At 45.2% G+C, this 130,000-nt stretch overlaps 3 protein-coding genes across 6 annotated transcripts; 1 reads left to right on the top strand and 2 right to left on the bottom strand.

The window, feature by feature from the left end:
* Positions 1-22,402: 22,402 nt before the first annotated feature.
* Positions 22,403-93,594, bottom strand: LOC144727612 (uncharacterized). Of its 3 annotated transcripts, none has more exons than XM_078606557.1 (4): positions 93,249-93,594; positions 59,968-61,437; positions 55,847-56,350; positions 22,403-23,487 (listed from the first exon to the last, which is right to left on the bottom strand). In XM_078606557.1, the coding sequence occupies exons 2-4, from the start codon at positions 60,571-60,573 to the stop codon at positions 23,236-23,238; spliced, it is 1,362 nt and encodes a 453-aa protein (XP_078462683.1). In that variant the 5' UTR covers positions 60,574-61,437; positions 93,249-93,594; the 3' UTR covers positions 22,403-23,235. The 3 variants fall into 3 exon arrangements, with proteins under 3 accessions (XP_078462683.1, XP_078462684.1, XP_078462685.1); XM_078606558.1 differs by lacking the exon at positions 93,249-93,594 and adding an exon at positions 91,051-92,367; XM_078606559.1 differs by lacking the exon at positions 93,249-93,594 and adding an exon at positions 90,504-91,034.
* A 2,486-nt stretch (positions 93,595-96,080) lies between these two features.
* PFDN4 (prefoldin subunit 4) lies at positions 96,081-117,081 on the bottom strand. The gene is made up of 5 exons (XM_078606556.1): positions 116,879-117,081; positions 102,221-102,346; positions 98,864-98,968; positions 97,492-97,632; positions 96,081-97,043 (listed from the first exon to the last, which is right to left on the bottom strand). The coding sequence occupies exons 2-5, from the start codon at positions 102,242-102,244 to the stop codon at positions 96,912-96,914; spliced, it is 402 nt and encodes a 133-aa protein (XP_078462682.1). The 5' UTR covers positions 102,245-102,346; positions 116,879-117,081; the 3' UTR covers positions 96,081-96,911.
* On the top strand, positions 103,784-121,283 carry LOC144727609 (protein disulfide-isomerase TMX3-like). 2 transcript variants are annotated; one of them, XM_078606555.1, is made up of 16 exons: positions 103,784-103,875; positions 103,996-104,038; positions 104,579-104,618; positions 105,861-105,984; positions 106,943-106,988; positions 109,314-109,394; positions 110,744-110,843; positions 111,363-111,440; positions 111,810-111,876; positions 114,902-115,000; positions 115,407-115,461; positions 116,344-116,397; positions 116,635-116,691; positions 116,917-117,046; positions 119,019-119,087; positions 120,203-121,283. In XM_078606555.1, the coding sequence occupies exons 1-16, from the start codon at positions 103,812-103,814 to the stop codon at positions 120,785-120,787; spliced, it is 1,692 nt and encodes a 563-aa protein (XP_078462681.1). In that variant the 5' UTR covers positions 103,784-103,811; the 3' UTR covers positions 120,788-121,283. The 2 variants fall into 2 exon arrangements, with proteins under 2 accessions (XP_078462681.1, XP_078462680.1); XM_078606554.1 differs by having other exon boundaries at positions 116,917-117,094.
* Positions 121,284-130,000: the final 8,717 nt, after the last annotated feature.

The raw sequence follows: 130,000 nt of genomic DNA, 5'->3' as shown, positions 1-130,000 counted from the left end.
ACCCTCTGAACTATACAAAGACAAAGATGCCCCCGTCCAGTATAGCCTTTAACAGACTGTTGGGGCAAGTGCTGTTAGCCAGCACCGGTACGACACGTGATGGGCCATGTGTCCAGCACCACGCCCGGCCACCTTTGTCTCCCTGAGTGGTGGATTATACACTACCTCTGACCTATACACACACACGCGTACGTGCTTGTGAAGTATAATCACTGTTATTTACACTCAACACTGTTGGAGGACAAGTACCTGCTCGCACTCCATTGTTGCATTGTTAATACTTCCTGTTAATTGTAATGGGGCGTCGTGTTTATTTGGCGATTCAGATATCTTGCATTTTTTTCACACAGCCAAATCAAAAGTAGGTACTGTATAGTGCGCGCGTGTGCATGTGTGTCTATTTACACCGGCCCTGGGCCTCCCCTAGGTAGACTCAGCCAAAACAGGTGCCTGGTGCGGTGTGTAAACATCAGCACTGGGAAGACAAAGACAGCCAGGCGTGGTGAGGCCACTCACCCCCCCGTGTGCCGTGGCGGCCTTCATAGGAGGTACTCGCTAACAGCACTTGCCCCAATAGCCTGTATAAGGCTATACGGGGGATCTTTGCTTATGCCCCTTTAAAATGCTTATCAGAACTTAACAACACACACCAAAGTTGTTTCTTCCTTCAACCTCAAATCCACTGCATACCAGTTTGAAGCAATAATAATAATCACAAACATAGCAATTTAATGCAGTACAATGTTATTTGTGATGACTGCAGCTGTGTTGTCATGGCAAGCTCAGTAGCTGAAACCATGGGGACCTCTCTGAAATTTCTCGCCGCCGTCCACCCAGAAGTATAAATGGGCACGCCCACAGTTAGTCGTTCCCCAGGTCGTACGTGGTGGGGTTATAGTGTCGGTACTCCCACTTCGTTCAAGTAGTCTGGCCAAGCGTGAAGAGTAGGCCAACTTATCCTAGATTTGAAGTTTTCGTGACTGCAATGATCCATACTCTTTGGTTCTTTCGGTAAAGTCACGAAGGTGAAAATAAAAATAATAATAATAGAAATAAAATAATAATGAAAATAATTAAAATCTTGCTGTGGCTGTCCTACCTGATGACGGAAGCTTGTGTTGCTTCCGAAACGTCGTGATTTAATTTAGTTATTTTCAATTTTATTTCATGTTTATTTTGTTTTTATTATTTTTATTATAATTTTTATTTTCACCTACGTGACTTTACGGAAAGAACCAAAGAGTATAGGCCAACATATCCTCTGGAGCGGCTGTCTAAAACTCCCTCGGGCGGAGGCCCCTTCATACCAGCAGAGTGATGAGCAAGCAATTGCAGGGCTGTATCGTTGCCAATTACATTGATTAATTAATTTAGATATTAGATTTTTTTTTTGTGTTCTATCAAATTAAAATATAAAAAAATCGCTGACAATGCATTCGAGAGTAATCCAATTGATATTACTGGCCCCCAAGCAACACTGAAATTTCTCGCGAAAAAAAACTTGCACTGACCTACAGGGATTTGACCAAACTGCGGAGGCACTGAAGCACCCCTGAGTAGCATCCTCTTCAACACTCTGCGGTCAATTTAATTGCGATTTCATTGCTTAGCGGCCTTAATGGGACCGTAATACATACGCAGACGATGTGTCTCCTTCACATATCTGCCTCTTCCACATGAAAACATTAATTTATTTTACATATCCCATCGGCCGCACGGCCTTCTGAGCATGCATCATTCGCGCAGCGTTGAATCGATACAAGCAAACTTTGGTACCGAGTGTCTCATCATGGCGGTGTCGCATAAGCAAGTCAGGCTTGCATGAATCAATCCTGGTGAACTGCCAGATATTACGGGCAAAAGACCATCCTCTTTAAGATAAGGGTCCGAGTTCTACGCCAAATTATATCGTAACACATCTGTAGTGGGTCCCACGGATACAGACACTTGTAACTTGGAGGCAACACGTTAATTCTAAACTCCAACAGGGTAACTACATAAACTACATAAACACTCGGGATAACGATGTGGTAACTACCACGGAGCTAAACCTCAACAAGGTCACTGTATAAACGGGTCAGGTCAGTAAAGTACTGCCTGATGTCGAGTGTAATAACCGAAGCGAAGCACGGCGGGTTGATTCCAGAAGACAGCCCAGAACGCTCCTGGAACCTCCCTTTTATCCTCCTGAGCGTGGCCTCGCTCCGCCCTCGGCCACGCCCCCTTCAGGATCTTCCCAGAAGGTTCTGTAACCTTACATAACATATCCCCTCTGTCCTCTTCTGGCCCCCGTGCTTATCCTCTGCTGGTCACGTGCCCTCTTGGGTTCACTTAGACTGTCCCGTACGCCATCCGTACTCTGGTGACAGAGAGAGGCTCTAAGATGCACAGTTGGACTCTTCTCTCAGTGGCTGGCGCGAACGCCATAGTGACTCAGTATACGTCACTACACATCACTCAACATATCCACTAGCATCGTTGTGGTAGTAGAACATAATGAACAAAATAAATCATCACGGATCGTCGCTCGATTCGGTAGGTACTCTGCGCGTTTCAGCACTTGCAGCTCACAACTCACGAGCACCGCGTTCGATTCTCGGTGGTGGCAGGTTTTTAACTCGGCAAACACGGAACGTCGGGGCAACGTTGGCATGCCCATTTGGGGATGCACTTCTCCGACAAAGCTCCACATGCAGTTGTGCGTCTCTGGAGGCGTGGTAGTAAAAAAACGCTTTGAAACATCATGCATACGCGATGATTATGTAATGTCGTTAACGCACAGTTGTCATCAAATGCGTTTAATTAGCAATGACGTTACGTGATGTCATTTCGCACACCGAAATGACATAACGCGTGGGCGCGTCATGGTGAGCGGAGGCGTGCATTGAACCTTATGACGGGGTCCCGAATAAACGGAAGTCAAAATCGTCATTAATTAATTTATTTTTGGCGACTCCGTTCCATCGTGCATATGAACGCCGCGACCCACCTGGTAGCGAATCGTTCTGTTGTCATGTCGTGTCCCAGCACAGCAGCGACGACGAATGCGCAGAAGAGCCGAACAAGCGAATGCTGCACTCCATGCTCGGGTATGGGCAGGATCATAAGTCTTATCCAAAGCTGCTCAAACTGCCTACACCACTTAAGTCCTTTATTTGTCATAACGGTATGCATAATACAGTGAAACTGCTCTCTTATCTCTTGACTTAAAGCTTTCGTGACTACAGGAATTCATATTTTTTGGGTCTTTCGGTAAAGTCACGTAGATAAGTTCAAAGAATATAACAAAAAAAATTACAAAAAACTACGACGATTCGATCGCAACACAAGCGATCGTCATCAGGAAGAAAAAAAATGGGGAAAGCTGCTGAGGCAGACTGTTTAAAAGGTTTAAAATGGGTGTAGCCTAAGGGTCATAAACAGAGTGGGCGGGGCTAGTCATGTTAATGTGATAAATTAGCATGTTAATGTAAGATTGGAGAGGGAAATTTAACCTCTTAATGAAAAATCAGAGAGCCGAAAAGAACAACTAACATCAGAAGGTGGTAGGATGGGAACATCACAGCCAGTTATGACTTAAACTGATTGATAACGTCCTTCCAATGATTGCTCAGTTTATACCCATCTTCTCGATTGAAGTTGTGTCTGTGTCTGTATATGTGGATGGCTTCATGAATGAATCTTTGTTGATAGCTAGTGGGTTTGCAAAGTACCTTCGTCTTAGAGAAATCTATTTCGTGTGAGCCCACCGCATTAAAACAATGATCAGCCACGGCCGAGGTATTGGTCCTACCGTGTGTCAGATCTGCCTGGTGTTCACGAATACGGTCCGAGACATGTCGCTTAGTTTCCCCAATGTAACTACTGCCACAGACACAGCTTAGTTTGTAGACTCCGGGGTAATGCATGTCAGGAATCACATTTTTCACAGATGGGATCAGATCACGAATTTTATGTACCGTGTTAAATCGAACCTGGATCTTGTGTTTGCTCATGATTTTGGAGATCTTTTTGGTGACCCCTGCTATGTATGGCATGGTCATGGTTTTGATTGGGTCCTCATATAGTTCTTTCCCAACGGTTGGGGTGATAGCTTTACGGATTGTGGAGTCTGAATATCCATTCATCTTGAGAGCTTGGTGTACGTGTTTCAGTTCATTGGAAGATGGGTATAATATCCTCTCTTATCTTCATTATTATTTGTGACCTACCAATGTCTGCAGCCAGGATCAATTGATGACAATCCTATTACCTGCAGATATTTAACAGATGAGATGCGTTGCACCGTTAATTCCTCCTGTTTGATAATACTTCTCTTGTCCGTATGCCTCTGTGCAGATAGGTTTTTTTGCGGTTAAGCCATAGTCCCCACATACCGCTCGTATCAATGCGGATAAGAGGAGCGGCGACCCACTACTCTGTAGAGTAACATTGGTATAAACGCTTGTTACAATATGAACAACGAATTGAAAACGCATTCTATTTAATGTACTGTTTAGAAAGTGTGTTCACAAATCCGCACTGCGAAACACGATGATTGACAGAGGGGTGTAAATCATTTTTTCGATAGTGTAGTTAAATAGAGGTACTGCAGGTAAGTAGTTTTCAGTTTTAACGGCATAGTTTAACAAGACAACACTTGCCACCATCCTTCAAACCCATTGGTGAAAAAGAGCAATTTTTGATTACGTTATAATATGTTTACGCGAGAGCCAGGGGCTTATGGGACCCTGGGGTCCTGCCATACGGTTCATATCATGTGGGATTATAACACGTGGGCTTCACGACCAATATCATTCATACTACTCCGCACAAGAAGGGCTCGCAAATGACGTCATCACATCTACGCCTCTATTTAAGGAACGAAACAGGAGAATTTCACCACAAATCTGGCTGTCGCCTGATGATGCCAGTTGTAATTACTGGCGAAACGTCGTACTCAGATTGTAAATGTTGAGGATTTGCTCTCCAACACACCGGTGTGCTGTACTAGTAACGAATTGGCATGTTCTGTTTACAGGACAACCCTTACTAATTGTCTGTGTCGGGTGGTGGCGGGTTTAACGACAAATTTATATATTTACGCGATCTAACCCCCCCAATAAAGCTGTATGATGGATGATGTGGGATGTTATCAAGTATAGGTACATTCTTTAGTCACGATGGCTTCAATCAATACTGGTTAATTTCCAGATGTTCTAGAGTCCGAGTTCAACGCCGAATTATAAAGCACATAACGCGCGCCAATCATCGTCGTTGTGTAGAATATGATAAACAAAATAAATGAACGTCTATTACCTCGATTAGGACCGACTTTTAGGCAACTCTACGATACATTTGGGGCGGTTTTTTGTTCTTCCGGGGTATGTTCTTCACGGCAACGTGACTTTCAACCGAAGCATAATTAACATTGACGCACGTCCACGAAAGTTATCGTGGCCCTCCCCCTCCCGCCTCCTCGATACAGACAGATGGACGGACAGAGATAATGCATAAACGCTTCAACCTTTGTAGCGACAAAAACACAATTAAAGCGCTAACGATAGCCGTTCATGCAGTCTCCGTCTGTAGCTCAACGTAATTGCTATGCTCGCCATTGAAAACGAACAGCTGTTGTGGACGAGCGCACTGTAAAATAAAAAAAACACACGCACGCACACACACGCACACACGCACGCGCACACAGACACACACACACGCACACACAGACACACACGCACGCACACACACACGCACGCACACACACACACGCACATACCCCCGTTTGCTTGCATTACTTAACTGCCCTGAAGTGTTGTTAAGCTGGAATAACATGCCCTTTGCTGACTCTGCCCTTTCACACCACGATACTTAAATGTATCTATATATTATTTATTGCAGCGCTTATTTTCACAGCCTTCTGTAATGTTATTATATCCGACAGAGTTGCAACATCTATGCGAGGAGTGGAGGAAATGCCGTGCCCTCACAAACACATCGATGCCACTTGACCTGTCTTCATAAGATTTCAGATATTCTGAACTTGATTGACTCATTACTGTACAGTACTTACAAAACAAGATAAACATACCAATCGAAACTCTTTCGAGATGAAAACTTAACGTTTTTAAATCAAGATATTCGTCGTGAATATTGGAATTAATTTTAAACATTGCGTGTGAAGAAATCTTGAAGTTATACCTTTCTACTCACTTGATTCTTTTTAGTTTATTCATAGATCCACTGAGAAACGTTGCATATCATTTGCATGGATATTCAACAGAGGAAAATAAGATTAGGCATATTTGCCGCAAAAAATGAAGATGGCATATTTTAAGGAGCGTGCTCCAATATGAAAACGTGTATATAATTTGATATCTTGAGATAATTTCTGCACACTTTACAGCCAAAGATTTGAACTTAATCTTCTATGACCCTCCTACCTCACCAGGGGGTGGAATTCCAACTGTGCAAATTGGCATAGGGGTGGGCATTCTGATCACAAACTACACAGCTGCCTGACTTACACCCTCTTTAGTATTAGTTATTTGCGGAAACGAATCCACGTCGCAATCTCAAATTTCCACAGCTGTTTTGACTCATGTTAGCGATAGCCACAATACTGTAATTCCAGCTGCTACATAACCACGTTTTACTCCGAGTGGCAGTCTGCGTATTGAGGGCGTTAGTGAAGTCTATTTTTTGTTTGATTCATTTTTCTTTGCGAAGCATCTTAGCTGATCAACGTTCAATTCTAGGAAGAGCTTTTATCTTGGCGATGTTGGTAACTGTGAAGGACAGCTTTATATTTTATGGGTGTGCATACGACATGAGGACATTGTGGCCTCGTAGCCTGAAGTAAGTTCAACGATCTTTGATGTCTGTGGCTTTTCATGTGGGTTGTTTCCCTTTAAAGAGGCGCGCTGGTTTAATCTGTCATATTTCAGCATTGGATCGTCTCTGAAGCAATGATAGAATATGTCATTTCACTTTGTTCTGTAGAGTAAGGTTTTTTTGTTTCTCAGAGAACCATTTTGGGTTGTGATCACAATGCATGCAAACTGTAACTGAAGGAGGCAAAGTTATGAATGCCTGTGTCCCTGCCAATTTGGCTCAGACGAAAAAAAACATGCCAGCACTTCCAGCGTGAATCTTAAAGTCAACATTTTCCACGTGTGTCAACTGACACTGCTGTGTGTGCACACCAGTTGACTGTGACTTATACTGCAAGGACAAAGACACCCTGTGTGTGTCCTTATAGCGTGTTGGTTTAACGCTGCTAGCAGGCCCCTATTAAGACCAACATGCAGAGAAGAAAACACAAAAGTCAGTGTTAAAAGGCTCGAAGCTCGGAGCAGCAACTGCAGGATTGTGTTTGGGTTCTCATCAGCGAGGTGCAGCTGTGCATTGCCCAAACATAAGGTTTGGTTACATTTGTACAAAGTGTGTCCTCTTACATGGTACGGAGGAGTGCTGAAACATATCGCTTTACTACTCGCGAAAAAGGAATGCTGTCGTGGTGTAATATTTAGCAGCTTGCAATCTCGAGGTCGCCGGTTCGATTTCCTTGCGTGTCAGTTGAAACAATGGGGTCAAATTTCTTAGCTATCCCTGCCTCTGTCCACCCAGCAGTAGGCATGTATGCAGGGCAGTTAGTTAGTTAGTTCGTTAGTCGATCGGCAGATCGCGTGCGGTTAGGTAAAGCATGGGCACTCAAACCTCTTTCAAGATATCTGGCGAGGTGTTCTCCTTAGTGGCCTCTCGTGCACCTTTATCGTCTTGCTCGTTAATAACTCCACCGAATGTCCGGACAGTTTTATACCCACAAAGCACGTACACACGCGCACGCGCGCACGCACGCACGCAGATAGAGAAAGGCATACAATGAAACATTCATGCACAGTGATGGTGCAGTGGACAAACATAGAGACGATAAACATTGGCAGGGGACAATCAACGCTGTCACATGCACAATAAAACATGCATGTGACCAAATGCGCACACAATTCAAAACCTCGCATGACCTAAAATCCTCGCTCGTGTGGCTAGAGAAATAAAACAAATTACTGACAAATCCCCGCGTGTATAAGGCTTCTGTCTGTGTCGATGCATGTCCACAGTTCTGTAGTATGTATACACATTGTATATATATACATCTTAAAATATCCATTAGCACACCAAATTCGTACGATAATACTTGGCCGTACATACGTTAAAGCGAGTGACCTAAATTCCATGAAGGTGAAAGAAGTCACTTTAATATGTTGACCAAACCCCGATTGGGATTGTGTAAACATTCAGGCGCTCGCAAGATAGCGCATTTCTCTCGCAGATGAACGAATGAATGCTCGACCACTTGTTCAAGCCTCCGTCTTTTCTCCCAGATCTCAAAAGTTCCCGGCAGAGATTCCCACCTCGAGACAGCCGCTGCTGGGCCCCCTGGAGGACAGCCATGGTGCCAAAAGGACCTTTCGTTGCAAATGAAGATCACTCGCCGTGCTGCACGTAGGTGCGTGGCTCAGCGAAACAGCATCGAATGCCAAAATGAAACATCAATAGTCAATTCGACAAACGGCAACGTTGTCAGCCACCAGTTAATGCTTTGTACGAGATGGCTGTGAATCTGAGAGTCCACTCAGAGGCAAGGGGTTGTTTTTGATGTTGCGGTCTTTTTGGGAACGGAAACGAGCTGCCCGTAACTTTTCTCCGAAGCGAGGTCATTAAAGCCTGAAATACGGGCTCGCTGTTCGCAGGGCGTAGACTCCAAAGGCTGTACGGCCATTATTATTATTAGGGGAAACCGTAAATGGAACACCGTTCCAGTAAAAAAAAAAACTTTTTGGGCTTGAGTTAGCATTCCGTTTTAGGATTATAATCCCAAATCCTAACCCTTCACCCCCAAATTTAATCCGAACCATACGCTTAGCCCAATTATGTGCACCTCGCCTAAGGAATCTGGCCATTCATTTAAAATCTGCAAGGATGAGCCTGCGGTCTGGTCATTACCGTGATTGCATATGCGGATACATGAGTGCGTATAATTACCTTCATACTGCATATGCATGTGTGTATTTAGGATTAAGTGAAGCAAGCATGCATGTTTCATGTTTCCTGTATATTATTGTGTACAGTACATGTTCCTAACCAAGTAATTTTCAAAATGTCACGTTAAAATAATTGTTGTATGCATCCATACTTACACGGATATTTCAGTACAGTACTGTGATCCAAACGATACGTGTATTTATTCACTATGAGCAAGTGCTTGAGATTAAACGTGGGATTGCAACAACAGAAATGCAAACATTAATGGGCCGATGCAAAAGTTCAGCCTTGACAGCAGTAAAATCCGTAACGCATTAGTCAGCTATTAGGTCACATTACATCACAACATTTTCCTTTCGGGCAGAAGCTTGCAGCGACAGAAATGGTCCGTGGCTCACGAGGAAGCAGAGACGCTGGGAGGGAGAGTTAGGAGTGCGGTGCGGTGGGGGAGATCCCGCGTAATTGTGGGGCTTGGCTCCAGCGCCGCTAATGGAGACCAGACGGAGACACATGAAAGGCAAAGGGAGGCGTTGTTAATTCTAGATTTGAAGCTTTCGTGACTGCAAGGATTCATACTCTTAGTTCTTTCGGTAAAAGTCACGTAGGTAAAAAATGAAATTAAAATTAATACAAATAATAAAATCACGACGTTTCGGAGGCAACACAAGTCTCCGTCATCAAGTGGGACCGTCACAGCCAGATTTGCTGAATCCCTGCCTTACTTGATGCAGCAAATCTGGCTGTGACGGTCCCACCTGATGACGGAGACTTGTGTTTCCTCCGAAACGTCGTGATTTTATTATTTTATTTTTTATTAATTTTAATTTCATTTTTTACCTACGTGACTTCACCGAAAGAACTAAGAGTAGGAGGCGTTGTTGTATACCCCACGCGGGACGGGCTCCAACTTGTTTGGGACGTTCCTTGCACGGCATGCTCTCAACATCGGGATGCGGCTGAGAGCAAAGCGGAATCAGGGAACCGGGTGAAATGAGCAGCGGTAGAGGCAGTGCCGGATTAAGCGAGTGCGGGGCCTGTAGCATATGTTATAAAGGGGCCCTAAATTTAAATAAAAAAAACACGTAAATATTAAAACACATACATTTTTAACTTGCACAGTAAAGTAATTGTATTTTTTCATTTGCTATACAGCCAGATAATACGAAACATCGCTCACCTTAAACACCCGGTCATTCATAAAAGTCGAAGGCAGTATAGTACTATAGTAATAGAGCGAGTGCAGAATCACTGAACCGGAATTGATAGCTTGAAAGCATTTAGCGGGGGGCCCTTGAAAGTGCGGGGCCCGTAGCTGCTACATATGTAGGTAGCTACTTTTACTCCTAGGATAATCCGGCACTGGGTAGAGGGTTAAGTGCAGTGTGCGTAGAAGGCGCTTGCATTTTGGAGAAGGTTTCGATAGGTCATCGTCACGATGATCATCAGCCGTGATTGATCCACTGCTGGACGAAGGGCTCCTTCCCAGGTCGTCGTCATCTCCCTCGCGATGCTGCAAAGCAGCACAGAAGCTCACGTGATCGCTCAAATTTCCGAGGAGGGGTGGCCTCTATGCTTTACAAAAAAATATATAAAGTTGCTGGAGTTAGGAAATGATGATGAATCAGGTACGTTATAAGCTTTTATTTGGGAAAAGTCCGAATAAGGGATTGGCTGCCCGATAGCATGACTTTGTGGCATACATGAGCGGATATGAGAATGTGCTCTGCAAGACTCTTGCTTGTCCACTACAAAATCAGCCACTGCAAATATTTACAAAGCAAGTGAATACCGCATTCCCCAGATCGTAAGATGTTCCGGAAAGAAATACAAACCACAAACTCGAACCACGTTTCACTAAAGTTATACAAAATCTGGTCAGACACACACCGTATTATAGGGTGGCCAGCACCACGCCCGGCCGCCTTTGTCTCCCACAGTGGCGATGTTTACTACGCACCCTACCAGGTACTCATTTGAGGCCGAGTCGACCACGGGGAGGCCCAGGACCGGTTCAGACAACCGTCACTGGTGTTTGTCGTGAGCTGGAATCGAACTCGGGTGGCCGGGTTCGCCACTAAGTGACGGTGACGTCACCACGGCGCCTGTGCCAGGCTAGGTGCACTTTGAGGCTCTCACGTGAAGTGTCGAAGACTCACGCATGCACACGCGCGTGCACGTGGCACAGCGTTCACGCGTGCAATTCAAACCGACACACACTCCTTGCACGTACGAATGCGAACTTACATTATCATTCAATGCAAGAGACTTTCCGTGTATCTGTTTATCCTCCGAGTGACGGGGATTGCAGCGATGTGCGCTAACCATGATGCCACCACTTCGTCACGCATGCAACCACACAACAAACATGCAATACATCGCACGTAATGAACACGAACATGAAATATTTTGTATTATTATGATGCAATATATATATTCAAGATGCACGAAACGATACATGGACCCCACATGGTGTTGCGGACCGGAATTCTGCCGCATGTTACTATTTCGGAAAAACATAAAGAAACCGCAGTTGTTACTTTCACGCTCATTCGGGGAAAAAAAAACTTCCCAAGGGCTTTTCAAAAATACCACATTAATACCCCCCTCTTCAAACCTCCGTAAATAATTCATCGTTAAAGGGAATTGCAATTGCATTAATAATTCACGGAGAATTTTATTTCCGAAGAGCTGTCACCCCGCTTCCTACAGCTCCGCAGGAGCCCTTGGAGTTCTCACCCAAAGGGAAGACTCTGCCCACAGCGTCCCCCGATTCTCGTCCCAACGCCCGCAGTTCATCTGGAAAGGAAGGCGAAGCCATTTCAAAGGGCGCGTTCAGCCGACGGTCACTCCATGCGGTGCGAATGATTCCCCGACACTCATCTCTGCTTGGCAAAATGATCGCGCGACTGGTACCAGACCCAGACTGGCCGACACCCGTGACAAATCAATAACATTCCTGAAGATTAAAACAAAGGGGCAAAAAACAAAACAACGTACAGTATCCTGATAATAACGTTAAACAAAGCTTGCTCTTCATAAACTTTAAAAGTGTATGACTACAGGTCATAGTAATTATCATCACCAGCCATGGTCAATCATCTGCTGGATGAAGGCCTCCATACGCGATCTCGTGATATAACAACCACTCGTAGTGGCTGCTGCACCACCTGATTGCTTCGTTCGCTCCATCTCCCAGGATGGATGTTCCTGTCGGGCGCATTCCACTGCTGCGCTGCCACCCCGGTCACTCTTCTTCATCATCGGCCATCATCTCTCCTGTCCAAGCCACTTTTAGAATTCCTTCACAGTTTGAATGCTGCCATTATCCGGCGTCTTTTCACCCATCCTTGCGCTCCTTTTCTGTCTCTCAATGCTATTTCGAGGCGTGCTTCTATTCACGCTTATTTGCGCACTTTTCACTTTTTGTTCATCTTGTTGTTGTTGTTGTTAATAACCACGTTTCTGAACCATGTCATAGCATGACGAGTAGTACACATTGATGCGAAAAATATACATTCTTTCTCACTAAAACAATAACTCTGCCAGACACGCACAGAACGCTAAATCTGCTTGACAAATACATTTGAATGCATCAGTGCGAGGATAATGCGAGGACACATAAATACATACCCTTTCACACCAGTGAAAAAAAAATCCCACCCAATCTGGTATTCTGATGGGACTCATGCACCCCATGAAATATTAATATTTAGAGTAGGCATTTGTGTTCATGCTGACAGCAACATAGAGCAGCACGTTTGGCAGTCATGCCTCGTGTCTGCGCCTCTGGGAATGGCCTGGGAATGGTTTTGAGTGGCTACAGTCAATCAGTGCCTTGCTTTGTGGTACCCACGTCATCACCATCATCAACATAATTCGATATCCTCTATCCACTGCTGGATGACGGCCACCTCAAGCCATTGGCCATCTCTCCTGGTCTTGCGATCCAGCTATCCGTATTGCTCCTGAACAGCAGATGCTTTCATCACTTAATCGCTCGATCGTGTTCCCTCTTTCACTGCCATTATTAATCTCGACCACCAGCCACCAGCCATCAGCCCTCCTTGCGGTGTCTTACCCAAGCTCAATCACTGTTCTTAACAGTATATCATTACGCCATCTATAACTTGCATAATGTTGTCTTGATCCACGTGTTCTGCCTCGCAGTAGAATTTCATGCGCGCTTCTTCGCATTTTTCAGCTTTTGTGCCACTGCGTTCACGTTTCTGATCGATACGTCACAATAAACATCGACTAAAGTTTTCTCCTCCATGTGCATGGGAATATTGCTTTTCATTATGAAGTTCAGTGTTCCAAAATCACTCCTGTTTGCCTCTCCATTTGGGCACTTTGATTTCGGCCCACTTTCAATAACTGCACTCGGTATACATGCGGATGCAATACAAATTTAATTTAGTCAAAGAGAGAGCAGCGTTAGTTTCAGGCGTCAGCAAGATATTTGACGTAACAATTTCCAGGGGAGGAGAAGAGGTGGCTCATTTTTTTGACTCGCTCTAAGCTACAAATTCAAATGCCCAAATCGAGCAAAATTATTAAATGGACGTCACTAATACGGCACCGAAACGTGTACTGAAATAGTACGAAAAAACTTGGACAGTGGCACTGTTTAGAATTTGAACACATCAATGAATGAGAAAAACGATACATTTTATTATTATATATATTGTTGGTATAAATCTTTAATCGGCCCAGACAGAAAATATGTTGCCATAATCATCATCAGGGTGACCATGCATTTAAATCTACTGCCAAATGAAATAATCCAAATGATGACCCCCACTTATCCTTGACCCTATGTACCTCCAATCGAGCTCATTCTTGAGCCGTTTCTAATCCACCCAACTCTTCTTTAGACCTCCCCCTCCCCGTGCCTCGCACACATACTTATTTATTTGTTACAAGATATAAATTGAGTTTGTGGATTTCATCTCGAACGGTTCACAGAGATTAGACCGAAAATCCGCACATTTACATACACCCTTAAGTCCACGTGTGTTCTAAAAAACAGATGATAAAAATGAGATCTAATCCGATTTCTACTTTATTTTAAACTTAGCTTTGCAAAAAACACCGGCATTTAATTAAAGTGTGGTTCAGAAATGTAGTTCACCAATCAGGAACTTAGCAAGAGATTTGATAATAATAATACTGTCATCAAGTGTCAATAAGTCAGTGATTTAATGCTCAAATACGCATTTAGGAAGTCCTCATCTTCTGTTCACTGCCCCGAGTCAGTGGTGGACATGTTGCATTCCTACGGTGGGGGGATGGGCGCATCCGACGTTCCAACAAAGTGGTACCTATTTTAGTAACCCCGGAGGGATGATGGCCTGACAACCTCCAACCAGTATTTCAACTCGCACCATCCTGATCGCGAGCCCACTCTACAACTGTGAGCCACCACACCAGCTCATAACACTAGTACTCGAATAAAAATAGCATTCCTAAGGAAATACACGTGTCAGTTTAATTCCTAGCATTCCAGCATTTCGCAACGTAAAGCCTGCGACAGCTGCACATTTCCCACGACGCTATCGGCTTCAAATTGCAAAATGACAAACATTCTTCTTCTTCAATCGAGCAACTCCCGGGTGCGGCAAACGTGAAAAAAAAAACCCGAACTCGGCAGATGATTTTGTTTTGGTTAAACGGCGAGAGCGATACAGGCGGGTCCGCTGTTGAAGGGGGAGGTGGAGGGGACGGCGCCTATGGGATCTTATCTCGGACGCACGGCTCCCCGCCTCCACGTCTCATCGTGCCGAGACGGGGAGGCGCGGGCAGAGACGTGAACAGGGGCGACCGCACCCGAGGGGGCAAAAATGGAGGCAGAGAATTGCGTTGAGATGTCACCGCTACTCAAGTGGGTAACATTGCAGCGGCCGCTTCATCACTACTGTGACCCACTACATCACTACTGTGACCCACTACATCACTACTGTGGCCACTACTATCGCCACTACTAGCAGTGTCAATTCAATGCAATTCACATTTAATGAGAATAGAAACATAATTATTTTTAAAATACATTTCACGCTTAAAATACTCATTTAGAGAGTGCGTATCTTCCTTTTACAAGTGGTGGAAATGTTGCATTCCTTTGGTGTGGGGGGGGGGGTTATCCGACGCCCCCATAAAGTGGTACATATTTTAATGGCCTAGAAATGATGATGGGTTGACAACCGCCAAGCAGGATTTCAACAAGTAACATTATTTTATAAATGTATTCATCAGGGAAATACCTATATACCTAGTCTCAAGACATTTTTCAAGATTCTGCTATATGCGATGTTTGTACAATTTCATTACAAAGTGTTTGAGTGGGGGGGGGGGTTCGTATGGAAGGAAACTAGAGCACCTGCAGAAAAAAAACCTGGGTTTTGTCTGGGATAACAATGAAAGGCCCACACAGATGGATGCACAACCCGTTTTCTGGACTCTCATACACTACCTGCTATAATGCATGGTTCGAAAATAATTCATGAAACATAGATTTAAAAAAAAACTGAAAAGTGCACACAGAAGCATGGACAGGTGCATGCTTGAACATGTATTTGTACGCGCAGATGAAATGAGGACAACCTTTATCACTGTCTGAAGGGAAGAGTCCTACATTCTTTTGGAATTGGTTGGATTATTTACATGGCTGTCTCGCCCTCGACTCCAGAGACGGGGAATAAAGGATGAGTGGCATCCTGAATCAATGCTATTGGCGTCCGGGCCTTGCGGACGAGGGGCATGTGCAGGATGGATGCTCATAATTCTCTGAGAGTGGACGGGTAGGTAGGTAATTATAGATTTGAAGCTTTCGTGACTGCAAGGATTCATACTCTTCGTTTTTTCGGTAAAGTCACGTAGGTAAAAAAAATGAAATTAAAATTAATAAAAAATAAAATAATAAAAATCACGACGTTTCGGAGGCAACACAAGTCTCCCTCATCAGGTGGGACCGTCACAGCCAGATTTGCTGTATCAAGTGAATACAGCAAATCAAGTGAATACAGCAAATCTGGCTGTGACGGTCCCACCTGATGACGGAGACTTGTGTTGCCTCCGAAACGTCGTGATTTTTATTATTTTATTTGTATTAATTTAAAAAAAATTTTACCTACGTGACTTTACCGACAAAACTAAGAGTATGGGTAGGTAGGTGGTCAACTAATTTCTCTGCAGGACAGAACACGACAATGACGTTCGTCGAGTGGGTCTTTGTTTAACGTGATTATCATTTAAGCTCGATTGTGGTCCCGCTCACCGAATCGAAGCGCTCGAGGAAAATTGTAGTGCACGTTGTATTCATGTTTGTTTATTGAGAAACAAAAAAACGACGACTCGACCTCGGTACAAAATGAGAAGAAGAAAATCCTTTATGTTTAAAAGCACCCGATACAAATGCTTCAACAGATTGAATAACTGAAATATGCAGTTAAAACATGTATTTGGCTGCATTTATTTTAAATAATAATAGTAACCAGCCCCTTATTAATGAGAAATGAAAATAAACAAGAGTTAAACACTTTAATACTGTGCAGCAAATTGACGCTGCAAACATTTAACACGCGCTATACAAATTATAATTACAGCACAGTAATGAGATATTAACAAATATATTATCACGGTGTAAAAGGCTTTATAAAAATGCAAACAAATGTAAAAAATATAATTGCAATACTATGGCAAAGGTAAAAAAAAAGTCTTTGTTGTTTTGTTTTCAAAATCTGAATATGTATTTATACTGTTTTAGAGAAGTTGCTCTATGGATATGAACCCGAGGCAAGCATTGGCGATCACGCAGGGAGATAAAACTAGAAACTATTTCAATTTTACCAGGTAAGGCCCATTGAGCTATGTAGCTCTTTTTTAAAAGCGACCTGGCCACAAATGATAGTTCAACGAAGCGGCTTATCGTGTGGAAATGTATAGCAGTAGCCAAATAACTCTAAACGCAAATTGTTTCTAAAACCCACGCAACCACGGGGAGAACACGCAAACTCCAAATATACAGCAGGCCTCAGGGTCGGGATCTAACCCACGACCTCCTGTATACCAGGCGAGGTAGCTAACATCTCGCCACCGTGGCGAAAGGGGGGGATGGGAGTTAGAAACCATCGGTTCGAACATCCTTGATATAGGTCAAGGATGTCCACACGTCCGTTGGATATGGAGCCCTCTCCATTGCGTGTACACGACCGCACAAGCCCATCTGTCAATCCACCTCTGGATGAGGGCAAGATTTCCCAGGTCGATTTTCTCGACCATACTTCACCACGCTGGTCAGTGTGGGATGGTAAAAGCAGGAAGCATACACTCGAGAGCATAAAAGTACGAGGACAACATTGGATTTTGAAGCACCCACAAATCTCCGCCCAGCGTATGTGGATTGTGGTCACCCATCAAAGGCCCTATCGAAGGTCAACCCGACTTAACTCGGACGCATTCTTGTTGATTTGGTTACAGGTAACACCATGCACATGACCTCTACATTGGTATTCCAGCATATAAAGGTATCGCAATCTTATTACACGGGACATCTCGTGTCTACCAGTCAATCGCACTGCAGTGTGTCCCGTAACGTACATGCGAAAATATAACAATGTCCTGCACGATAAAACTCTAGAGGAAAAAAAAACCCACACCACACCCCGTTGCCTCTGCGGGTGGGTTTATTGCACAGGCCTGCACCTGCACCAATGCTCAATCCGGCTGAGATAAGATTGGCAGACCTGTAAAGACGTACACACACACACACTCTGTTGTGGAGGATACGAAGAGCCTGTGTTTGCTCGACAATCGCTGCATCCAACAAACCTTGCACCTGACTCTCAGTTCCAGGCACTTCGATTCTTTGGGAGGGAGGGAGGGAGGGGGAGGAACTCCGAGTCCATTTCCTCCAGAAAGGATCATTTGTTAACAGTGAATTAAACAAAGCAGAATCCGATCAGCCAAATGAGCAGGCCTTTGTTTTCCCGTGACACAGGGCAGATGTGGCCAGGGTTGATTACAGCTGATCGGTGGCTTTCCGTTCCATCCCTGACAGGGATGGGGGAGTCTAAAGATTACTGATGGCGGTGGTGCAGGGGTCGACAAAAAAAAAATAACAAGCAGAGCCATTTGTTTTCGAATTCGGGAGAGAACAAAAAAAAACCCCCTCGATATTTCAAAGCCGCAATGCAATGTGGATACGAGACGGTCATCCTTAATAAATAACGGTCACGAAACAGCGGTCCTTAAATGGATGCACGCGGCTCCCCTGCTGTGGGTAAAACGTGAGCCACGTTACCCAGATAAGTTGACGGAATTTTGGTAGACTCTTGCATAATTCATAATCAACGTTTTTGGGTTAGATCGCGTTATTTATAAATGTGTCGTAACCCTCCACCATCCGACACGGCCAATCAGCAAAAAAGTGTCACGTTGACAAAAGACAAATAGTTCACTGCTTTAGCAGAGCCTCACCATTCTGGCGAATTGCCCGATGATGCTGGATGCAATTACCAGCGAAACGTCGTACTACTCAAAAATGTTAAATGTTGTGGTTTCACGCTTCAACACACCGGTGGGCTAAAGCAGTGAACTATGTCTTTGTCAACGTGACACTTTTTTGCTGATTGGCCGTGTCGGGTGGTGGAGGGTTACGACACATTTATAAATAACGCGATCTAACCCAAAAACGTTGATTATGAATAATATTGGTCGCGAAAGCCTGCTACGTGTTAAATCTTGCATAATTATAATCTCATTATCAGCTATGACGAAGGGCTTCCCCGCCAAGTCCTTGCCATCTCCCAAGATCCTGAGATTGAATCATCTACCTCTAGTACCACTAGTGCCTGCACAAGAGGTGATTTCATCGTTCCATCTCCACAGCAGGCATTGCTCTCGTCTTCTCCTACGCAATAAGTAACGTTTTGGTGGATCAGCAATAATCTTTATAACATAAAGAAGCTATATACAATAACCACAAACTATTGTCATGGTATATTTAATGCTACATTTCAGTAAAAACATATCTCATCGTAAGAATAATAAGGCTTTTTTTACATAGCAATGTAATGATGTAACAGCTCATGAACGGACCTGGGTGTGTGGTTTACAAACTCTGGAACACACTGGCCTGGAGTGATATGCCTCATTTCAGAAACCATTGGTGACCCAGACTACTGGACCAGGAACGGCCTAGGAAAAGCCCCAGGGCACCACATTGAGGGACGGCACCGAATGTGGCAACTGAATACGACGTTCTGTTTGAAACGAGGTCAAACGTCAATCTAGGAAGCGACATCACATCTAAACACTACATTTGGTTTTGAGAAAGTCGCCAACTTACCACTCAGCTGAAACAATAACTCGCGCGTTGCGCACACGTCATAACTGAACATTTTTCTTGCTGTGTCAGGTGGTGGAGGGTCTTAACGATACACATTTAGCCGGATCAATATATGAACTTTATGGCGAGACCCTGGGGTTCCATAAGCCCCCGGCTCTCGCATGAACTGCGTTGCGACGTCATTTTATGTCTGTTGAAGGCGAACGAAATGGCGATCTATTCCGCTCGACGAGCTTTACACGATGCAATAAAAGTTTCACAATTTTGTTATTTTGCGCATTCGTCCTCGCTGCTGTGCTTGGACGACATGACAACAGAATGATCCGCGCCAGGTGGGTCGCGGCGGTTATGTGCGCGGTGGGACGGAGTCGCCAAAAATAAATTAATTGCGATTTTGACTTTCGTTTATTCGGGACCCCGGGGTCCCGCCATAAGGTTCATATACATCACTTGCGAATTGGAAGCTGTACTGTCAATGTGAGCTGTTTTGTGAGGACGTATGCTCTTCTCTGGCCCAGTCTGGAACTACGAATGAGCCAGTGCGGTTCCTGTGTGGTCAATTCCACCCACTGGGTGGTGGTCCAGGCTATTCCCTTTGTTTCGCCACTTTACAACGACAGCTAGAACAATAGGCAATACGGTGTCGCACTGGGAGCTGGATTGACGCCCAGACTATTATGATTAATGCGTTGTTAATTTAGGCAAATTCGACATTTAGAGGGTGTCCCGTGTGTGGATGTCATTTAAAGGGGAGGGCCTTCCCCCGGAGATGGGGGCCAGGGCCCACGATCACGTGACTTTCCAGAGGCGTCTTCACCCTGCCGCTTGTACCAACCCAGGAACAGACCTAGGTGTTAACGGATGCGTGGGTATAATTATGCAAATAAACGATGCTTTAACATTTTCTAATAACAAAAATCAGATTCGACCAACTGCTGACTTAATGACCAAAATGAACACGTGTAAATACATTAATGATCCTACAGAAAAGCACACTGCAATTTGTTGTGTTTTTTTAATTCACTGTAAGGTGTTTAAAAAAAGGTATAAAAGGATAACATGGACAAGTGTGCTGCTTTTGGATACCCGAAAATTGTACATTAAGAAAGCGTACGCCGGCGAGCATGTGTGCTATTAAACAAGCGTTGCGTGCGCATGTGATGATGAGTGAATAATATTGCTATGTGGCCTGTCATCCCTAGATACTCCACTCATGCCACCCCCCATAGTTAAACGCTACTACTTTCAAAGATAGCCCCCGCGTTATTGATCAACACACATACTCTTTAGCCCTGTGGGAGGCAATGCGGTTCAATTACTGTAATTTACAGCACTTCCAGAGTCCGTTAATCAACCGCCACTGCTAAGCTGGATTACGACGATACGTTGCCTCCATTTCACTTTTCAAGCATAAATTACCGTGCGCGCATAGCATACATTCAAACTCCATTACAGCTCCGTCGTGGCTTTCCTATGGCACGTGTGCATGGGAGCACACGTGTGAGTGTATCAATGGAGAACACAAACAGCTCTTCGATAAATGGTATTAAATATTAAGCAATATTGTATACATATACATACTCTATGGGCCTTTCAGTAAAGTCACGTAGATAGAAAATAATAAAAACAAATCACGACGTTTCGATCGCTTCACAAGCAATCGTCTTCACCTATCTATCTGCGTGACCCAAAGAGTATGAATTCCTGCAGTCACGAAAGCTTTTAAGTCAATATTTATACATATACAGTTACAAAAAAACCATTGCGAAAAGTCCAAATGAATTACAACAATGTCTCTGCTAATTAAAATAACTTAATGTGCGAACATTACGTTACAATGCAATGCAATTTGCATTCATATAGCATAGAAATGGGTGCGACACATTCGGGCCGGTTGTGTGTGGTAGGGAAATGCGTGGATAGTCCCAACCTCTTCGAAGACCTCTCTTTCTGGCCAGCTTGGAAGAGTAGGCCAAATACTGTCTCGGGTGGGCTCTCTGGAGCCCCCCTCGAATGGAGGCCCTTCCACTAGCGGTGGCAGGAGCCGAGTAATTGCAGGGCTGATTGTTTTACTTTCTTTGTTAAAATCGCCGAAGTGCAAACTGCACACCAGGTTTCACTGCAAGGCTTGAGAGTTGAAGTTATTCTCTGGACGTTCGCAAGAGACACCCCCCGTTTGGACGAAAATAAGCCCTCTCCTCATCCTTTTTCGCAAGAGCCATAGAAGAAACGTCCGTGACATCAGAGGGTGCGCGGTGGTGTAACACGAGGGGGGGGGGGGTATACGTCGTGGCTTAAGCATTCCCAATCATTTCCCAAAGCACACCGCTACGCCTAGGCAATAATGGCATCACTATCTCCTCTGCGTAAGACACACATCACGTACATGACACGCAGCTTTGTAAATCCCACACCATTATAAAAAAATAAACCCATGTCCAGCAATTAGTGCATATTCTGTTTGTGGTAATTTCAAAAGAGTGATGTGTGTAAAAGCTGCGGGTAGCACCTGGAGACCGTTTTTTTATTACATTTAGCATTTGTCTATGAAACGTGTTATTTGCAAGAGATTTAAAGGGACATTGAGAGAACAACAAAAACCGTTCGGTTTTTATTTTTCAAACATTTGAACGCACCCTCATTACCCATCAAAGAAAATTACAGATCTTGGTTGTTTGCAAGTGGTGTACTTGCCTACCTTACCTGCTTTTAACAGGAATGTTTACTTTTGAATGCAGCTCGTGTTAAAATGGGGAGTGGACGATTATTTTCTTTGAAAGGCAGAAAGTCCTGAGTTTTAAACTCACCCAGATCTTCCATATAAGAAATACATAATTTAGCATCGTCTACATTTTTGACAGATTACCATAGAAAAATACCGTTATAACGCTTTAAACAAAACGAGCTCAATTAAATTGGCAGCAGGGAAACGCAGCGGTAACACTTGTGCCTTGGAGCAAGAAAGGGCCTGATATCGATTCCCGACTCTGGGCGTCTTTCTGTGCGGAGTTTGTATGCTCTCCCCCCCCCCCCCCCCCCCCCTGTTCTGCGTGGGTTATCCCCGTTTCATCCAACAGCAAATATCCCAGCGCTGAAGAATTGCATGCACGTTTACTCATTTGGGATTACACTCAGAGCAGCATTGCCCCAACTTACAAAAACTTGACAGGGACCCTCTTAACAAAAGTCTTGGGACTCTGCGACTTTCCTGGATAAACGACGAGTTACGAAAAAAAAAAGATGTAATTAGATCGAGAACTCCAAATTCGTTTACCCCCTCGATGCAAGGTCAAACAGTCTTAAAATAAGTAAGCTGCAAAGCTAAACATATTATTCCACAAGAGTTACATATGCTGCTGCCTGCAGAAAGTGTCCTATTTTAGATATAACACGCATGAATAGAGGCGCTAGTGGGCCTTATCCCAGGTCCATATCCACTTGCCCGCTTCCTCTTTTCGATTAATAAGGCCCGACCGCTGCGCAGGTATTCGTGGTTGTTTTGTGCTCGCTAACAGCACTTGCCCCAACAGTCTGTTGAGGCTATACGGGGGATCTTTGTCTTTGTTGAGCAGCTCTCCGACGTGTTTGGGTTGCGCGACGCGTCGTACGACGTTTCCCTCCATGTCCTGGGAGCCGAGGAAGCCGACGTTCCCGACGTTCCCGCCAGCACGTCGGAGCACAACCCAAAAGCGCATCTACGTGGCTGACTGCGGTTCAGCAGGCTTCATCAGTAGAGGAGGGGGGGGGAGACATCACAGTGGGATGGGAGAGGCTTCGGTGCCACCTTCCTCTACACAGCGGGCCCAGGGTGAGGGGTCACCGCATCGGGGCGTCGCGTCACCACCGGCCGGGGCCCACTGCCCCTCTCAAGCGATGCGAATGGTGAGGCTCTCCAGCTCCTCTTCCTCGCTGCTCTCCTCCGAGCCGCTCACCAGGTATTTTTTCTTTCCTCCGTAGCCACCTTTGTTGTCGTCGTGATCGTGGTTATCAACGTCATAATCGTCGTCGTTGACGTCATCTCCGTAGCCGTTTTCGTCGTCATTTTCGTTATAATCGTCGTCGTCATCGTCGTCGTCGTCATCGTCGATGCTCTGATTCTCGGGAGGCGTTGGAAACACCTGCGACAAAAAGAAAAAAAACGACAAGTTCGAGATGAGTTGATATAAATGCTACTCAGTGTCTGAACGACCGTTCAGAGTGTGACCACTTTGTAATGGAATGGTCGTCGGATTGGCCAGGCCATGTGTCACAGCAGCGTATCGCCTGTCGTAGGGGAGGATAAATGGGCAATAAGTTAAGTCGGTACCACCGACACAATTGTTAGAGATGTGAAAAATCTTCTAACACTGGTTCCTACTGTGAACCAATAAACGTCTTTTCTTGGCCAATGTGTCATCAACTTCATGCACCACTCCAAGACGTAAACGCATTGCACCAGTAATTTATGACATTATTAACAACAGCATTACCACTTCTGTAAATAACAACAGCAAAGTAACGGGTAACGATTGAATAAAAAATTACAGATGTATTTACCGAGCTACACGATGCGACACAGAAAACCGAACACAACGCTCCCATTTGGCATTACATAAGCTGCCCTATTTTGCTTGCCGAGCCACGGATGTCATTTTGCTCAGAAACCTTCCCTCTCTCGCCGGCATCCCGAGCGAGCTCAGGCTCCCCCCGGACCCACACCGATACCGTCCTTTGTGCGTCGAACATTGGGTCAAGGGCCACCTGCGCCGACTCTCAGCTGCGTTCGAGCGCTCGCTCTACGGACAAAGGGGATCGCGGTCACACCGCCGAGAGTCGCCCGTTGCGGTCAGGCCCCATGCTGAACGCCACTCTCACCTCCATTAATTTGACATTGCAGGGGGTGTTCTCACATTGAGAACACTTTGAAAGCATGTAATTTAACAATAATGCTCATGCCGTGTGTTTATCCGGCGCTCGGTCTCACTGCGAATGCCGCTCTCTCGCCTTTCGAAAGCTTCGAGAATGTAGGAGGCGGCGTAGTTATCGAGTGCACAGGCGGTGCAACTGCACCGGGGCCGAGGAGCCGGAAGGGTGCAGGTACAGGGCAAGAGGACAGGGCCCCCACATTTCATTCCTGGTTGCAAGGCTCATAACAACCACGCCACTTAATGCAGGAGTCTTATTTCAGCACAAAGCACATTCCATAAACAGTGATTGAATAATAATTATATCGTGTATTTATCCAGGGAAAATCTCAACGAGTTTCGAGACCTTTTCAGGAGGAGGGTCCTGCATTGGAATGTTTGGCCAATGCCCTTCTGATGAGTGTATTGTACAGTCCAGATGGATCTGAAATCTGTCACAAATCTATGTGCTGGATTACAGGCTTGCACCACCATGCCCAGCTGTTATGTTTGTAGAACATTCCAGAATATCGCACACACACACACACAGCGTGAAGTTGTGAAAACGTGTTTTGATGTATGATGCATTACCGATGCATACATGTTTGTGAAAACCAGAACATTTTAGAAGAGATTTTTTTGAATAAAATCAAGAAATGTACATTTTAGCCCCCTTGTAATTTTAAGTAACAACATCGGTCATTTGTAATCACTCTCGTAACATTTTCTGGATGGAAATGAGCTAAACATTTTTATGACCGAACGTTTCTTCCCTTAATATCACGGTTTACATTAAGAAAACCATGGTAATAACCGCGTAATTAATTGGCATTATAGTTTGTAACGACAATAGATGTTTTATTCGTTGTTAACGAATTGTGCTGTAAACGCAGCGGACCTGAGTTCTAATCCTGGCCAAGGCTGACATCAGTAGCGAGTGATGCCTGATACACAATCCTGGAGTCCGAATTTTTTACCATCTCACACGGACCGACGGTGGTGAAGTATGGTCAAATAACCCCCCCGAGTGACTGATGGCAGTTTGAGAAGGCAGTCACGGCTCATTAATTGACAAAGTGCCGTAATATTCTTGGTTCTTTCGGTAAAGTCACGTAGAAGGGAAACAATAAAATAATAAAAAATATAAAACAATAAAATTCTCACGACGTTTCGACTGCAACACAAGCAATCATCACCAGCTGTGAATTTCACACCTGATGACGATTGCTTGTGTTGCAGTGAAATCCACAGCTGATGATGATTGCGTGTTGCAGTCGAAACGTCGTGAGAATTATATTGTTTTATATTTTTATTATTTCATTGTTTCCCTTCTACGTGACTTCACCGAAATAACCAAGAATATGAATCTCTGCGGTCACGAAAGCTTAAAATCAAAAGTGCCGTCATTTAAGATTGTTATTGTATTATTCCGGTGCATGTAATGTAACCGAAAGCAACACACGGCATAACACCCACACACTTCTTCTCGCATTAATAATCATTTCACTCCAGTACAGTGTAATCAATCCATACACAGAAAACGGAAAGTCAATCTTACGTGGAACATGGCAGACTAGCGGCTATTAGCGCACTAAAAATATTTAACGCAGTCATGGGTTGGGGGGAGGTGGGACACTATGCATTCAATAAGAACGCCTGTGACTGCAGACCACAGAGAGACCTTCATCCTACGGCATTGTGCAATGCACACCGATGAATAACAATGGCGATGCAATCGGAGCGTCTGTTATTTATTGACATGTGCTTGTGACCGACTCCCCCGCCGTCGTCTGCACTCGCGCACACGGCTCGCAAATTTCCCGCACGCCAACGGGCGAACTCTCTGCTCCCAACAACCATAAAGGGCACAACAACAACAACAAAAATAAACCAACATAACCCGAGCAAAATAAAGACAGATTGGGTTTTGGCGTCGTCGTCGTCGAGAGAGTCAAACAAGAATCGTGGGAATGAATCTCCACTCCATCCTCATTTTTCGTTTCACATTTCAGTCACGACACCCCCCCCCCCCCACGGCTCTCCCTTCCCCCCCTCTCTCATTTTCCCCAAAAAATACACGGACACGCACTCGGACAACGCGACAAAGACAAAGATCCACCCCATCCCGCAAAGGCACACGACGGAATCGGCGGTCCAGCACCACGCCCGGCCGCCTTTGTCTCCCACCGGTGGCGATGTTTGCTACACACCACACCGGGTGCTCATTTGAGGCCGAGTCGACCTAGGGGAGGCCTAGGACAGATTCAGACAATCGTCACCGGTGGTGGCCGTGGGCGGGAATCGAACTCGGGTTTCCAAGCTTCAAAGCGCGGTGCACTAGCCACTGCAACTCACACTCCCCGCAGATACACACACACACAAACATATGCAGACAAACGAGTCCTCTTAGGAATTCATGTACAAATGTGCACAGACAACAGCACATGCACATCGGATTATCACGGTTGGCTACGTACGGTGCGAAAGAAGTTCAGCATGCGCACATTCAACACGTAAACATCCACGGGGATTAACCGGTGGACAGGAGCAGGCACATGAACAGATGCACACTGACACAACATTACAGCGCGATGCAATTTGCCTTTTACGCGGCATCAAAATACAAATGCATTTGCAGACGTTGTACATGCCCGTGACAGATCAGCGAGGGTAATTTATCGCCGGCAATGGGAAGACACTTGGGTATAAGGCAGCGCAATAGTAACACTCGTGCCGCAAAGCGAGATTGCCCTGGGTTCCAGTGCTGAATCGGGTGCCTTTTTGTGCGGAATTTGTCCATTCTCCCCCAGTTCTGCATGAGATCCCTCTGGGCTCTCTGGCTTCCTGCCATAGCTAATCCTGGCATTGGTCAAACATTCGAACGCTTGAAGAGTACCTGGAAAATATGACTCAATTGGGAGTACATATAGCAACGTCGCCCTCCACTGTGAAACCTGGGCAGGACCCTTCTGATTAATTCCCCAGTCATTCAATCCATTCATGGTCATTAATTGTCATTAATTTCGCTTTCACCGAATTCACCCATCACAGATTCGCCCCCCATTGCTTCCTCTTCTCTATTTTAATCGCCTCATCTCCACCATTACATTCAGATGTTGTACTGTTCTTAAATATCTGTAAATCTCCTTGGTTAAGGTGCTTTATATATTAAGCTAAGATAAGGGAGGTAAACAATAAACACATTCCTACGGAGGGAGCTGGTAGGAACGTTGGGTTGCTCGGTCAATGGCCAGGGTCAACGGCGGCGTGGTGTATTCCGCAAATATGGCTGATTGTGAGAGCGGGCACAAGCCGGCGTGAGTAGGTTAAACGTTGAGTTTTATAAGGGCACCACGGGGTGACCAGCCCCTCCCAGCCCCACCCAGCCCCTCCCCACCCTCCCCTCCCCACCCAGACCCTCCCCACCCTCCCCACCCAGCCCCACCCCTCCCATTTTTGGATGCACGACGGACGGACACAATAATCCCCTGTGGGCTGGTGTAACCAGGAGGTTCCTACCAGTATAATATACATACAGTATGGTACAAAGACAAAGATCAACCATATAGCCTTAGCATACTGTAGGGGCAAGTGCTGTTAGCGAGCACCTATGAAGGCCGGATAGGCACACGAGGGGGTGGGTGGCCAGCACCACGCCCCACCGCCTTTGTCTCCCCAGTGGCGATATTTACACACCGCACCAGGTACTCATTTGAGGCTGAGTCCACCTAGGGGAGGCCCGGGACCGGTTCAGACAATCGTCACTGGTGTTGGCCGTGAGCAGGAATCGAACCCAGGTAGCCAGGTTTATAGCGCAGCGCGCTAACCGCTACACTACCGCTCCTCATACCAGGACACACACATGGTACATGAATGTAACATTACTAGTAATTTACAAGTAGGAAGCTTATGGCTTGAGCAAGAGTACAGAAGATGTAGAACGCGATGGAGCGGCCTCCAAGGAATGGAACGCATCCAAGAGGACAACCACAAAGGAGATGGAGCAATGAAATCAACTCCTCTACAGGTGCTAGGTTTACCATCATTTCGCAGGATTGCGAGAGGGATTATTGGGGAGGCCTTCATCCAGCAGTGGACTGACCATGACTAATGATGATTAGAACTGTTATATATAAAACAAAATAAATCAATTAGGGTTGACTAGAACGTCCACCCTGAAAATCCAGCCATGAATTTCGATTTTAAAGCTTTCGTGATTGCAGGGATTCATCTTCTTGGTTCTTTCGGTAAAGGCACGTAGAAGGAAAATAATAAAATAATAAAAATAAAACAATAAAATAATTCTCACGACGTTTCGGCCACAACTCAAGCAACCGTCTTCAGGTGGAGAACAGGTCTGTGACTTTACCGAAAGAACCAAGAAGATGAATCCAGCCATGCTTTCCCATAGACCATAACCTCGTGAGTCATGTGCCAGCATCTTGGCCACAGCACGGGATGAAGAGACAATTTGCTAAACACTTTTAGAGCCTCCGCAAGGGCAACAGATCAATGTGGATGCACAGCAATTTGGAATTATAAATACATAAAGCACATTTCCCGAGCCTATTCCCCTCGGCTAGAGTTGGAAACAAAGTCGGAATGCATTATGTATTATGAGCACTCTGCTTCCCAGGCTTGCGGTCAGCATAAGCAGATTAGTGTAATGCCGACCCAGAACAATTTAACCCATTTTGCACGAGTGTAGCATCACTCAACATATTTTGCATCCTAAAATATTAGATATCATGTTAAGAGATTTTGTTATGGGGAACCCCCCCCCCCCCCAGCTCTAGATGTTTTAATTTAAGTCTATAAGCTGTGCAAGATTTTCGTTAAAAAGATTACCAAAACATATTTTGAGCTTAATAATGATTTTTTTGTTAAATGCCCGAAATATTGGTATCTGAATGGTACATCCCTCATCCACCAGTGGATGGAGAATGGTTGGCGGCGATGATGACAACAAAAATCCAATGAATTGTCACTTCCAGCTCGAACTTGCTAAATCCTGAACACGGCAACATTTGCACATAATCCATTTGAAGGCTCACGATAGATCGACCTTTTTTCATTTTAACTAAATGCAATAAATAATATTGCATATATATAATATTGCGGCTGCAAGCTTCATAACAATCTCCACCCACGGGGGTCCACATGTTGAATTAAAATTCGTCTTTGCTCGCTCTTATCGGCCTACAATGCTATTCTGCCCCGCGTTTCATTGCATATGCCAGCGTGCGTTCGGTATTCAAAGCGACCCAATCACAAACAAGAATCGCCTATCCGCTTTGCACAACAATGTTTAATAACAAACGCTCTATTAAATTTCGGCCTTCCGTTCCGTCGCCGCGAAAAAACGCCCCCAAACGGCTCCTCTCTCTGCAATGCAAACACCACGAGGCTCTGGGGCAGAAGCAGCGGCCGAGGTGGGGAGGGCGGGAGGGCAGTTAATATTTGGTGTTGGGCCCCTCGGGGAGACGGGAAATGAAAAGGGCAAAGCTTGTCTCGTTTAACTAAGAGCCAATGGCGCTCCGCGTTCACATCACAGTTTATGCAATTTTTTTTGACTTCCCCTGACATGAAAGGGAAAATGTTCGCCTGCGCCGAGGATATTAAAGAAATTCTACCGGAGCCGACGACATGACAGCACGTGTCAGGGCAGCAACCCTAAACACTTCATAAATGTTTAGCCTCTTAAATTCCTCCAACATCTAAGTGGCTTACGAAGCAGAAGCTGTTTTTTTTTCTCTCTTAACGGGCAACATCTGTTTGCGTGTCTTCGCTGTCACGAGTTTCAGACATAGAGGTATTGGTAATTTTATGTTGTGTGTTTTGTCTGCTCATAAAAGAAAAAGAGTTTTAAACATGAAAAGGCTCTTTGGCTCATCATGTCCAGAACACCTTGACACTGAGTCAATGGGTGACCCATTTCAATAATCCCTGCTCGTAATCCCAAAGAGATTTGGAGAAAATCTCGCAATTATTTCTCACTTTGTTTGCATGACATTAAATCAAACGGAAATAATAAACAAAGCAATTTCACCACGTTGCCACGACTTTCGTTGTTGTTTTCAATGCCCACTGTGAATAAAACCCTACTCAATAAACATGTATATCCGTAGGTATACAGTTTCAGTTTCATTTATTTGGTATAGCCCTGTGAGCCATTCGGCTCCTGACTCGGGTGCAACCGTAACAAACAAAAACATGAACAAGGAACATCTTAAAGTGACAATGCGCAAACAGAAAAATCCAGGAAAAAACAGCAAAGTCTTCCAGAAAAAGCACCGTATATCAACGTTGTGTGCAAAAATCCCAGTGGGATGCAAGTCAAACAATAACAACCAGGCAAATATAATAAGCAAATTAAAAGGATATTTAAATGTAGGGGGTCGAGCAACGTTATGAACCGAGAATCTCGAGTTTAATTTAACATCAGTTGCAAGTGATATCCAAACCCGTCTCTCCCTCCCTCTGGCCTCCCCGGTCACAAACTTGCATGACTGACATGGTGTGGGGGAGGCCTTCATCCATTGGTGAATTGAGAATGGCTGGAATTAATTAATTTAAATTGACAATTAGCAACCAAAGCGCCACATCTAGTTTTAAAGTCAGATGCATAGTAGCTTTAGAGATAATTGGTTTCAGATGACGAGGGCAGCAGAGGAAAGGAGGCAACTGTTCACAGAGCATAGGTTAAATCAAAGTTGATCCGGTGAAATTTTAAGCAGTAAAACCCAGAGAGAGAGCGGAGTTGCAACAGATAAGGGCAGAGCTCCAACGGGAATCTTAAAAGCATCGAGGGAATTTCATTTTGGATCACGCTTTTTTGCTTTCATTTGAACGAAATTACAGGCAGTTGTTTAGCTCACAATATAACACCAACACCCATGGTGCTCATCCTGTGAATGATGTCACAGGTTGCTTATTGTCGACTGCAGACAGGTCATTTTAGTAATGTCACGTGATATAATGCTACCGTGGTGTTAATAATGGTCAGCACAACTGGACGTGCAATCGAGACATCACCGGTTCGACCTCATTGCACGGCAGTTGAAATGAGGCACAAGCGTCTCTCCACCCTGGGTACACCACAGTTCATGGATCTGCAGCTCACGCACTGGTGGAGTAAAGTGTGGGTACTCTCACCCCTTCCAAGATGTGTGGCCAACATGAAAGAGGAGGCCAAATACCCTCTCGAGAGAGAGAGAGAGAGAAGTGTTCTTCATTCAAGGCCCGCGGGCCACTGGCGGCCTTTAGTGTGGCCCCTGACGTGCGGCCCCCGACAATACACAACAACACGTGAGACCCCCCCCCCCCACCCATCATCATCGTGCTGCTGTCAAACCCCCCAATGGTTTCAAATGTGTGGCGACCCTCACAATGATGTCGTATCGGCAAAAAGTGGCCCCCCGCCTCTTAAAATGAGTGAAGAACACTGGTCTAGAGGGGTTATCGACACTTCTCTGTAGTGGAGGCCCTTCTGCCAGCATTGACGTGAGCATGAAATTGCAGGCATGCACCTTTACCACCCCATCACACTGGTGGCTGCGGGAGTCAAATTGCCGAGCCCTCTCAAGCTGGTCAAGAGGTAACTGGCAAGTGCTCTGGCCATTAGGCACCCCTGCCAAGATTGCATTTGTGTATCTAAGTGCCCCACAATCAACATCACTCTGATGCCTTGTTTCCATGACTACTGCGAAGTGTATCATTTCAATTCGCAAACTGGGCTTCCAGACTCAACCGGGGTTCTCACAGCAGCCCTACCGGACCAAGCTTATACGAACACCTCTTTTCCGCTGGCAAATCCGAACCGAGCCACACAGCGACCACCTCAATGCTGGTGGTTTTCTCCGGCTATTTGCCGTGCCGAACTGGAAATCCAACGCACGATACATGACCAGGGGCGGGATGAACGACGCGTTCACTACGTGCGAAGCCAATCGGTGCATTGCGAGAGCACAGCATCGAACCTCCGATCAGCACGGTTGGCTGCGTACGGTGAGAAAGAAGTTCAGCGAGCACACGCTCAGCATCGCTGTGGCATCGACATGCACCTCGACTCGTTCATTGTGTGCGACGTCGACGGTTCAACTCGGCACGGCCCCAAAGTGGCTCAGTTGTGCAGTGGAAAAAAAAAGAGGCAAAAGGGAGCTCAGTAAGTGGGTTTTGTGAGCTCAATGCTTTGATCTTTTGTAATTTTAGAGGTGTGCTTTCACCTGGGCCATCATTTCAATCAGCCATGGTGTCTTGGGATCGACACGGATACAGAACGTGCCATCATAACAAGAAACTGGGGGCGCCTACGTTTTAATAAATCGACGTTTTGACTACACTAAGGGGACCGTCGTCTGCATTCGTTTAAAATGTACCGGAGTTGCGATGGGTTCAAATCAGAGGTATCACACGGTGAGGAAGGGAGGGGGGACTGGATGGGAAAGCCATGTAAACAACCCAGAATACATTCGAGCAGCAGCAGCATTAAAACATAGACCAGTTCGCCCCAACTTGTTGTCACATGTTTGAATTCCTAGCCACCTTACATTGTGCTCATAGGATGTGCAGTCGATGTCAGCGACGTCTCAGTTCAACCAAGAGGAAGCCGCAAGCAGCCGTGTAAGAACAGAGTGAAAATTAACAATAATAACAGATTATGGCTTGCGGTAGCTTAATTACAGGGTAAGGATGGGGGGAGGGGATGCGGGGGGCAGAGGAATCTCTTTGGTGGAACGTCGAGTTTGGGGCCTTGGACGCAGGCCATGATGATGCTCACTATAGAACGCAACTTGGGCCATACCTGGGGCCAACGGATGCGCTCGCCAAACGATTGTGGACATGTGGCATTAGCCATCTGGCTCTCGCTGTGTGCGTGCGAGTCAAGACACCTTCTCCGCAGCAGCACTGCATTTATTCAGCAGCATTTCCCCCGGCCAGCGACGCATTTTAAATTTTGCATGTTTGATATAATTGGTGAGGACGCGCGGGGTCAAATTGCAGCATCTAAGTTTAGCGTAGGTCCTCGTGGTTTCAAAGGGGCACGTTCCATTAGATGGTGAGTATTCTCTCTCCTCTTTCACTCTCTTTCCGAGCACAGATTCGGAAATAACAGTGTTGCAAGCTAGGCTGCAGGGGTAATGCTTTAATCAGATGGTGCGCATTTTCCAAACGCCAGCTCAGTACAGCTCCATGGCCATCGATGAGACTCCATGCATTGTGCGAGCTTATTCTCTCAGGCAATACTAAAATAAACATGTCTAAAGGAGCAATGCATATTTGTTTTATTGTTTCGTTCCGTGACATTTGAATTAAGTTCAATCTTGACATACACCGGATGTCGCAGAAGGTCCAATTCCTTCCATCGTAAAAAAAAATACGCGATAAATAAATTCCCTGAGCAATTTAAGCCTCTGTGCCTGCTAGAGACGCTGTGTTCCTTGTCCTTTAATGTTGTCAAGTTCTGTCTGCTGGACATTCATTTTTGTTAAAGCCATCCCAGCCCGTGTCTTCGTCATATGGGACGTCAAGGCTCTGCCATAAACGACAGCAACGCTGCCTCAAATTAAGCCACATTCAGGACACAAAGTCTCATCGCCGAGCTCCATTATGCGTTAATCACGTAGAAACTGCCTCATAAATAAAGCGATGATAGATTGACAATTGATATCGGGAGAAGAGGTTAACGGGAGGCGAGCACAGGTGAGCTGTGTGATGGGAGGAGAGTTGGGGGGGGCGGCAGGGAGAGTGCTAATCATTGGGGATGAATGAATACCCCCATTGTGGCTCACACAGCACCCCCATTTATAAAGGCACGAGGAGGAGCGGGGGGCGCACAGAGGCGGGTGAATGACAGACGTGAGACAGCAGCCGGGAGACCGCACTGCAGACACCCAGAGGCTGCTCAGCCACAAACCCAACCAGCACCCCTCCCACCAGCTCCCAAATGCACCCTACCACTCATCTCCCCCCCCCTCGACCCTACATGAAGTCCTGCCACTTTCTCAAACAAGGGCAATTATGTGGCGGAACAATGGGGCACTCAGGAGAAAGAAAAACTCTTTCTGGATGTTTCTCCCCGCCCCCCTCCCCTCTCATCCTCCTAACCTCAACAACACTCCGCTCTTTTTTATTGAAAAATATCACATGGGTTTATATTAAAAGAGAGGAAAAACAAACATTTTGGTAGATGCTCGGACGCAATGGGAAATAACGAACGGTGCAAATAGCGCTCGCTCGCGCGAATTTGCAAGTCGCGCTGCGAGGTGTCACGCTGCGCCCCATGCTGCAAACCTCGCTCTCGCGACGAGGGCAACGAAGACAGTGATGATGACGGCAATGGCGTTATCCTCACTTCATCGCAATCACGTCGCCGCTTCCCTGCGCTAAAATAATATCTTTGTGTAAAAATAGCGATAAAAAACGACAACCAAAAATGTTTGGAGGCTTTTTTTTTAAAGACCATTATTTGCTTTGTGAGTCAAATACACTCGTGGTACAGCCCATGAATTGTGTAACTGCAGGTAATTGTGTTTTACATTTTTAATGAATGTCTGATCTCATCAAATCTTGGAAGCTAATAAGTTTTAGCCTGGATAGTGCTTGAATGAGTGACCACCTAGATTTGAAGTTTTCGTGACTGCAAGGATTCATATTCTCAGGTTTATTTCGGTAAAGTCACGTAGGTAAAAAATTAAAATCAAAATTAATAAAGAAAATAAATAATAATAAAAATCACGACGTTTCGGAGGCAACACAAGCTTCCGTCTTCAGGTGGAACTGTCACAGCACGCTTGCTGTATCAAGTAAATGAATACAGCAAGCATGCTGTATTCATTCCACCTGAAGACGGAAGCTTGTGTTGCCTCCGAAACGTCGTGATTTTTATTTTATTTTTATTTTATTTTACTTTTATTAATTTTGATTGTAATTTTTTACCTACGTGACTTTACCGAAAAAACCTAAGAATATGAGTGACCACCGTGCAGAACAGGTATTATAGGCCGTGTGGGATACTTGGTGAGCAGCAGAGGGCAGTGCATTGTTATACAGTACTGTACCTCCATCCTCTCCCGTCTAAGTTCAACGCCTTCACCAACGGGCACTGCTCAGCGTGGTGCACGATGGTCAAATAAACCTCGTGGCCCGCAGGACGCGGGGAGGCGTTCTCCACACACAGTGGATCGACAAAAGTGCCACAAACGTAAAATTGTGAAATGGCATAAAAATACACGCGGTTGGTGTTCTCCCGCACAAATCGCTTCCTTGTTGTGATGTTGAATTTTTCTATCGTTCTGTGGGGTTTTTTTTTGTCCTTCTGAATTTATTTTCCCGATATATCCCAGATCACCTCGTCAGAAGACGTCGTCGCAATGGGCTCTCTCGTCTGGTCAGAACAGAAGGTTTAAAGAACCGATTAATGACAAAAATGTCTCTGGGAGAGAAACGAGTACAAGGATAAAACGTCACTCGGAGCTGATTTCAATGTCAGAGTTTATTCTATTGCACGCAAAGGGCTGTGGAAATACTGTCCTGGAAATATCCAGAGCCATACACACTCTGCATAATGGAATTCATTTTCAGGCTCTCTCTGTCGTCGCAATGGGCTCTCTCGTCTGGTCAGAACAGAAGGTTTAAAGAACCGATTAATGACAAAAATGTCTCTGGGAGAGAAACGAGCACAAGGATAAAACGTCACTCGGAGCTGATTTCAATGTCAGAGTTTATTCTATTGCACGCAAAGGGCTGTGGAAATACTGTCCTGGAAATATCCAGAGCCATACACACTCTGCATAATGGAATTCATTTTCAGGCTCTCTCTGTGCGCGCTGTGTTTTCATTTTCCCTGAGATCCCAGGAATAGCCAGCGTCAAGCTGGCGCCGCAGGTCCCATTTATTTATTTATTACTCTATTAATATTCATTCTTCTTGCACGGAACAAGCTTGCAGGTATCTCCGCTAACACAATGTAGCTTTAATATTAAAGGCAACGCGCTCTCTGAAAATCACGTGGCTTTAAAATGAAACAAGGCCATTGGTGTGGAAGGGTATAGAAATATTAAAATATCGTTTTTCAAGCATCCATGCGCAATGCTTTTCGACAACCAGAGAACGGCAAAAATCTTGGCGACGCTACCAATGGACCTCATCAACTATTTTCGCAATTGACATGTGTCTTATTTCAGTGACAACCACAACACAGAGGGCATATATATGCTGTGGGTGTACGTCTGTGTGTCTGTCCTGGTGACCTAGGTTTGATTCCCGTCCATAGATAACACCAATCGTAACTGTCAATTGGTGAAGTCGGCCTTCAACACGTGGAAATAACGACCGGTGAGACAAAGGAAATTGTATGTCGTGCTGGCCACACCTAAACCCTCATGGGCTGTGCAGGCTCTGATAGGTGCTCGCTAACAGGACTTGTCCTGACAGTTTGGGTGGCTATACAGAGGATCTTTGTCTTTGCGTGTGTTCATGTGTGCATGTGAGTGTGTGTGCGATTTTACATTTCAAAAACGAACCTGCAATGTTTTTTCTTTGCTTACGGTGTTTCACTCAACGTTAGCGACCGCCTATTATCGCGACACATGAAGCGAGGAGCTAGCGGAGCCGGTGACACACGTGGCTGCCTTTGTCTCCCCGGCGCTGGTGGCGCACTCTGCACTGGCAGCTCGTTTCAAGGCACGCACGTCAACCCAAGAGGTACACTCCAGGCACAGCCACAAACATCGGCATTAAAACAACGTGCAATTATACCCCTAAAAATAATAATTGTAGTTTGCTTACCGCTGAATCACAGTCCGTGGGCTACACACGTACATCAGCTAGGCGTTGAGCACGTGTTATATGCGCGCACACGCGCATCGGTTAGTTGGGCTCAATTGCAAAGCTGAACAGAGGTTTCAAGGTCACAGAAAGCAAACGTGGGCCGCTGTGCCGGTCAAACGTGACAGCTCGCTGTTAGGCAACGCACCACAAAGCAGTGGGCATCGCGTGGCGCGTTTGAGAAGATGTGAAAAGTTCGAGCCAGACGCATCTTCGCGTGGATGTCTGAGCGAAGGCGCTCTGATTAGGCCGCTCACGCTGTCGCGCTGACAAAGCCGCTCTGCGCACTCCGGCACAGGATGGATTCTTGAAGGACGGAAGCTGGAAAGTGGCAGAGATAACAAGAGGAAGTGGGCGACTCTTCTGTTTCACTCCCGCTACCCCCCCCCCACCCCCTAAAGCTGAAGCTCCAACCAACATGCTCATTTAAAAATCGTGTTCAAACTGCACCCAGCAGAACTAGAGACTTGAGTCAAAACGTACTGCGTAACAACGACGAGAAGGGATTTTCACACGGCGCGCATACGTACAAATAAACAAAACCAAATTAAGAATCACCGGACAGACGAAACAAATGGAGCCACCGGAACGGTGGGACTTGTTTAAAAATCTTTGCAGCGAAATCGAATAATAATTAAAGCTTCGATTTAAAGCTTTCGTGACTTTACCGAAAGAACCAAGAAGATGAATCTTCTTGGTTCTTTCTGTAGAGTCACGTAGAAGGGAAATAATAAAATAATTATTATTTTGTTTTATTTCTATGATTTTATTATTTCCCTTCTACGTGACTTTACCGAAAGAACCAAGAAGAAGAATTAACGCTTTGAACGGGGCACTTAGCGGGGGACCCGTGCCTCAAAGTGCTGCGAGGTTTTTTTTTTGTGAACAGCTCCCGGAGTTTTGGGGAGACGAGCCGCTGTCCCTGCACCGCCCGAGGTAAGGTAAAAAAAAAAGCGCTCACTGCAGGCAGAGTATGAAATTACATCTTGAGAGGCAAATCTGATCAAGGCAAGACAGGCTGGGAGCATGGTAATATTTATGTGTGCGGTTGCGTTAAACCAATTCCTGCCCGGCTGTGACACACAAAAGTTCATGTTGTGGGTAAATAAATGATTGGCTCGATAAAAACAAAAACGCAGTAAAACACAAAAGGACTGGTTATAAATATCAAGATAATTTGGCAAGGTTTGCATGTTGTGAAGCTGGCCGGAAATGAACCGCGATGAATCGATGAATGACCGTCAGAGTTTGAGTGCGTGAATAATCACCGGTGCTGTTTTAAAGCGGTGGCCACTCGCTCGAATTCGGCGTTAAAACCGTCGCCTTGCACCCAGAAATAGCCGCCAACCCACCCTGTCGTAGCTGACGAGTGCCGTTGTGTGTCGAGTGTGGGAACGCCGCAGAATGTACGGTCTCGCACCGGAGCCGCTAAAGGAATGGAAAAAATATCAAACTTAATTTATGTATACTCGTTGGTTCTTTCGGTAAAGTCACGTAGGTAGAAAAATAAAATAAAATAAATAAAATAAAAATTATATATCACGACGTTTTGATCGTAACACAAGCGGTCGTGACTTTACAGAAAGAACCAAAAAGAGTATGGATTCCTGCAGTCACGAAAGCTTCAAATCAAGATTAATTCATGTACGCATATGAATTTCTCTCCTCCCGCGTCAAACTAAATAATAAAATATACTTAGATCGCAAGTCATCGCTGCAAATAAAACGTCGTGATGCTCCACTCGCCCAATGGCAAAACAATTCGCAAGAAACAAGATGGAAACAACGCGCGCTCGCTCTTTTACAACACAAAAAAAAACAGAGCTCTTCGCTGCTCGGTCTGAGATGTAAAAGTGCTTGACATTTGATAGCCTTGCCAGAGCGACCTAGGGTTACTGACAAGACCCAGCCGCCAATCAGCCAGACACATCTTGTACTGATCTGCAGACTGTGTAAACACTTGCAAAATATACCTCTCTGCCTCTTCTGGGATCCCAATCAGATATCGCCCACATATACGAGGGGATTAAACACGAGATAAGAAAAATAAATATTGTACAAGTTAGTCAAGTGATCGGCTTAGGGGGCTGACCAGGGTTCAGCTGCAAAAACTAAAATATTGATGAATGGGACCCCCCCCCCTTCCTCCCACAGTTCCAGAGCTTAACGTTCTTCTGTTAAAAATCCATTAGACACGACCACTGCAAAAGCTTTGGGAATTAATTGCACAGGAACAAAATAATTCACCAAGCACTCGTATTTGCGATTGCTGTGTGCTGCAACAATTGAAGAGATATCAAGTCAATGCTGACAAAAGTCAATGCTCCATTCGTTTTGCACCTCTCACTCCTTCTCCACTGCTGCCCTCACTGCCTGGAAACTTCCTTTGCCAATTGCTATCCGCACCGGTGACTCGGGGCCTCAAGACCGTCCTGTTCTCCTCTGCCTCGGACTCCCCCCCCCCTCAACCCGCCCATTCCATCTGTCCAAATGTCTTCAACAACACCGAGAGTAACATTCTCCATAACTCTACCTCCTTTTTCTTTAATAGTAAAAACCTACGTAATAAAAATCCTCTCGTCTATCCTTATGATATAACGCACACGTTTTGCTCTTTTTCATTCAGCATCTTGGGATGTCACTGCACTTAGATGCTTCACAAATTCAAATCGCACTGTAAATTGCATTGCGATGGTCAAGATAGAATTGGTTAATTATGTCACATCACTTACGTGGGTGGGAAAAGTTGGAAATTATTACAGATATATTACATATTTCAATTAAAAACATAACTATGATTGTATAAGTATATACCGTACAAAGACAAAGATACCCCGTATAGCCTGTAACAGACTGTTGGGGCAAGTGCTGTTAGTGAGTAGCACCTATGAAGGCCGGCACGACTCACGGAGGGGGTGGGTGGCCAACACCACGCCCGGCCGCCTTTGTCTTCCTTGTGGCGATGTTTTTATGCACAGCACCATGTACTCATTTGAGGCCGAGTCGACCGAGGGGAGGCCCAGGACTGATTCCGATAATCGTCACCGGTGCTGGTAGCCGTGAGTGGGAATCGAACTCGGGTCGACGGGTTTCGCAGCGCACTAACCACGACACTACCGCTCCCCACATAAGTTAATACACACACGTCCACACATTGCTCTCCAATGTAATGTTTGCGTTGTGTCGCGTGCATCTTCGGCACGATGTCTGACGTTTCGCTGCACGTGCTGCCAGCGAAACGTCCGACCATATGCTGAACGACGACACCGCGGTGTCCGCAGCAAACACGACCCAGAGCTGCACATCTCAACCGAGAAAACTTACGCAGCGATGTAACGGTACTTTGTTTGTTAAAAACAACAAACACCTCGTACACCCTGTTCACAAAGTAAGTCGGTGGACGCGCGGAATGCATCTGCGACGCGTACGCGACGCGTGTGCGAATCAACAAAAAATACTCGAGTACAAAACGCATCTCGCCGTTACATTTTTCCGCGCAAAAGGTTTGAGCCCCCTCGAAGACGCCCCCCCCCTCCCCCCCCCATTCAATGAAACGTGACGCCTCTCATGGCCTAGACACAGGAACACAATCTACCAACACTCATTATGCAATCGTAACCCATACCTACCCGACGAAGCGAGCGTCCGTGGTTTGGGCCCCGCCTGCATGTGGCCCAGTGGCTAATGAGAGCCCCGGTGGATTTCGGTTTTTAGTTTAGACGCGGCGCACAAATGATGTAAAAGGCACTTAACTTTTTTTTTTAACCAAATCAAATCTAAACTTGCATTTGTTCTAATCGTGGAATGCGACTGTCGCCTAAGAGCACGTGCATTTACAAGCGTAAGGCCGGAAATGCATATATTCGCCAGCCCTAAAGGGTATAAAACGCGTACGATTTCAATATCTTCTTCTTTCGTATGGCCGATGTAGATGCAAATGCAAAGCAACAGCTACAAATTTCACATTCAGGTGGTCAAGCCAGATAACCGCGTCAGGGGCAATGGAGCGTATCACTGATGATTTGAAGATGCAAAGAGTGAATAAACGAATATCGCAAAGGATGAAACGGAAAATATGCATCTAATATTTTGACATGGTGTTTTACATCCGATCCTCAACTGTTCCGAATGAAAACCAGAATCACTGAACTCTGAAGAAATAAAAAATATCTCAGCATTCACGTGAGCTTCTATAGGTCAGCGTTAGCCACCCCATCCATTATAAAATTTAATTTAACTTATTTTTTTAAAGTCACACAGAGCTGACACATTGCTATTACAGGACAGACAGCCACAACTTCGCTTATAGACAAGCCAAGGCCAGTAATGGATTAAATAATGGAAATGCCTTGTGGGGTTTGGTAAAACCTTTGTGACCCCATTTTTTTTCTCTCGGAAGGATTGGGGAGGGGAGTGGAGAGTGGGGGGGGCTCCGGCTCTGTCCCTTTGACGCGCTCCATCGCAACCTCCTCCACCCATCGCCTCCCTCGCCACGCTCAGCCACCTTTCTATTTTCACGTTGTGTTAACAGGAAAAATATGATCACGGTGCTCAATGGGCGGTGCTGAGCTCAGCAACGAAAATTATGTAAGCGTTTGACATTAATATACAGAAACACCCTTGTGCTGGCCAGCTGAACATTTTGACTAGCCGCGATTTCAATAAAATCTATGTTTAAAAAAAAAACGATTTCAACTATATTTTCTATTTTACCAGGTAAGGCCCGCTGATCTATATAGCTACTGTTTTTCGGAGCGACCTGGCCACAAATGACAGCTCAATGAAGTGGCTTATCACGTGGAAATGTATCGCAGCCAAATACTCTAAGCGCACGTTTCTAAATGTGGAGGGAAAAACTGGAAGACCCGGAGAAAAATCCACACAACCACGGGGAGAGACACACGCAGACTCCAAATTATACAGGCGTCACAGTCGGGATTGAACTCACAACCTTCTGCATACCAGGCAAGGTAGTTAATATCTCACTGCCGTAGCACCCAAAAATACTTACATGTGCGTGTATTTCAGGTGTACTCGGCAGTACGTGTCTATATTTAATATGCGCCAAACCCTCGCCCATCGAGGGGGTTACGTTCTTGAAAATAGCCGCAATCGGCAAATCCGCGACCGGCGAATTTGAAGGCAAATGGGAAAAAACCGTGGTTTGGTTCACGGTTTCGTCATACGACAACCCACCCACTCCTTTTGTTTTACGTTACCCAGATTTCCACCACAACACATTAATCGGGAAGTGTTGTGAATGTAAAATAATGTGGGTATTCTCTCCTACAGTGTTAAATATAACTCGCACGCTAAATGTACAGAATGGTGAGAAAAAAGTTTAGTGAGACAGAAAAATCGCGATGCGGCTGAGCCTCCTCACTGGAGGCTGGGAACGCCGCGTGACCTGGGACCTGCGATGGGCAGCGTGGGAGACGAGGTGGAGACGAGAATGAGACGAGATTGAGACGTAATGGAGAAAAGATGTCGCGTGTGTTCTTCCTCAGCAGCATCATCGCGAGCAGTGCAGTTAAGAGTATCTGTACGGTCCGTCTTTACGATGCGTACAGGAATCTCGCGGTCAATCACGAATGGTTTGAACGGTGGGGGGGGCGACCGGCGAACCGTAACTTCAACACATTTGGCGCGCATGGTTAAATGTGCGACGGTTTATACCCCGCGATTGGTGAGGTTTTGGTGTACATTTATGTGTTGGAATACAGATACAAATAAAAATACTTAAACACTATGTATTACCTTCATGCATTCTATCATGCATTTATGTAACTTACGTAACATATTACAAAGTACATAGGGTGGAAACTATTCTATTATTTTAACAATATCTTTCCATTTCATGTGCATTTTAGATGGGTTTTTTTTTAAATCGGCAGACCGGTTCCGTGTAAAGTGCAGTCGGGATCGCCGGGATCCAGCCCCTCGCGGTTTTTATAGCTCCGTGTTTTTTTGTAATCTAAGTTGTTTGTTCAGTTGATGCTGCACAAAATGCACTTAGCAGTCGAGCTGGAGCTAAAGAGCGGGCGTGTTAAAATGTACAAAAGAAGGGATTTGATCTCACACGCTTCGGCTTCGCACACCCATCCACCAAATTCTGTCCCCTTCTCCCCCATCCTTTTGTTTTTTTTTAAATCCTGCAATACAAGATAATAATTCCCAGCCCTCTGTCAATCCACTGCTGGACGAAGTCATCCTCATGCCGTGTCGCTCAAGGGAGTTATTCCATCGTCCTTCACCTCATCGGTGGGTGGGCCGCTTTGGATGAATTTAGGGATGGTTCCCCTGGGACCAGTTCAGATGTCAAATCACCACTGATGCTATGATGCTAGCCGTGGGGGCCAGCAATTACATTCGAGTCACCAGGTACAGAGCACGTCGCACACGAGCCACTGCAACCGCCACGTAACTGCCATGAAGATAAACGGACGAGCGAAATGGGCATTGACACCAACATGCACACAGCAATAAACAAACAAAACGGGCCTCCACTCACCACTAAGTAGCGGTGGCATCGTGTCAAGGCGACGGTGCGCACAAAGACAAAGACCCCCCCCCCCTCCCCGTATAGCCTCAACAGACTTTTGGGGCAAGTGCAACGACCGGCCACATTTGTCTCCTCAGTGTTGATGATTACACAACTGCACGAGGTACTCATTTGAGGCCGAGTCGACCTAGACGAGGCGAAAGGCCGATACAGAAAATTGCCACCAGCGTTGGCCATTAGTGGGGATTCAAACTCAGGGTTGTCAGGTTCGTAGCACCGCACTACACACACACACGTGGAAATATGCGACCCACTCAAGACGGCTGCCCATCACGTGAACACGCATGCAACGCACACCACCACAATGATGGCCGCAGGTGCTGCTCATTCAGGGCCAGCGAGCGTAGCCCAGTGTGTAACCCACTATGTTACCAACCTATCCAAACACAATAACTAACACAAAGTATGAACAATAAAAATTGGTTTGGACTCTTTCTGGTAAGATGTTCAAACGCCAAACGGAAACCTTTTGCAAGGAATCAAGTCTGCATCAACCGCACGTACTTGCGCTGAACATGCAAAAAAACATGCTCTGATAATATGTGATGCATTGTCTTTGAAACTGATGGGTCTACACCAGAGACAAACTTATTTATGGCATGGCATTTATAGCTCACGCCGAGATAGAAATGCTCTGATGCGTGCATTGTCTTTGTGTTGTTCGCCTTTTGGCGTTCTCTGGTCTGATACTGGCGAGACTCGGCATCCTAACACCTGTTTTATTTGCCGGAAAGTGTAAAAAACATTCATATTTTTCATACTTTGATACTGGCAAAAAAGGTCCCGTAACTAACACAAAGATTTTCTGTTTGCAGCCATACAAACTGTTGGGACAAGTGCTGCTATTGAGGACCTGTCAGCGCCAGTACATTGCACAAGGAGGTAGTATGGCCAGCTGTATGCCTGGCCGCCTTTTTTTTGCTCCAAGTGCTGACATTTACAGACCACAGGATATCCTAATGCAAGGTCATGTCAACCAATAGGAGCCAACGCGACTTGCTACTGATGGTCTCCATGGCTGGGAATCAGAGCCAGGTTACCGGGTTTAGTAGTGTCGTGCACTAACCACTGCTCCACCGCTTCAAACACAAAGTTCTCCCGTACAGCCTCAACAGACTGTTGGGGCAAGTGTTGTTAGCGAGCACCCACGAAGGACGGCACGGCACACGAGGGGGTGGGTGGTCAGCACCACGCCCAGCCGCCTTTGTCTCCCTAGTGGTGATGTTTACACACCGCACCAGCTACTAATTTGGGGCCGAAGTCGACCTAGGGAAGGCCCAGGACCGGTAAAGATAATCGTCACTGGTGTTGGCCGTGAGCGGGATTCGAACCCAGGTCGCCGGGTTCATAGCGCAGCGCGCTAACTGCCACACTACCACTCTGCACACAGACGCACACACACACACGGCCAAGCACAAAGATCCCCTTATTTTGCTCGACAGACTATCACAGACCACCTCCACCTTATCAGATGTCAAAATCATGGCTTAGATAAGGTTGGGGTAAGACTCATTGCCTTACGTCTGCCGTTGCCTCAAATATAGAAGAGACAGAGAGAGAGAGAGAAATCAGTTCCAGGCATCGCTGTGCCGCAGAAGCAGCTCAGGCAGGGAACCATCTTCTACGAGGTATCAGATGCCACAGCGAATTTGCATAGGTCCATAGGGCGCGCCACTTGTCCGTTCACATAGCCTCAGATGCAGTGCATTTGCTCACACACGTGGAAAGGGAAAGGTCAAGACGTCGTTAATGGTCAAATGTAAAAGCGCTCATTCAGCGTGGTGGTGCGAAGGGAACTAAACCCGAACCTGACACCCTCGTGTCGCGGCGTCTAACGCCAGCTCCCCCACCCGCCAGCCCTCCCTGCTTCTTGGACGAACCCCCCCACCCCCTGACCCCCTGACCCCCGACCCCCAAGTGCTCACGAGCAACACGTTGCTAATTGTGGTGGAAACCGCATTCTTAATTAGTTACTGCAGTTTTTTCCACGTGTAATATTCAGAAAACATTATTATTCACGCGGCCCAACAGTGACACTGCGTGGGAAGGCCTTCATACGACAGTGGCTAGACGAAGGATTATACATTGTAATTATTATTGCTTTGACCAGATTACTCTCAACATGCCCCGATCCCGTCAGATATGAGAAGCTTAGCAGATTTGTACCCGGTGAATACTGAGATGGATTGGCGTATCACCAGCATTGGATTCTTGAATCCAACTGTGTGGAGCTCTGAGTGTTACACCTTGTAAGATTCTGTGGGGCCCTACTGGGTATAGGTCATTTATAAACCCCATGACGTTCATGGGCAATCGGCCTTCCCTTACATGGCACCCGCACTGTGGAACTCTCTGACCAAGGCTGCCAGGAGTCTGGTTCGGCTGGGATCTTAAAGTCCTTCCGCCTGAATAAATTTCTATTTTTTCAGAAGACATTTCTTATTTAACTTGGAGTCGCTCCTTACCCCACCCTCTCCCGCTTGTCACATGGAAGGCGCTATCTACATAAGCTGTAATTATTATTTTGGCTGGAATCACCATCAGAGCCCTTATCTGATAGTGCCACCTGGTGGTGCTGTTTGCAACACAATGTGCAGGACTAAAGACGGCACTGAATGCTGAAAGAGCTGCAATGTCATGTATGGCATGATAAAAGTTATTCTTGGTTCTTCCGGTAAAGTCACGTAGAAGGGAAATAACAAAATATTAAAAATAAAATAAAATTCTCACGACGTTTCGATTGCAACACAAGCAATCATCATCAGGTGTGAAAACCACAGCAAGAAAGCTTTAAATCGAAATGATATAAGTTGCTATGTTTGATTCTTTACACATGGTCGATTATCAAAAGTATAATATATTAGTTACTTTAATATGTGCAACAACTTTCATATTTGAAAATTATTTCATTTGACTTCGATAATTAAGGACATTAATTCAGTTACTCAATACACTGTCAATAATTGAGGATATGAATTAATTGTTTTAAATATGTTGTAATCTTTTTTTATGTATATAGACAATCAAACATCGCGACACATATCATCATGCCATACAAATTGTTTATGGTTCACATACAAATGGTGTAATAAATTAATAACCTTTCATTAAAACACATATTTTCCCCAATCGAACAAAGACGGTCACTGTATCGCGAGCTTTCAGATGCGCTTCTGCGGCCGTCTGGAACAATCTTCCTTCCGATATTAGCAATCCACTGGAGCTGTGCACTTTAAAATCATCCAGATTGAAAATCGATTTCTTTATAACTGCTTTTTGTGTTTAGCTTGTTGTCCTTCCCCCGCACCTCCGATTAGCACAGTTGGCTAAGCACGGTGCGAAAGAAGTTCAACATACATACATTACAATTGTCCTACTTGGACAGTTGTAACAATGCTGCTTTGTTGAGTTATTAAAAATTCATATTCTATCCCTCCGGGGGAACTCCCTAAAAAATAGAGCTTGCAAGCTCAATGGGCAATCCCCTGTGATATCAATTTTTTTTTAATCTAAAGTCATAATCATAGTAATAATGTACATTCAGAACTTTTACAGGGCGGCGAATACCCTGCGTGTGAGAGAATGGCCTGCAGAAGGCATCATAGATCTGCTTCTGAGATTACTTCAAGAGATGGGGTTTTTCACATCCACACAATCCTAATCTTGCATATGATGGCAATATGTTCGGTAGCTAAATGCCAATGTCGAGGTCTGCTCGCCACTGGAGGACTTCAGGACATAGTCCCCCCCCCCCCCTTGCAAAGTTTCAAATTTTATTTATTAGGTATAGCCCTGTGAGCCATTCGGCTCTTGAATCGGGTGCAACCGCAACAAACAAAAAACATGAACAAGAAAACATCTTAAAGTGACTATGTGCAAACAGAAAATCCAAGATAAGACGGCAAAATATTGCAGAAAAAATCACCGTACACCAACCCTGTGCAAATATCCCAGTGGGATGCAAGTCAAACAACAACAACAACAACCACAAGACAACTTAGATTAAGGCCATCAGTCTCCATGCTCTGCAATAGAGATTAGAGAGTTTGTCGTATGCCAGTCAACCTGATTTTTTTTATTCTTCTCAGAGCTGGAATTTAGGTAGGCATAGACAAGCCCATTGAAGATGTTTCACCTACCAAGTACTGGCTCGTGGCGGTTTTGATTCGCGTAGAAGCTGGCCAAGCGTTCACAAAGCGCTCTAAAGAAGCAGCAGAAGCTTGTTCCGTTTCCTCGCTGCATAATTGATACGAGTGACAAAAAGGAAACGTCTTCTTGGTTCTTTCGGTAAAGTCACGTAGAATGGAAATAATAAAATAATACAAATAAAACATTATAAAAGAATATAATAATATATATTTAAAAAATAATTTTTATTTCATTATTTCCCTTCTACGTGACTTTACCGAAAGAACCAAGAAGATGAATCCCTGCAGTCACGAAAGAAGCTTTAAATCGAAAAAGGAAACGGACAAAAATATCATAAAATCTGGTTAAAGCCCTCGCGCGCGCGCAGTGGGAAAACACTGACCTCCGCAAGCGGCACTCGGAAATGAAAAAGAATCACGAGACCTTCACCGAAATTAACCTTCGCAGCAAGCGGGGGGGGGGGGGTTGTCATGCGAGCACGACACATCCGGGGGCCCGTTTCATTTTTTATTTCCGATCACGGGGCACACATCTGCTCGCTGCGCCAAGTGCACTCTCACTCCTTGGTGGTGGTGGTGGGTGGGGGGGGGCGGTCGGAAAACATTCGCAAAAGAAAAGAGATGTTGAGGAATGCGGTGGACGTTTCCGAGAAGCGGGACCCCACGAGACCCCACGGATTTCCTCCCCTGGTCACGCTCCCCGAGCAGCATCCGAGAGCACTTGCTGCCTCAGCGCGCCGAGGACATGAGGCGGTGGTGCTGCCAGCCCACGAGGGGAGAGGGGGGCATGTGACACACAGGCCTGACAGTTGGTCTGCACCTGGAATCCAGAGATTTGCTGACCAGATTGGTAGCTCATGCACAGGTCATGTGCTTGAAGTCACGGTGCTGCTTTTGACCTATTCACGTGAACGATTGAGTGCTGTTGCCTCAAATCTGTACGGGGTTTCTCTGTGCACTCTGTGTTACATTCCAAGTTTAGGACCTTCCTTGAAAGTGTCTGTAAACTCGTTGATGTTTTCTCAGGTAAACGAATTGTAAATGTATCTTGTTGTTTCTAGATTTGAAGCTTTCGTGACTGCAAGGATTCATATTCTTGGGTTTTTTCGGTAAAGTCACGTAGGTAAAAATTAAAATTAATAAAATAACAATAACATTTTTATTTTATCTCTTGTTGCTGGCGTTAATTTCGCATTAACAGTATTATTCATCGCCGTGACTGCTTTAAATACTGTTACAGAGCACGTATTGCAATACGTTACATGGGTGACAGTAACCCTCAGCTCACAGTGGTCATGCCGTACTGGATGGTGCCAGCTCTGTCTGTACTAAGTGTACAGCGATAACACCGTGTAACCATCGAACGTCGGGCCAGCCCAAGCTTGCTGACATACAAGGTAAAATCAATGTCACGCGTAGGGGGCAAGATAATGTTCGGCGCAGGAATAACATTTACCCTTCACTAAGCAACTACTGTGCTTTAGTAATAATAATTTACAGGCCCTTTATCAGTCCACTGCTCTGTGAATGCCCTTCCCACTCTGTGTGTCGGTCCATCAGGTCCTGTTCGACCGTACTTCATCACTCTGGTGGGTCAGTTGTGGGGTAGGGTGATGGGTGAAGGGGTGAGACTTAGGATCCACCTTCCAATCCCGACCGCCAGTCGATGGAGTCTTAAACTTGCCAATCCTACCGATTTAAGTCGTAGGCTGCCAAATGTGGCCACTCTTCTGCCAGAATTTCGGAGCGCTATCTTGCATCACGGACACGTGTTTTAAAAGCGGTACGACGAAGCTTGAAAATCGATACGCGTGTAAAAGTGTTTAAAGTCGGCGGCGTTCCGCGTGAATCAACCAGTGTGACGCAACGCCATCTCGCCCGATTTGACTCGGGGGCCGATAGTGGTGGATCCTAGGTGACTCCTCTTATCCGCACAGATGCTCTGATGAGAGGAATAATAATTAGCAGGTGGATGACAGGATTTTGGATCAGTGATTCCAGTCAAGCGATTCGACTTAATTGACGATTCGGAGTTTTCCTGTCCGGTTTGCGAGCGCCTCTCCACTGCAAGAGATTTACAACTCCGCTAGAAGGCATTGACAGCGATGGAATAAACTTAAAAATACACAGCACAGCATCATTATAGGGGGGTTTTTGGAGCAGGATTCTACTTTAATTCCATTGCCACTTGTTTGTTCGCTCGGCTATTTTTCCCTCGAAAACAAAGTTTATTACACAACTTTCTGTCTCTGCCTTCCAGTGGAGTTGGAACTCTCTTGCAGTAGAGGCCCTCACAATCGGAGAGGGAAACTCCACGTGTCTGATAACTGTATATATAGGGTGGAAACGATTCTATTAAATAAGCAAAATACCAAAAAACTACGACGTTTCGATCGCAACACAAGCAATCGTCTTTGAACCTATCTACGTGACTTTACTGAAAAACCCAAGAATATGAATTCCTGCAGTCACGAAAGCTTTAAGTCAAGATTTAAGGTCAATAGCCCCTACGATGACACGGCATGGGTAGACTTTCATCCAGCAGTGGAGTGGCGCAGAGGAGTAAATATGTACAGTTACATGACAGCAGCGGGACCACGAGGCACCGTGGGATATTCCCACGGTGCCCTCTCTTCATTTGGAAGGGCACAACCACAATGCAGGTTTTTTTTTGTGTTTACCAAATTATCGTGTGTGTGTGTGATGGATATCAACCTGATTCTCAGCCACTCGAATGAAGTGTGACAATTTTTTCTGCCACTTTAAAACGCCACGGCACTTACGCAAACGTGACGTGTACCACTGGTGAACCTAAATGTATCACGAGAGTACTTCTCCGGCAGTGATAACAACAACAACAGCAAAAAACCGAGCACCAACACCGGAGCGATGCTCCCGATACCGGTGACCAACGCCGACGCGGAGTCACTTCCCACAAGGTGGCCCCCTCGAGCTGCGTGCCACGAGATGGGGGGGGGGTTCAAGACGCACCGCATCTGTTTACGATGAAACCCGGCACGCACACGCACACCGTGATGACATTACGACCTTATGACGAACATCGCAAGAGCCTCGATTGATCCACGCTGGACGGGCGTGCGTCACCTCGCTCGGGGGTTCGACACCCTCTACGTTCCTCGCGCTCAACCGAAATTCCCCGTCTCGCATTAGTTAATATCACCTCCGATTTAAAGCTTTCGTGACTGCAAGGATTCATCTTCTTGGATCTTTCGCTCTTCCCCCTCCAACCCAGCTTAAATATACGCTGCCAAGCCTGGTGGTGTTTCATTCAGACGCTGTCTTTCCGACAGACCTGTTCTTCACCTGAGGACGGCTGCTTGCGTTGTGGCCGAAACGTCGTGAGAATTATTTTATTATATTTTATTTGTATTATTTTATTATTTCCCTTCTACGTGACTTTACCGAAAGAACCAAGAAGAAAAATATCACCTCGTTATTGATATGCACACGCTTGGTTAGAAAGAAAAACAACGGCAACATAGGATTGTGGTTGTTTGGTGTTGTTGTGAGGATTTGAGTTTGGGAAGTCATTGACATGCACAACAGACACGGAGCGGTCACACACACGCACACACTCCTGCGTGTACTGCTCAAACCAAATCACCACGTGCGCAAACTGCCTGGCAAAGCTGGCCCTGTTGGCGCCATTTGATGTTTGAGCTGAACACTTGCTTAGGGCAATCCCTCTTTTAAAGCCAGCGGCTGAGCTGCCAGATTTTGTGGACAGCAGAGTTCACTTAGAGGCAGATTGTTAAAGTCTGGCCGTTGGTATGTCCCAGCGGAATAGCTACGGGGGCTCCGAGGGGTTCCTTGGGCCGACAACGAGCCATTGTGTGGTGGCTAGAAGGTGAAGCCACGTCTGTAAATTATGTATTGTACACAGGAAGGGCTATAAGACAAACAAACAAAAACAGCCACGATCATGAGCACTCCCAACGCTCTTCATGCTGCTGCTGCTAAATTTGCAAAGCATGCGAGTGGCCAAATTTAGGTTCAATTTGCAAGCTGACACAGAATGAGTCCCGGTGATTTACAACCGTGCGTGCATGCGTGTGGGCCAGTTCAGGAGACAAACTTGTTTAAATATAACTTTGCTTTGTGTGCGCGTGTGCGAGAGAGAAGCGGCGACGACGCTTCGAAAGCGCGGCACAAAAATAAAATTAACCTCTAAAAATGTTTTACAAACGCGACTATTCTATGCGGTTATTCGGCAAACACTGCGCCAGTTGGCAATCGTCTCGCTCGCTTTGGCAAGTTTAGCGAAGAACCCCGATAAGACTCTTGCCGAGCCGCTATCAGAAAACAATCTGCACTTGCGTTTTACGTGCCACGATAGAACATTTACAAATTGGTCAATCCGATCTTCCCAGTGTCTTATCTTGCCACCTGGGATACGGTGCTGCAACGCTGGTCCCAGGTGGATTCAATGAGGGGGGTTCCATGGCTTTTAAGTGATATTGTTGTGTTCGTTTGGCGACACGAGAGGGGTAAGAATGTTTATGATACGCAGGGGCCGATATCGTGACGGGAAGACTTCATTTTCAGATATCCTGTTATTGTTTCACGCAGAAAACTCAATTATGAAAGAGTTTCCACTCTGACTGTTTGTTGTTGTGTGGCCCGTTTTTATACCGCACCATTTACGAGCTCACCGCAGCCGCAATTGTAGGGGTAGAATATATGGGTTTGATCTACGATGAACCCCAATGGAGTTGCCCAGTGTATGGATATTCAGTGAAACAGGCAGGGCATTACCCTTTAAGAGTTGTTTTGATGTCTAATGGAGCTGACCAGAGCTTGGACAGAAACAAAGGAAAATAACGACGCTCTTTTCAAACTTATTACACGACGGCTGCTTGCGTTGTTGCCGAAACGTCGTGAGAATTATTGTATTATGTTTTATTTTTATTATTTTATTATTCCCCTTCTACGTGACTTTACCAAAAGAACCAAGAAGATGAATCCCTGCAGTCACGAAAGCTTTAAATCGAAACGACTTATCTGTTTATTTATCGAACCATTTTGTTCAATTTGTGATTCCCCATGCAAGGGCATGCAGCACCTCTCATTGTCACGATCACCTGCCATTGTGTATCTACCACTAAATGATCACCTCCCATTGCCGTCCCTCGCAAACCTGTGATGTTTCCCAATCCATCTCGCTGTCAAGTGCGAGCCGGCCTCATTGCTCCGTTTATGTCGTGGTCATCCGACGATGGGAAAAAGTTCGTTCCATCTTTCGCCTGTCATTCTGTAACCGGTTTCATCCATCAGCCGCCATTCCATCCCTTCCAGGAACGCGTCCTTCCCAAGCCCACTTACTTCTAGATTTGAAGCTTTCGTGACTGCTAGTATTCATATTCTTAGGTTTTTTTCGGTAAAGTCACGTAGGTAAAAAAATTAAAATTAATAAAAGTAAAATAAAATTAAAATCACGACGTTTCGGAGGCAACACAAGTAAACACATTTACTTGATACAACATTAAACTTAAAATTAATAAAAGTAAAATAAAAATAATATATATACAAGGACTGTTTTCTTGGAATCTCTCTCACTTGATACAGCTATCGTGCTGTGACGGTTCCACCTGAAGACGGAAGCTTGTGTTGCCTCCGAAACGTCGTGATTTTTATTTAATTTTTTATTTTACTTTTATTAATTTTAATTTTTTACCTACGTGACTTTACCGAAAAAACCTAAGAATAAGCCCACTTACGTTTCCTTAACAGTCAACGCGGCGATGTCTCAGAATTGACTTTTGTTCCCCGAGCCATGCGTCGCTTTTTCAGTCTCTAAAGTGTCATTCCAAATCGTGCATCTCCCCGTGCCCTCTCGGTGCTCTTTTCATCTCTTGTTCGATTTTCCTTTGTCGGTCTTCACGTTTCGGTTCAATGTCATCGCGGGAAATACGCGATTACTAAACCTGTCATTCTTCTGGCACAATGTGTATGTTGCTTTTCATGACCATTTACAGCTTTTCGAAAGCATTCAATGCCTATCTTGGAACCTCATTTGCCAGTAAAAATATGATTATTGGTTTTTTACCCTTCTATCTGGCAACAAAACTGACACCTTTTTTACAAGGAGTCATGTTTGCATAGACCACAATACCTGCAGTCATAATGCAAACAAAAACATAACTCTGATAATGTATGCACTGTCCTTGAAGTTGATTGGTCCACACACGAGACAGCTTTCCTTAGAGCCTAGTCTCACATGGGTTGGACCAGATGACTCCAAAAGGCGCACAACTCAAAGACAATGCACCATCAGAGTATGAGAGCTCGGGGTTGCCAGATAGAAGGGTAAAACAACAATTATCAATGCCTATCTTGTTTGATTATTTAAAAAAATTGTTTTTTATCCTAATACAAATTGTACCCCTCACTAATTATTTCTACAAACGTGTTTACAAGCTTGTTGGTACGTGACTTTTGTTTTTGCAATTTATTTTTATCTTAAGACAAACTTTCCAGCCTTCCGAGTGAAGCTTTTAAATCGTTTCCAGGAAATTCATTTTCATCGACCGTTGTAATGACGAGGTCATTGCAAAGGCAAGAGATGGCTGAGAGATATCTTCACATCCGATTCCTATTTTGATTTGCATTTTGCACACATTGTTCATGCAATCTGCATTATCGCCGTGTAATGCTGCACGTAAAAGGACAGCCTCTTACCAATGCATTTCTGGACGAGGGCCTCCTCATCAGTACCAGGTTAAGCTAGTGCGGGGCCTGTAGCATATGTTATAAAAGGGCCCTAAATAAAAAAAAACACAAATATTTTACTTGCATAGTAAAGTAATTGTATATATTTTTTGCTATACAGCCAGATAATACGACTAATCGCTAACCTTCAACACCAAGTCGTTCATAAAAGTTGAAGGCAGTATAGTACTATAGTAATAGAGCAAGTGCAGAATCAGTGAACCGGAATTGATAGCTTGAAAGCATTTAGCGCGTGGCCCTTGAAAGTGCGGGGCCCGTAGCATATGTAGCTACTTTTGCTACTAGGATAATCCAGACTGCTCCTCATACATTTCGATTCGTAGATATTTGTGGCCCAATACAAATGAAACCACGTACGAATGACGATCGGCCTTTTAGTCTCTGTCGGTCGAAGGCCCGCCCCCCCCCCCCCCCCCCATTTTGTTTGCATCACCATACTTTATTCAATGCAGCCGTGACGAATCTCATACTTTCAATGTGCCCTGATTTAATCGCTCCATCTCAGCGCCAGTGCCAGCACGGCGCAGGAGTTTCATCTATTCGGATCTCATTTAGGATACACAGCGATTCGGTTCATTCTGTGACTTTTGTAAAAACTTCCAATCACCAAAATAAAAGAAATCTATTTTGGTGACCTATGACATCAATATGGAAATATGGCTATATACGTTAACAACACGATACAACACCTTTGTGAATTCCTACCCTGTAGTCACCGGTGCATGTCCGCTGACTTCAAGCATTGTTGAAGGACACATCCTTGACTACAGACAATGTAATAACGCACACTCACCTCACGTCCATTGAATTTTCAAGGCGCGCCAGGAACAACCAAGTACAACACTCGTTGTGTACAATACTTGGGCGATAACTTGGGGACTGGCCTTCATCCAGCAGTGATCATGGCTGATGATGCTGATGATGACTTTGACCGTGAAACAATGATGGATGGTAGATGGTCACAAAGGATGGCATGGTAAGCAAGTGCCCCCAAAGATCAATAAATAGAGGATAAACTAGAACATTGGACAACATTTTATGCTGGACAGACCTGGAACTCTTAGCAATGTAGGAACGTAGCTTGAGATAAAACCGAGTGGAAACGCTCACGTGCAGACTGACAACTGATTTCTTTAGAACTGCTTTTTGAGTTTCGTTTGTTGTCCTTCCCCAGCACCTTCAATTAGCACTGTTGGCTACGTACGGCGTGAAAGAAGTTCAACACACATACAAGAAGAAGAAGAAAACATTTGGAAAAATCTCGCAGAGTCAGCAACGCTGGTGGGCCTCACCCTGTCACACTCACCATTTCGAGGGCAGCTGACAGACGCCGCACAGGAAGAGCCCCGGTGGCGGATCCCACGTCGCGGCAGAGAAGAGTCGCCAGGTGATCGCCCGGCATGCCGTCCCGTGGCGCTGCCTCCTTCTCCGCGCCAAAGCTGGGCCTCCGGGCCAACCCCGGCACCTGCCCCCACTTGCTCATGAAGCCATCTGCTCGCTCTCGCTCCAGCTCCAACTCCATCTCCGCCTGGAGCTGCCTCTCCAGCTCCCTGCCTCTCTCCAGCTCCACGTCCGCGCCTCTGCCCGCCTCCCTGTCGGCGGGGGAGTCGACGTCGCGCGCCGTGGGGTCCGGCACGCCGGCTTGATGCAGGCAGGCCCTCAGCATCTCCAGGTTCTCCCGCAGGGTCTGGTTATCGCCGACGGCGCGGTCCTTCTCCATCTGGATCTGGTGGAGCTCCCTCTCCAGGCCGTCGAGACGCTGCTTCAGTTGACGGTTCTCGTCCCGCGATTCGTTTCTCTCCGTGCGCGCCTGCGGTTGTGGAGGGAAACGCAAGTGGAGGTCTGGCCATGTGGCTCGAGGTGGAGGGGTGTGGAGGGGTATGGGGGGGTAGTGCTCACGTGAGGGCACCGAGCCAAGCGCTACAGAGATAGTTGGTTCGAATTCCATGTTTTGGCAAAGCTGTGATTGAACTGGGTCGTCACGTCGTAGTGAGTTCACGGTTGCAGCATTGGCACCAATGACCCCACAACAAAAACAAAAGGTGCCATTTGAATATTCTCTGGGTCTTTCGGTAAAGTCACGTAGATAAGTTCAAAGAAAATAACAACAAAAATAACAAAAAACTGCGACATTTCCATTACAACACAAGCGATCGTCATCAGGAGAAAAAAAGACGATGACAATCGCTTGTGTTGTGATCGGAACGTCGTCGTTTTTTGCTATTTTTGTTGTTATTTTCTTTGAACCTATCTACGTGACTTTACCGAAAGACCCAAAGAATATGAATTCCTGCAGTCACGAACGCTTTAAGTCAAGATAAAAGGTCCCATTGTATGAAATTGTGGTTGTTCATTTTCATTTGGCTCTTTCTAGCTCTGAAGGTTGAAACGTTTTTGACATTCAACGAAGACTCGAGGCAGGGGGAATTCGGAATGCTATCTTCACGGGCGATTCTCTGCGGTCCGCAAGGCCGTCGTGCAGGTATGACGTTGTCTCACAAAACACCGTCCCAGTAAAGGTTCAACATTCGGCCAACTTTGACCATGTGCTTCAAAACCCCTGGACAACGTTCCACGTTTGTTGGGATACTGTTTACTGCACGGTGGTCTGTGAATAACAATTTGAGGGCTGACAGTGTTTCCCAGGCCCAGAGGGGATGGGAACCACTGCTCAAACACCCAGGCGGCGTGCCGCTCTCTGTGGGAAATCTGGAAGAAAGTTCTCGCGTCTGCAGACATGGCAACGATTAGAACTGGAATGTCATTGGAGAAAGTAGCAACAGCAAACAAAAACCTTACAAGCTCACCAATTTGAATTCATATAGTCAACAACCGCCATTCGCCACTAAGTGGCGGTGGTGTTACCACGGCGCTTGTGCCAGGCTAGGTGCACGTTTGAGGTCATGTGAAGTGTCGAAGGCTCGCTGGCAGGAGGACACGGGACAGACCCAGTTGCCGTGAGTCAGCATGCACACGCACGCAGATTCCTAAATCACTTCATAGACTTCACATCCAAGTGGTGGAACCGAACACGTTGTTTAGACTGACACCATCACAGACCGTGCACACGTGTGAATTAAAAAACATCAAACCCTGCGGCTACTGTCATTATTAAATTAGCGTCTAGTCAGTTCGCGCTTCTTTTGGAGAAGGCGATTTTCTGTAATTAAAATGTGGCTCGTGATCAAGACGCAGCAATTACATGAAGAGGCTGTCTCCAGGGTGTGGGTTTACATTTTTGCTCGGGGTAATTGTCAGCTGTAAACACACTCGGCAAATTTTGTGAACAGTGAAGCATCACAAAACGTGCAATTTGCATTTACACTTCAACTGCAACACGGAGCTAGATAATGGTGAACTAATTTTTGTTGATGGGTTTCTTCCTGTAATTCACATCATTTACATCCAAAAAACTATTCGCAACTTAAGGGAAATACTTTTACAATTAAATGCTCTTACTTTTCACTCACACACAGCGGTCCTTAATTATTTTTTCTGTCTCCACCTAAATAGTAAATTGATTAAATCAATCCTATTCTGTCCCATCTGTTCTGTCTCATCTGTATTGTCTGATTGTCCGTCTCATCTGCTCTGTCTGGCCTGTCCAGTCTGTATCTAAATATATGCACTCGCATATATTTAGATATTTGTCCCATGCATCGTAAGTGATTGATTTATTAACACACTGTTTGACGCACGTAATGTAACTGCGGTGAATTGTTACAAGCTAATAACTACTATCCCTCCGTGTCCGGGAACATGAGGATTGCCTGACGAGTCCCGCATCATCTGGTGGGAAGTCAACAGTGGCAGCGCTACGAAGAGATAAAGGTACCATGGTGGCAAGATGTTAACTACCTTGCCTGGTATACAGGAGGTCGTGGGTTCGATCCCGACCCTGACGCATATATATCTGGTGTTTGCATGTTCCCCCCTTAGTCGTGTGGGTATTTCTCCGGGTCCTCCGGTTTTTCCCTCCACATTTAGAAACAAGCGTTTAGAGTATTTGGCTGATATAAATTTCCACATGACAAGCCACTTAATTGGGCTATTCTCTGTGGCCAGGTCGCTTTTGAAAAGATAACTATTTCGATCACTGGGCCTTACCTAGTAAAATGGAAAATATAGTTTAAATAAAATAAAATTTTGATTTAAAGCTTTCGTGACTGCAGGGATTCATCTTCTTGGTTCTTTCGGTAAAGTCACGTAGAAGGGAAATAATAAAATAATAAAAATAAAACATATTATTTTATTATTTCCCTTCTACGTGACTTTACCGAAAGAACCAAGAAGATAAAATAAAATTGTTTAGTTAGTTTTATATATGGATGCGTGTGTCTGTCCCAAACACAGAAATATGGCATTTGCATTTCTGGCTCCGTACCCAAATGTCAGTGCACAGCAGCACCACTCTGGATTACATCGATACTCTGGGTGACAGACAGAGATGGCTGTATTGCTCAGAAGTCGAGACCACTGATCTTGCACTGCCGAGACCCTGGGTTCAATGGCAAGCAGCCACCCGTTATTAAAAGTGGCTTCTCAAGTGCAGCGAGTTGATGGCCTCAGCCCGGTCGCCGATGACTGCACGAACAAAAATCCCATTAAAATAAATGTCCACATTATTTCGCAAAATCCCAGCTTTGAGAATTCAAGCAAGAATGCCGTTGGTTTGGCTGTCATGCGACGGGCTCATAGCAGAGCACGTAGGGAGGTGTAACCACGACTGTGTAAATAATAAAATGGCTATTTTAAGGATATTTCTGAATTAATGAGATAATGTCTTCTGCAGGCCGCTCCCTGGCGCACAGCCCTCTGTGACATTTCCCAATAGATTCATCATTTTTTGACATGACATCAATAGCACGCAAAAAAAAGAGTTAAAAAACGCTCAGGACCAAATAATGATCGAATGTACTTCATAATTATCCGGGTATTAATCATATTTGTTGATTAACATAGCATTGAGTCACTGTCTATAAACATCAGTGTAATGTGTGGTCTGCAGTGCAATACCTAACCCCCATCCATCCCTGTCACACACCACCTCCAGACAATCTGAGATCAACCGCAGCCAGAATAGTACTGTAGCCACGACGCCTCAAAATTCTTCTACCACCACTGCTGTCACAATCATCGTTATCCTCATCATCATCAGCTACGACCTATCCACTGCTGGATGAAGGTCTCCCCAAGCCATTGCCATCGCTCAGACTCATGGCGAGTATTTTCACCAATCCGCGTTGACCGGCGTGGTGAAGTACGGTCACATATCTCGCCCCCCCCTCCCCCAAATGGGAAGCCTTATGATTACTTGAACGTAGTGACACTGACTGTAATTCCTTAAAATTACAAATGACAGCGTACGAGGCCGCCCAGAAGCCTTGCAGCACCAACTAAAACCCCACGGACAAACACGCGACTGACCTTTCCCCACTTCTCGCGCCAGCTCGAGGCACAGTCCGACCACCAGCGCATGGTCTTCTCCATCTGCATGGCGCGCGTGCGGGCCTCCTCCAACTCCTTCTCCCGCTCCCTCTCCCTCTCCCGCTCTCGCTCCCTCTCCTTGTCGTCGGCCACCCGCTGCTGGGCCGCCACGGCCGCCACCGCCGCGGAGGTCGTGGCGCCGCTCGCCCGGCCGTGCGTGAGCCGCCGCGGCCTCTGCTCGCCGGGGCTCCTCCTCTGCCTCCGCGCCTCCTCGCCGTTGTTGTTCTCGTGCGAGAAGGCCTCGTGGCCTCGCGGCGCCGGGTCCTCCTCTTCCTCCCCGTCGTCCAGCATTTGCCGCTCGCTACCCTCACCGTAGCCAAACAGCTTCTGCGCCACCTGACTCGAAGGGCTTTTGGGCCTAGGTCCATGCACCAACTGCTGCTGCTGCAACTGCTGCTGCTGCTGCAACTGCTGCTGCTGCTGCTGCAGGCTCAGCAGACTCTGGCTCTGGTTGGAGCGCCGGGGGCTCTGGGAGCGCTCGCTCGGCCTCTGCGGGCCGACAAACTCGACGGCCGTGCCCTGCAGGTTCACGGCGAGCGGGAGCATCAGGCTCTTTTTCACGTTCTGGTTGGACTGGACGCCGTGGCCCTGCACGAACGCCTGCGAGCCCTGGCAAGAGGCGACCGCGGGCCCGCCGAAGAGGCTCTGGTTGCCCTGCTGGATCTGCACAAGGTTCTGCACCGGCTGGCCCGAGCTGTGCGAGCGCTGGTGCCGGCCCCGAGCCCCCGGCACGCCGGGGCCAGAGTCGGGCAGCGGCTGCACCTGGCAGAGGCGCTGGCGCGACTGGCTAAAGCTGCGCGGCCTCGCGACGTCGCCGGCGAAGCACTCGTCCAGGCCCCACGGGTACCCGGCCTGCGTCTGCGGGCACGAGAAGGGCGGGTGGTGCCCTTGGATCACCGCGGCGCCTCCGCCCCCGCCGCCGCCGCCGCCGCCCCCCGCCGCCGCCTCTGCCCGGTTGCCCCGGCACGTTGAGCGCGCCTGACTGCAGCTGGTTGAGGTTGAGGAGGTTGTGGTTGAGCACGCTGGAGATGGGCGGGGGATCCTGGCCCCGGTGCAGGTCCAGCTGCCGCCCGAGGCCGCCCGACTGCTGGCCACGGCTGCGGTTGAAGGACGAGCCGTGGTTGTCGAGGTGCAGCTTCTGCAGGAGGCTGCTGAGCATGCTGCTCTTTTTGGGCGGCGCGCCGCTCTCCTTGGAGCGAGATGCGCCCGAGCGATGCATCTCGGGGATGCACGGAAGGAGCCTCAACTCCTGTCCGCAGTGGGCGTCTTGCTAGGAGGCTGGGTCGTCCTCTGGTTTTCCTCCTCCTCCTCCTCAACGGCTTTCCTTGTTTCACCGCTTTTCCCGTTTGAATTGCGCTTGTCCTCGCAAGGCGTTAATTATTTTCGGGCTCGAATGTTGGCCGACGGCACCTGCACGAGAGTGTGAAAAATACAGCTGTCATCACGTGTGCTCGCGTGCTCCTGGAAGGCCAAGAGCTGAATCATCAAAAGCATACACAGTTCTCTGACAAAAAAAACTGAATGAAATTGTGGTCGCTCAGCTTCGCTGACAAAATTCAAGTCGTCAAGATGCATTTTCGTTCAACAATGTATTACGCATTTTAAATTGGAATCAAAATGCTCCGTTGGTTATTATTGACGTACACAGTTCTAAACGTATTCACATTAGAAATGTAACCACGGTGGTACTATTTATTTAACTACACTCATACTCGGCTATAAAATACCATAGTCACGGAACAAATTACGTCTCAATCCAAGACAAAACTGACGTGAAGAAACGTGGACCCATTAGCCTCCTATCACACGTGTGTAAATTGTTGACGGAGATTAGTGAAAACTGTCCGCTCTCTCCGAACCCATTGTATACAAAACAAGACAAATTCCTTGGAGGAAAAAAAAACCCCAAAAAATTTCCACAAACAATACGAACACGAAAACACAATGAAGAACAGCACTATTCCTACAAAACAATACCACAGTTTTGGCCAAGTTATCCTTAACATTATTTTTTTATGCAGCAGCAAACCTGCTCTCTCTCCGGCTGAACCGAGGCAGCAAAGTGAGACATCCAACAAAGGCCAAGAAGTCGCAACAGACGCTAATAACTGGCACAAGCCTCATGGGCACACACACACACACGCGCGCGCGGGCACACACATGCAAACGCACGCGAAGGTGCATCCACTCGCTCACTCCCAAACCAAACACCCCTCTCCACCCACTGCCTGGGGCGTAACGGACACCACACGCCCACCCCGAGGCAGCAGTTCCCTTAAATTATTCACGAGGCCCACGCGCCGGGATCACTTCTCGCGCTCGCGCACAGAAAGGAAAGAGTCAAGCGGGCGCCATGAATATTTGAATGAACGTGCGCTCGTCACCCCCGCCACGCACACGAGAAGGAGGTTTTGGTGCTCACGGCGACGGTGGAAATGCTACACCCCCCACCCTCCCCTCCTGTCCGGGACACCTGGGACGGCTGAATTACTTTATCTAACGGCTTCTAGCTCTTCTCAAAGTGTGTATAAAATATTATACAGAAATATTTTTGCAAAACCGTGTCACATATCATGGGTTTATCGTCACCAATTAAATATTTCCTGGGGTATGAAATTCGTATATTTTTTTTTAATATAAACCAGGTAATGCGTTTATAAGCAGTGTTAGGTTGTACAAACAAACAAGATGGCACAGTCAAATGCTTTACACCTGGAAGTTACCGAATGTTTGCGGGCAAAAAGTGCGAGAAAGTGGTGAACATTTGAACGTCTCCCTTGCGTTCAGGGATGCCGCAATGCTCGGCCTTGTTGGCACGACGTCACTTAAACCAGACGGCCGCTTTCGAAAACGACCTTTCCTGGTGTGCACCGCATGGGCCACTGAATGAAGCGGATAGTTTTTCACAAGAATCCACTCCGAGTTCCGTGTTCACCCCCCCCCCCCCGACGCATGCCCCATGCACAGAAACCCAGGTTCGCATTCGAGGCGAGTCACAAACGTCTTCATTAAACCAGGTGACGACTCCCAAAGGCCGATTGTTTGTAACGTCAAGCGACACTTGTTGGATCGTGCGCGCGGTGGCCCTCGGCACAAACTCCGAGCAGAAAGCTTGGCATAAAATAACAAGCAGCTAAGTGAACATGTATTAAACATGCTACCGAATGTACGTGGTGGAAAGAAAAACAAAGTTTAATCGATACCAATGTAACTCCATAACAGGTTTTTTTGTTGTTGAGTTAGATCGCGTAAACATAAATTTGTCGTTAAACCCGTCACCACCCGACACCTGTGTAGCGTTAAATTTGCTTTCATACAACCATCAGCTAAGGGTAGTTAGGTATACTCCAGTGAGCTGAGAGTTTCAGAAAATTGGGGACATTTACGGTGCAGAGCGCTGGTTCTGTGGAACACATTCCACAAGAGGCTCCATTCACAGTGACCCTGTACCGAACTTGGCAAATTACAGAGCCTGTCACGGCCAACACGGCCGATTCTGTTACACCGCTGCAAACGACTTTTTTTTTAAGCCAACTTTGCAGCAACAATTTTGAGAAACACTTTTTAAAGAAAACTGTGTTCCAACTAGATTTCAAGTAAAAATGAGAAAAGTGAAAGTACAACAGTTGGGTAATGCTTTCTCACGGGAAAATAATCAATGTTTTCAGATTTCGTTTTTTTTTATACAGCGGACAGAAAATCCAGTGTGACCTCTGCAGTTAACGATGCACCATTGCCATTTTGTTACAGTACAGAACACGCTTGTGAGAGACGTGGAATGGCAAAGTAGTAATGTAGGTGTGCAAGAAAAGTCTCCCGTGGCCTCACTGGAAAGAAGTCTGGGAAAATGTTGCTTTGGCTGAACATACACATTGGCCTTTATCCCAAAAAACGTGATTTATTTCATGTTATTTTTTTTTAGATTTTGGAAAGAAAAAAAATTCGTGCCTGAAACGGTTTTCCAACAATAAAACCCCAAGGACTGCTGTAAAGTGACCAAATATTTTTAAAATAAATAAATATTCCGACTCGACAAACTCCACGTTGAACTCATTACACACACACAGACACGAACGCGGCACGTACGTGTCCTGTGGTCACACATCACCCACATTCTTGCCTAACTAAAACTTGATTTTATACAGTGGCCCATTCACACGACGGCTCACAGCCCAACGCTTGACACACCCCTTAATGAATACAATTGAATAAAACCCTTAACAAATAAAACCACGAATAGAGGGACCCGAATAAAAAAATCCTCCCGACTTAGTTTGTGCAGCAGCTCACAGGGGATGGTAGTTACACTCTAAAAAACTGCAATATTTCGATTTAAAGCTTTCGTGACTGCAGGGATTCATCTTCTTGGTTCTTTCGGTAAAGTCACGTGGAAGGGAAATAATAAAAATAAAACATAATAAAATAGAATTGTTTTAAAGTCACGTAGAAGGGAAATAATAAAATAATAAAACATTATTCAATTTTATTATGTTTTCTTTTTATTATTTTATTATTTCACTCCTACGTGACTTCACCGAAAGAACCAAGAAGATGAATCCCTGCAGTCATGAAAGCTTTAAATCGAAATATAGCAGTTTTGTTAGAGTGTAACTACCATCCCCTGTGAGCTGCTGCACAAACTAAGACAGGAGGATTTTTTTTATTCGGTTTCCTTTATTGTATTATGTTTAATTTTTATTATTTTATTATTTCCCTCCTTCGTGACTTTACCGAAAGAACAAAGAAGAAAAACAACCTGCTGTGTTAAATATCACAACCTGGCCCAGAACAATATTCTTAGGTTTTTTTCGGTAAAGTCACGTAGGTAAAACATCAAAATTAATGAAAATAAAATAAAAACAAAAATCACGACGTTTCGGAGGCAACACAAGTCTCCGTCATCAGGTGGGACCGTCACAGCCAGATTAGCTGCATCAAGTGAGGCAATGATTCAAGATGTAATCCCTTAAAAGCGAGTTGAGGGGGGAGGAGAGGGAAGGGGGAGCTCATCAGAATATGGTAGCCAATGATACGTTCCATTCATTACCGAAAAAACCTAAGAATATGATTCCTTGCAGTCACGAAAGCTTCAAATCTAGAATTAATGGCCCAGAACAAGTTTGATGGGGACCCAGGATTGGCATAGTTTTTTAGGGCCCCTCTCTGCCTATTTATTTTTTCCCCTTACCTGTTCCACCATCACCCATGCTCAATGACAAACACGGTTATTTCAGTTGCAAATATTTAAGTCAGATACACGAATTTTTAAACTAATAGGGTTTTCCCCCTTTTTTCTGGCAACAAAACTGACACCTTTTGCAAGGAATCATGCTTACATTAACCACACTACTTGCAGTAAAATGCAAACAAAAAACAATACTCTGATAATAATTATCAGAGAATTGTTTAATAATTATCAGAGTATTGTTTTTTGTTTGCATTTGACTGCAAGTATTGTGGTTAATGTAAGCATGATTATCAGAGTTTTTGTTTGCATTTGACTGCAAGTATTGTGGTTAATGTAAGCATGATTCCTTGCAAAAGGTGTCAGTTTTGTTGCCAGAAAAAAGGGGAAAATCCCTATTAGTATATTGTGGTACTGGCAAAGGAGGTCCCATGACAAATTTTTAAGCTAAGTTAAAGTTAAAACGAACAAAACTCTTCTAATGTCAACACAACTGGTAGCAATACACATCGTGATGCGATGGCTTGAATGACAGGATTGCCTTTCAACCATTATAAAGTGGTACCGTGTATACTTTCTTACAGGGCCCTCAAAATCAAAGACTCTGGGCTGCAGCCCCTAAAAGTCCCTCGGTTAATCCGGCCCTAATCACCATTACACATGAACCAGGTAGAGATAAAGGTGATACTGGACTCCCAAGTGAAAGCAAACATTTAGGACACAATCCACACTACAAGGATTAGGGCCTGCTGTCTGCACCTGCTTTGCACGCAGCCAGCTGCCTGCTCAGGTTACAAGTGAATGGGGGCTTCATAAGGTCTTGGTCTGGTGAGCAGTGAGGAAGCCTTGAAGGCGTGCGGTTTGTCGGTCCCCCGATATACAACACGATATATTTGGCGTAATGGGCAACGCGGGGCTTTGGGCTTCACCGTCGACAGATATCAGTCTGCCAGCTGGGACCCTCGGAAAATTCGAGGACCCGGATCGCAAATTGACGTTGGAGATGGAAGGGGGCGTTTGTTCCCACTGGCACGCGCTCATGAAAAATGGAGGCAATAACAACAGCCTCCTCGCCACGAGCGTGGATGACCAAACTAAATGTCGCAATGTTTGGGCTTTGAAAAGAACTCGAGCCTAGGAATTCTTTACCTTTATGTCAGATGACATTCTTTGCGACAGCAAATGCCTAACGTGTGCGCTTGGCTACCCGGGATATGGTGGACTCTATAGCTGGCCCGCTAAGCATTCCTCAATCAATCAATCATCCAAACAAGTGAAGACTTCAAGTCAACACCTCTTTTCATTATTACAGCACAGGTCTGCATTGTGCAGTAATCCGCCGTGCCTTTGTGTATTGTTGAAGAGCAATGTAACACTGTTGGCTTTGCAAGTAATGGTTCTTTTATTTTGGCTGTGTGATCCTTTGGCATTTGCAGTGAATTTCACACACACACGCATGCACGCACTCACAATTCTAAAACACGACTGCACACACATGGCCACGCACACACACACTCACACACACACTCACACACCAATACTACTATTAAAATACACTCACCCACTTTAAGAAATTATTCTATCCATGTGACTTAGCAGGACAAAGTTCCAGGCACTAACCCAACAACACAAACGATCTTTGTTGAGCATTTGGCAAAAACATTTTTTTATGTAATTAATCTTGTATTGAAGAACAAAATTCAAAACGGCAGGACACTGTCCCACTCGCTTAGCAACACAAAAGGGCGACCGTGCCCGATATAAAGATGTTGCATTCACACCTACCGATCAAGTCCGACAACTCTCACTGATTCGTGCTGCGGCTGAGTGACGGGCTAATGGTGTGGAAAGAAAACCGCATCAGAAATGTCACCACACCGTGCCAAAGCCTGCGCAAGGCATGGCAGGTCCCCTGCGATGAAATCCTCAATTACTTGCGAGCCCTCATTCACGAGACCACGAAATTACGTGCGGCAGAGTGATGATAGCCGTGACGACCGCGGCAATAATTAAACAACCAAAGTTGCGTTTGTTCTACCTTTCCAGAGAGAGAGAGCGAGAGTGAAGCCGAGTTTTTTGTTATCATGCTTTGGCATCTGTTTATTTTATTTTCAAGACGCATACACTGCGTATGTCCATGGAGATTCGTCACTCTCAACAACAGGGACATCTTCGCCCCCAGTTGGGAAGACTACATTTGAGGATTAGACAGGCATTTGCTGATCATACCAAGAGGTGGATGTATCCACTGCATCACTAAGTATACGTGGCTCTCTTCCATACCAATGACAAATTAAGAACAGCCCACGTTGCAACGGTGATCACTGGTCTCAAACTTATTGACCACATGCTGTAGTAACGTCACTGCCCGCTTCCATTCGTCTCTGGCAGTGCTTTAGAGATATTCAACCAGCTACTCCTGAAGCCACACGCTGGCTCACTGACCAACCTCGACATCAGTGCCGCATTAAGTTAGTGCGGGGCATGTGTGGCATATGTTATAAAGGGTGCCTAAAATAAAAATAAAAATACAAATATTAAAAACACAAATTTTTACTTGCATAGTAAAGTAATTGTATTTTTTCATTTGCTATACAGCCAGATAATACGACAAATCGCTAACCTTAAACACCCAGTCGTTCATAAAAGTTGAAGGCAGTATAGGACTATAGTAATAGAGCAAGTGCAGAATCACTGAACCGGAATTCATAGCTTGAAAGCATTTAGCGCGGGGCCCTTGAAAGTGCGGGGCCCGTAGCATATGTAGCTACTTTTGCAACTGGGATAATCTGTCACTGCTCGACATGAACACGTTATAAACGTTGCCGATCAACTCTTCACCGCGTGCAAGAAGGGCACTAGGGGCACGAGTACAGGTTGGTGGGAGAGTAAAACGAGACAATCGGGGAGCTACTTAAATATATACGTGTTTGGACACGTAACAAATAATGCATTACGAATAAAGTTGTAAAATAACAGGCCATGTAACTCGTGTGGCAGCATCAGGTCTCGTTCTTAATCGCATTTCTCGACTGGTTGCGGCATCGCCTGGAAGAAAGGAAAAAAAACCCCAATGGCCATTTGTTTTTTGCCACTGAAAAAAAACGATTGAGTAGGCAACTGGGAGACGCGTGGCTAAATGTATGGGCCACCTGCCACCACTGGTTACACTAACAATAGCGTATGTTGCGTGAATTCAGTCACAACGTGTTTAAATAATTAATATGATGAAATGCGTTTCAGTTTTTTTGCACAGTATACATGCGCATAGATAGAAAGGTGGTGCGGTGATATACGCAATATGATCTGCTACTCAGTCACCTGAGTTTGATTCCCGATGAAGGCTAACACCAGTGGCGAATGATATCTTCAACGGTTCTGGACCATGTGCAGGTGTGAGATATATAGTAGCAGCACTGGTCCATGAGGATCTGTGATGGCATGGGGAAACCTTCATCCAGCAGTGGATAAACAACAGCTGATGATGGTGCAGTAGCAGCTTCGGTGGCACTTTGACCATGGCCCCGTACACAGGGGCCAATCCTTGTACTTCAGAATCAGAATCAAATAATGTATTTGAACTGGAGGAATCCGATGATCTATGAAGCTCTTTTCCAGTTGGACATCTTCTACACTTACATTTGGTTCTCGAGTTAAAGCAGAATGACACATTGACAATCGACAACACATCAACGAGCATGATGCTGAATTAAATAATATTATAATTCAACCATCCATCAGTGTCGGGTCACATTCTCTCAAGTAACCAACTTTCATTTCTTTTTAGGAAAGTGCACGTTCTCCTTTTCCATTCCCGATGCAACCGCTCATCGTGCGCGCACACTGCGTACTGTGTTTGGTTCTGGGTTTAAAAGCGTAGCAACAAACACTAAATCCAGAGCCGTGGGATCGTTTTTTGTTTTATGAACGTAAACAGCGAGGCTGCTGACGATACGGCAGCGGTGTTTTTCAAAAGCCCCCATTGTAAACTCGTCCTCAACAATCCGCCGTTCTCTATTGTGAGAACGGCACGAGGCCTCCTCGGTCGCTATAAATACCGGGGCACTGTATAAGATCCCCCGCCGCCGCCACCACCACCACCACCACGGCCACCTCTCCCACCCCCAGGGTTAAATGCAACGGGGGCCCCCCAAATTTCCATCGCGCGCGGGAGGAGCGGAGAGGGAACCGCCCAGCGCGAACACGCGTGGCGGGCGCCGTGCGACTTCATTGCATTGCGTGGCAGTCGTCCCAACAGCGACAACGACAACAACTCAAAAGGAGACCCTCGCCAAGTGCCTCCTGCACTCGTATTAACGAGGCCAGGGGGGGGGGGCGCCCCGCGTTTCGGACAATTTAAAAACGGCACCGGCCCTCCGAAGCTCGATTAAGGCTGGCCATTTATTTCACGCTACGTTTAGATTACAGGATGTTGTTATATCCACGAAATGCGTATATATACAATACGTGCAGCAAATAACAAGTAAATATGTATCATAAATATGTATTTATTGAGGAGCCTCAATGTTTTTCTTTTCTTTTCAACGTGTATGTTCAACCTCTTTTGCACCGTACGTAGCCAACCGCGCTACGGCGTGTTTCGTCATTTATGGGCGCTGTGCATGCGGAGGAACCCAGGAGAAACCCCCCATGCGTACGAGGGGATGAACGGGTTCACAACCCACTTACTGCGATGGCATCTCCCGTGACCCTATTTGCGCATCTTCGGGTTTGGCAGGTCCACCTGTGATCCACCAACCTTTGCTTCAAAAACTGCTGGGGCACGGGCTTGAGCCACTACACCTCTAAAACTAAACAATGTTTTTGTTATTTTACCAGGAAAAGCCCACCGAGATGTACAAGTTATTTTTCAGAAGCGACCTGGCCATGAATGATGGCTCAACGAAGTGGCTTGTCACGTGGAAATTTATAGCAGCCAAATACCCCTAAACGCACGCTGATCCTAAATGTGTGTGGGGGAGGGGGGGCGAAACCGGAGGACCCGGAGGAAAATCCACGCAACCACGGAGAGAACGTGCAACACTACGGGATCGAACCCACGACCTCTTGTAAACCAGGCGAAGTAGTTGACATCTCGACACTGCGGTGCCCTAGAATAGCAACACAGTTGTCGAGTGTGCAGGCAGTGCAATTGCACCGGGACCCACGGGCCGGAAGAACTCAGGCGCCAGGCTATGAATCGCGGGGGGGGGGGAGGGGATAAATTGTACTGGGCTCCCTGCCCGCCCCCCCCATTTAATTTTTTTGACACTGGGACCCATGCCAATAAAACTATGCCACTGGTGTCGTGGAAAAAAAAGTTAAATACAAGTGTATTGAACGTAATCAAGCTGCACCGTGTGTGCATATATCCAGTACTGTACACGTCGTAATACGTTCATGCCAAACTTGTGCTCGGGCTCGCTGGGTTAGAGGTCAATTTTGTTTCATGGCAACTGGTACAACTCCCCCAAAACAGCAATTATTCACGTTTTAGAACAGCACCACAGTCAAAGCCGCAGACTTTCATTCTAATTGCACTGCCGCGTGGCTATATTTGCAACCCACCAAGGGTTAAAATAACAACACAATGCACGGTTGTTTTTTTTTGTCGCTGTTGAATGAATAATAAACACACGCCGATCAGAATAATGCACGTTATCAGCAGAAGTGGCGTCAAGTATAATGCTGCCATTGTATCTGCGTGGGATAGAGTTGGCAGTTGTGTTGGGTCGGGATTACAGTTTTTGTTTCCACACAGATGTGTCTTTAGAGTTACGGTGCGATGGGTTATAGTTCCAAAGGGAGGTCAAAAAATCCTGAGAAGAAGACGCCTTGACTCACAAAAGAGTGGTGGCATTCTGAAATGCCACCTCATTTATTTATTACTGATTACATTAATAGGGTGAGTAATGCTGCATCTGTTCAACGTTTAATATAACTTCTTAAGCCCACGATGCGTGCGTAATGGATGTTTTTCGTTTTTGTGTGGGTTTTATGTAATGGGTAAACAACAATCCAGAAGAGAGGGTCAGAAGTGGTGGTTAGTGTTAATCGGTGTTACCCTCAGGGCTTACCTTAAGGAGTGACTCTCACGAGTTACCCTAAGGAGTTACCCTAAGGGGTTACCCTAAGGCGTTACCTTAAATAATTACCATCATGACTTACTGTCAGGCGTTAACCTCAGGAGCTACCCTCAGGGGTTACCCTTGGGAGTTACCCTCAGCCCACTGTGCACGTGGCCACTGTGGAAGGATGTGTCACTCAAACGCTGGCGTTGCCATAGGATTACCGCCTTTAGATGCAAAGGAGGTCACTGCCCCTGGGGACAGACTGCATGACGAGGACACAACCATTCACCGCCATGGTAGCAATGAGTCAACTCTCGATTTAAATCGTGATCATGCATCACGAAAAACATCATCGTATTGCCGAGGACAGGGGAATTGAAGGTTGGGTGGACAATTCCACCTCTGCTCCTTATAACGTAGACTAGAATATAAATCATCGTTGACCATTGCAAACAATAATATCAAACTCACCAAGCTTGGAGCGTATATTTAAGCTGGGTTGGAGGGGGGAAGAAGAGCGCCTTGACAAAATAATTTGCATATCAATAGGAATTTAGCATATTTATGGGAAATGCGTAGGAGGTGGGCGGGGGGTTTCAAAGTCATATTATGCCCGTGCATTATGAAGGATTAACAGCTTCAAAGGGAGGGGATGGGGGTAGCATTAACAAAGGGAAGGAATGTTAATAGTATGTAGCTGCAGTTACTAAACAAGGACGGCTGCTTGCGTTGTGGCCGAAACGTCGTGAGAATTATTTTATTATGTTTTATTTTTAATATCAAACTCGTTGATCTTCAACTTGCAAAACGTGCTGACTAGGCCCTGGTTGTTTCGAGTTAGATCAGGGACCAAGGGTTCAGTGAGGCTAGGAATTGTGTAGAGCAGATATTGGTTCACTTTTCCTTTGGGTCATAATTCTGGGTCAGCCTTCGTGTTAAAGTCAGAGGCAGGACAGCGAGTGAGATCAAAGAGTGTTGGGCCATACTGCTCGGATCTGCTCCAAAGTTTATTTTGAACATTATTCAGGAGAGCGCGCGAATAGCTCCGTCAACCCTCCGTTGGAGGTCAAGGCTTTCTACCCTCTCTCGTCCAGTTGCACCCGACATCCTCTACCCCCTCCTTTCATCCCCAAACACATTCTTTGCCAGCAAAAAAGGGAGGCAATTTGCAGCGTTAATGATCAGGAGTCCTCAACAAGCTCCAGCCGCAGAGTTAAATTACACGTGTGGGGGATGGGACGGGGGGAGGGGGCCGGCGGTGTGGGGGGGGAGTAACAACCGCCTCCTTTTGAATATCACATGCCAGGCGTTTGGAAAAATGAGCGTGATTTATGTGACAGAACCTTCCGGTTTGGTGCTTTTTCCTCCATGAAACGCCCGGTTTCATTACCGACTCTGCGGCAGCGCCCCGTCCCACACTAACCCCCCCCCCCGCGTGTTGCGAGTGGCTTTCGGAGAGGAGCCCGGCGAATGTTGCGCCGAAAGTGAGCCGAGCGGTAGCGGCAGCGGCGCTGTCCGGCGTGGCGTGGCGCTGTTCCGGAGCAGCCGGGGCGATGCCGAACGCGAGAGCGAGTCGCGGACTCACGTATCGCACGCACGGACTCACGCGTCGCACGTGTCTCCAGTCTCTGCGTGTTGGTGGTGGCTCCGAACCTGGAGACCCAAGTTCGATTCCCGCTTAACAGCCGACGCCAGTGACGATTATCGTCTGAGCCGGTTCTGGGCCTCCCCCTAGGTCGACTCGGCCTCAAATGAGTATCCTGGTGCGGTGTGTGTAAAACATCGCCACTCGGGAGACAAAGGCGGCCGGGCGTGGCGCTGGCCACTCACACCCTCGTGTGCCGTGCTGGCCTTAATTTGTGCGAGCCAAGACCACTTGCCCCAACAGTCTGTTAAAGTTACACGGGGGATTTTTTAAAAATCTTTGCGTGTAAACGCATGGGTGTATGTGCGTGTGTTTTTTTGTGGGCGCATGTGCACAGCATGGGATTGCACGAAATATATTTTTTTGAAACCTTGAGACTGGCGTTGAAGAATGGTTCTGGACAAAACCGCAAAAAACATCTATCGCACGCCCGTGTTGCTGCCCACCTCAACCCCACCAAGGCCTGCAAAATGCATCTCAATTGAGCGGCCGGCAATATGTACCAAACGTGGCGGATGAACGGAGGAAACAATGGAATGAACGTCAATAAATAACCGCGTGCAACGTTCCCACGGATTGATAGCGCAATAACCGCAAGACCGCTCGTTGCCAAGGTGCGTTGGTGGCCTTGTGGGTAGCCGGCACCGCACTGGCCCACCGTTACATCCCGCCCGACCGTCTTCTCCCCCGACGCTGTCACTTTCTTACACTCTTACGCGTCACGCAGTTTCGCACTGAAGGTTTTCATCAATGTGGCCATCCTTTTCTCTGGCGCCTCTGTGGCCCCTCGTATTATATTGGCGCTGGGTGTTTATTTTCCCACTCACCTATGTGTGTTTGCGTTTCATTAACGACCATCAAATACCTCGTTTGTTAGTTGCGTGATATTCCTGAAGGACCCTATTTTTTGTCTTTTGATTGTACTGCTGCTGCTGTGGTCACGCAGCACCACAGATTCACCTTGTAAAAGATCTGGCCAACTGGCTAAACGGAAACCATCCACGTAACAATTCAAATAAACTCTAAACACCAGACAACATTTCAGGCCGAGTTGATGCATGTGAGGCTCTGTCCCACAGCATGGTGTGAAGTAAAGTGGCAGGAACGAGAGTACTACGATACTTAGTTGTATCAAGACCTCCTCCTCCTGGGCAAGAGCTGTGTTGTTTCCATGGATTCCCACCTGGGTTAAATAAAGCATTCGATCGATGGACGACTGAGCATGCGAGGAGTGCAATGTTCACTCGAAAACAATAACAATGAATTAGAAACAAATGAATCAGATCGGAAATTTTGAAAAATCTGAAACTTTTATCGGAACTACGTCCGATGGCATATAAGCAGCAATGCTGTCGAGAACACTGGAACTTCCACATGTCACCGGTTCGATCTCCCGGCATGGCAGCGGAAACAATGGGGCAAGTTTTCTCAAATCCCCACCCCGCCTCTCTCCACCCAGCAGAGAAAAAAAATGTTTCTCTACAGTTAGTCAGTCAGCAGCTCTCACATGTGGTGGGGTAAAAATGGGGGGTGGGGGGTGCAACTCCCACCTCCTCTGAGATGTCTAGCCAGCGTGGAGAAGTAGGCCAAATACCCCTCCTCTAGAGGGTGGCTCTTGAGAGCTCCCCTCTAGTGGAGGCCCTTCTGTCAGCAGGGGCGTGAGCGAGCAAGTGAAGGAGATTTTCACTTTGACCATATACACGCATGAGAGCATTTAATTTGCTTGGAAGATTGCACTGCAGCTTGCGATGAAGCAAGACGCGCTGTAAGATTTACGGCGCTTGTAGAAGGCGTGTATGCTGAAGTGTAAGCTCACAAAAGATGTTTATTTAGAAAGTGCTGACAAAGCACATGCCCCAGTGCATTCTGCATGTCTCTTAGCAATGACATTATATAGGCAGCGAGAGAAATGCATGGGAACCGCTCGATTTTATCTGCGAAAGTTGCATATGTATTTGCGGCAATTCAGTTTCAACAGCCGAGAAATATACACTCCAAGTGTGAATTAATGGACTCAACTACTTGCAAGTAATCAGATCGTAACTGATGCATTCATCAGACAAAAGACTGTGGGCTAAAACTCTCAAGTGAATATTTTATTTCTCAGCAGTACGTAATAAATATACACTTTCCAGATATTCGCTGTGCAGTGCTGTATTTAAGCGGTCTTCTTTTTTTCCTTCGGTCGGCACAAGCAAACAAACGCGCGAACTTTCACTTCGTACAAAATCCGAAATAGGAGCCTCACTTTTAGATTTTTCAAACGGGGGGGGGGGGGTGGACAGATTTTTTTTTATTGGTCATCGCCATGACTACAGAATGAGAATGTTTTTTCTTGTTGATTCTGGCCGTTTAACAAAATATTTATTCAAATGTTGGGAGGTTACCGTATACTTTAAACAGCTGCAATCACCCTTCCCCAACCCTACGACAAATCCCGCCACTGTTTTTATTCATTTCCTGTACCGCGCGAGCTGCATTAAATACAATTTGGGGAGGGGAAATAACCGACACTCTTCCACTAAGTTTTTTTGGTGCAACAACCAATCACAGGCTCTTGACTTCAGTACTTTTCTTTGAAAGCGCCGTCACACACGGTGAAATTGTTATTAAATATTGCACCCATCAGCATTCTATGAGAACCCCTTGCAGAGTTGCACTGCGTACGAGAGTATACACATCAGCAGTTGAACAAAGCATCGATTCATAGATTAATATTGAGTCTTATCATCGCCATGCATGCATCGAATCGCAAATTGCCGTTTTTTAACAGGTATATTGTTATGTAATGGTATTTGTACACCCATGCAGCAACTCGGAGGGGCTATCATTCACCGCAATATATAAGTAAGATTGACCCTTGATTGCAATCGCAATAAATTACAGATACAATGTGGATTTACCCAAAGCATCTAAATGCATTCCACGTTGCCGGAAGCTTTTACATACAGGTGGGTGTATGCATATTATCTTGACTATTCATCACAACTTGGGGTGAATTGCCTCCTTATTTATACTCGATATCTACACTTCAATTTTTGCCATATTCCAGCGCCGCATAAAATGCAATAAATGTACGTGGTGGCCTTTTTTACGGATGAGCAAAACAAGAGCTCGTGGGACAAACCCAGAGAGGCACCCGGGACACACGTGAGCATGTTTACAAACAACATAAAAGTGGTGAAAGTCCGTCGAGACGCGGCCTCCGTAAGCCGAGCACACAATTGATAGAGCCCCATGGCTGCAGGTGTTAGTCACGTGAAAGCGTTGGAAGCGAACGACATGTGAAAAACAATAGTGTGCAATCCGACACGAATACTACACGGTCAACACGTGTGCCTTCACACACACACACACACCTATTGTGAAAGGCAGGTGTGTGCAGTCACACCTTCTGCGACGGCAGGGTGCCAAGCCGACCCGATTTAAAACCTGGCAGCACGAGCGGGGTCAATACTTGGTGGACAAAGGCATGCACATGCAGGCAATCACGCACGCCTGTACAAAAGACAAAGATCCCCCCCCCCCCCCCGTGTAGCCTGTAGCAGACTGTTGGAGCAAGTGCTGTTAGCGAGCACCTATGAAGGCCAGAACGGCACACGAGGGGGTGGGTGGCCAGAACCACGCCCGGCCGCCTTTGTCTCCCCAGTGGCGATGTTTACACACCGCACCAGGTACTCATTTGAGGCTGAGTCGACCTAAGAGAGCCCCAGGACCGGTTCAGATAATCATCACCGATGTTGGCCGTGAGCGGGAATCGAACTCGAGTCGCCAGGTTCGTAGCGCAGCGCGCTAACCGCTACACTACCGCCCGTACACACACGCGCGCGCGCGCGCACCCACACACACACGCGCGCGCGCGCGTGGGTGCACCCACACACACACATGCTCGCGCGCGCGCACCCACACACACACGCGCGCGCGCGCGCACCCACACATACACATGCTCGCGCGCGCGCACCCACACATACACATGCTCGCGCGCGCGCACCCACACACACAAGTGCCCCTGTATACACAGGAAACGGCCGGCACGCTCCTAACCCGATCCCTGGGCAGATGTGGAGAAATCCCACAGATGGCGCGTTTAATGTTCCGCTCCGCGGAGCATCGGACGGTGGAGAGGGCTCAAGGGTTCCTACTTTCACCGTTTCCGGCCTCTTTGCTCGCCTAAGCAAGAGGAATGTGCGCCCGACTGCTGGTCCAGCAAAACAAAATACAATCAGAAAGTTTCCTCGGTGGAAAAAGTCATGAAATGTATGGCATATCGTCGTGGAACTTGCTGTAATTTATTAGGCAATTTTATTATTGAATGCTGAGTTAAGGGCATGTGATCTGCATTTATTTCATACACAGTAGTGTATTGTGTTGTCCGTGGTATGATGTTAAACTGCATCTGGTGATGGTATCATCCGAAAAAAAAAACCGTGGAGGAAGGCAAGAGCAGACCACCTCAATTATTCCTCCATAGGTATGGCTCAAGCACCTTCGCACGAAGGTCAGTGTCGCAAGGCGCAGATCAAGCAGTGAGAGTTGATGGGATGGAGGAAGCTTGAGCCATAGACCTGCTCACGGGAAGACAATTTAATACGAAAACGTGCTGTGATTGGAGTCACGTTTGTGTCGAGTCAAAAAGCTGCACTTTAATAATGGAATTAAGCAAGGATGCTTCTCGATTATGAATGTAGGCGCAGAGTATTCTAAACAGCTTGTGAAATAATAGGGTTCATAGAATGTGGCAAGAAAGCATTGTACAGGAGGTGTATTCAGACAGAAGAGACGATGATATGTGGGACGTGTGTAGGATGGAGGAGATGGGGCAAGGTTACCGAGACAGGCATGGGAGTGACCTACAGAGGTCTGTGACCTCGGGGAAGACCTAACGCCAGCTGTTGGCAATACTGAGGACTGTACGAACGGACCTTTGAGACCAGGTGTTGACTGCAATAACGATCGGATCTGGCAGAAGGAATACAGCAGCAAGGGAGTTGCGCGGTGGGATCACTTAGACAGACGGCGATGAGCTCATGTGTTGCTGTAACTAGTGGCCGAGACGTAGCTCACCTGCTACAGCAGCAGGTGTGTTTCCCAGCCACTAAAGTCACACATTCAAATCCCGGTCAGGGTCAACGCAGCACTTCAGTGTGGACGAGTTCTGTGGCGCTACGTGAGCGCCACACGTAACTCTGAACGCCACAGCGGCCGTTCTATTCAAAGACTCGGGCCTCACGATAGGAATGTGAAATTTAGAAAAACTTGCACAGGACCTCCAACAGACGTATGCACAGCCCACAATTCATTTGACACTTGATTCGCTCGGTGTAATGTGGCAGTTATTTTGAATACAGTAATGATAATTTCAGCCCTTTTGACAATCCAATGCCGGACGAGGGCCTTTCCAAGCTGTGACTGTTGTTTGATCATCCTTGGGACACTGATCACCGGTTCACATGTCACTCGCCACTGATGTTATCCACGGCCAGCGGTTGAACACCGGTCGCCCGGTTCAAAGGGCAGCGCACTATCCACTGTGCCACCAGCTGTGCTTATATTTACTTTAAATATACTTTTCGAAACGTATCGTGTTGTTTCGTGTAATTATCATCTTGTGATGCTGGGTAATCAGCGAATCACGTGGCCGGTGCAACAAAAGAGCCCGCGTCCCCCTCCGAAAACATCAACCAGAATGCACCAGCTCTCGACAGATCTTGAAGGCTAAGCAGGTTGGAGCCTGGATAAAACTTGGATGGGTGACCACCATGAACAAAACTGGTTTTTATAGGTGGCTGCGGGGTTACATTGTGGTCAGCAGAGGCTATTACAGCAGACACCCGTTGTTGTACCGTCATTTTATGCCGACGTGTCAATACTATGTTTGTATGTTGAACTTCTTTTGCACCGTACGTAGCCAACTGTGCTAATCGGAGGTGCGGGGAGGGGGGGAAGGACAAACCAACTCGCACTGACCAGCATGGTGAAGTATTAAGCAGGTAAGTGCCACGACCCACACGGGGTGGGGGACGGCCTCATCCAGCAGTGCATTGACAAAAGAGGAGTGAAAAGTCCTGCACGTCCACTCCGTGTATTGCTTACAGCCCACAAGGCAGGCGGCTCTTGCAACAGAAAACGTACATTTGCAAAACATTAGCCAAATATGTTACCCGTGTTTTTGTAGCATTTTGGTACATGCCGTTAGAAATTCTTTTATCCCTGCAGGATTACACTTGCGTTTCTGCTTTTTAGCTTGAAAGGCTAGCTAGCACTCAATAAAATACTATTTAATACTGCCATGCACGTACATTGATTATTGTCTATACGATGATCGTACCGACAATAATCATCCATTTAGCACTGCACACGTACATAATGTTGGCACACATCTATTTGTATACACATGCATGTGTATGTTTATAAATGGCACACATGCATTCGTGCATGCAAGTGGCCGTCAACATGTTTTATGAATAAGGTATAGTAATCTATTGTTAGTTTAGTATAAAGTAAAAAAAAAATTCTGAAGCAGGTAAGAACTTAAGAGACAAGGGTGGTCTCATTTGCAAGAGTGACCTGGGGTATTAGTTTTCCAGCAGGGGGGCAGTGATTGGCATGTATAATCCCAACCAAATAATTTGCGAGCAATTTTCAAATATGGCAAACTTGGACCCCGATGCCCGCACACAGTGACCGACTTACAAATTACATCAGGGGATCTCTACGTTCACCATGAAGCAGATGGCATATATGATTATGATCATTACGCCCATTGTATTAATCAGGGCGGCCGTTGGATTCGAACCATGAACCTCCGCAACAACAAGCCGGCAAATGCGATACCACCAGGCCACGTCACCCCGAGTGTTCGAGGTCCTTTGTCATTTGCTATTCCTGTACAGGCAGCGTGAGAACAAATGCAGTGGCATTCATGGTGGCTACATTTAAAACCGTAGTCCTAAGCACGAACCTTTAACCATAGCTTCACCCCGTGCTTAAAAATAAAAACCAGGGTGCAATAAAAATATTGAATCACACTATTTATACGACGCATTCTTATTTGTGTGTGTTTTGTCATTACGTGGGGATCGGTGGTGCAACGGTCAGCGCGCTGCGCTACAAACCCAAGTTCTATTCCCGCTCACGGCCAACACCAGTGTCGATTATCTGAATCGGTCCTGGGCATCCCGAGGTCGAATCAGCCTCAAATTAGTACCTGATCCAATGTGTAAACATCGCCACTGAGGAGACAAAGGCAGCCAGGCGTGGTGCTGGCCACTCAACACCTCGTGTGCAATGCCGGCCTTCATAGGTGCTCGCAAACAGCAATTGTCCCAACAGTCTGTGAAGGCTATACGGGGGATCTTCGTCTCTGTTTTGTCATTAACAGGCTCTATGCTCCTGTCAGCAATTGCCCGGCACAAATATCATTCCAAAACAACAGACTGACAGGCAGCTAGGCAGGCAGACAGGTCATCACCTCTGCCAGCAGTACAGCTATTATCTACAGACCATAGCAAACACCCAAGGGATGCTGGGAGAGTGCCTCCGAGCAAACCAATCGCTGGTAGCCTTCCACCTCTGACTGGATCAAATGACCCCCACACATTGCCCTGGCAGTGTATCCAAGTGCTGGTGTGTAGAGGAACGCGCTTGTGTATGCCTGTGCCGTGTTTTGCACGTAGCCTCTCCGGAGAGGAAACGCCCAGCACAGCTCAAGGGCATCGAGTCTCAACAAGCAAATTACGAAGGGACAATTAAGTGATGCTCCACAATTAGCTACGACATTGGCACAGTGGCCAATCAGTTATAAAAGAGCTATGTGCCTGAACAATAATTGTGACTAGGAACCCCAGGAAACTGAGACCAACTCTGACCAAATGGTGCCCAGTTGAACTCATTTGTATCGTCTCGAAATCTCATTCCATTTCGAGCCGTTTGATAATGTCAGCACTGCAGCACCCGTTCCGGGCGGTGAAACATTTATAGTTTATTTTCTCCTTGAATTTACAGAGAGACATTTGCAAACTGCTTCTCTAAGGCAAATCAATACCTCTTGGGAGACATAACCATGACCACCGCTGTGCAGCAAGGCACGGGAAATAATTGATAATGCCGACAGCAGACGTCATTCCGGTTTTTAGAGGTGGCTCGGTCCTTCCCCATTAGATGAGGCCATTGTCCTTAACATCATTGGGCTCTCACTCACATGGACTCAGAATTGCGAAATTATATTACAACACTGTACTTTGGCTCAAATATTTCACGAATGACCTTCTCCAGTTTCACTGCAGGCAGAAAATCAAAGCAATTGAATGGTTAACTTCACACAAAATGTCAGGAACAAGTATTCTGTGGTGCAGTAAAACTGGCTGATGTTTATAAATAATATCCCCACTTACAAAGACTAGCTAACATTTACAGTAAACATACATGCAGCATATACAAATTGAGTACGGCGTTTCTCTGGCGACTACAACTATTCTGGCATATCGCCCGAAGATGCGGGATGTAATTACCAGCGAAACGTCGTACTCAAATTATAAATGTTGTGGATTCACTCTTCAAACAAATCGGTGAGCTGAAGAAGTAACTAATTGGCGTTTTGTCAACGTGACACATTTTTTACTGATTGGCCGTGTCGGGTGGTGGACGGTTGTGACACATTTATAATAACGCGATCTAACCTAAAAACCTTTATTATGAATAATACTGGTCGCGAAAGCCTACGTGTTAAATTGACTAAAACCAGTTTCATCAGGGAATATCCAAAATTGTCTGATTAAGCCAATTGCCAAAATTGGAAATTTCCAGATGAATCTTGGCCGTACTTAATTGTATCGTGGGTTTGATCTCCAACACACCGGTGTGCTGAAGTCGTACCTAATTGGCACATTTTGTTCACGTGACAAACCTTACTAATTGGCTGTATTCGGGTGGAGGTGGGTTTACAGCACAATTACATTTATGGGCTATAACCCAAACTGTATTATGAAAGTTAATATAATGTCCCTAACTTGTTTTCTTATCTGTATGTACCTCTTTCTCTACCAATATAATTCCAGGGATGTACATCTCCAGGTTTATTTAAACACTTTTCAGCTGCTGTTCCATGTTTTGTTTATCAGAGTGCATGTTTACAATCCATATATGACGGCAGGTAATACACACGAATTTAAGACGGTCTTCTTATGGAACATTGATTTTCTTTACTAACTTCAAGAAGGGACACTGCCCATGATATTATTAGTTCATGGTACATTCTCTGTGTGATTTGTTAACTATTTATTGTTACGAGCAAAAATTATTTAAAAACTCCCAAATGTGTCAATGCTTGGGTTGTCTCCTGTCCTGGGTTTCCCCGAATCGGCATCTTGTTGAGGTGCCTGTCCTGAACATTAGAAGTCAGAGCTTTTGTCAGTTGTGTAATAATACACCACTGAAGACAATGTATTCACATATAGTCCACCCATCTTTTAGTATTGTGAGATGTTCTTCTTCCCATGATATGTCCCATTGTTGTTGTACCTCAATGGTGGCAACCCTAACCAATGCTGCAAAGGGGACATGGGTCTCAGTGCGCATTGGACATTCCCTGCCGTCCAAGTCTAAATATCGCGCGCACAATGCCTTGTGTGTGATCGTGCCTGGCCCTGCCAAGCCACGTTTAGAAACGTGCTCTGCAGGTCGAGACACGTCTTTTGGAAGCACAACAGCTGGGATGAATGCCGTACCACGTGGCATTGCCTTCCCGACGTTCGCTGCTCTTGCCACCCACCCGCTGCCCTCTCTCTCTGCACATGGTCACGCACACGCACACATGCTTATGCACTCACTCACACACGCGGACAAAACCAAACCCTCCCCCCCCACCATCCAACACACACACATGGACGCTTTGCCACGGATGCCCCCAATAACCTCAGCAGTCTGGCAAAGTCGCATTTTTAAGACTGCGCAAGCAGAATTTTCATTTAAAGTTTGTGTCTGTCCAGCTCACACACGATTGGCCCGATCATAAATCGCACGTTTTTTTTTTGCCCTATTGTAAATACAGGGCCTGCACGTGTTTACACCAATCACAAGCGCTTTAATTCACATCGCCCGATGTAATGGGGCTCGGGTTCCCTGGGGCAAGGCTGGCTGTGGGGGAGTGGCTGGGGTGGTGGCTAATAGGGCTTAAGGGGTGGCAACATTTGGCAGAGTAATGGAAAACGGCACGTTAGTTAGTGGTGGGGGGGGGCAGTTTTTCTTAAATTATTTCCATCACAAGTTTCATGCGGCAGCATTCATCGATTATATTTTCGACGTTACCACAATGCGCCGACAGAATGTAAAGAGTATTTCGATTGTACGACGCTCTTGAGAAAGGAGGGGCAAGGCTCGATCTTTTAGGGTCGCTTTGAAGAACTCGGGAATTGCCCTGAAAATGTCATCAGTGGTAACAATAAAGCGGGGAAACGCGTATTAAAAAAACTAAATAAATTGCCTTTCTTAGATAAATAGTGGAACGCCCAGTGGCGTTCGGATGATTGCGTGCAAATAAACCCGGGGGATCAATGCAATTTTTTTAACACGACGGTAGTTTTAGCCACTTCGTGCGCGTGGTGGAATAGTGTGCGTCCATTTCACGACGACTTGCCAGTGGCAAAATTAACGGACGAGCGATAAACGCAAACACACACACACAATGCACCACTGACACACACACACAAAAAAACCCTAAACTGCCGTCTGGTTAACAAAATGTATTCAGTGTATAGGAGCTCAGTCCACACAAAGAGCTCAATGAAAACAAACAAAGCCTCTGTGTAATGAGCTGTAAGGCTGTAAGCGAATCGCTTAAATGGCGGATGGGTGGCCGGAGTGGTGGTGATGGTGGGGGCTTTGAGCAGCATGTGCTGATTTTGCTCTGTGACCCAGCTTCGGTCCCGGACCCAGGCTTTCTCTCTCTGTGTGTGTGTGACGACGCTAGCAATGCAGGCGCCAGATTATCCTAACGAGCGCATCGCTCCCAGTTTGGGGTGGGGGGTTTGCTGTTACTTTGGCTGCCTCATGGAATTGTGAAGGTTTCTGTGACCAGTCAAGTAAATTTTATTGTTTTGCTTTGATACGTGGCACCTTGCGTTGCGTGGCACAAATCTGCCACCCAAAGCGTCCATCACATTAATACTGAAACATAAACAGTTACTTTACCGAAAGAACCACAGAACAAACAGTGCTGTGTTGGCAATGGTTAGCTATACATGTGCATCCCTGAGTCGATCTACTGTTGGATCAGGGCCTTCCACAGCTGTGCGGGGCTTGGGAGTTAATTGACCATACTTCACCATGTTGGTCAGTGGCAGGTTGGGGAAGAAGGGAGGGGAGGACCAGTTCTGATGTCGCTCACCACTGATGCTAGCCATGGCTGGGAATTGAACTCATGCCACCAGGTCAATAGTGCGATGTGCTAACCACTGTATCACCGCTCCTCCACAATCTACCATACTGAAATGTATATTCTTCCTCGTACTGCTTGAAATTATAACTCTACCCCACTCGTTTATGACGTTAAATGCAATAAACATGTTAGTTCTTATCAGCTATGCTATAATTAGTGCTTTTAGTAGATGGTCAAGTTCATTATAGGCCTTTGGGTCTGTGCCCAGGAACTGTGATTAATTAACATATACGTAATGAATTAAGTGTCAGTAAAGTCTGTGCAATCAATCTGTATGCGAGTGTATGATATACGTGTTTTCCTGCAACGTTATCAATTTTACTCTTCTCCGATTCAATATTTGTTTCATTTTATCCACCTAAATTATACCTATGAGGCATGGAAACAGTAGGGAAGAGGCCTTGATCCAGCAGTGCATAGACAATGGATAATGATGATGGAATTACGCGATGTAACAATCAAAAATAAATAACGCATTGCACATAAAACATTAAACTCAGTATACCGTGTCTAAATTCATGACGATGGAACACGTCATGGTTAATTTAACTTTCCAGGACATCATTTTTTTATTTTGTAAACTTATTACCGCAGCAACGCAATTGGTGCCCCAGTTAAGTTACTAAAGTCCCGCGTGAATTCACTGACATTTACACTTCCGTCAATGCTAAGCCTCATTCTTAACTCAAACCTTCTTCGTGTAACGTGTGATATGATTACAGAGGATTAAACAAATCTAGATAATAACTCTGCCGGATAATGGTATACAAAGGCACGCCGTATATTCTGCCCCTGTGCGTTATACAATTGAAAATCCACAATTATCAGATCACGCAGCTGCGCTGTCAGTTTTTTTTATTCCTTCTCAAGCCGTCAGTTTACAAGCCGCAGTGGTTTCACGGCGAAATGATAACACGCTTGCCTCCGAGGCTAAAGCCGATCTTGGCCCTCACTTGAAGTAATGCTACAGGTGTCTGTCGCCTTCTGCGATGAAGCGCACAGTCCTTTGAAGGAACAACAACAGCAACAACAACAGCAACAAAAAACACCCTCCACTTCACTTAAAACTCGTGGCGTTCCGAGTACTGAGACAGCGCGGCTGCCACGGCAAATTAGAGGAGTTGTGGATGAGAGCAAATGGAGAGCGCCGTTTCACACGAGCTCCCATCAACCTCTCCGCACTCAAAAAAAAATATTTCATCGATTCGAGCGCTCAGTTCAGCATCTCACAGTCATGTGCCGAACACCCAAAATCCCATCCCACCCCCCCGCCCGCAAATACGGACTTTGAATGGAATTTAACATAAAGAAAAAATTAACCCGTAAAAAATAAGTTTTTCACTATATATCCTTTATATGCGTGGCATCGGTTTTATTTTATTATTCATTTATGTTTTTCTTGAGTAAGAGTTTCATTTTTATCACATTGGTATTTTAAATTAAAAAAAAAAAATTCCTAAAAAATGAAAAATTTAGGAAACATTTTTTCACGAAAATAAATTGTCACGCACAACGAGTCTGTGTGCAAAATGTCAGCTCGATTGGATCACGGAAAGTGGGTTAAAAAACGACCTAAAGATTTGCACGGTCGTAAGCGCGCAAGCAAGTAAGCAAGTGAACTTAATATAAAGGATTTAATAAAGGATTTTAAAAAAACCTGGAACAACAAAAATGTATATCTCGTGGACAATGAGCTCGTTTTGTGGAGGTGTGCCGCGTCGCAGTGGCGGGTCGTCGTCGGCGGCACGGCGTGAACGATCCGTCGCTCTGACAAGGCGAGGGGGGGACCGAGGCACGAGGAAACGATCAGCCGGAGCGTGTGTCTGCACCGCGTGTCCACGGAACAGTGGCGCTGTAATTAGGGAGGCGTGTCCTGAGATAAGGAAAAATTGCTCCTTGCGTGGCAGCAATGCCACTGCTGCCGCCGCTTGCTGTTGCCGCCGAGGCGATAAGAGGTCTCAAGTGGCACCTTCCTGAGTGATTTGCCATGAGCAGAAAGGTCATGACGGGCAGGAATCCCGCCCACACTCCAACGACCCCAAACTCTTCAGTTCTCAACCCCAAACCTCACCCCCCCCCCTCCCCCCGCGCGTCTCTCCCGCAGGGTCAAGACTCAGTCGTGCGAGATTCTCACGCTCTGACTGCGACTTGCATTTCGCTAAAAATACTCCAGAGAGAGAGAGAGAGCCAGGTGGAGGGGAGGTGGGAGTAGGAGGGGGAAGAGCCTCTAAGGGAAGCTCACCCGGGGAATGCAGACCATCCACGCACGAATCAAGCACCCGTCCAATGCCGTAGAAAGTAAACATTGCCGAACGATGAAAACTTTTCTCCGAACGAGTTTCATTTTTTTTGGTTTGTTATTAATTTGCATTCGGGCTAAACAGAAACTGGCAGACTAACCGAGTCGTCTTTTTTCTGGATTGGCATTTGGCCCAAGAATGTTTGGTGCACCAAACCCACCAGCATCTGCACATCTGCAATGGTAAACAGCATTAATAAGATGGCTTATTGCTTATCCTGGATACAAAGTGGGTTTCTGAGCCTTTGAGCAAACAGCATGATGCTTAAGACAGCACGAGAGAGAGAGACCTTGACATTTTTTTTACAACTAACAGCTGCGTGTAGGCTTATGAGATAATACAGCAGAGCCAATTGATTTCCACTCACATAATCACTCTCAATTAGGTCATTCCGATACAATTGATTACAGGGTTAATGATTAAGACCCATTCACTTGGCTTAAACCTAAGTAGCTAAACAGGTTTTTTTTATTTTGGTCATCTGGCCAAAAGTATGCAAGGTTTTAGATCTATTGCTTTTACTTGAGAAGTAATCTGCCAGCTGGTAGACTACAGTGCTAGTTTACACAGGCCACGTAAGAGTTAACTCTTCACAATGAGATGTGCAATTTAAGGTGTTAATCCTCCTTTATGCAAATGTATATACTCCCCTCCTATGTTGGTCAGAAGGGTGTTCTTGGAGATGTGGGGGGGGTGAGATAACCACATTTACCCCACTATATGAAAATCCATCAATTGACTTGCATCAACGTGCCAGTCCTACTGCTGGGTGGGCAAAGGTAGCAGTTGCTCTAGAAACCTACATTGACCTGGGATTGAACCCAGCTCCTCCAGCTTACAAGGTCCATGTGTTCGAAGTGACATTACAATGACTCTGTGTGTGTGTACTGTCAGAAGTGATTGTTTTTGCATGTAAAATACTGTAGCATTCTCCATATGCGAGTTTATTTTACAAACAAACCCAACAGCACTGCCTCATTATTATACCACATTCTTTAGCGCAGGACTGCACTCCACGAAACACTGGATGTATTTTCTTATGACAAGAGATTTGAAAGAAAAAAACTATCAAGATTGTAATAAAATTGACACCAACATAAATTACGCTTCGATTAGCAAGTAAATTATTTTCCTAAGTGCTCACGTAAACCCTTGCTGCCGTGGCTTGATTGATGTTTGTCAATTGGCATTAGTGCTATTGGCCACACTCCACCCTGGGAGGGGCACGGCTCAATATGTTGTAAATCAATGTTCCAAAGGGGGCTTTTATTTCACTCAAGACTCCAACCCAGCCTGGGCCCAGCTGTGAAAACACTCAAGGGGCGGACTCTACCCTCTGGGTTGAAGTGGCAGACCTATCATATTTTGGTATTTTTCTTTTATTTCCATATTACCTCTCTGTGATGATGGCTCGGGAACAGAGTGCCAGTGCTCCAGCATCGGGGCTCATCAGCCGTCGTACGGTTAGAGTTCAAACCCCAGCCTTGTGTGGGGGATGGCATGATGGGAACAAGAAGCAGCTTTCTCTCAAGGGGACCGACGGCTGGCCGGCTGGCTGCCTTCTCCCGCCCCCCCCCCCCCGTCTGAATACAATTCGCGGCACCCCAGATTGAAGATGCAGTGTTCACTATTGCCCACGTGACCTGATCACCGACAATGTGCCCCCCAATATTATCAGATGGCAGAAAAGCGAGCCTGGATCAGGGCTTGAGCTGGTGGCCACCATGCACAGGTTGCCATAAGGGGGCTGGCGAGCTCCGTGGTGGGCAGCAGAGGACGTTGGCAGCAAACATCCACGACTGCGTTCTACTTTCTATGCCCCCACGTCTTTGCTGTATACCCTCACCAACCGGCACTGACCAGCATGGCGAAGTATGGTCTCAAAAACTCCCATGGGCCGCACGTTCTGGGGAGCCCCCTTTATTTCAGCAGTGGATTGACAAATATGATTGTTACAAAGACAAACATCCCCAGTATAATTCTAGATTTGAAGCTTTCGTGACTGCAAGGATATTAATATCTCCCGTATCGCCTGTAATAGACTGTAGGAGCAAGCGCTGTTAGCGAACATCTATGAAGGCTGGCACGGTACACGAGGGGGTGGGTGGCCAGCACCACGCTGGACCGCCTTTGTACACCCTCACTACGCAATGCAGTTTGTTTCCCACTAAAGGAAAGCTTGCTTCCACAACTGACCCTACCCACTGGCTCCTGGCATGACATTTTCAGGTCTCGCTCCAGTCTGCAAAGCCTTGAATGCAAGAACGAGAAAATGCAAAGCATGATCATGAATTCCGTAACGCCTCCCCAACCCTGTCCTCGGAATTCTTAGTTTAGCAGCAATAACATTTCTATTCCTGAACTGCACATGGAGGTGGCGTCACACAAGAGAATAGACGAGGCGCATACTTGGCGAGTGACAGCGTGAGTTATTGATAGCAACACAAACCTTCAGCTTGCGTTTAATTAATATTCGATCATCTGTTCGAGATTTATCGCGACAGCGTGTCACCGAGACACGTGAAGAGAGATCATGCATCAATGCGTACAATGTTAAGTTGGAAAGTCTATCGAACTAGCTATGGATCTCCGGCCCCTCTATGTGCTGTAAAGAAGGGCCATTAACCGAAACGTCACCTATTTTATACTCCGTTTTAAGGCCACAGGCAGTATTATTAAGGAAAGGGGGAAAAAAATCGGTTGACAAGTGTAAAAAAGCATGCTCGGTTAAGCACGGTGCCAGGAGCCCCCTTTCATGTGCTGCTCACAGTTGGGGCCCCAACAAGTCTGCCCCCTGGCAGGGGGTCACATCCCGATGCCCCATCGATCACAATAGCGGGGCTGGGCACCACAGCAACCTCATCAAGGCAAACTCAAACCATTGGACCACGGCGTATCGCCACTGGTCCCGCTTCGATCGTTCACCGGCAAAGTTTCAGATATTCGCCAGGCCACTTCCTCTAGCCGCTCACTGGCTCACTCACCAACCCCCGACACGAATAGAAAAACGTTGCTCATCTACTCCCCCACCATGTGAAAGAAACAGACACCAATGCCATCTTGCAGTCACCGATCGAGCATCACACGCCTGCCGTGGCTATCCGTCGGCATTGTCATCTATGTCTCCGCTCAGTCTTTTTCACGATACCTTTATGGGTATCCGATTAGCACGTTGGGCTACGGTCGGTGCGCAAGAAGTTCAACATACACACAATAATCGTGATTTGATTATTTTTCTACCTACGTGACTTTACCGAAAGAACCAAAGAGTGTACACACAATATCTACACAGGGAAGCCCTTGCCACCCTTGCCCCCCGTTTTGTATGTATTCACCGTGTTAATGGACACATGCTGGATATGTTGATGCCCATCTGCGTGGTTATGTGCGTATGTATCTGACGATCAATGTCTGTGTGTACTTGGGGTGCAAGCAAAACGCGTGGTTGGCACTGGAAAGCACGCTCAGTGCAATAATTGCCATCGCTTTAATCAGGTGAGTAGGCATCGGTGTCCATGGGACTCATCTCGACCACAACGGTTGCATAGGAATAGTTTACAGTGTATTCATAAGGACACATTTAGATGTAACTACTCTCCAATGGCTCTGCTCAAGAAGTGACACCGGGCATCGTGGTGAGGTTTGGTCAAATAACCTCCACGACCCACGTGGTGTGGATGAGACTCGCACGCAATATATTTACATTACAGCATTTGATATTTGGGTCAATAACTTAAACAAAAAATGCATAGCACACTGCAATAAGTTACTGCAAGCATCAACGATGTGCGTAACTATGTGTGCGTGGGTGTGTTTATCGGGTGTATATCACGATACGTACCTATTTTAGGCGATTGCCGAATCATGCAACGTGCACTGTCGACGATTTGTTGAAAACTGCCGCAAGGCAATGCATGCTGTATAACGCATATAGGTTATGTACTGGTGGTGTTTCGCAACGTTGTTCTGAAATTCCAATGACTAAACAATTATGCATGTCTCTTTCACTTCCGATATAATAACTACCAAATGACTCACAGCCCTTTGTCAATCCACTGCTGGCTAAATATCTCCTCCACGGCATCCCCAGTCGTTGGGGTTGATTGGCCATACTTCACCAGTGTTAGGTGAGTGAATGGATAGGGGGGGCACATCACTCGACACTGATGTTAGCCGTGGCAGGGAATTGAACTCATGTGCTCGGGTTGAAAGCACAGTGCGCTGACGGCCACCACTGATAACAACCACTCACTCCTCCCCCACGACATTGCCAATAACACTGCAGCGTTAAATAATCAAACACCAATTAAAACAATTACCGGGTAAAGTAACGTACTTACAATTCTGAACGACCGGATACACGAGGTGTTAGACTACGTGACACTTACCTGTGCCGGAAAGTTAACCCAAGGAAGCGTCACCCCGATTCTCGCCTTAAAACTCGTCTTGTTTGTCAAGGTCCCTTCTTGAGACGGTTTTGGCCAGTTCACTTACAGCATTTAGTCGTTTTTAGGAACAAATTAAATGCTACGAGTTAATCACGCGCTGATTAGCGTCATGAGCTCAGTGGTATTCATTGCTACGCGACGCTGGGAAATTGGCAACAGCAGTGGTGGTGGTGAGAGAGAGAATCGTACGACTCGACCCAAAGTTGAGATCCGGTTGAACCGGTCCAGCGTCTGTTTCACGGCGGGGGTGCTGGTTTTGCTTGTTGCTTAAATCTCAGTTCCTTCGGTGACGGTCATGTACGTGGCTACGTGGAAACTCGCGATTTGTAAGACGGCGAGCCAGTGACGGCAATGCCCTAAATTTATCGCCGTGGTTAACCCACTGCTGGATTAGAGCCTCCTTCTTGGACATCCGTGAAAAAGAGCTTCATTGCTCTTCGGATTCCTCCAGTCTAAATTCAGATTGTGGTCGATTCTGACTCGCTAATCCGTCGCCAGGACCTCTTCACGCTCCTGCGACGTAACGATCCAACCAGCACCCGCGCACGTGCTGATGTTATAGCTCCATCTCCACGACGGATGTCCCTGTCTGTCTGTCGGTCGGTCGTGTTCTATAAGCGGCATGCCTTGGCAGTCACTCGATCGCTATTTTGACCACCGGCCATCAACCCGTCCTGCCCAAGCCACACTTACATTTCATAACAATTGCGTGATGCTGCCACACCTGCGTATTTCTTCAGGACGTCTCTGTGTGTTTAGTTTCGTTGCTCTTGACCCGCATCCTCCGATTAGCACGGCTGGATACTTACGGTGCGAAAGAAGTTCAACATACACACACGTGTGTTCTCTAATCCAAGTGTTCCCTGCTTCTGTAGCTCAACGTAATCGCAAGCGTGCACCTCTCGCAAAGATCCGTGATTGAAGTTTAACTTATTTTCAGTTGTACGTTTTAAACATCATGGCACTGCAATTGGTGAGATATTTTGCTGGCCTCGTAATGAATTACAATCTCGCGAACAAATAGCGACAACCGCATATTATTTGGTTCTTTCGGTAAAGTCACGTAGGTATTTTACCGAAAGCTTCAAATCAAGATTGCATATTATTTGTACGGCGGTATTATTTGTTATAGGCTCTGCAGAACAACTACACGACTTTTCGATTTAAAGCTTTCGTGACTGCAGGGATTCATATTCTTAGTTCTTTCGGTAAAGTCACGTAGAAGGGAAATAATAAAAGAATACAAATATAAAACAATAAATATTCTCACGACGTTTCGACTGCAACACAAGCAATCATCATCAGGTGTCAAATCCACAGCAAGAAAATAAAAAAAAATTGAAAAACAATTTCTTGCTGTGGATTTCACACCTGATGATGATTGCTTGTGAAAATTGTATAGTTTTAGTTTTATTATTTTATTATTTCCCTTCTACGTGACTTTGCCGAAAGAACCAAGAACAACCACTCCACTGTGAATAGTCACAAGTCTGACCACTGACACCCTATTGCCGAGCGAACCACCTTGCCAATGCAACCAACGCTCCTTAATTACACAAAGCTATCGCACACCATTGATCCGTCTTCCAACAGGCTTGTTAACCGAACGAAGTGAAACCCCATTGATAATATTAAATCAGCAAAAGGCTGACAGCACCTGCAACATTGCGTTGCATCCCCGCAGTGTGCCATCGCTTTGTATGCACACATGTCAAGTGCCTCGTGTATTCAATGACACCACCATGGATGTGTGCTCTCTCGCACGCTCCACTGGCAGACGTGAGTCGCTCCCTTTACGCTTTGCCATTGAACCGAATGCGACAGATAAGCCGGCCCATCTGAGCATCTTTAAAACACACACACGAAACACTCTACAGAACTGTTTTTTTTTTAGCCGAGCCTATTCAAACCTCTCCAAGACATACACGAGGATAATCTATCCTATTATAACATATACACAGCACCAAGCATAGTATATCCTATTAGAACATATACACAGGACCAGGCTTAATATATCCTATTGTAACATATACACAGCACCTATTATAAAATATACACAGCCCCAAGCATAGTATATCCTATTAGAAACACATAGTACCATACATTACAATCAATAAAAAAATTATGACGCCACTCACATCACGATGCCAAATCTCCCAGCGTGTGTGCAAGGATTGTTGTCTTGGCTGCAGATGTCCATCAAGTGGGCTATTGAGATGGTGGTGCTGCTCGCTGCTGCTGCTGAAGTTGATGGTGATGTTGGTGATGGGGCATCACTCAAGATGCCCCCCCACTATTTGCACGATTCCTCGGTGCGGAATTCTCAGCACCCCTTGAACTGCGGGCACTCAAGCAGCTGACGAAGAGGAGGTGACGACTTCCACAGCACAAACCCGGCCACTGCACCGCCAACAGGAGCAGCGGCATCCAAAACTTCGTTCGTTTCCTCTCGCAAGAGGAAGCGCTTAAAGCAGTCGGCGCTGGTTGGGGGGTGGTGGTTTATGATGATGATGGTGGTGGCGTGGGGGAGGAGGGTCGGATGATGTTTGGGGTGCCGAGCAGTGCTTCCATAGACGTGGTGATTGTGTGCGTCGTGCAGAGGATAAACCACGACATCTGCTGGCTGTGAACGCTTTTGCTTGCAAGTCAGTGAGTGAGCACTGGGTTTGTTGACGGCTGTCATTGGGAAAAGCTTGATGTTGAGCGTGTTGGCAAAGATCAGGAGGCGCCACGGTGGCTAGGAGATGTTAACAACCTCGCCTGGTATACAGGAGGTCGTGGGTTCGATCCCGACGGCTGCTATATATTTGGAGTTTGCGTGTCTCTCTCTCTCTCACCATCATCATCACTGTGGCGAGGAGATGTTAACAACCTCGCCTGGTATACAGGAGGTCGTGGGTTTGATCCAGACCCTGACGCCTGCTGCTGTATATTTGGAGTTTGCGTGTCTCTCTCTCACCATCATCATCACGGTGGCTATGAGATGTTAACAACCTCGCGTGGTATACAGGAGGTCGTGGGTTCGATCACCAACCCTGACGCCTGCTGCTGTATATTTGTAGTTTGCGTGTCTCTCTCTCTCACCATCATCATCATCATCACGGTGGCTATGAGATGTTAACAACCTCGCCTGGTATACAGGAGGTCGTGGGTTCGACCCCGACGCCTGCTATATATTTGGAGTTTGCGTGTCTCTCTCTCATCATCATCATCATCACGGTGGCTAGATGTTAACAACCTCGCCTGGTATACAGGAGTTCGCGGGTTCGATCCCGATCTCCACCCTGACGCCTGCTACTGTATATTTGGAGTTTGCGTGTCTCTCTCTCTCTCACTATCATCATCATCACTGTGGCTAGATGTTAACAACCTCGCCTGGTGTACAGGAGGTCGTGGGTTCGATCCCGATCCCGACCCTGACGCCTGCTGCTGTATATTTGGAGTTTGCGTGTCTCTCTCTCTCATCATCATCATCACTGTGGCTAGATGTTAACCTCGCCTGGTATACAGGAGGTCGTGGGTTCGATCCCGACGCCTGCTATATATTTGGAGTTTGCGTGTCTCTCTCTCTCACCATCATCACGGTGGCTAGATGTTAACAACCTCGCTTGGTATACAGGAGGTCGTAGGTTCGATCCAGACCCTGACGCCTGCTGCTGTATATTTGGAGTTTGCATGTTCTCACCATGGTAGCATGGATTTTTCTCCGAGTCCTCTGGTTTTCCCCTCCACATTTATAACCCACGTGCGTTTAGAGCATTTGGCTGCTATACATTTCCACGTGATGAGCCGCTTCGTTGAGCTATCATTTGTGGGCAGGTAGCTTCTGAAAAAAGAGCTGCATAGTTCAGTGGGCCTTACCTGGTAAAATAAAAAAAATGTTTACTTTTGCAAGGCTACTGATTGGCGACTTGAAGGAAGGTACGGGGCTCAAGATTGAACAGATGGAGTTTGAGCCTGACAAGCCACTGGGCAGAATATTATAGCAAGAGCCTGTTGATGTGTTATGAAAAGTTCCATTCACTGCCTGTTTTAGATGCCACTTCTCAGCTGGAATGACTTTCAGGCAGTAGTCAACACGGAAATATAGAAGTTGCGATATGAAACCTGCAGACCATGTTTACTTACGCCCCGCCCCCCCCTCTTTGGAAACATCCTCATATAGGAATAGGAACCGGTCTAGTATACTTTTGGTGTTCCATAAAATACCAAAATGCCATACCGCCGTACATTCTCATTTTGACCAACTTTATTTTTCCTCCGTCTCTCATTTTAAACACGTTTGGCTGTATTACTTTGTTCCGGCGCTGTGGGCACAAATTACTTTTCACCAATCTGTTCATAATTTGAATTCTATACTTCAGTCAAGCTTATTTTACAGCTATCTTTAATTTGTCAAGACAGCCCGTTGCGCTGTTGGTAAGAGACAACGGTTGAAGATTCACATCTGCTTGGCAGGTTTAGCTGGGTCAAGTGTCAGTGTTGGAAATTTCAGAACAAAGTCGACCGTCTACTTCTCAATATGCAATGGGCGTGAACGCTTCTTTAATACTCTCCAGATAACTTAGACATGTGATTTTAGACAAAGGGTAATTCTTTACCCAATATTTTAAACATACTTGCCCAACATCGCCAAACCTTGGGGAAGGAAAACATATTACAATTGTGGTACTGTTTAAAATTGCATGTGCTTACATTTCACAAATAATAAATGGCTTGCTCAGGATGTAATTTAATTTCAGGGTGCTTCCATATTGAAATGGTTTGCAAGCAACGCATGCAGTTTCAGTCACGACTCTTAATAACACATTGCCAATAACCGTGTTTCTTACAGAGCTGCAATCAAATAATTAAAAGCAATACTTTTTTTCAGGATGGTGTCAGCAATGTTACACAAGGAGACAGCACAAAGGAACACCACACACATTTGTGACAGCTTGCCAAGAACCACATTAACACAACTCCCACTGTACCATATATAGCATCATTGTTTTATTTCCAAAAGAAAAACACATGTGAAATACAGTACTCCTCTTTAAAGTCAATAATTTAATCAACAAAAATGTCAGGTAACCAAAACAGAAGTTAATGTGAACAAGTTGCATGTTTGGTTTAGTTTTACCAACTGTTGATGTCTCGTTAGGTTGAAGTTATTCATTTAAATAGAATATAACGCTATTTAAATATCCAAACGATTTAGTATACATTTCGGTAACTCAAAGTATGACACTAAACCAAAGTACTTAAACTAAGAGTACACACACATGTGAACATTCATGTATATTAGTACTGGCATGCATTAGCAATAAGATACTCATGTTTACATTTGAATAAAATTATTAAAAATGCAAGCACTTCACCTATGTGTACATACACACTTTAAGTAGGTTTATATGTGCAGTTATTGGTGATTCAAGTCTCTACAAGAGAGCTTTTCGAACCATTTTGTAACTTAATTGAATGGATGTAAAAATAAAAAAGCGTCAGACACCATCACACAGCTGTACACCATCCACCGATCGATCTCGTTCAACTTATAATTGACAATCTGTTGACGTTGGGGTAGAGGAGAGAACAAAAAGTGAAGTATGGGAACCACTGTTAGGCAAATATGCGGGTTTGCCTGCCTCCATTTGAAAACCAACTTATTCCTCCACCCCGACTTTGTAAGCATGGCTAGAGCACAAGTCATCGACTCGCAATGCACACGATTTGCGGGTGGTCGCTTTGGATTCCTTTGCCCCCAAAATCAAATGGCGCTGCTTCCTCGATGCCTCTGACATGAATCGCGGCCGGACTGGTCACTCCTCATCTGCCTCCAAGTTGATGTTGGTGCCAAACTTGGCGTAGAGTTGCACCTTGAGCTCCGACAGCAGCTTCTTGATGGTGACGGCACGAGCTTCCAATGCAGCAATTTCCTCCTCCATGCTTTTCTGTTGCGCACGAACATCCATTATAGTTAGCCACGTTAATTCAGAAACTTACCCCGATATGTGACTAACAATGCAACGGCAAAGCACGCAAGACAGTGCTACTGCTACATTTTACGGCAACTTACGTTTGAAGACAACTTATAACTATGGGCATAATACATTATTGCACAATACCATTTCAACATGGAAGACAGAGGAAATTCTGAAAGAATGCTAGGTTGTCAGTTGATCGGCACAATCTTTCGATAAAAGGCATGCATCTGCCTCAATGGTATTTTAAAGTGCATGGATATGATGAAAGCAAAGTCACCGAGGTCTGCATTACATTGGAGATGAACAATGCAAATAAACTGCATATAATCTGATGCATAACTCTTAGAACCCAATCTAAAACTCTCATAACGTCAATAACTGGTTACTGCTTTTGACTCATGTGTGGGGAAAACACCTTCGCAGCTTCCAACATCTCCTGAGTCTCCTCCTGGCTGTGGCAAATGAACACCTCCCCAATGTGGTACGGGATGAGCATCGAGTCATCGTCCAGCATCATCAGATCATCAGCCGCATCCTGCAGATTCTGTAGCTCTTTCTGATCAAAAGACAGAAAAAGAGCCACCGCAAGGGAGAAATTACAATTTAACATAACGTAGTCCCCGAGTTACGACGGTCCGACTTTCGATATTTCGATCTTACGATGGCGATAGCGATACGACAAAATTGCCATCAACAACCTAACATCGTTCAAGTATGCAGACGACAGACAGAATCTTGGTGAGTACAGTACAATATGATACGTTACGATACATTCAATGCATGTATGATACGTAGCTTCAGCGATTTCATTTTAAGGTTACCACGATACGATACGTCCAATGAATGTAAAAAAGTTTTTATAGCAGATAGGATTGTTTCCTGAAAAAACTTTCTATTAAATTGCAGTTCATATAGGTAGGCTAAGAATTTACCTTGTTTTTTTACTTTACATTTGACTGTGCAATACAGTATTGTATAATTAATAAATATATACAGTATATAGTTTATACAGTACGGTACTGTAAATTGCTCAGTTTTGCTCAATTAACACCATTCTTTAAGACTCCTGGGTAGGCTAGGCCATCTTCGACTTACGATGGGGTCGTCGTAACGCATCTCCATCGTAAGTAAAGTACAACCTGTACTTTTGGTGTATATCAAAATTAAAACCAATGGTGAAGTTGACAATTCTTCAAAGAGTTCAATCTATCTCTACAGAGCTGTAACTTCAATTTTCGCTTCTGTTTTTGCTGCATATTTTGGCAGCTTGCAGCAATTGGCAAAAGGTCATTTACTCTCGCATTCACCACATCTGGCAAGCCAGCCACATCAAAGAGCAACGCATGAAAGATAGATACTTTGGGCAGAGAGAAATTTTTAATTGATTGAAAAATCAAATGATACAAAAAAATTGCACAAACATATTCAATGTTTCAAAAGTGCATCAAGGCATTACATCAAATTTCTCAAATAAACCCCTTTATAAAATAAAACAATGTTGGAAACCTTATTTTTTGTCTTTTATGGAATTGCCTAGCTTACGTGGTACAGAAAGCACTCTTCCAGAAATACATGTGAATAGTGTAAAAAGAACATAATATTTGAGTAAATTACTTTTTATACACTCGTGGTGTGGTTTTCAGCAAGATCACGCGACCTTGCTGAAAACTGCACCAAAATGACTATATTAACACACATTAACACATTTTAAACGGTTCGTTTGTACATTTCTCAACATTCACTTCATATTCTTACAAAAGCTGGGTGAGGTGAATTTCCCACATTACCTTCTTAAGTTCTATTTCATCCTTCAGGTCAACTAGCCTCGTGTTATTTCTTGCGAACTTGTTGATCTGCTGTTGATCTTCAAACGTCACGTTGACGTCCTCCACCTGCAAAGATTGCTCAAGACCATCAACACATTCCTAGGTCAACATACGCCATGCGGCTTCACTGCCCAATCGCTCCCTGATGCAAAGCTCTCTCTGTAGTGATGCTTCGGACTTTGCACAATTGTTAAATCATGTGTTCGTAATTTCATTACAGCTCACATTTGCATGTGCCCACATTCTCTCCTACCATTGCAATACAGAGTTTCCACCACTTCGTGGGAGGTCAACAATGTGTGTTTTGTGAAGAAAAAAAACGAGGTCCTGCCAAAGGAATACGTAATGTCCACTTGATGCCAAGCCAGTGTTGGATGATGCTGATAAAATTAGACAATCCTCTTCAATATGAAAGAGGCACTTACAACACTGCCCCATCCATCTATCAATATAGGGTATGCAGTCAATTCAAATGCATTACAGGATTAATGGCACCACAATAATTAATTGTTAATAAATAAATAAAATATTTCACATTCATCAGTCAATTTCTATCAACTGCTGACGTACAGCTCACCACACCGTCGCTATACCACACTGTCCTGGGATGCTATAGTCTACCTAGTGTGCTAATCTTTAAAGGTGCATTGAATTTTTTTTATACTAATACTGATGCTCCTACTGTTGTGGAGTGACTCATGCAGCCAGCTATGGCTACAGGGTTTGGTGGTACATGTTGTTTATGTCGTTTATTGTGAAATTTCGGTCACAGTTCCTATGATCACTGTTATTTCGAAAAGTTTTTGGGTTTGGCCATATTTGTTTGTTGTAGTGCGGAGTTAGAATGATGGCTTTAATCTAAGTTGTCTTGTGGTTGTTTGTTGTTTGACTTGCATCCCACTGGGATTTTTGCAGAGCGTTGGTGTACGGTGCTTTTTTCTGGAAATTTTTGTTAGTAGTTTTTTCCTGGATTTTTCTGTTTGCCCTTAGTCACTTTAAGATGTTTTTTGTTCGTGTTTTTGTTTTTTGTTTGTTGCGGTTGCACCCGATTCAAGAGCCGAATGGCTCACAGGGCTATACCAAATAAATGAAACTCAAAACTGAAACCTTGTCCTGCGTATGAGCTAGACTCTCATCACTCCTGTTCTGTTTGGGAGTAATCATCTCAAGCGTGTTCTCTGCTTTGCTGCTATTCCACCACGAGAAATTAATCCATCAGCCATCATCGTTTGATGGTAGCTCTTTGATATCTGTTTTCGTGGATCATTCTCAAAACACAAAGGCTTTCACACGGACTCAAAGTACTCCAATCGTACTTATTTCTCAACCTGATCAGACAATAATCGCTACCCTCTGCCGATTGCTATCCGCAGGTCAAAAATCAACAATAACCCACCCCTATACATCTTTTAGAACTGCCACAACCAGAACCAATTCGTTTCTGGAACCAATTACATCGTCTTGTTTATATTATCAGATTTGTATCGTCTCCTCATATGCATAGTATTGCTTGTATTGCCTGCGCCGTCTCATTTGTACATTTTGCAACTCCTATTTTTTTTTACCGTCCCATCAATATCTGCATTTAGGAAAATTACACAGGTGCAAATGAACGCACGCATAATGAGCTGAAGAATATACATTTAAGAACGAATCGATTCACAGCCATTTACAGCATCCCACCAAACATTTAAACACGAATGGAATTGGCCAAACATCCCCTCCTGAATTATATTGTCGAGCTTGAGTCGGTTATTCTTAGATTACAACACAATAATACAGTATAACGATGTGCAACACCTCGTCAAACCACTCTGGATGAAGGGATCCACCCAAGAGCGACGATGGTTGATTGACATACAGTGCCAGGTTGGTCAGAATCAGTATCTTTATTGATCCCGGATAAATCTGATGAGCTATGAAGCTCTTTCGCAAACGTCCATTAGGGGTGGATTCCTGCAGTGAGGTAAGCCTGGGACCGATTCAGATATCGTTCGCCACCACTTCTAATTTCGGACGGCTGATGTAGATTCAGAGCAACAACTACAATTTCGCATTCGCCACTGGCGTTAGCCGTGTGTGGGAGCTGACTGAACACCGATGGCCAGGCCTCTCGTGGCGATGAAGATGCTGTACGCTAACCAAATACGCCAACTCTGCCCCGCCCCGGTTATATTTATACACAACAATTGCTCGCTATATATTAAAAAAAAACCTTCAAAAGTTTGTAAACAAGGACGGTGCCAGCCAATACTCCGTGACAGTATCACTGCATTTCGATTTAAAGCTTTCGTGACTGCAGGGATTCATATTCTTGGTTCTTCCTGGTTCTTTCTACGTGACTTTACCGAACTAACCAAGAATTATCACTGCAGCTACGATTTGAATCAACCTGTCATTAGTTCTACAAGCTCGGTTGGAGCAGCAACTCTGCGCGTCTCCACAATGAATGGGCCTATTATTTGCATTTTATTATTTATTTTTTACCTACGTGACTTTACCGAAAAAACCTAAGAGTATGAATCCTTGCAGTCACGAAAGCTTCAAATCTAGAATCAAATCTAGAAAGAATGGGCCCGGAGGAGGCCCAACCGCTCGGCTTGTCGATTAAACTCGGGTACGACCACAACGTTTCGATTCTCGAGTGTAAAAATACAACAATTACGTTTGGCACATTAATTTTTCTTCACCAACATTATACAAACGCAGTTATCACGCGACGTTAGCTTATGGCTTTAAACGGCAGGAAACGGACAGAAAGAGACACAGACTTCGAGACACAGTACGCGCAAGATAAACATTTAAATGATTCCGGATCGAATGTTGGAACGACAAATTGTTAAGATGTGAATTGAAGTCAGACCGCATGGTGTGGTAACGAATTGCCATGTCTACGTGACATCTTACCAATTGGCTGTGTCGGGTGGTGGCAGGTTTAACGACACATTTATATTTACTTGATCTAACCCACCCCAAAACACCTACATTAGTAGTAGCAGCAACAGCAGCTATATCCGTCAACCCATCATCAGTACCCCACCTTATCACAGACCGATTCAGACCTTATTGGTCACCCCGTGCCCCGTGTAAATCTCAACGTTCATCCGACAAAAGTCCCATCACAAGGGAGAAACACAAACAATTAGACAAACAAATGTGGGGGGTTTTGTTTTGCCCGTATTGAAACGACCGTACGCCGCATGGCCCCGACAACTCAATGTCTCTGTTGCAATAAACAATACGACGGAGTGTAAACCGGCGCGAGTGTTTGACACACAGAGAACCACGGGTCAGCAATTCGCGATCTCCACGACTCACCCCCTTGGTAACAGTGGCCGCCATGTCCCCACGACACCACCACGCCCCACGTGCTCGCCGCGGTAAAACTCAACTGGCGATTCGCAAGGCGGCCGAACGACGAATCGGCACACGCGCGCGTATTACCTGACAGGAAGAGAAAGAAGAAAATGAAACAAATGAAACGTGGTAAAAAAAAAACAAATAAACGGTTAACGTCAGTCAAGACAAAATTATAAAAGTATTAATTCGCAACGCGCTAGTGGTTTTAAATGTTTGGTCTCAAGTTTAATATTTGCGTGTGTGTGTGGGTGGTGTTAGACGAATCTGCGTCTTCCGATATGAACCCCCTGCCCGTTGTGTGGGTGAGTGTGCGTGTGTTGCAATCGCCACGTTGGGTGGGGGAGATGCCGTGACGTCATCCGCCGTGACGTCATCACAGTCTCCATGCGGATGGAATCCGATGAGCTGTAAAGCTCTTTTCTCTCTCGCAGATGTCCAGCGCCCCAACTCAAAACAAACTCGATAACACCAATGCATTTAAAGGAAATATTACCTCCTATAATCAATATAGAATCCTAATAATCACCCAGAAATGTCTGTCCGTCCCCGGCGTCCCGCGCGTGACGTCACTCCACATGAGGCTCACCGCCCGCGTGACGTCACTCCACATGAGGGCCCCCCGCGTGACGTCACTCCACATGAGGCTCACCCCCCCATCATTAATATTCATGAGTGGGTGTTTTTTTTACAACAACGCAGCGGAAGGTCGCTTCAAATATGACACAGCGTTGGTGTACGGTGTTTTTTCTGCAATATTTTGCTGTCTTTTCTTGGATTTTCTGTTTGCACTTAGTCACATATTCACTTTAAGATGTTTTTTTGTTCATGTTTTTGTTTTTTGTTTGTTGCGGTTGCACCCGATTCAAGAGCTGAATGGCTCACAGGGCTATACCTAATAAATGAAACTTGAACTTGAAACGTTTAGTTACAGAAAGTGACAGTAAAAAATAATATACGCAGCACAGTGCTACATTCGTGTGTGACGTCACTGCAAAAGAGCCCCCCCCCCCCTTCATTAATATTCATGCCCGCGTGGAAATTTGCACGAAAGTACAAGAAGGTCGCGCACTCCACATGCCGCACCCCTCCACAATAACCGCCCCCACCCAACCTCCCAACCGCCCACCCCCCACCCAACTGCCCACAAAACCCCCACCCACTCCCCACCCCCTCGCCAACCGCCCCCACCCAACCTCCCAACCGCCCCTCCCCACCCAACTGCCCACCAAACCCCCCACCCAACCGCCCACCCCCACCAAAACCCCCACCAAACCCCCCACCCAACCGCTCACCCCCACCCAAACCCCCACCCAACTGCCCACCCCCACCCAAACCCTCACCCAACCGCCCACCCCCACCCAAACCCCCACCCAACTGCCCACCCCCACCCAAACCCCCACCCAACCCCTCCACCCAACCGCCAACCGCCCACCCCCACCTAAACCCCCTACCCAACATGGCGACCCCGACCGTCTTCAGCCCGTGTCACGTGACCGTGCCCGAGGCCCCTCCCCCCCCGGCCCCCCCGGCGCGTGATTGACACGAGGCGATGTCTACCGCTGCTGCTGCAGCAGCTGCGGTGGCGATCGCAGCGGCGGGCGCGTGTCTCCTCGGCAAGTCTCGACGACGACGACGACATTTCACTCGCTAACTCGCTGCTTATACATTTGAGAAGAGGTTATCGTGAGCTGTGTGTGTTTGTGTGACGGTGGTTGTTTTGTTATCTCCCTCAGTGCTGGCGAATGCGGGAGGCGAAATTGTCGAATTGACGTCAACGTGAGTTGAAGTGGGGTGGGGGGGTTTAAATGTTGTAATTCAATAAACATTTTTTTACCTCCTACACGGGGCTCACGCACAAGATCCTTGTGTCAATCCACTGCTGGATGGACCTTTAAATCCCACGCCGCGTGGGGGGTTTGTGGAAGTGGTCATGAAAGAGGGATGTGTAATGTGGTAAACAACAAAACAATGGATTTCGTTGCACTGCGATTGGCGTATTTGTTGGCTACGTTTGATTTGTTTTTAAAAATGTTTAATTCTTGGCACTGTGTACCACAAAGTGTATTTTGTGTATTCTCAATTATCGGCAACATTAACTGGTTTAGTGTATTCGAAAACCAAGCAGATTTAAAACCTACATTTGACATACAGTAACAAATACTGTGTCGTGCCGTACACTGCCCTCTGCTGCTCACAAGTTAAATTGTAGCATGTCATTGTTAATGAAACAAAATACTTAACGTTGGGACAGATTGTTTAATGTTGGACCCTGTGTCTTAATATTCAAGTGTTTTAAATGTCCCCCTTTCATTTCAGGTTACATGATCTGAGACAACAAGAACCCTGGCTTGTGAATGTGAGTTTCAGGATATTGAAGGAGCCATAATGTGCAGCCCCTAAAGGCACTCTTAGATAAAAGTAGATTACGAGGGTTGTTTAACCATACACCATTAGAACCTCCTTTGCCAGTAGCAAAATATGATAATTGCCTTTTACCGTTTTATCTGGCAACAAAACTGACACCTTTTTGTTGTGTTGTTTGTTTGCATTCCGACCGCAGATATTGTGGTCAATGCAAACATGACTCCTTGTAAAATAAAGGTGTCAGTTTTGTTGCCAGATAAAAGGGTAAAAAGCAATTATCATTGGTTAACCATACTTAACCCAACCAGGTTGGTGTGGTTGGTTAAAGGTCATACTACTTATCAATGATGTTCACCATGACCAAGAATCAGACTTGGGTCGCTGGTTCATCGTGTAGTGTGTTAGCCATTGTGCTACCTCTCCGCATTTGTTATCTTAATTTGATTTAGTTGTATTCTTTAATTTAACAATTTCTTTAATAGACGAGTGTAGACTCTTAGTACTGTTAAAAATGAGCCTCAGCCAAACACATTAATAAGAGGGATGATGGCCAATGACTGAGGCTGGTGAATGGATAACAGCCAAAGGGAAAGAACACATTTGAGAGGACAACCTCCTTGGATATGATATTATCTCATGTGTGGACAAGAGATGGATTGTGGCATACAGGTCCATGAAGGATGGCGTTGGGGATGCCTTAATATGGTGATGAATAGAACATACTACTACTGATGATAAGCTTATAACTAGATGAGAGCCGACTGAGTGAAGTTCGTTTTGCAAGGAAGATCCATGCAAATAATATTGTGGTACAAAATGTTCGTGCAGAAGAACAACAAATCAAAAGAAGTTTAATGACTAATAAAAAAATTACTTAGAAAACCAAAATAGTAAGACATTGTTATTATTCTTCATCCATGGGTGTTACATACATTTTAACGTTTCAATGCTTGAATATGAAGCCAGCCAATTGGCTAAGGATAACAGTTCAACGGCTATTACATATGAAAGCAGTTTCTTTAGTTGCCTGCATTTTGAAATGGTAAAAAAAAAATCTGCATTCACGATTTCCATTATATATTATTCAACGTATATAATGAAACATAGAGATGGAATAATAACAGTTATCCCTGGTCTAAACATTGAGGCCAGCAATGGATCCGTGTTTGCACTGTGCAGGTGTTTTTATTTCAAGGACGGTGTATTCTGACATGGGTTTTTTTTCTCTTTGCAGTTTTACGCACCATGGTGCAGCCATTGCAAAAAGCTGGACCCTGTTTGGAGGGACGTAGCATTGGGTTTACACGAGGCAGGCTCGCCTGTGCGAGTCGGGAAGATGGACGCCATCAAGCATTCATGTGAGTTGTCATTGTAAAGCTTTAACCTGAGCTTTCAGAGCTGCTGGTTCCATCTAACCCCAAGGGTCCATGGGTTGAGTGTTTATCCATTATCCACATCGGCTAAATATGTGATGTGCCAACAGGGCTCAGATTAACTCGGATGTTCCTTGCCTGGTGGTGGCCCACCAAGTGAATTTAACTTTTGGGGGCTGTATCAACCTCCGATCATAATTTGAACTTGCAACCTTCTGATTGTCGGTTGTGCACTGACCTCTGTGCCACCCGTGTTGATCTAAGGAACTGTTGGTGTGGCTAAATGTCCCCCTTTCCAGAAAACATGGAAGCAGAGTAGGGTTGCACATACCTGAAATTCAGCACTTTGATGGCAAGGGTTGGTAAATCACATAGATTTGTGAAACTCCAAACCTACTCGACTATGAGGTGGCCAGAAAATGGCTGCACACCAAATGGGTCGTGAACCCATCGGTGTGGAACTTTTGAGTGTGTGCCCTTCATATGCAAGGGTTTTCTCCATGAACTCCGAATCCTCCATCAATATAAAAAAAACATTTACAGTAAAACCTTGGATTGCGAGCATAATTCGTTCCGGAAACGTGTTTGTAATCCAAAGCACTCGTATATCAAAGCACTCGTATATCAGTTGTGATCACGTGACGCTCGGCAGACAAAGCGAATACGTACTATTCGTATTGCAAGACCTCGCTTGTTTATCAAATTAATATTTATTTTTAAAAATTTCTCGTCTTGCAAAACACTCGCAGACCAAGTTACTCGCAATCCAAGGTTTTACTGTGTGAAATTGGCCAAACAGCCCAATGCAAGCAGGACCCTCCTGATAAAGTCTTGAGACTCAGTGAGATCTAAATAAGTGACTTTTAATAATAGTGGTGGTAATGGTACACTTGTTATAGATTGTGACACTAAAATAATGTTGCTGTTGTGTTGCATTCTGAAGCCTTGGCTTCAGAGTTTGGAGCAAGAGGATTCCCAAGCATCAAACTGTGAGTGTGTGCTTCCCACTTGGTCATGAACGCGCTCCGCATGGGATTTCCCCTTGGTCCTTTATAGCTCTGCATTAGTCACGCCACTCTGTGTACTCTTAGACAGTGGTAAACCACAAAACCTTGCGGTATTTAACATTGGACCCACTCTGTTAGCAAGCTCAACAGGGGGGTGGATTCCTATTAATTGAGCCAGTAAGCTGTCTCAAACTTAAAGGGACTGTTCTTGGTTTATCAGAGATGGACAACTTACAGTGTAATTCCACATCAGTCAGCCTTCTCCATTCACCTATACGATATTGTCATGGAAAGATGGAACTTTGGATCATTTTAATTACAAGTTGGCCGCAATTGCTTATATATAACTATATTTAAACAAACACATGTGCATACATATAATCTGTAAATATCCTGCAATTGGTGTATTCGCAATTAATTACTTTAACAGGAAATATCTCAGAAAATATACCAAATGGTTATATTTATAGCATCTACATCATACAGTGTTTGACACATTTGCCAGAGGTCCTTTCTGGAAAATGAGCCGTCACTAAGCGATGAAGGAATCCAGTGATTACACGCTGACCATGCGGATCGCTGTCCGGGCACTCGGAGAGATTAACAAGCGACTCAAAGTGGTAATGCAGTGGGATTTGTGAGTGGAAGTTATAAATAATGTAGACATCCGTTAAACAACCTGTGAATCCCTATGTGATCTCAACAGCTGTTGCCATTTTAGATGAAATCATCACTGAGTACCGTAAACACCTGTGAAAAGGATATAATACTCTTAGGATATAATACAAACGTAAAGTTTAAGCTACACTTTATTCCAGCAGTGCTCAGATAAAGTGTTTTCATGTCATGTTTCATAATACCTGAAAACTTGACATTATTTATGATCTGCAGTGCACAAACCATAACTACTTTAGAAGGTTCAATAGGTTTTATTTAACATGATATGTTATTGTGGAATGACAGCTTGAACTCCTGGTTTGTTAAATGTATTTTCATACTGAATGTGAATGGACAAACCTTTTGTCAAACCACTGCTGGGTGATGGTTTCACCACGCTGGTCAAGTGCCGATTAGTGAAGGTGAGAAGCACATACGTGGGGCATAGAAAGTACAATACAACAATGTATTTTTCTGTAATTCCTTCTGCTACCCATTACATAGCTCCGTAGTGGCCTATATAACCAGGTGTGCATGGTGGTCACCCATCCAAGCTGTATACAAGCAGGAGCCTGCTTAGCTTCTGAGATGTGGTGATACTGTTATAGGCTAGTTAAACTGAATACGCCACATAAAATGGTAGGATTGAACTGCTGCATGCAGGCTGGAGGTATGAAGGTCTCATTTCATTTGCTTATCGCCTGCTTATTCTACATACTCTTATTGTACAATTTATATTGTACAATTGATAGACATTGTCTCCTTTCAAAAAGACAGAATTTTGTCTCTATAGACTCATATCCTGCTCATAAATGAAAGTTATTGAGGAATGTTACCATGAACAAATACTGACACACAAAGGCATACTTTTTCCACAGCCGTTAGAGAATCTTCCAGATCTGTAAAACAAATGGTAAGGTGATGCTTCTGATATATTATCAAGGGGACTTTTAGACGGCTGACAGAGTACATTCCCAGATGGGTTTACATAGCTTAAACCCACTCAAGTGCACCAGCCCTCCAGAATACGATGCCACGAATAACGTCACTTAGGGAAAGATAACCGCATCTTAAGGGCAGCAGGGCTTCTTGGCGTCAGTGCTTGAATGGCTTTCTGTTATTTATTTTTCCACTGCTCGTAGACAGATAAAACTGTCCTTGTGCCCATTGCATTGTGGTTCATGGTCCAATTTCCTTGCATCGTTGGGTACAGTATTTTAGATTAGCAACCTATTGGCCTATCCATATGCAAATTGGAAAAAAATGATGTTACATATTTGGGCTTAAAGATTAAGCATCTTCACGAGTCAGTATATGTCTAATGTTAATTCAAAGTAAGAGTGTAACGATTTGACCATTTTACACTTCAGAGTATTATCATTTGATATGACTCGATTATTTTTAACTTGTGGTAAATGTACCAGCTTTAATACCTAAAGGGATCACATGCACCCATTACATACACCTTATACGACGACTTAATAAACAATACTTCAGCAGTTTTAAGGATGTTGTGTGCTTAGGAGTTTATATTAATCCATGAACACCTATTATGAAAAGTGTTTCAGCACCAATATAAATCATAATTCAGGATTCTCATTACACAAATACATAATTGTAAAGTAGTTAATTGTTTGTTTCCTTTGCCAGGATAAAGGGCGACTTGGCTTATAACTACAGAGGGCCACACAGCAAAGAGAAGATTATTGAATTTGCCAACAGAGTGTCTGGGTAAGTCATGCCCAAAAAAGCCAAGCGTTTTACATTTTATTTAAATTGCAATCGCACTTTTACGCAAGATCAGGCTTACCGATTCAATGATGTTCTGAAAAATGTTCATAGTGTTAATTGTGCTGCTCATCATAATCGGTCATGATATATCCACTGCTGGATGAAGGCCTCTGCACATCACCGTAATGTATCGCTTCTGTACATTAGTAACTCTCATTGCTCCATCTTTGTGCTTGGTATATTCCTGGGTGTGTGTTGCCTCCTTTTGATATATTTCCATCACCAATCTGATCCATCGGCCCTAATCCCTTCAAACGATATGTCTTACCAAAGCCCACTTACTTTTCTTAACAGTCGATATGTCTTCACTTTGTGTTCTCTGATCCACATGTTCCTCTTTCTGTCTCAATGTAATTCCAAGTGTGCACGTCCTCATGATTTTTGTACACTTTTTGGTGTTTGATCCATGGTCTGTGTAAATAACAGGCCAAACAATAAAAACATCTATAACCATTAAGCTCACTGAAATTGTCTAGTTAGCATTCCTGATTGCTGAGGGTTTGACACAGCTAAAGACAATGCCAGAGCACTGAGCCATTATGTTTGACAAACTGGGTTCTAATCCAAAGGATTGTTTATTTCCCTTGTTTACAGTCTTAAAAAGTCTATTCTATTTCGGTTTTATATCGTGCCAATGCATTGATTCTCATGATGCTGATGCTCCTAATCAAGATTAGTCAAGCGTGTGTAGTGACGCAGTTCGGAGACAGAAATACTTGGAGGCACCTTCCTTTATTCTCGCACACAATCGGGACTCTACACACCCTACGTGGGTGCACACTATTTTACAGATGTTATATACACAACCGTCTATTGTCGGCGGCACTATTTACTGGGAACAGTTGGCAGGCTGTCGGCGCCCCGTGATGGTGAAGACGGCGGCAACGATGGTGGCGAACAGCAGCACGGCGAGGAGATCCACTTCCAGTAACGGCCCCGAGCTCTCGCTCAGAGCTCCCTCGTATGCTGCCGGCGTGGCCTTGCTCCGCCCTGGCCTACGCCTCTCTTCTGAAACCTACTAGCAGGTTCCCGGGGCTTCTAGATGGACTCCTTAATGAACTTCCCCTGAGTTCTCTTTCTCCCCGTATATACTGTCGCCTGCTGACGTGTGTACTGCTATACACTGCAGGTACCACTTTCCGTCAGCAGCCAGCGCTATTACTCTACACATGTGATCTACACAATGCAATAGATATGCACCATGTGGGAGAATATCCGAAATTGTTGCGTGTGTTTTGTTGTCTAAAATATGTTCTCCCATGTAATAACAATTAGTTTTGTTTCTTCAGGCCAACTGTGCTTTCCCTGTCCAGCCCTGAAGCATTTAAGAAAGCACAGAAGGCCCACGACACGTGTTTTGTATATGTGGGTGGAGAGTCTCCATTGAAGGTAAACCACTCTCCAAATGAGAATATTAAAATAAAACAATACTTGGGGGGAGTTGGCATCGCTGTGTATGCTTGTGAGTGTGTCTTTGTCTTTTGGTGAGCGTTAGTGCAACGGTTAGCGTGCTGCGCTACAAGCCCGGCGACCAGAGTTCAATTCCCGCTCATGGCCATCACCAGTGACGATTATCTGAACCGGTTCTGGGCCTCCCCTAGGTTGACTCAGCCTAAAATTAGTACCTGGTGCTGTGTGTAAACATCACCACTGGGGAGACAAAAGCGGCCAGGCATGGTGTTGGCCACCCACTCACCCCCACCATAGGTGCTACTCACTAATAACACTTGCCCCAAAAGTCAGCTAAGGCTATACGTGGGATCTTTGTCTTTGTCAATGCTTAAATATATATACGGAAATGTACCAACAATGAACGTGGTAGAGCTATTAAGGTATATTTTGGAATTGGAGAGGTAAGGTCGCGGTGCCTCTGACCCTATTTGTTTATTGCTTCATTCTGCCGTTCAGGAGAAATACCTTGAAGTTGCCACCGAATTGATCGTCTACACATACTTCTATTCTGCAATCAAGGAAGCACTTCCTGAGGTCAGAGCACGTTAGTGTTGTGTATAAACTGCATGCTAAAATTAACTCAATCGAACTTCGTACAAACCTAGAAATAATATTCAACAAACTATAGCTTTCTCTTAAAAAAACCCAGCCGTATATAGATGTGAGAGTTAATTGGTTAATTTCTACCGTATTTATAGTTTACACACGTGTACTGCTTGATAACTACAACATGAACAATAGAATTGTACCACATTTAAGTTTGTGATGTCTTGAATTATTTCATTTCAAATGTGTTTCTAAATATGATTGTGCATTATAACAAGTAGTTTTACATGTACAGATAAGTAGAGGCTAATAGGGTGCAAATGACAGTACCAGTATGGCGTGTCTCTGTTTCAATAGGACGTAGTTCTGTACGAGCTGCCGGCTGTTCTGGCATTCAAGGATGAAACATTTTACGTCTTCGATGGTACATTTACAGCTCGTGCAAGAGCACAAGAGTCATTGCACCTCTTAATTGATTTTATTTGTTCAACATCCCTGCATTTCTATACCATGATGTTGTTTCCCATCACACTATATCTCCAATCACATTCCACTCTTGTATAATTTCATTCTGGTGTATCCGCAGTCATCCCATGATGTCCCGTATCATCCCACCCCATCCCATTACATTATTTCCCGTCCCTTTCCTTTGAAGCCCCATGCCTTCTAAAATGCAGTCCACAGCCTTGTGTTTTAAGAATGGGGTCAGTGGCACTGCGGATGTGCCAGGTCATGTAGCCAACATAATGGTTGTTTGTGCTGTATCTCAGGGGTTCCCCACATGTGGCATGCAGCCCCTCTCTAGGACTCCCAGAATGCCCAAGAGGCTTCCCGGATTGGCCATCATGAAAGGCTCTGCTTAACCGTTCTGTAGAGTCTAACTGCCTGTTTGTGCACATCGTCTGCCAGTAAAAGTTTGATAGCCCGTGTTTTAATACTCAAGAATAACAAACTATAACCAAAGATAATTAAGTAGTAATCTAAATACATTATGCTCAACATAAACTTGCTTTGTCCCTATAATGCAATGTAAAAACAGGCCTGTGTTGAGGGACATATTGTGTTACTGCTTTAACAAGTGGATCCTCATCAATTACCCAGCCACAGCTGTTGTGTGACTTTTGCAAACGCCAAGAGTAGATCACTCATTTGTATGAACAGACCTACACTCCTGTTGCCACTTAATTCCCAACAGTAATTAACCCTTGACCGTATAGCTTTCCAGGAACCACATGGCCAATCGCCATCTAAATCACAGCTACTGGAACTCGTCGTCGGATGGATGACATGATTGATTTTGCTCTGGAAGATGGGAGAATATAATATAATTAATCCGAGTGAATTTGAGAGTGACAATTTTAGTTTATTGTACTTGCCTCAATTACATCTAAAAATGAAATGTGTCGTCGTAAGACTCAAATTAGGTTTAAACAAGTATGGCATTGCACAGAGAGCTCTTATTTTCACTTTAAATGAGATCGAATTTGAATCGCTGAGATGGCCGCAGTCTGACATTGGGAGGCGCTGTTTGTTCAAAGTTATTGAGAACAGGCAAGTATCTTTGTCTACAGCCAAGTGCACTTGTGTTAGATACAATAATTCGAGATTCATTCGCTTTTCCATTTTTTGCAAAAAACACATTTAAACTTGCATGATCCACAAAGTTGCATTTTACTTAAACTGTACTGAGAGTAGACATTCTAGTCTTTTTGTCAGTTTACTTTTTTTTTACTTTGTTCAATCCAATTGGAAGAGAACCAATTATTCAAAGACCGAATCTTTTATATGGTACATTTCTGGGCTGAATTGGAATTTTTCCTGTTTCTGAGATATATGCATTTAAAAACTCACTATATTTCACAAATACTTTTTTGCATCAACAACACGGTTTCAGACATTACATCCTTTTGAAAAAAACCTTCACGTTTAAACGTTAGAATAGACATCATCCTTCGGACCCCACATAACCTATGGCATGCAGAGCTCCCTTTTTAAATGGCATATCTCAACACAAACCGAAGCGCCAGCAGATGTGGCTAAGATAATTATGGAGCCTTAAGTTAATTATGGACTCTGACACCTGTTGGGGTTAAGAAGCTGGAGAGGTCTTGAAGCAGAGGGACGTGAGGGTTATTGAGAGGTCATATTGTCCGCTGAGGTCCCATAGACATTTAATTGCAAAGCATTCAAAATTATATAAGAAACTGAGGTTTAACTGTTGTGTTTGTCATGAAACAATCTCTGAAGACCGTCTTATTTTGAAGTAATTGAAAGTGTTTTTGCATGGAACCAAAAATACCGATTTATTTTCATTGGTATTTAATAGAATGAATTCTTGAAAACGTGTCATTGTATGTACTCCTAAAAGGCCAACTATGATGCATATGGCTTAAACATTTTTGCTTTTAGGTCATGTTTTCAATTGTTTTGTTGTGGTTTTGAAATGTTTTTCAGATTTAGCAGTCAAGTTGGAAGTTTTTTTTAAGGTGGTCTCAAATCTGTATACGTTATAACACAGCGCGTAGTTTTTAGTTGCTGAAATGGTAGTCATTACCAAGTGTTTTTCAAGCAATACATGTTATAGAAGTTTGGTTCAGTAAATTGCAACCATTACCTTGATACAACTCTTGTGCAAGTTTCATGCAGACGTAAAACCTAATTAATACAATGTACTTTCTTGAATACAAAAAATCTCTCCTGGAAAAATGAAAAGCCTCTTCAATCATAAAAATTGTAGGAAATTCCTGCATAAAATATATAAGATTGAGAAATCCTGAAGGAAATTGCAGCCTTCTCAGGATTACTGAAATACCACTCTGGAATGTGTTACTTTGAACAAAATTGCATCAAAGTTAATGGCCTTCCAAAACTTTGCTGAACCAACTTAACTGCATAAACATCCCCATTGCTTTCTCCTTAGTTTCTTGGTACTTTAATGTTTTTATATTCACATTTGTTGGTGATCACATGGTGACATTTCAAAAAATTTGGGAGCAAGTATAACATACTTTAGCTGCAAGTGACCAGCTGGCCTAAGGTCAGCGGACTGAGTCAGCACCAGTTCCTGGGTTGGAAACCAGGCAGCAACAAGCGTAGTGCCATTTGATGGTCACTGGTAACTATATCACGTGAAATTTGATTTTCAACTTGATTTGGCAAAATTTCAACTCGGAGTGAATATAAATACTTTTGGGATTGACTTTCATGTGACAATTTAGCAGAGCTTGCAGGGAAGTGCACCCCCTACTGTGTAATTTTGATATATATAAAAGCCATTGGAAGGATTTTTCTGAATTTCTGTGAAAAAAATCTCTTGCATTCTCTGATACAAAAGGAATTATTTCTCCATGCATTTTAATAGATTTTTTTAATCTTATAAATGAGATAAACAACACAATTGTAATTGCTTGAAAAAAAATAGAAGAAATCTACTTTTGTTACCACTACAGAGTTTGAAGATGGAAGCTTGGAGGAGTGGGTGAACAGGGAGAGGTTCCCAGAATTCCTGTTCATCGACAGTATCACTCTGCATGACCTGGCTGACACAGGTACACGGGCGCATTTTTTGGCATCGAGCCCAGGGGGATAGATCCACTGACAAGGGGGCTTGTGTATTTGCAGCTGCTACAGTCTAGGTGAGCAGAGAGGCCATGGGAGGAATGAGTCTTAGGATTGGTCAATGCAGTCATGCCCTAACCCAACGCATTGACTGTATTTCCTGTAACATTGCAAGTGTAAACTTAAGATCTGGTTTGTTCAGTCTCATTGCATTTAACAATGCACACACTGATCGTCTGATGGGGTTGACTCAACAAATAATGCATTCCAAAGTATTTATTTTATTCAACAATTCACCACAAAATGACAGTAAATGGAGCTTGGTTTGCATGTATGTTATGATTCACCTTACGATTTTAACCGAGTGATGTGAATGATACTTTTTATTTCTTGCAGGAAAATCATTGGTCCTTGCAGTCTTGAGTGGAACTAACATTAAACATGACAACAGGTACAATTTTACCACTGAATGTTAAGCAGCAGTGTAAGGATGGATCGATTCATTGATTAAAAGTGATTCTTAAGCTCACAGTGCATGCCCATTTTCACAATAGAGACGTAAATACGGGCATCCCTCAATATACAGAACAGTTACGTTCCTGAAAAGTTGTCTGTAAAGTGAAATTCCGTCTCTAAACCCTATTTCCCCATTGACTTTCATTATAACATTGGAGATGCGTTTCTACGGATAAAGTGTCGGCCACAAGATCAAATAAAATCGCTCTTAAGAATGAGCAAGCCTTTTGAGAGCACATTTAATGGAAAATCGATAATGAAAAAGTGAAATGTTACTACTAATAATTATCGAAATAAGTCGCTAAATAAAAAAATATACTCTACAGTAATTACCAGAAACGGTGGTGTTAAGTTGTGCAGGGTGATAATTCTTCTTAGGTTTTTTCGGTAAAGTCACGTAGAAAGTAAAATAAAATAAAAACAAAAAGCACGCGGTTTCGGAGGCAACACAAGTCTCCGTCATCAGGTGGGACCGTCACAGCCAGATTAGCTGTATCAAGCTGTATCACTTGAAAAAATGGTACCTCTGTCCCCTCCTCAAGCTGTATCACTTGATACAGCTAATCTGGCTGTGACGGTCCCACCTGATGACGGAGACTTGTGTTGCCTCCGAAACGTCGTGATTTTTGTTTTTATTTTATTTTACTTTCTACGTGACTTTACCGAAAAAACCTAAGAAGATGATTCCTTGCAGTCACGAAAGCTTCAAATCTAGGGTGATAATTGCTTCACGGTCTCTTTTTGAGTAGACGCGCTACCAACAAGCAACTTTTGGCCTCAGGCTGATGAATTGATGCCTTAATGTTGTTTGAAACAGGCTCAAATATATGGTGGAAGAAGTGTCAAAAAATTACAGGAGGAACTTTCACAAGTGAGTCATAGACACACTGCGCTCAACATGCACCTTGACAATGAACAGATTCACACTTACCTCGACCGCTCTATACCCTGCTCCACTGAGTCTCAATATACAGGGGTGGGGCGCTCGACACACGGTCTCGTGTGTTGACTGGCTCTCTCATGCATTGTTATCTTGTCCGCACACTCCCTGTTGAACATCTTCGAATCCTGACTCTCCACCGCCTCCCCCCCCCATATGCCACTGCAGGCAATTTCAGTTTGGATACACAGATGGCAACATTCACATCAATGACCTGATCATGAGGTAAGGCCAACCACATCATACGATGTAACAGTAAGCTCACAAAGTAAATGTAAACCAAAGTCCTAACTCCATCCAGGCCCAATCGCATGGTTCAAATGTTTATGACAAAAATGTGATTGTGATAAAAAAAAAACACAAAACACATGTTTGTAGATGAGGCTTGACGGAAAACACAAAAAAATGGTACCTCTGTCCCCTCCTCTCCTCTTCCCATGTGGTCGCAAGCGTGGTGGACGTCCCAAGCGTGATTCTTGTGAACACCTCGTCCCAGCAGTTCTTTTTGCCCGAGGGTGACCTCCGCTCCGCCAAGGACCTCTTCACCTTCATCACAAGCAACCTGGCTGGGAAACTGGAGGTCAGACCTCTGGGGGAAGCGTCTCTCCTAGCACTAAACCAAGATAAAGTAGGTCATTGGGTGCTGGGGGACAGGCTTGGGTAATTACTTGCAATCAATAAACGACCGCTTTGTCCTTCAATAAGCACTTGGCATGGCTAAACTCCACTGCAGTGAGCGCTCTGGGGGACTGGTTTGTGTGGGGACAAAAACTGCCAAAGGCATAACTTGAGATAAGGATGATTATGGTGACAATTACTGTTTTCGTCGTATTTATAGCATCTAGTAGAATGTGGAGTTAACATGGCGTTGTTAGACAGTGCTGCACCTGTGGTGCTCTCTCTCACCCTGGGCATCAACTTTTTACACCACATTCACCTTTCAGCCTGACTTTAAAAAAACCTTTGCTTCCACATCTCTATAAGTTGCCCCCCCCACCTCTACCACCTCTTCTCCCCCCATCAGATGTTCCGCATGCTGCTCGGGGTGAGAGTATTTGGGCAAAACATGAGCGAGTGGCTCGGAACACTATAAAAAACACAGGAAAGGCACGCCTCTTTCACACGCGGCCCTAACAATGTGACATCAATCAGTGCGGCTGCCCTCCCCTACGCCGCGTAGCTGTTGACAGCTCTGCGTGTTTTGTAGGAGTGAAGTGCTAGAGGAAGGAAAACAACTTGTATCCATTTTTGTTTTCACAGCGAGTTAATTTGCCCTGTCCAGCATCATTTGAAATGTAGATTTCGTGTGTATTTGATTATGCTGTGTACATGTGTAAGCGTATGTAAAAACCCTTGACTCTTGAATTGATAAACCTCAGCAGCAGTCTGGTGACCCCTCTTCTCTTTGTTACATTCCAATATGTAGAAGGATATATATAAAGCGCTTGCTTACAGCACTTGCGTCAACTGTTTATTCCAGGCGAAAGGGAAAATATTGTTTTGTTAAGACTTGTGCATAGTATGCACATGTGTTAGAGGAATGAAAATGGTTCATTACCATTTTGGTTTTCATAGCCAGTTAATTTTCTTCATCGTTGAAATGTAGATGTACATACAGCAATGTGTATTTAAAACATACACATGTGCCTTCTAATGATCCTTACACTTGTAACGCTTGGAAGAACATGGACATATGAACCTTATGGCGGGACCCTGGGGTCCCGAATAAATGAAAGTAAAAATCGTAATTAATAAATTTATTTTTGGCCGCGACCCACCTGGCGCGGATCATTCTGTTGTCATGTCGTCCAAGCGCAACGCAGAAGAACTGAACAAGCGAATGCACTCCATGCTCGGGTATGGGCAGGATCACAAGTCTTATCCAAAGCTGCTCAAACTGCCTACACCACTTAAGTCCTTTATTTGTCATAACAGTATGCGTAAAATAGTGAAACGGCTCTCTTATCTTCATTATTATTATTTGTGACCTACCAATGTCTGCAGCCAGGATCAATCGATGACAATCCTATTACCTGCAGATATTTAACAGATGAGATGCATTGCACCATTAATTCCTCCTGTTTGATAATACTTCTCTTGTCCGTATGCCTCTGTGCAGATAGGTTTTTTTTTGCGGTTAAGCCATAGTCCCCACATACCGCTCGTATGAATGCGGATAAGGGGAGCAGCGACCCACTACTCTGTAGAGTAACATTGGTATAAACGCTTGTTACAATATGAACAGCGCATTGAAAAAGCATTCTATTTTATGTACTGTTTACAAAGTGTGTTCACAAATCCACACCGAGAAACACAATGATTGACAGAGGGATGTAAATAATTTTTTTTGTAGTGTATTTAAATAGAGTAGTTTTCAGTTTTAAAGGCATAGTTTAACAAGACAACACTTTCCACCATCCTTCAAACCCATTGGTGAAAAAGCAAAGTTTTTGTTTACATTATAATATAATGTTTATGCGAGAGCCAGGGGCTTATGGGACCCGGGGTCCCACCATAAGGTTCATGTGTTCTAACGTCCAACTCTTCCGTAGGCTCACGGAGGGAACAGTCCCTACTTCCGAATCAAGAGGCTGCTCTACGACGCTTCCACGGTGATATCGGTGAGAGATTGACACTCGCGGCAACTGGAAACCGTGGAGTTCCGTTACATCTAGGCTGTTCATTCTGCTTAATCCTGAGCACCTTTTTAACCGAACTCCGTTGAAGTTGGTATTAACCCGTGCGACCCTCGGTTCCGCGATCATGGCGATGTAATTTAACACATGCTTATCCTGTCTTTCAAACAGTCTTTTTCTGGGGTTTTCAAACAACACAACTGCAAGGCGATAAGCATGCCGGTCAAAAAACATGCTGTGTGCTTATTACAAAGCACTGCTTTATTTTTACGTGACCAATTGTTGTAAAGATGTTTCTAAATTCACAAGTTATCTTTTGATGTTGCAGTCAAATGGTCTTACGTTCTTGCAAAAGAAGGGAAGTCATTCATTTGATACATTGTTCTGAGTACTGTTGATGCAACCTCACAGGAGTCTTTTTACCTTTGTGTAAAATACTCAATTTGAAGTATGTCAATAGACTTTGTCAAAATAAATTCAGAATTGTGCTTAATAAGCCAGCGGAACAATCATATACATTGTTACTGCCTGCAAAAAGATGAGGGGTTTGACCCCATGTGGTTAAGAATAGAAATTAATCATGCATATTCTATCGCACTTTTAAAAGTAACCTTGATTTATTACATTAATTTATACAAAAAATATGCAATGAAATACAAAGCATCTAAATGAAACTGCGTCTCAAAATGCTGTCTCACACAATGACAAAAGGACAATTATGTTAACGTACACAGAGATCCTTTTTTCAATCCATTGCTGGGTGAAGGCCTCTCTACGCCATTGGTCAGTGTGGGTTGAAGGTGGGAAACATTGATATGGAGTAAAGTACACAGTTTAGTACAACTGGATTTTATTGCACGGCGCTCCACTGCCCACAACACACTCCCGCAACAACCAATAACATGTTGCATGGTGCTCGCCCAACCCTGCTTAGCTTCAAAAATTTGATGACATCGGGCACATTCTGCACGATTTGTTCATCAGAAATTATGGCAGCAGGTGTGTAGATAACATACGTCGCCTGTTAAGTACAATTAAATATTTGTATCACTTGTCTTGCGTACCAGCATGGCTTAACTGCGTGCTGCTGATGCTTGCAGGCTGTGTTCCAGCAGTCTGTGCTGCTCGGCCTGTTCCTGTACGGCACGCCCGTGGTGGTCTTTACCCTCATCTGCTACAGCCGCTTGTGGGTCCGTGGCCAACCTCTTCCTCGACCGGCATCGTCGCGTGACAGACAGGTGGCTGGCGACGGCGACGGGGATGATGGTGATGGCACCGTGGTGGTGGCGGGGAACGCGTGGAATAGTGCCCGGGGTGGCGGGGACGGGCTGCGTCTCAGGAAGGCGGGTGGTGTTGATGGCGACGGTGACGAGGTGGCGGCTTTGAAGCAGCATCTCGCGTACGAGCCGAGCGGCACGGGCGGACAAGATGCCGCACTCACGGATGAGGAAGAAATGGACGAGGACATGGATGATGACGACGACGATGACGACGACGACGAGAGCTATACTGGATCTGACGAGGATGACGACGAGGATGAAGATGACGGCTATGATGATGGTGGAAATGTGGGCTGCGAGGAGGATAAGGACGGGAATGTGCACAAGTTGGCGCTTCAGGGGCCACCGAGGCCTCTGGTTGAAACAGCAGTCATCATGCATGAAAACGAGAGTAGTGTTGACTAGCGGGACTTCGAAACTGTTGTGCTCTCCAGGCGTTTTAATTTATGGAGGTGAAAATGTGTGCTCGTTTGTCATAGCATGCTAGTGCGTCACCAACATGCTGTTCATCCAGGTGAAATGCATGCGTTTTTTTTGTTAAGCAATTTTTTCGAGGTTGGTCGATGCTTTGCATGCAGTTATTGCAATTAAATAACGTAACGGTGGTATATAAACTGTTAAATGAACATGGGTAAAGTTGAGGTCACTGGTTTGTTAATGCCAATCAATATTTGCCTTGTGTAGCACTGCAACATTACGCTATAGTGTTATTTCTATAATGACTCATGTGTTGAAGGCCACAACTATGCATGATTTTATCGAAATGGAATCTTCAGAGTGCACCCTTAAATCGACTAATGACGTGAAAAACAGGTGTTTAGAGCTCTGCATTGCATTTGAATTATGTATTCTATATTATTTATGCTATTTATTGAAATTAAATTAATGCGTTTTAAGCGTAGCTGTTGACTGCTCTGTTTTAGCGCGTTTGTCGTTAAATTAATTTAAATGTTTAATCTGGGATGAAACTTTGTTACATAACGTATATGGCTTATTCTTTAAACAGACATGAATAGAGTTATTGGCATGATCTGTGCATACTTACAGAGTAATGTTTATAACTCATGCACTACATTCCCATCGCTTGGCAAAATTACAATTCTATAGATTATGTAAACACATGTCCCTTCTGCTTTTTTATGTGGCAATCTTATTAGGCAGCAATCTACCATTAACTCAATGAGCACCAAAAACTCATTCTAGTAAGTCTACCCGAAGCAATGCACAGCTATAAATTGCTGGCCAAACTAGTTCTCTCTACTGCAAGCAGATTTAGAATAGATGCACTCCAATGTTCAGCCCAATTGTCCCTTGAGGCTGCGCTGTGAATGTTATTGCGCAAGTCGCGAAAGTGTCTTTCCGTGTAGGTTTTTGATGTTGGGAGTTGGAAGGCTTCTGTGGAAAACATTACGGCTGGGTTCGAATTAACGAGCCAGCTCTGCTACTGCAGGCACATTTTTTGTAGCGTCTTAATAGTGATTATATTCACCCCCCACGCCTCTGTGCCAGTTAGATGTGTTTATGTTTGCAAGTATTACAAAAAACGGCTCTGAATACTGACATGTTTTTTGCACGTCAAACTCTCAGGAATTTCTCTATTCGGCATTCCAGATGGTAAAAATAATTAACCTTCAAATAAATTTAAACGTAATAGAATGAGTAGAAAATAATGCACTTTACTTATAGTTCATAAAGGAATTTTGGGGGTAGGAACACATCGATGAGAACAGACCATATGTTACAATTTGGCCTGCGCAAGTTTTCATGGAAATCCTGAGGACCCTTCAAGTGACTTCTTTTTTATTCACGCAATAGGAGTGGACTTTCCCGTATGCCCTGTTACAGATAAATGTTCTTCGCATGAAAGTCAAACCTATTTTTTTTTAAATACCTAAGACATGGTATTTAGCAAATTAATTCGGATAGGGTACAGAAAGAAACATCTCTTTGGGTTGTTTTCGTGCAGTCACTGTTACCGGGACGAGCCCTTCGGCTGGGCTACAGTTAATAATCCCGTTTAATCACAAGTGCCAGTGTGAATTTTAATCCAGGACCTCATTAGTGCGAGCTGAGCTCTTGTACCCCTGAGCCTCCCTGTCTACCCTCTCCATCTAACGATATTGAGTGTCTTTTTCCCACATACAGTAATGTTATTGGGCAATCGCTGGAGTAGAAAAATGTAGATTAATTTAAATTATGTGATATGACCGACTAAAAAGTGTAATATTCCCATTGAAATAGCGCAAGTATCTGAATAAGCCATCAATAGTGTGTACGTGCCAATTTTTGGGATGTGTTTGCGATGTTCCTTTTTAAAAACTGATTTATTTTCGAGATGTTGACAAGTGCATCCCAGTAAGCTCCTTCGGCCCTTTTAATACTGTCCGGAATTTTACTCACGTATGCTTTGTGTATTATGTGCCGCAGGGTGTCCCACCATCCAGACATTGGCTCGCAATACCTTCCAGTGTGTTGCCCTCCAGTTTAGATGGTTGGAAACGCCGCAGACAAAGCACAGCTTTGTCCTCTCCACTTTAGTGTAAATCTATAGTGAAATGACGGCAAGTCGTTGTTTGGATTCCACCTTCAAACAAGCATTCCCTGGGGCTAGCTCATGCGAGAAGGCCCCGCGCGGTGGAAACGGTACAAGCCTTGGCAAATACACGAGGAGAGGAGGAGATGGAGCACATTGGCACACAGCCGCCACCAACCACCTTCAGCCCCGCATTGTAACGTTTCCCAAACACTAACCGGGGGAGGTTTGTCAGCCGAGGATAAACAGCGAGTGGCCTCAGAAGAGCGTCTGTCTCAGAGAGAGCGACCCGCTCAGATCGTTTTTTATCCGCAAGCATTGCCAGAGCCCGTGTCGCCGCGGAGACAAATTAAGACACGCTCGGTTTCCGTGTGCTGCAAGACCGTTTCTTTTTTGGCATTATGGCTCGCTGTAAAGGTCTTTTGCTTTGCAGGGCAGGGGTTGCTGTAGGTACACACAGAGTCACATTGAACGTTATGTTGTATCTTAAGCTAACCCGAAAGTGTTTTTTTCGCATTATCAGGAACTGCACGAAAAATGGTTAAGGGTTTGCCGTGGACATCTATCAATCTTTATTTTATGTGCCAATATCTCCTTCAATAAAGTAGGCGTCGGTGCTGCGCATAATAGCGGAACGGGAGCGGTTCAGAGGCATATTAAATCCATCAAGACCTCAGCGGCTCACATATGTCTTTCAGAGAACATAACATATTTACATATTAAACTGAGAAATTAAGGGAGCTTCCGTGGTGTAATAGTTTGCACACTGTACTCCCAGTTGCAATCCAGGTGTCGCCGGTTTGATTTCATCTCGTGGTGTAAGTTTCTTAATTCCTCTTGGCTTCCATCCACCCCATCAGTATAAACAGGTACAACAGATCGTGTGGCTGAGGTAGCATGTGGGTTCTTCTAATACGTCTGGCCAGGTTAGAAGAGTAGGCCAAATACAATCTATAGAGGATCACTAGAACTCCCTCTAATGGAGGTTCTGCAGGCGGTGTGCGCGAGCAATTTATTTCAGGGATGCACTTACATGCACTTTTGTAAATGTACAAATTGTGGACAAAAATCAACAACACAAAAGCCCACTGTGTGTATGAATGTTGCATAACAGACAAAAACACGCGTGGAAAAATGCTCAATCTCTGCAACCCAAATGGCTGCTGATTCATCCTTTTGAGTCCCGGGAGTCCGCACATTTGTACAACTACAAAAGGCAATGTCAGCATTGCAGTGTTCATATTTTCAAGAAGTGGAAAAGACAAGAAGAAACGGAAGACATCGCTCTTGTGACAAGCAAGAAGAAAACTGTCTGGGAAACGGCAGCCTTTGAACTCTACAGGCTGGTAACCGACCTATTTAAGGGGGGAAATCAGAGACAGCTGGGGAAGAACATTTAAGACATTTGGCACAAGCCCCATACACAATGCCACCAGCCCTAGGAGGCCTTTGTCCAGCAGTGGAAGACAGAATGACTGATGTAGGTGGGCAGTTACAAACCCCAATGGCAATCGGAACCCCCAGGGTGCAGCCACCGGCCCGCCGGATGGAACGTTCACTATGATGTAAGCATTAGAGCTGGAATACTTCTGCGATTCTCCCGTGGATTCTTTTTATATCGGGTGATTCCCATTCCGCTTGAATTGGGGGGGGAGGTTCTGGCATGGAAGATTTGTGCATTAAAAGTCCACTGGCTGGGTTACATAAGCATCGGCCATACGTTTCAGTGGAAATTCTAATAGGGCGACAAGAATAATCACGGGAGCTGCCTGCTATTGCTTGCCTGAATGTCCCACGCAGTTCGCGAAACCCACCACCACCATTCCACTATCAGATTATTTAAAATTGAAACGCGATTCCAAGCTAAGGATTGTTAGACTCGTCCCGAGCTTCACTAAGTAGATATTGACCTATTCACACGGAAGCAATGGAGAATTAAATTACAAATCATGGATCTGTAAGAGGGGGCGGGAGGGGAGGGTGTTAGCACTCCTCTTAGAACATTGCAAAATGTTTACATCGCAGACGAGGCGAGGGGCCGGCGAAACCAGGGTCTGGTATGGAGACTTATTTGGGGCGGGTTTTTTAGCGCTCGACTCATCATTCCAAATATCTCCGCAAGCTCGTTGTGTCTTGCAGGGGCGAGAGATGCAAGATAAAATGTTGAGCCACCAAGGGCGAAAGAAACGGCGAGAGAGGGCTTTACGTGCGGTGGGTAGAGGACATTGGATTGCGTTGCATATTTTTTTGGCCCTCGTGATGGTAAATTTATTATGAAGTGGGATCTCTGGAAAATAAAAAAAAAACATCGATGAAACCACACTGCTGGGCTGGCGTGTTTCCCCGAGACACACCTTGAGACGTAAAAATAAGAGCTCACCCTCCCCTTGCCTCCGTCCTCAAACAACACAACACTGGTCAACACACTTTTTCTGGCATAAGGTATTCCAAGGGTTTTTAATCTATATTTTGGGGTGCTGTTCCAAATCTGGCATCAGTTTTTGTCTATCACATGAGGTTTTTGAGATATCAAATATTGCATTTTCAATCAAAACTGCAGAAGAAAAATATTAAATAAATGTGGATATCTACATAAAATTATATTATAAACACACTATCCTAAAAATACAGCACCATATTTTAACACTAAAGCAGTCACTGACTCGCAACAACTTGCAATCATAAGTGACAGAGTTAATTTCGGGTAAAATCAATGAAAATGGGGTATGCCGATAGCATAAAAACGAGATGTGATAGAGCAAATCTGAGATCAGATTTGGAATCAGCACCCTGAAATTAGTCTAAAACAGCTGCAAAAGTCCAGGCCAGAAAAAATGTTCTTTTTGTTGTTGACCAGTGTAAGCGTAGCATTGTGATAAATTATAAGTGCAGTCGCTCTGAGACTTTTACTGGAAACTTCTGTACACGCTCGCCATCTCCCAGAGAACACTTGTGAAGTTAGTTACAGTAAATTCTGACCCAAGGTGACTTTCATGAAACTTAGACACTGATATATATTTTTTTTGTATCCCAGTTGCTAAGCCACAGACCCGGAGGCCTTTAATACAAAGTGGCCAGCTACTAATAATAGTTCAGCAGATAAGAACTAAATCGAATTAAACCCATTAATGGACAGAAATCATCCTTAGGAATGTTGATAACCAGATAATGTTTTTTTAGCACGTGGTACAACCAGCCTAAGCTTCTCATCAATTGTTACATATTGATAAACGCCATATATTTCTGCTGTTGATGTTGTGCAATGCTGTGCTATGCAATGGCACTCTTTTCGAGAGCATGGCCAGCATCTTTTGGGATAATATACAGTATATATAAATGACAAAAATATATTCGCATACAAGAGAAGACATCATGAAAGGTATGCAGTGAGAAACTGTCGTGCCTGACTTCACAATCTCAGTCAAATCCTCAGTGCTGCCGCCCTACATATAACGCACACCGCCTAGACTCGCTCAATATACACGTACAGTGCAGACATAATTACGGGGTGTTTTACATCGGCCTTTTTTGGCCACTCTTCATATTCCACTGCCGACAGCGTTACAGTGTTCCCATACACAAGAGCTGGACTTTGTACTGGGAGACGCAGTGCCAGTGATGTCTGGAATCACCCCCAAGGGGACGGAGTTCCATGCATCAATCACGACAGCTAACCTTCTCAGCATACCAGCCATTGCCCCGGACCACAGGTGTGGTGGGTTCGTTCAAGCGTCCTCCCTCCCTCCCTCGCTTCCCCTTCTCACCATTCCATAACTTTTGTCTCCGATAACCATCGGCCACGATCAATCCACTGCTGGATCAAGGCCTCTTGCAAGTCTCCCATGATTCTGCGATGTTAACAATCCGAGCCAAAAACTGCACTTGAGCCGATTTGCAATCCTGCACTTCTAAGTTGGAATTCCTCTACGACTCGGCCATTTGCTTGGCCGTCGCTATTCATGACCATCGACCATCATTCCTTCCGTCTCTCATGCGTTGCCCAAATCTCCATCGTATCCCACACCTGTCAACCCATACCCGTTTTCTTGTACAGGTCCACAAGGCGTACAGCCGTTTCGATACGGGCAAAAATGTTTTTGTCTATTTGTTTGTGTGTTTCCCTTGTGATGGGACTTTGTAGGATGAACGTTGAGATTTTGAAGGGCACGTGGTGACCAATGAGGTCTGAATTGGTCTGCAATAAGGTAGGCATTGATAAGGGGTTGACAGGTTTTCCTCCCCCGAGACACCTACATCCTATAACCTGGCCAGCCATGCTACGAAGTGGCCTGGCGTGCTCATATCAGCTTAAACTTATCCTGAGCACACGCACACAAAACACACACACACTAGGGTGCCCTACAATTGACTCTCAGCCTGAATGACGTGCTCTGTCGGGCAATAGTGTACACAGGATACATATGGAGTGAAACATCCTTCCCTGTCAGGCTGGATAGCGGCCAGAGCAAGTGCTATTGCTGGCCACCTATTAAAGCCAGCTCAGCAATTTGCACACCTGGCCAGGTTTGTGCCTCAACACTGCCTTTCACATATCCCATTTATCAGTTTAACACGTAGTAGGCTTTCGCGACCAATATTCATAATCAACGTTTTTGGGTTTAGATCGCGTTATTTATAAATGTGTCGTAACCCTCCACCACCCGACACGGCCAATCAGTAAAAAAGTGTCACGTTGACAAAAGACAAATAGTTCACTGCTTTAGCCCACCGGTGTGTTGAAGCGTGAAACCACAACATTTACAATTTGAGTACGACGTTTCGCTGGTAATTGCATCCAGCATCATCGGGCAATTCGCCGTGTCGGGTGGTGGAGGGTTACGACACATTTATAAATAACGCGATCTAAACCCAAAAACGTTGATTATGAATCCCATTTATCCTTTATCTCCCCCCCCCCCCCCGAATTTTATCCAGGTCAACCTATCGGCGTAAGGTCACGACACGAAAAATCCATTCGGATCTCTCGCAGGGCAGCGCAACCCGTTCTCGTTGGAGAATGCCCCGCAGAAGTGGATACCACAGCGCTACCTCTGGAATCACTTCAAGAGCCCTGTGGTCCGCACAGTCAAACCGATACTTTTTTTTTCTCATAGATGTCATTTAACCAAATTACGTGCAGGACAGAATTTAATATGACGGGGGGGTTTTCTTTAGCACCGTTGGCTACGTAGGGTACGAAAGAAGTTCGACACAGATACATACTGACGTGTGGTTTCTACGTCCAGGAATCGTGTCACAGCTGTCGGCCACAAAACGATGGAAACTCAATCTGATCGCGAAGTGCGCGGTTTCTCCCTACAGCAACGGTGTCCGCCCAGAGCTCTATTATTCATGCGGTCCTGCCCAGACATACGGATCTCCTCGAACCGTGACACGGCCAAGCAAGCCAGCGGCAAGAACCACGCGTCTCTCCAGACATGCTCACCTTCAGGGGGGATTTATATTCCGATAAATTGTTACAGCGCATCATTAAAAGCTGACAGTTCGTGGAGGAATGTACTACCACGTTATATTTCATTCTTTTATATGTAGACGTTTTTCCCCTCTCTAAGAGCGAAAAAAATGTGTAAGTGCAAGATGTATGTGTGGGTGTCTCGGTTGTTTTATACAGTACAGCCCAGCCATGGCGTATATATAACACGGCGACACTGCCGACTTTGACAAAAGTGTCTTTTTGCAAGGTATATCAGAGATGCTGTACGGAAAATATACAGAGCTGAATTCAGCATCTCGGTACAGCAAACAAACAAACAAAAACCATGACAAAACACAATAAATTATTTTCAGTTATATATACCACGAATATTTCAAAACAGTTTGCAAAAGAGTAGCGTAGACAGATCCTCTGCTTTCACACACGCAACAATGTATACAACACCGCTGTGCTGTAATCCCAGCCACCAAACTTCGATCCCCGGCCAGGATGCACAACTGTGGCTGCCACCTGTCCTGGTTTTCTTGAGGATTGGCCTCTCTTCGGGAATGTTGCTGCCCTGGGAATTCTCTAAGTCTCCCTGGGACATTAAAAGCCCTGGTTTTAGTGTCAGTTGCGTAATAATAGCAATAATAATAACAACAACAATACACCGCTCAAGACATGGCATTTAAATGTAGTCCTTCCCTCTCTGGTACTGTGGGACATTCTTCCACCCACGATCAAGCCCTGGTTTTATTGTCCCTTGAGGGTGGCGATCCTGCGCACCAACTCCAGTTGCGACCGGCATCTGAATCTGCTCCGCGCACCATCGTTGACTGTCACGTAAGCTGCGCGGTTTCACGGACGGGCTCACTTGTGCGTATGCACGTAATGTATGGATGTCGAGCTTCTTTCGCACCGTACGTAGCAAATCGCGCGCCAATCGCTTCTGCATCACCCGCCGTTACGCAACCTCCCCTTATCCGCGAGCAGACCCTCGGATGAAAGCGGCGTCCGAACAACGCCGCCGATTGTTCCGCAGGTCGAGCGGCCCTGTACGTGGGAGAGGAGAGAGGCTTTGCGCGAGACTTTGTGCGGTCACGGTTCGGAGAGATTTTGTGGAGGGCATCACGCGGCGTTGTTCTCAGAATTACTGGCCCCGCAAAACTCGGCTGACTCAGTTGTCAAGTGCGAGTGGGGACCACAGCATCCTGTTGTGCCCTTCGGGTGCAGGGCACACACATCGCGAAATCCCCCCCAGACATGAGCTTCAATTTCTCAATACAGTATCATCATTATTATTATTAAGTCTTTCATTTTTTTCCCCCTTCTTCTCCTGGGAGAAGGCAAGTAGAAAAGAAGGCACTCTTTTTCACTACTTGTTACGGGAGAACGTCTGTTTTTTTATGCCTGTGGCTGACTGGATCCCTCTACAAAATAAATACGCTCACTGTTTCTGCAAAGCGTCTTGTGACGCAACCGCATTGAGATGCTCCACAGATTCGCAATTGTATTGTAGAGACAATCGCACAGGGTTCGCTCTACTTTTAGATTTGAAGCTTTCGTGACTGCAAGGATTCATATTCTTAGGTTTTTTTCGGTAAAGTCACGTAGGTAAAAATTTAAAATTAAAATTAATACAAGTAAA

This window comes from Lampetra planeri, chromosome 26, assembly GCF_965212315.1.
Source record: "Lampetra planeri chromosome 26, kcLamPlan1.2.h2, whole genome shotgun sequence".
Taxonomy (NCBI): domain Eukaryota; kingdom Metazoa; phylum Chordata; class Hyperoartia; order Petromyzontiformes; family Petromyzontidae; genus Lampetra; species Lampetra planeri.
Note: the sequence above shows the minus strand (reverse complement) of the source record. Positions and strands in the feature narration are given on the sequence as shown.

Bases quoted from the DNA above. Each gene is read 5' to 3' on its own strand.
- LOC144727609 (XM_078606554.1), top strand. From the start codon at position 103,812: ATGTCTACCGCTGCTGCTGCAGCAGCTGCGGTGGCGATCGCAGCGGCG. The intron at 103,876-103,995 runs GCAAGTCTCGAC...TATCTCCCTCAG, and splicing joins GGCGGGCGCGTGTCTCCTCG to TGCTGGCGAATGCGGGAGGC. The intron at 111,877-114,901 runs GTACATTTACAG...TTACCACTACAG, and splicing joins AACATTTTACGTCTTCGATG to AGTTTGAAGATGGAAGCTTG.
- PFDN4 (XM_078606556.1), bottom strand. From the start codon at position 102,244: ATGGCGGCCACTGTTACCAAGGGG. The intron at 98,969-102,220 runs GTGAGTCGTGGA...CAATCTTTGCAG, and splicing joins CGGCCACTGTTACCAAGGGG to GTGGAGGACGTCAACGTGAC. The intron at 97,044-97,491 runs GTGTTTTCCCCA...CGTGCGCAACAG, and splicing joins AGATGTTGGAAGCTGCGAAG to AAAAGCATGGAGGAGGAAAT.
- LOC144727612 (XM_078606557.1), bottom strand. From the start codon at position 60,573: ATGCTCCCGCTCGCCGTGAACCTGCAGGGCACGGCCGTCGAGTTTGTC. The intron at 56,351-59,967 runs GTCAGTCGCGTG...CCACAACCGCAG, and splicing joins GGCGCGAGAAGTGGGGAAAG to GCGCGCACGGAGAGAAACGA. The intron at 23,488-55,846 runs GTGAGTGTGACA...TTTTTGTCGCAG, and splicing joins TGTCAGCTGCCCTCGAAATG to GTGTTTCCAACGCCTCCCGA.